The 127,987-nt window shown below is 35.0% G+C and overlaps 1 protein-coding gene across 1 annotated transcript; it reads left to right on the forward strand.

Moving 5' to 3' along the window:
* The first annotated feature begins 5,510 nt into the window (after window positions 1-5,510).
* LOC105198818 (alpha-2B adrenergic receptor) lies at window positions 5,511-111,474 on the forward strand. The gene is given in 5 exon segments (XM_026136302.2): window positions 5,511-10,059; window positions 10,150-11,074; window positions 95,006-95,383; window positions 96,574-96,831; window positions 96,833-111,474. Coding segments are annotated over 5 exon segments (2,337 nt in total). The 5' UTR covers window positions 5,511-9,682; the 3' UTR covers window positions 97,232-111,474.
* The last annotated feature ends 16,513 nt before the right edge of the window (window positions 111,475-127,987 follow it).

Raw genomic sequence — 127,987 nt, forward strand, 5'->3', positions numbered from 1 at the left:
GTTACATAGGTACGAGTATCGCGATCGACTACGATCTGATCGCTCTACAGGGACCACGAAGAGGTATGTTGGGAAATCCTCAGTGCATCCACGGAACTACGCCGAAAGATCGATCACGATCGCACCCACGAAACAGGCATCGTCGAACTCGACGACGATCGCGGCGCAATTGCGGAAGTAAATTCCGTAGCAGACGGAAACGGATGATTTGTTTCGAGAGTGTGTCGGAAGCTCCGAGACATGGGGACGCAATAATGGATCGAGAGAGAGAGAGAGAGAGAGAGAGAGAGAGAGAGAGAGAGAAAGACGAGGAAGACGGAATGAGATTTCACATTCTAATGTCCCCTATGTTTCTTATCGCCATGATTAACATTAATAGTTTTCATTTAATCAACTCACTTTATTATTTATATATACATCAATTCCTGTCATTTTGAATACTTAAACGTTGAAGACAAATTTCTTGCAACGTGTATTTTGTACAATTAAAGAAAGATTTTATTTTTCTAGATGTATATACGTAAATGATCTACATAATGTTATTCTGCCTTGATAATAACGTATCGAAAAATTACCTCGCGTGAATGTGAAAATGGATGAATGTCGCGTCGATTTTGCGTGGAAAAAGGAATATAAAACGACGCACTTCATTACGCCTCTATGCTTCTCGTATTTTTCGTTAAAAATCATAGTATCCATATTGATGCCCAATTGTTTAGATGGCAAAGTTTTTAGTGTGCACGATAAAACGCTCTGAATTTTTAGTAAGCTACATCATAAACTCGGATGAGTTATTGACCGACGGTGTAAATGCATTTTTTTTTTACTACCTTAGCCTTTTTACCTCTCGGAATAATTCTACGGAAAAGAATAATAGAATTTTATCTCTTTAATACATATACAGCTTAGTTTCTTGTTTTGATGCGTTTCTTATTTCATCCCGTTGAAGTTGTGCAATTTATCGGTCTTACAAACAGAATTATTCTTGTCAGAGCATAAAATGTATCAACTTTTGATTGGAATGTTAAAAAACTTGGTTAACGTACTTAACTTACTAAACTTATTTAATTTTAAGTACAATTGATTCATAGCTGCTACCATTACTCTTGAGGCATATCATTGCAATCCAGTCGCAAAATTAACACAAACGTAACTGTCGAGAAATTATAATATTTAGATACAAACAATATTGTGTTTGTAATACTAAGCCAGATTATTGTGGAAATGTATACAAGTTTCTATCTCACTGGTAAGGTTTGCGTAAGGATGATGCAATGATCGATATAAACAGATTATCGTGTTTCTATTGAAAAACGAACCGCATGATATATGATTGGATTAATTCAATTATTTTAGTGTTTATATATTGCCATTTGAAAAAAATATTTATTCGGTACGCCTTAATAATATCTAAAAATATTTGTTACTGTGAAAACTGTAGTAGCATATTGTCATTGTAACTTGATATTTTGTCTCTATCGATCGTAGATGGCGGTCAACATACGAGATACCGAGAGATTGAAGGGTAGTCGAGAGTTTAATGAGATGATCCCGTTGTATATCACCTCGTTGTACCGTCGCTTCTTTCTCGATGATACACAATATTAAAGAATCGTGTATCGTTTCTAATCTCTTTAGTATCAAATAGAGCAAATCGCTATAATAAATAGCCGTCTCAATTCCAATGTATCTGTGATTAATCTTTATGCCAATATTTTTTTTGTATTGTATTCAGACCACGCGATCCGGATGTTTGCAAAAGGTTTTAGCAGACGTAAAATATTGGCATAATAGGCAGAACGGAATTTTCCTTGACAGGTGCTAATTAAAATACGAGCGTACTGTTTGCATTATTGGCTCTACCATTCGCGCGTGTTTCCGAGAAGCCAGCTGTGAAATTTGTGTACCAATTAGAATTACAATATACGAAATCCGATATGCAATATTTTTTTATACATGTATACAGCATATGTGCGTATTAGTTGAATAAATATCAAATATCCTGTTATAAAAGTGTAACTAAATATATTTTTCTATATAAATATATAACAAATATAAATTTTTTAAAAAGTAATGTTTACAAAATTAATCTTTTTATTCACCGTTTAACTAGACCGAGAGCGTCTACGTCGGAAATATCGCGATGAGTGTCGCGATGAAAATGAACTGAATATTAATATTTGAACCAATTACGTATTCGTGAATTCATATTATCATGTGTAGATGAATGCAAACGTATCACATAACTTATTGTATGTCTCGTACTTAATGAAAATTGTATGAGTTTACCTGATCTAATTTTGTCTCGTATATCCGGGCGCAGTATTTGCATTCTGATATTCTTGGCAACATCCGCAAGTAATAACCTACGAAGTTTATAAATTCTTCAGATTTAAACATGGATGCTTCAAAGTGTTAAAGTATTGATTCGTGAAATTTGCATATTTTTAGATTTATTTTGCACATCGCGGAATGACCGATATATAAATTTGTAAATAACTGACGTAATAAAATTCAAATGTTGATTTTTATTAAATTTTATTAGTAGTATTGTTTGAAACGGTCATTTTTCACATGATTAAAAACAGGTTTTCACAGCGCGCGCTGTGAAAAGAAGTTTCTTTTCCCTTTTTATAATCAAGTTTCTTGAGGCATGCCCAGGTATCTATTATTAATCTCCGACAGTATCCACGTCGCCAAAGTTCAAATACATCGAAGGCGTCCCGCTTGATGTTCGTAGACATTACGGGCGAATCAGCACAATTGCCGACTGTCACTTTGTTGCAATCGAATTTGGTAGCATTCAAGGAGAGGACGAGTCAGTGCGCGCGTACCTGTATCTCGATGTAAAGACAGGGCCGAAAGGGAGGACTAGTTCGTAACTAGTTTCTCTACCACGACTATGGCAGCGTGTCCTCGAGTGAGAACAATGTCGATACACGAACATGTCTTTCATCAATAACCGAGCCAGCGCGCAAAAGGAGACACGGGCTTGCATGTCGACCGGTAGAGTTACGACGATATCCTCAACTTAGAGAAACTTTCGGCAAAGAGGCGGACAGAAGGACCGAGGAAGGTACAGACGAATGAGTATCGAGTTGACGCGGCAGAAACAACAACGGAGAAGAAGGGAATAATGCTTATTCTCCCCTTCCACTTTATTGGATTTATATCCAATTAGAGATAGAAAGATCTGGACTCTCTCTCGATTGTGGTGCCACTGTCCCGAATCTGCGCTCACTCCAAATCGATTCAATCTATCGCTTATTTTTCATTATTGTCTATAAATGATGCATATGTTACATTATTAACTGAGCTTATACCTTTTTCAATTAAAAAGGAGGAAGCAGAAAAAGTTGTCAATACTAAAGTGGATATAACTCAAAATAAGAGATACATATGTGTTCATATAAACGTAATATACATTTATAAACTGAATAATTTCTCTCTCTCTCTCTCGCTCTCTCGCTCTCTCGATGCTCTCAATCGAAATATTCGATTATTTGAATATCATCAAAACCATAACATATATGAAAAAAATATTTCAAAATGTTGAAAATTTTATGAATCTTTCACATTTATGATTTCTATAATTAATCGATTGACAGATTTACATCACAATTTAAATTGAAAAAAATATGTTAAAGCGCTCAGTAATCGGATACCAGGATTTATTGACTATAAGTAGTGAATTTAAAAGAAATATAGAAAATAGTTGTTTTAAGAACAAAAAGGTCGTGCTCTTGCCTTTTTCAACTTTTCCATAAGCCTTGGATACATGATACGGTAACTCGAAATATGAAGTACATATTTTCTATGTATATTTTATATATCCGTTTATAGGTCTAAGCGTTGAAATAGTCCCTCGATGTTAAATCGAGATATTCGATTACTTTCGAATATCGTCGAAAAAAATACGATACTATAAATCATATGAAAAAATATTTCAAACGTTCAAAATTTTATGAATCTTTCATACTTATGTATTTAGATCTGCCGAAAAAATCAAATGATTGTTTAAGAAGAAATAGTTGAAATAAATCGTAGAAACGAAAGTCAATATTAATTAAATTCAATATATTTCGTATAAACAGAAAAGTACCTGTCATCATTTGAAATGAGAAACGTAATTTAAATAAAAAATGTCTTTTGCAGACAGAGAGTACTATTGGAGATTCTCTAGAAGTAGAAAGATGTCATCAAATTTTTCTCAATAATAGTTTTCGACGATAATCTTTTTATTGACTGTCCATTTTCAGCGGAGTCTTTCTTTCTTTCGAACTAGTCATGCGATCGAGGTAACTTTTATTAAAGAAGAATGTAGAAGAATCCAGTATTTATTTGATGAAATAATACCAAGTTTTCTTCGACGGAATTAGATTATAGGAAGGGATCAGGGTTCTGCTCGGATGAGCTACTAAGATTATCGGTGAGTATTCCTATATGAGAATCGAGTGTATGCACTTTCCGTAAAATATAATGAATGTGGTTTTCGTGATAGATACACAAAACATGAGCTTGTAGTTAAAAATGAAAATACACTCGTGAGTTTGCAAATTGTAATTTCAAAGTTATTTTCTATACTTTTCTTTATTTATCTTGATATTAGCACAAGTGGAACGTAGGTAGGTCAAAGACGATAAATTTGAATTGTAAAGAATATTTTCGCTTAGATGTAAACCTGGAATATATTTTAACATACTTAAAATACATGCATTTAAATGTTACATTTGCGATTCATTACCCGACGGTGGAATCTTAGCAAATCAGAGATGTGAACAAAATGCAAAATCGTTTAGACATATTTGTATCAGTTATACAAATAATAGAGTACAAGAGAACAACATGTTATATGTGTAACTCGACAATATTATATATTAAATGCATAATAATCAAGACTAAGTGATATTCATGACATTAAAATGATATAAAATCTTCATTCATTTTTCAGTAAAATTATTTTCTTTTTAGAAGCAGCAACGTGATCGACTACAGATGTTAGAAAGTCTAAGATAATTTTGCTTTAGTGTCGTTATTAAGGGTCTACAATTGCATTCTTCGCTTAAGTGAGCTTAATTGAGCGAGAAAACTGCGAGCGATCTTGCTTTATTATCAAAAGTGATAGTGCTACTTTTTAAAATTATATCTTTTGTCATGATTTTTATATGTTGTAGGAAATTTTTATGTATACGCACTGTTTTTCATGCCTAAAATTATTGAATTATCGATATAATTCCAAATATGAACCGAAAGTAATACTAAGTATAAATTATATTTTTTGCAGACGGTAATGAATGTCCAAAATAATTATACTCATTAATTTATAAATTCTGTATTTTTGTTTGCGTATTTCAACATGAATTTATATTTTTCCGCTATATTACGCGATGAGAATGATAAAAACAGTATTCATAGTCATGTAAAAAATATAGTGCAATTAATATTTTGCATAGGAATATTTATTCACAAATGTTCAAATTTATTTTAATATTTGTTCATATAATATTTCTTGGTCTTTTATGTTTATATAGATATTTTACCAATGCCCTCATTTTCCACTGACATGTCAAAGGTTTGTAATTGATCAAATATGGATTTAAATCTTGTTATTTATAAGGAATGATTTATTAAAAATTGAATGCTTCTCAATACTGTTGACAAGAGATAACTGATGCACGAAACGATTATTGAATATATAAAAGTGACATATATCTTCTTTACTCGCGATATAATTGTATATGTATAATCGTCTTTGCATAAAATGCAAAGTGAAAGAATTGATTATTTATAATACGTATTTAATAAATAGAAATATTTTTGTAACATTCTTTTGCGTGAGAAGCATTAAACGATAAACGAAACAAACTTAAAAGTAAAGAAAAATAAATATAACATATTCGTAATATATAGTAGTTTTACATGTATGATAGTTATATCGGTGTTTCGCTAGGAGTAATTTAAAATTGAAAATAATAGCAACATCGATAAATGTAATAGGCAAAATAATGTTGGTTCGGAGCGACGGATCATATTTTCTCGTCGCGGACCGATCGGTCGATGGTCCAAAGTCGACTGTCCGCGAGCGTACTGTCGGAGAGTACTAGCCGCGTCCCGACGCTTGCGCGCCGCAGGTTCCACGACTCCGTTAGACGGCGCCCCGACGCTGGTACCATCGGACGGAGCGATCGGTCGGGCCAACAGTCAGCCTCCAGTGAGCCAAGCAAGCTCTCTTTCCCTCCCTCACGCTCCCCCGTCACATATACATGCACACGTATACATAGGATACACGCAGGCACACGGCCACACACAAAAACGCAGTTACACACATATACACGTACATTCTCTTACTCTCTCTCTCTCTCTCTCCGCCAACATCCTGCGAGAGTCTCCATCCACCGAACGACACGAGAGGGAGTTCGAGTTCCTGGCTTGTCCCTCACGGCTGCAGTGCGTTTCCAAACACCCATGAGACAACCTCGAACTACTCGCACGCACGCACGCATGCACACGGGGTGTTGAAGAGACACGAGGACGAGACGACGGAGACGTTCCCGAAAAGCTCCTTGTAATTAGTGTTGAGAAGTCGACGAGTTGGCCGCTGGACAGCCTGCCACGCGACTGTGTCACTGATATCAATACAAATTCATTTGTTTTTCCCTCCTCTACTTTTCGTCTACTGTCTTATTAATTGTCTGTCGCTGTCGTCTTAATCCCTCTGTCAGTATAGTAATCGCGAATCGATATTCAAATGATGCGAAAAGCCTCCACTTGCTTGACAAAGCTAGACCTGCTCTCGAATAAATTGTGCTGACTGTCGAAGGAGACTGAGAAGTTATACGTGTGCGTTGGGGAGATCTGATGAGACCAATCGTGCTCCTAGTCCAAGTGCGCGAATTGAATCTCGTCTCCGTAATGTCATTTTGCAACGTATCCGATTCGCAGCTTCGTTTTTCGTGCTAGAGTGCTTAAACGGAAGAAAAGACAAAAAAAAAGAGATCTTTAAGAGTTTTAAAGATGCAATGTTAAGAATATAGTGGTATCACGAGATTTGATTGAAGATTTTTACGTGTTTCACGGCTTATAGATTATTTGTGCTCCTGGTACAAAGGGAGAAAACTTACGTGCACGGAGAAAAAACAATTCTCATAGAGAAGATAAAACGTGCTCACAGGCGAAATGTCTCAGGTCAAAGCGAATCTTCGATATTGTCAGAGCCGAAGAAAAAGGTAGCACTGTTAGATCGTCAAATGAAGATCTCTTCAATCAAAGACAACCGAGTAGCATCAACTTGAAAAAAGTTAACAATTATCGATTACTTCGAGTTACTTCTACGCGTTGCGAGATAGAGAAGATCTCATACCTCACAAATCGGATAAAATAAGTTTGCAAGAAAAAATTGGAAAAGGATTCTTTTTCCTCCCCCCATTTATCGCGCCAGGAGTCGCCAAATTCAGGAAATAGTTTTGAACGAAAGGATTTGAAGAAGATCCGACGGATATCACGAGTTACTACTGAATCTATCTAAATATACCGGAACTTCTTGTTGCGAGACCAACAGGCGATTGATGAAATAGACATTTTCATATTAATTCTCTATCGTTATCGAAGCTACAGTATTTTATAACGGTCGAACGTACATACATCGTTGAAAGTCGTGAGTGAACTTATGAATGGATCTACTTAATCCAATGACCTAGTGCCGTATGAAGGAGGGTTAGAACGAGAGACAAGGAAACGGGACACGTCGTCGCAGCGTAATGAGGTCTATAATGTGTAAATAGGTGTACATACGAGAAAAACTCTTACATTACCGTGCGCGATTTCTTTAAAGCAAAACAAGATTTTAATTTACTTGAGTTTTTTCTCCCTCTTGACTTTTCTCTCTCTCTCGCTCTCTCTCTCTTTCTCTCTCTCTCTCCCTTCTTCTCCTCCTCTCTATCTCTCTCGTTCGCTCTTTTTCTCTCTATTTTCTCTTCCTCTTGCCTCTGCCTTTTTCCTACGTATCATGTATCAATTAACTTGTCATATATATCCTATATTTAACGATAGAGTATAGATTAAGAATATTTGCGCTTTAGCCACGTACGATTGATAAATCGCTAATTCCGTGTACATTTACAGAAGTTACTAATAAAGCATGCACATGGCTCGTGAGTAGCACCTTCGGATTCGCGTTAATACATGTTACATGTATTACTTATTATATATAATATAAATACGTGTACATAATTTTACAATCTATAATCTCTGTTGTTCTGATTTTTCTCACTGATTTTGTAGTATTCGAAAAGCAGGTCGGAGCAGTACGGGTATCCAGCGCTTAGCCTTTTAGCCCCGGCGCGATAATTAATTAGCTCGCGGGCATCGTTAGATTGAAACAACGTCGAGCCGCGCGTAGGACTTGAGGAAAGAAAGCGAGAGAAGAAACGTAAATTGAAGTGAAACGAAGAAATCGCGTTTCCATCGCGAAAGAGGAAACGTACGAGCGCGTAAATCAATTATCGAGTTTTAGACAAAATCGTGTTTCACGACCGTGTCAAAATGGCTGTCGTCTTGTGAAATTACTTTGGGGATCTGTGCTAGTCCTAAAGAGAAATTTTCTTACGATCGTCGGCATTTTCTCAAGAAAACTTTTCTCGCTTCATTTGCCTCCAGGCTATGTAGGCTGCTCAAGCTTAATATAAAGAAAAAATAAAAAAAAGGGGACCAATTTTTTACTCTTATTCTCATAGACTATCTCTCTCTCTCTCTCTCTCTCTCTCTCTCTCTCTCTCTCTCTCTCCTCTCTCCTTTCTATCTTTTTCTATCTTATCTATCTCTTTTTCTTCCATTTTCTCTATCTACCTTGATACTCTTAATCAAGTCGCCCAGTGGACTATCCATAAATCTTTGTCCGTGTTAAATCTGTTGTGGACCAGTGAATACAGGAAACACGAGGAACGGAGTCGTGCGACTCATGCAAGCAATAAATTAAAGACCAACTAAGTATGACCACGGCACCGAAAACGTAACAGAAGTAACGTTACGATTGCAACAGCAAAAAACCGAAGGTGTCAGTTGCGCCGAAATTAGCTAAATTTAAGCTAAACTAGATTCTAAAAGATTTGGTCCAATAGAGAAAGAGAGAGAAAAAAAAGTGGTTAACGATTGTCGAAGGCGAAATTTAATCGCCCTTTGTTAGCTGCGTTAAGGAAAAAAAATAAATAAATAACGCAACGCGTAATAAAAAGCATAAAGTAGTAGACACTTTCAACAGTTTCAAAGACTTCTAAATTAAAGACACTTACTCGAACGAGTGCGGCACTAGCGTGATTCACGTATTATATAAAATACGCATCGATTACAGCGGGAACAAGCTCAACCAACGAAATTGGTATCGCAAATCAAATTATCGTTTGATCCGTGGAAGATTAATAGTCAGCGAGAGACAACGGCTTCGAGGAAAACGAGCCTAGAGGTGAAGGAAGAGCGCGTTTGGAGGCATTTACGTGTTCGAGAAGGATGGCATTATCCTGAAACGGGCATGACGCCCTTGGCCTCGAGATGCGACGAGACCACCACCCTCCTACTGTTGCTGCTACTCGAGCTGGCACCCGGGGCACGTTGCTATTCGCGCGCGGCTGCAACCTCCGCTTCGTCCATACCGAGATAGCATCTACAGTCCCCGGCGAGGGTGCGAGTGATGCCGCTTCTCGGCAGCATTATGACCATCGCCGTCGACGATAGTCCGACAACGGCATCCACGAGCGTCTTTGAGGGGAACATGACGTGGTCTCGACCAATCAGTGGTGCTGGCTCTACGTTTCCGAGTAACGAGGCCTTCCCGACGACACGTGCGATCCCGAACGGTAAAAAGCCACGGCGGCCGCGTCCAGCCGCGACAGCTATTACCACGGGCGGTGATCGCGTTGTTAGCAGGCGCCTCCTCAGCGGTGGAGGTGGTGCAGCTCTGGAGAAAGGACCGAGACGCAAGAACGCTGCGAAAAACAACGAAAAACACATCGAGCAAGCCGGCGAGCGTAACATCACGACGGGAAGAGAGAAGAGCGACGAGGCGGCGCGGGCGCGGGCGCGGGAGCGGGAGCGGGAACGGGAACGGGAGCGGGAACGGGAACGGGAACGGGAGCGGGAACGGGAGCGGGCGGCGAGAAAGGAAGCTTCTTCCCCTCGTCGCACTTGTGGCCACACTTCGGAAACTCAAATTTGCGACGGGAGCCGCGAGTCCGTAGGCGCGACAAAGAGTGAGAAAACTGCATTTACTGGGGCAGGGATAATAAGTACTGCTGGTGGAGTAGGCGGCGACAGTGAAAGACAAAGTGTCGACAGCGTAGGCAGTATAACTACCGCCGATAGTGTAAGTGTGAGTACAGGTGTATCGAACAACACGGAGGTGGAGGAGGAGGAGGCGGCGGTGGAGGAGGAGGTGCAAGTCGCGATTGAATACGGGAAGGATTTGTTGCTTTTCGGTTTTAGCGACACAATGGAGGACGCGATAAATTCGTTCAACGATTCATTCAACGGAAGTCTCCGTCATCCTTGGAATATTAGTTTGTATAACGAGACTTTCATTGTTCTGGGAGAGGGTATGTATCCGTCGGGATACACTCTCCCGCACATTATACTAGCGTCTATTCTCGCGACGCTCTTGATGATCGTGATCGTCGTGGGAAACATGCTGGTGATAATTGCCATAGCTACGGAGAAAGCGCTCAAGAATATACAGAATTGGTTCATAGCCAGTCTCGCGGTAGCGGACTTCTTCCTTGGTCTCGTCATCATGCCGTTCTCCCTCGCTAACGAGATCATGGGTTACTGGATCTTTGGATATTGGTGGTGTGATATTCATTCTGCCATGGACGTGTTGTTGTGTACGGCCAGTATCATGAATCTGTGCCTAATCAGCTTAGACAGATTTTGGAGCATAACGCAAGCGGTCGACTACTTGAAGAAAAGAACTCCAGCTAGAGCGGCGCTTATGATTACCCTTGTCTGGCTACTGTCGGCGCTTGTTTGTATACCACCGTTACTCGGATGGAAGAGACCCACACCGGAAGCAGAATATCCCAAATGCGAGGTAAGACAAAATTCTTTTTTACAAAATTCTTTTTTTCCTTTCAAATAACTCGTCGATCGTGAAAATCAAAACTAAGCCGAGCACGCATAATTACGTAAGAATTTAGAATTGTACGTAAAGTTGTATCAAATTATAATATTATTGTTCTTTAAAAATCCGTCTGCAAAAACAGACAGATATATCATTTGTAATCTTAATCATTTATTTAACTTTATTCTATCATTGTTAAAAACCGAATGAAGAATTATTAATGCGAAGAAAGTAGCGCGATCTCGAATTCAGTTGCTTTAAGCAATTATGGAAAATTAAACCAGATCCAATTTAATCTTCGGCTATTTGACTCCACTGATTATAATGGACACTATACGAATCCTATTTCCTGTAACAATTAATAAATGTGTTCTTCTACGGAATAGTGTCAAAATGACATAAAATAAAATTTTAATTTTTTCGTAAGCATATTTTAATATATTTTTATGTACTTATGCACAAAAAAGTAATATAACGAACTAATTGTTATATAAGGATGACGAATTAAGCAAACACAAATTTTGTGGAAAAGCTGAAAAATGTGCGCGCTACAGAGAATTTAAAATCTATTTTATATCTTCAAAATCCTTTTTATCCGCGTGTATTACTAGACGAGTGAGTAGTCAAAAAGGCAGGATCCTGTATAGTCAATGTATAACCAATTTCCAATTCGAATATTTTTGCTATGTATCCTCCTGTCGTGGGCGCGCAAGGAGAAAAAAGTAAGACGAAAAGTCCAAGCCGGACCGTTGCCTTTTATGCAATAGCCAAACTCATCCCTATCTTTAGCTCCTTGAATCCCGTTCACGATCATCTCCACAAAATGTTCACGGTGATCTCCACAAAACTACTGCGGATTGGATTTCTATGCGCGACAGTTCTATACTGGATTGAGACGTACTGAAATTCGTGTCGTTTTCTGCTTCTCCCTTGTATCATTTGTATAAACTGTAACTAAACGTTTGTCATTGAACGGCTTTTAGAACGTTTCCACGAGATACAGAATTTTCATAAAAAATATAATATCATATCAATTATATACAGTTATCTAAATGAATGCCATAGACGTTAAAATTATTGCTTATAGTAGAGTATCGTTTTATCAAAATTATTTTATAATTGTAAGACACGCGAATGCTTCCTATACATTTTTTTGTCATTAGAAGATTATTGTATTTCTGCCATTTATATTGCAACATCTTGCTAGCGGAAAGCACATAATCTAAAGGAGAATAAAAAGTGCTTTTGGCGCTATTATAATTGCACATGCTGGCGCATGATTGAATGCACCCTTAAACTTCCAACGGAACTAATTAGCGGATATAATTGAGCTATACATTCCTATGGCGTATAGTGGCAAAACTTGCTACACGAATTGCTGCGATGGATTATACAGCGTCTTGCAAATACAGAGAGAGAGAGAGAGAGAGAGAGGAAAATGTATGTATGTGTGTATTATATGCATTACGCATTCATTGTTTTTGTCTACATAAAATACACTCCAAGCTTAATAACGGTAAAACGATTGCGTACTTTCCTCATTAAATCGTGTAACTTCAATAACGACGAACCATTATGTGCAATTCGAGAATTTATCTGCTTGAGATAAGAAACATTAATTGCAACGTTAAAAATCATTATTTTTATATATTAAAAAATTATTTATATATTAAAATTAGCGTGATAATAAGGATAGGACGTAGAAAAATATAAACTCGATCACGAATAGACAATATAGTTTCCTCACTGGGTATTTGAATGAAACAGCATATCGTGACGAGTGGTGATTATTACATGCACGAAAATCGTGCCCGTCAAGTAGATGCGATGATAAGAGATGAATAAAGATCTCAAATACGTCGACCGAGGATGAAATGTGTCATTCAAGGATCGGTTGGATTTACAAATGACATAGCCTGTTGCAAAAGGAGTTGAAATTTTATTCTTGGTCATGGATTTGTCACAAGTGTATCCCGTTGCAACGCTATATCCAGAATACGTGATTTTAATTATCTTAGTTATTTAAATTTATAAAACTGACAATGAGCATGAAGCCAAGATATACAGTTCAAAAGAATAAAAAAAAGGATTATTAAAAAAAAATTGAAAATTTTTTTAATTATTTGGTTATTTAAACATTAGGAATAAATAGATTTTTAAACATCTTTTTGGTTGTTATTAATTATTATTCTGCAAGTAACAGGAAAAAAATCCTTTTAATAATTTCTTTTGAAAGAGCATTCTGATGGATAGGTGACACGTGAACATCAGTTAAAGCGCATCCTACTATCTCTTTTTGCTCTACAACTTTCTACTATACACGCCATTATGGATCTGACAATCTTGTTCCACGATTTCTTGTTCTCTTTCACATCCTCCTTTCTCATCCATTCAACGGAAGATGTGACATGAGGTCCTCCCAACCGACGATATTGCCACTGGATTTTTCTGACTGGTGACAAATGAAAGAGCGACAAGCACCACGCGACCGAAACGGCGAGGTGGACGAGCACAATCGCAATCATCGCGGTTTAATCTTTTAATGCGATTAGATTGACGCTTCTTTGGCTATTAACAAGGACGAATAAAAGATGCGATTTGTCTTCTTCACTGTTGCCAGCTTATCTTTATTTCACGAAGCTTACACATTACTGCTAAGGAAATAATACGCTTCCTCTTTCATTAGAATGAAATCGTTGAAACGGAGTATTCCGGAAAAATAATTGAATGTTCGTTCTAGTCACAGATTCCACGATTAAACAATTAAAATTGTTCTTTTTTACGAAATTAATTCATAAAGATAAACTGATAAACTTACGAGACATTTTGTAAAATTTGTGCCATATTTTATCAAGCATAGTATTTAAAATATCGCTAAATAAAAAATTATTTAATGAGATATTTAATGTTGTTAAGAAGACATTAATGTGATTAATTTCCTGGTACTACAGTAAAATTCAAAGAGCAACAAAAAAATTTAACTTGACGTTTTTTCGCATTCTATATGTAATTTGAATAGAATTGATAACAAATTTTGCATATGTACATGTGAGTTAGTTATCTATACTTTAGTATATACTTTAGTGCATTTACTAGTAACAGCAATTATATCCATAAGTAAGAGATACCATCAAAAAAGGTTTAACCTACAGCTAAAATCTAGTCATTAATTTTAAGTTCTGTTCCTGACATATTCTACATCCGGAACGCGAGCACTTATAAAACGTTTTACAAACTTTACAACATCCTCCGAAGTATCTGCATTTGTTAGGGAAAGTACGCGAGAAGACAGAGAGGGAGAGAGTTGGACGAAATACATTCAGGAAGGAAGTAGTTCTCACTCTTGTCTTTTAATGCGATTAGTTTAGCAACTCCGCAACGATGCAACAACATGCAACGGAGAGTAAGCTACTGTTTACAATGGAATTGCAATTATCTCTAATAAACGACGACATGTTTCGTATGTGACTTTTATTTGTTGATTGTGTCGTAAAAATGAGCTAAAGAATTTTATTTAATATTTTTATTTTAATACATACACTATGATATAACTTTTTCTTAATCAATTTCTTCTTTTTTTTCGACATAAAATGGCGGATCAGAACATTTACAATTTTCTGATCCGCTCAAGAATGGTATTAAAATTGAAGATATCTAATGGGTGAGATCCTCATGTATGTTGTCCGAAAGAATAATATTTTTATATGTATAAATTATGAGATAAAGTCTAAAGAATCTAAAAGAAACTTTTATTAATGTGACACTCTAATTTAAACATGATGCAAATTTTTTTATTATAGCTACATAAATAACTTGTAAACATATTTACGAGGAAATTCATTTGGTTGACTCATTCATTTGTAAGCAAATTTATTCAGATTTAGAAGTGAAGAGATGGCGAAATCAATCATCAAATGGATTCTATGTAGGTAGCTTTTTACCAAACAAGAATACAAATCGCTTTGTAAACTCAAAATTGTATTACATCATTGTTGCTTTTTAAACATTTACTTCTATGAATGTAAGGATGCATTAATTGATTAAGGAAGTCTTCCATCTCCATTTTACTTTTATATCACCACGCGTGAAATGTTTCATATCCATTATCGTATTAAAAAAAACGAAATATTTTTACAAAAAATTCTAATAATAATACTATTAATGCAGTATTACTGTAACAAATGTTTATATATTGTAGCACTCCAATGAAGTCATTTTATCTAGAATCACGTATGTAAATGAATTTGATTTCTGAAAAAACGCGCGTGAAAGAAATGAATACCGAAATATTTATATATGTTGTCGCATTTTAATCAGAGAAATAGATAAATTTCGAATTGTCATTAGGTTGGGTTTATTAATTAGGAAAATATCGTATTGAAAAGTTGAATTATTTAAGAAAGCAGAAAATTTTAATAGCTTTGAGTTTCAATATAACTTATAAATTTTTCCAGTATCTGAAATATTTTAGAGATTAGAAATGAGTTTATGTTCAAACTGCGCTTTATTGATATTTTTCTTGTGGCATACATATTAATTAATAAATAAATATTTATTTGTTATATTACTGTTGTTTCCATATTAAATGTGAGAAATATTGTTTTCATATAAATAACATTTAAATACATTTGCCTAGGGAAATAATGATAAATTGTTATAAATTGTTATATTTCAGTTTGTAAAATGACATTCATGAATGGACACTAATGGTAACTTTGTGTATTAAGCAATCTTTTAATATATTTAACTAGTCTTGATTAGTTTAACTGAAAATTCGTACTAGAGTTCGTATTAGCAGCATCCAAATACACGTGTGTCGACATTTCACGTAAAAGCATTAGTACTTTGGTCGTAAGAAAAATTTATTTCAGCATTTAACTGAATTTTATACCATTAGTAAATTATTAAAAATAGACTAAAATTCACATAATGTAATACAAACAGCATAATATAAAATCCTCTTTCATAATTTTATCAAAGAAATAACATATCTTACATATACACATGTACTATTTAATATTTATAATATTTAATAGTTATATGTATAAAATGATTAAACAATTTTTCAGAAAATTGTGAAAGAAATTCTCTTTCTAATTTATGCTAAACATAACTAATTATTTAAATAAAGAAATCGTGACGTATCTAAGACGTATGTTTTTTAGTAATATCTTTTTTACTTTGTTAAAAGTTATTGTGGCGTTGGGTGGTATTCTAAATACCGTCCATTACTACACGAAGCGAATAAATCTAGCAAGATAACGCCCATGCAAATTTATTCCATCTTACTGATTGAGAGACACCATTACTAAATATAAAATTATCCAGAGGATTGTGTTAAGTCTTATAGAAATTTCATCATTAATCGTGCGTAACCTAGCTATTTGACATTTCATCAGATCTAAAAGTTCAAAGGATATACACATGAATGCTATATACTAGTCTTAAAATTGTGCAGAAAAATTAGATTTCCAAGTTGTAGAGATTTTGTTCTTTATTCTATAAAATTTCTTGCAGTCTTCTTTTTTTATAAAGTTTTAGAACACATGTTGAATATATGATATCAATGTCAATGAAACGAAAAAGGTAGTGGTGAGTATTATTACTCACAGCGACAGTTTATATAAATTTGTGATTATATTGCTTTAGTTTTAATAAAAAAAAAGTTATTTTTAAATCAGTGTGAATTTATACACTTTTTTGTGATTTTATGTAAATATTGAATAAAACCGAGAAAATAGCCATTGCGATCAGAAGCGTTAATGGATAATTTGCATTTCGATATGTTGTATTTTGCAAAACACTTCTCAAAGTTTCTCAGATTGTCGATAGGATACAGATTCTCTTCTATTGTATCTGCATTCCTCGTGCCTGTACTGCTCTACTCATGATGTTGCTTTATAAAACTTTCATGGAATTCAAAGGATGCGCGAAACCGAAGGTTTCTACCTCGGGATTGCGTTACTTCCCAAAAGAGCAATTGCGAGAATCACTCCCAAATGCATTCCACATAAACATATGCAGCTTGCTATCTTGTGCTATAAAATATGCTCTGGATATATTGAGCTATTTTCTATAAAATATCAACCATCTGCGCCACAATCAACGTTTCCTCAAATGTCTATATTAAAAAAAGATGAAAACATAAAATAAATCATTCTCACTGAAATTTACACCAAGTCGTTTATATACATATTTATATTATTGTCTGTCTGATAGGATATGTATGATGGGATATTTATCTTTAAAACAACGTAGCATTGATATTTCATTTAATATTGTTTTAGAAAATTCTAGTTCGAAGTAAAGAGAAACATGCGTATTGATCGTACAAATACACATATTCACTTGGCAATCTAATAATCTACATGCAAATTAGTAAATCGCAAACTTTATTTTAATAATTGCTTTAGTAAATGCCTTTTCGTTAGGAGAACATTCTCTCTCTCTCTCTCTCTCTTTCTCTCACACACGAATACACACACAAACTCACACACAATATATATTGTTTGGCACTTGGAACGTGTAAAAGCTCGTGCTAACTTGATGCAATTATAAAAAGAATAATAGCGTGAATCGAGAATAGTTGGCTCAAAATTCAGGATCGTTCGTTTCAGAGATATTAACAAAGCTTTGGATACAGACGATTTTTAAACACGATTTGTTTATTTCGAAATGCTACGCATTTGAAAATTTTCTGGCGTCAATAAAAGCTTGCTATGCTCAGGAAGCGGAAAGAGCAGAGAAATAAAATTCCATCGAGTCTTGAGGCCATGACCCGATTCGACCCTTTTGCATCGTTGTTGCGCTACTATCGTTACAATGCTCAGTTATTTTTCGATTCTATTAAAAGGATAATTTTTTCCCTTTCTTCAGTCTCTCTCGTTATGAATAGTATGTTATTGATGCTTCGTTAAATACATTTAATCGGTCGCAATATTCGGAGTAAGTGTCTTGATAAAGTGCTAACGGCGCGTAAAATCTTTTTTGACGTAAATCACAGAACTACTTGGTCTAATTGCCCAACGTGTTCTAAGCACTAAATTAACAGCCTAGTGGTTCAGTATTTCAGACTTTTTCCGTCTGTCTTTCTTTACTTCACTTAATTTGGAACGATAACGATTCGAGCAGCAAAAGCATGCGAACACAATAATTCTTGGAAATAAATATTTCTAAATATAATTTACAGTTTGGATATAAGTTTTATCAGACTAAGAAATACAAGGAGAATTTATTTTATGGAATTTAAGCTATACAGTATAAGATAAAACTTAGTATTTTTTAACGGTTGCTGCCATTTTTATAAAAATGTTATTCGTTAAAGTGCCGTTTTCAAAATAGCTAATGCTACTGCATGTTATAACAAACATAACATCGTAAACAAATATTAAACGCAAATGTTTTATCTTTATATTTGATATTATTTTATTTGTAATTAATTTTATTTTCTGTTATACTGAAATCTTTGAAATACGCGATATTATTTTAAAGGTAATTAAAAAATATTAATTATATTTGTTTAATTTTCAGTATAAATATTCTTCAATCGATCATGATAATTAATACATTACTAGTAAATTATTTTCATTGGTTAGCAGCATCGTTAAAAATAAACTATTACCGCGATTGGTTTAGAATGTGGGAGTATCATTAATTTCTCAGCAAACGGAAGAGATGCTTAATCATTCGAAATCAACTTTATCCCGATTTAGATTACGTGGTTATATCCCGTAAATTATAGATTTCAGTTAAAATCAACGTCTGATGACTCGCTCGTCGTTAGAAGAAGCGATCTCGACTGCGAATTAGCGAGATAATTGCGTTGAGCGACAGCGTTAATCGAAATATCTCGGACTTCAGTTAGGATGTATGAGAGATGTATCGCAGTGGGATGTGCCAGCAGAAATAATGAAGAGTGGCGGTGCTTTGCTTCACCGATACTTGCTTCTTTCTTACTCTTGCAATCCCGAAATACAGAATGCTTCTACATTATTTGCAGTACCTACAGTCGTTTCCACATTGTCTCCTCGAGCATTATTTTTCTGTCTGTTTGTTGCCATATTTAAATGCAGTCCAATGTCTGGAGACTGACTAAAGATACAATATTACAAATAATACACGCGATATCTTGCGTTATCTTGCGTTATTAAATAAATTAATTGAAGAGATAAAAGGTACAACATAAATTATTTCAATTAAATGTATTGTACCAGTATTTAATATCCACATTTCGTTGAAAATTATAGGCTTTATAACATTTTAACATTTGAACAAATAATAATATTAATAGCTTTATCCTAAATGCCTAAAAACAAGTATAGTTCAAGTCACGTACGCGAGGCTACAGTATAATATTATTACAACACTATAATATCTGATCCACATAAAAATCCATAATTAAAAAAAGAAAAGTCATAAAGCATCTGCTCCGCAAGAGCTATCGCATTATATACAGATATCATACAGATATCACAAAACGCAAAACATCTTCCGAATGGCACACATCATACAACATTCGCACATTGTACGCACAGTTAACTTTTTCGCATCGCATACTGTATACTTGGGATCCTAACATCGACAGACGGCATTAAATTTCACGAGGCAATCAGTACACGGTTTGCTCTGAAAATTAAATCGATACGCCGCCACGTATTGCCATATTAAGTCCATACTACGTGACCGTCGGTGAGTGCCAGTAGTGAAATCGAGGTCGAGTCAGCCCGTGCGTCAGGGCGAGAACATGCGGACAACCGCCTTTGTCGTGGTACGAACGATCAAAAGGCTAAAGAGCGCCAATCGAGTCGGGAGTTGATATTGAAAGCCGACCAAAGTTTAAAAAAAAAAGTCGAAGAAAACTGCGGTTGCAAGTACAAAAAAGATTAAATGGAGAGAACAGAGAATAATTCATTTGGTGAATGTTACAATCAAACGAGAGGTTAATCTGCTGTATTCTCTTTCTTTTTCTCTTAAATTTATTTCGTTTGTATATATTGTACATATTCGCTTTATGCATTGTATTTTATATCATTCCCTTTTTTCCCTTTTGTTCACACTTATTCTCTTTTGATGTGCATAAAACGATACGTAGGACGGATTCTCGCTCGAATCATTCCTTTTCAAATAAAAATTTAACACAAGGTACTTTTTAAAATTATTATCATACTTGTTACTTAATTTCCCGCAACGCTGTCTCGACTCTCGACCGATCACAAGCGATTAAAATCTCTTGCGATTAATACGTAAAGTTCATTTTATTAGTTTTCCTATGTCAATTTTCCGTAAATTATCCAATTATTATACGCTTATTTTGCTAATAACAAGATAAAAATTATGAATATACACTTGAAGAAACATTTGCAAATATCACTATTTTCTCATTTTCTCATCCAGTATATTCAAGCAAATAATAATTTTATATTTACACAAATTTCTGCTTTATCTTACGAAAGTAAATTTCACGTGGTTAATGTGTGGTTTTGTCAAGTGATGTTTATAAACAATTTCTAGTTTACCTTAGCATAGTAGATATAACGTACATTGCTTCAGGCTAAAAAACTCGTACGCTAAAAAAACATTATGCATTTAAAAGTTTACCGCCAAGCAACCATATTCCATTGCTCGCTGTATCGAGGTCAAGCTCCGATCTGCTTCGTTATTTCAATGATGACGTAATCCACTTGAAATGTAAATGTTAGATAATATTTTTAAATATTATTACAAATTTGAGAAAAATTATTTTTAATTAATTAAATTATGTTTTTATGTCTTTTTTACTCTTTAATTAATGTTTCATTTCCTTGATACTAATTTAAAAAAATTCTCTTTTTATTTTCAATACCAATTTTGTCGAAATAATCTGGTGTGTTTGAATTTTTTATTTTCATCATCCATTTCCTCGTTTTCAGAGAAAATGTCGCACTATAAAAAGAGAAAGAGAAATTTGTCATTCAATATTTTGTTTCGACTATTCTTTTTTTTATTACAAGAGTAAATCGTTGATACTTATGCTTTCAAATAAGTTCTCGAATTTTCAAGAGCTTTTCAGTCTCGTCGATTGGAGTACGAGCATGCTCAAGTAGCCATCCTGATTACGTCGGTAAACTTAAAAGTTTTAATCTACTCTTCTATAGATGATGAAGACTTCATAACTTCCACCGAGTTCAGTTTAGAAGTTTATATTCTTTAATATGCCTGAACGAAAGCATTTGAAGATATGTTTGTTTAGGAACAAAGCATTTTATGAGCTTTGTCTTTCGTATATAGTATTATACATTATGCATTTTGTTATCAAAAATTTCTAATACAAACGCTTTATACAGATACTTGTTGCAACAATAATATAAATTAAATATTGCTCTGGTTTAATTATATATTTTCTATTTCTTCTTCTATATCTTCACACACAGTACTAATACTTCTGTAAGATTGCTTTATAATAAATAATAAAATAAAAAAAATATTAATGACAAATTTTAATAAATTTACGTAAATTATCTGATATTTATAAAGGGAGAATAGTGAAAGAGAAAATTTAGTATGATAATAAGAAGCCCTACGCTGCAAGAAGGCAGCACTGCAAGCAAACAATCCCAAAGAGCAATTTACAGCAATACGCACATGTATGACGAGGCTGATGAGAAAACGAAGTAGTCTCGTGCATCGTTGATTAATTCAGAGAGAAATAAGTAAAGAGGTTGCTATTAGCATATGATAATTCAATTTGTCTGAGAATTTCAGACAAATGGATTTTTTTAAGTATTTAGCCTGAAGGGAGTCGATGAGAATGAAAATGATGTTTAAATAGCATTTTACACACACACACACACACACACACACACACACACACACACACACACACACACACAGACGCAGCGCGAAGCTTTGAATATTTTATCAAAAGGAAATAAATTTAAATGTAGAGCAGGCAGAATATATTTCCATGTGGGCAATGGATTATCGATTGAGATCATTGCGGTTGATACCACAACCGAGATTTAAAGCTTAAGTGACACGCGCGCGCACCCACGTGAAATCTGTGTAAACGCGATGAGACAGAAAACATTAGTTTCCCCTCTGCAAATCCACGGCGTCAACGTTGCAGCGACGTGACAGCGGCCTTAAGCTTCTTGGCCGTCATTCACCGCCAGAGATGCATTTCACGGCGGCACGACTCGCAAGCAATTCCAGAGTAATTCGCGGTGACGCACGGCTCATCGTGTCTCTGGTACGTGGACGACGCGGCGCGGAGCGGCACGTCACATCGCTGCAGCGTACTTTATTAAAAAATTTCCAAGACAAGAGGCATTCGGCATCCTTGTCCCATTGAGTGAGGAGAGAGAGAGAGAGAGAGACGAGGTCGCTGCCTTTCTCCGCAGCGACTAACTTCGCGTCCCTATCGCGGATAGCTGCTGCATCTCATATAAAGGGATGTTTTTTAATAAGATCACGCCCGTCCTACTTCATTCTCATCGTACTACTACTCTCTGCGTGTATTGCGTTTGTCCGCCGTAACTAACTACCGCGGACGAGCGAACCGACGCGACGCGACGCGCGGCGCTCTAAATGTCTTTCGTGTCTCGGTATCCGAATCAGCAGCATGATATCCGGGAGCAGCGATCTTGCGTGCCACGAGGAACGAAGGATAGCCGTACTTTCCGCTTTACGTGAGTTTATCAAGTGTACTCGGAGCAGCATTTGTCGGACGATTGGCGAATGTATCGAGTGGCACGGCAGCGCAGCGCGGCGGGTGAGAAAGAGTTGCGAATTGCGAGGAACCGAAGCGATAAAAGAAAGAATAGCTAGATACAACGCGAAAGTATAAGAATGGTAGTTTGCAGTAATCGAGATACGATATTGCGAAAAGAGATGCGTTATAAGTAGCGAGAAAATACCATTCCATCCCTCGAATGGATTACATTATGGATTCAGATTTGCACGAGGCAAGCGTATAACGGTGAACTAATGGAGGAAAATAGCCAGGGAAAGGTACTGAGAAAACGCGATCCTGAGCTTTTATGAGAATCGTGCTTCGCCGTATTCTACGAGAACGCCTAGCAGTTTTCCTAGAGTTTCGACTATGCGCTATCATTCCGCGGCTTTCTATCTCGCAATCGTACTTAAAAAATTTTACCGATTATGGTACGTCGTGACAAGTATCGTAATATGTTGACACGTTCAATCATTTTACTATTGTAAACTATCCATTTTGTCAAGTTTATCATTATCTATTATTTTGAATTATCTCTTTCGTATCACGTTATTTTCAACATAGAAATATGTTAAGAAAAATTAGAGAACGTAAAATCTTTTTTTTATATTGTAACTTTAATTATTATACTCGAAACATTATAAGAGCAGAAAAATATTTTCTACACCACTTGACATTTTCGGTTTGCCATATTTTTATCTCTCAATATCGTGAATCGTAAGTGAATTATAAGTAATTTTCACGTTAATTTCTAATTAATTTCTAATCTTCATCTTTGTTATACCGTCTATGCGAAAAGAGCCTATATTTTTCTTAGTCCATTACGGGAGATAAAACGTTCGTCGAGCAAGTTATATTCTTCAGAAGGCTATTTTTACCATTAGATAAATATAGAGGGTAACTGGAAAGACAAAAGAAGGAGAAGGAGAAGGAAATGTTAGGAGGATAACACTAACAGCTGGTTAGAAATTTAAAAGAGAAAAGAAGAATGATATAACTCGGTTAGATTCGTACTCTGCTCTCGCATGGAATCGTAATGCGTTGGAAACTCTTGGTCGAACGTTAGAAAGCAGCAAATGCCCTATTCAAGGTGCGGATCACATGCCGGCAAGGAATTTGAAGCGAGAGGCACTCAACCGGAGCTTTAAGAATGCAAAAGACTGATTATCAGGCGTTACGGCGGCGCCTCGAACGGCTGAACGGAAATAACCAGGTAAGAGGCCCATCAATTATGCACAACTGACATAGTCGATCGAATTCGATATGAATGTTGGAGGACGGTGGAGAACACGTGAGACAATGTGACGAGGGGAGGATAACTATATCCTCTATGTAGCATTACTAGTTATTTCTACTTAGATTCTAATTTCTCGAATTTCCGCCTGTGTATCGAATTTCCACTTTTTAGCAATAATTTACCAACTTCTCTATCTAATATTAATCATGGATAAAATGGGCAACAGCGTGTATTTATCGTAAAGAACTAAAATTATCGTTCACATCACCAATTAACCATGCAATAATTAACAACCATTGATACGCGGCAAGCTAATCGAGCGCTTAATTAAAATTTAAACAAACGCCTGAAATCGCGGATATTTCGTGCGCGACGATCCGACTAGCTTTAATTACGCATCCAGATTTAATTATTTATTCAATGTGCTTGTTAAAGTTAAATTGCGTCCGCGACACGCCACTTACACATTTCCTCAAAGCAGTAGTTTATATCGAAGAGAAAGCTGAGAGTTTAATTTACGCAAAATATTGTTAGATACCGCCTTGCCGCGGCATTTCTAACTTTTCTCATTAACCTCGAGTTTTACTCACGGTTATTTACTTAAACGAATTAGGCATACCATACCTGCGTGCTGGTCTGTAGAAATAGGACTTGGCTAATGACCTACCTAGCGTTTTCCATAATCACATAATCTCATTGCACTTTACGTCAGAGAAATGTTTCCTTGCATCAAAGTCCAATGGCGTACGAAAGATGTGTCGATCGAACCAAACCCTCTTTAGCAGGGAAAGAAAAAAAATTGTAAGTCTAAAATTAAATTAAAAAAAAAAATATATATATATATATATATATATATTTGATTTTTTAAAAATTACGTTACAATATCCCTAGGCTTGCATTTGATACTTATCAAATCATTCTTATTGTACGATCTCAGGTACGATTATCGATCGAAAATACAGTAATATATTCAATATCGGATAAACGCAACCCTCGGAGATTTTCCCGAGTTGATTTTATGGTCGGTCCACTCGATCGTCAAGAGTTCAGTCGTCACCGAATCAACAAACTGCTACACGATTCTCAAAGAATTTGCTCGCGAATGCAATATCTCCCGTTGTTTTCTTTGGGAACAAATTTTCCTTCACTTCTCGAATCCAAGTTTCGAATCGCCGCGCCGCACTGTTGGTAAATATTTCGTTTCGGGGTAGAGGGAGAAAAGACTTTTACTCGCAGGATACTTTGATTCTTCGGTACCATCCTTTTTCAATTCGATAGTTACCGCAACTATGGCGAATTCATGGAAGGAAGCCGAGCAATATGTAGAGAAAGCGATAAGGAATTTGAGTCGGAACAGTAAAACCACTGACCTGGTATGTCGACCAATCTTTCGGCTGCATAACCTGTTTTCCTCGTCTCTTTCTTCCTCGATCGTTTCCGCTTGCACTTCGTCACGATGCAACCTCTCTGTGATCATATCTATCCCGTATAACGTGTCTCAAAATATTACGTGGAATCTATCTAGGCGTATTTCTAAATAGTCTGTACATATTATACAATTAATTACATACTAATATTGTATAGAAAAATTATTAAATTCATCCTACACGATATAAAATTACAGTTGATCTGTGCAAAAATTAAATAGATTATTATCTCTTACAAAGTGACTTTTCTCTCTAATTAAAAGTATCAGTATAAATACTGATTTAATCATATTACACGCGTTGTATCGTTCAACTATTTTATTGCAAAACTGTAGCGCATTTTAATTACAAACTTTAATACACGTTCAACAACAAATATTACGTCTTTTTAATGTAACATAGCTTAATTAACAGGATTACGATGCTTATTAAGCGTTATCGAAATCGAATACGCAATTACTAGTATCGTGTACGAATTAACGTTGTTTTATGAAATACAATGTAAGCATAAAATCAACAGGACAACGTAGTACATGTAAAAATATGCTTTGAGAGTACGATATATTCACTTGAAAATTGTGTAATAGAATTTACTTTCATATCGATGCAGATGATAAATCTACTCCATATTCTCCCTCGCTTTCTCCAAAGCAAATAAACGATGTAGACCTACAAATTGCGAACGATTAAATTCGCGAAGATTGATTCTCTGTATGTTCGTTCCCAATTACGCGCTGTTTAATCGGTCATGTCGAATATAATGTTAACCAAGTTAGCAAAAACGGGTGCGCACACCGCCGCGCGCCGTAAAATACACAATACGTATAATATCCAAATACCATTAACGATAATTGCAAAACCATACTGCAATGGATACGGGCGCGAGTATGTCGTATCGTATTGATGTATCAACGACGTCCGTAATGATAATTACGTTACTTGATGTGATTGCGCATTACCACACGTGGAGCGCCGCGCGTTTGTAATAGTAATTAATATGGTATAATATCTGTGCAGATAGTACGAATTCAATGTGACGGTAAAGTATCGATCATCGCCATCCTACGTCTGATTGATGATTAAATTTAATAAAAATTTCTATATCACGTTATTAAAGTGAAGATAATACTGTTATATTATAGACATTTATAGCACGCACGAGTAGCAAAGCGTACTATAGCCTGATTTATAATATAATTTCTAATTGAATCAAGTTTTATTTGAAAAATATTATTTAAAAATAAAATATTGAATTAACAAAAATTGTGAACTTTTTAACATTTGATAATACTTGTACTTTTTTTTTTTTTTTTTTTTTTAAAGAAGCTCGAATCGTCTTTCAAATTAAACAATTTGGTACTTTTCAAAGAAAAGCAATATCGTTAGTGTAAAAGGAAATGTATTTAACTTTGTGCTTTCTCGTTCTTTACGATCTTCCCAAAATTCGATACAGCAATTGTCGAACGGGGATATCAATTTCAGGATATCAATACAGATTCTCTTAATACGAGACATTGATACCCAATACAGACAAACACGTGAACAACGAAGAAGAATCATAATTGTGCGAGAAGAATAATTAGTTTGATTACGGTGCAACGAGAAGTATTAATCACGTAATTACAAGCACCCTTAGACACATGTACGTGTGTATGCCGCGGCAAACTAAACAATGTTGGAAAACAGTGTCCATGATGACAAATTACGTAATACGATTAATAGCATTTGCAAGTCACGTAACAACTATTTGTAGCTATAAAATGGGTAATGCTTAATTTCCGTCGCAACGCGCTCACACAGTGCTGCTCTACCAGTCACGATCCATGATATTCATGTAAGATGCAGATTAAAGCCGCTTGCGGTATTAAGATAGACAGAACAAGACAAGCTTAAACGACGTCCAAGAAATGTTATAATTCTTATGACAGTAATAACATCACCTTCCATTATCACGAATCTATGCAGATTCATACTCGCATACTCGATTATTGCTTTGTCGTAATTATATCAAAGAGCTGTTATCTGTTATCATACGGAACAATTATTTCCTTTAATTAACAAGGCGATGAATGTTATTCTCGATACCATTTTTACGAGCGAGCGATTCTTTGAAAACTTAATTCAAGACTTATCGCTTCAGCGACTCTATGGTATTGGAGTATTCTTCCGAGTAATTTGAATAATTGCTCCTCGTATAGTATAACTGGAGAAGTACAATAATGGCTCGTACCACCTCAAAGGTTGCCAACAGCTTTATTTGAAATCGCGCGTTCTATAATTTCCTTTCGAAACGTTTCGAAAGCAGATGATATTCCCCGTCTTCACGGGGAGCTTACGGATCTCACGGATACCAACTTTCCATCGTTCACGACTGTGCAGATAAAAGAAAGAGAAAGAGAAAGAGAAAGAGCTTGAATATCTTTTTTGGGGAATTTACGTCATCCCGACACACATTCCTCCGCACGAATTCACGATCAACGTGCTATTTTCACGGATTCTACAATCCGATTGTCTTCGATTTCTGGAGTCAATTGCTAAGTCGGACTTGGTGTATCTTTGTCTGCTCGCGTCTCTTCTCCTCCTTCTTCCCTCTTCCTTCTTCCTTTACCGCTACCCATTTCCGAGTTTCCGGGCGAGCAAAGCACAGAAGTCTTTCAACTCTCGCTCTCTCGCCCTGAACAGCCGAATCATCCAATCTACCTTCTCCTCGCACGATGATCGAATTTCGCTTAGTTCGAGCAGTCACGTATAACCTGAGACCTGATGCTCTGTCAACCCGTTTCAATTTCAACCCTCGACAGACTTGGCAGAAGAATAACGGATGTAGCAAGTACGTTCTTATCACTGATTATTGCCGAGAAATCTTTCTGTTTCGATGCTTGGGGCGAGGTATGATTTATGGCAGTCCTACGTGGGCAGTTCTCTGTTTAGGGACCAGTTAGAGATTTAGTGCAATTAGTCGTAAATTATAACGTAACGCACTGAAAGTGACATAATGTAGAGATATACAAGACCGAACATATAAATATTTTATTACATTGCGTCTATTTATTATTATTTTAATTTTCCTAACGACTAATTTCAGATTCTTAGATATAATACGATACACTATACAGCAAAATGATGTAGTAATACGTTTAAGACTAAACATTATCGGTGGTTCCACCATCGTGACCGCTACGTTAGTCTTGATCAACGTAATTTAGGTTAACACGCCATCGTCAGCTTCAGCCCCTGAGCCTGTCGATAAATCGTTGCCATTATATTCTGATTTCAAATTTCTAAAGAGATTCTTGCTAAAATATATCGTGATCGACGACAGCTTGCATTTTAGCAAGATAGGACGATATACTCGACAATTTTTTTTTCTTTTCTTTAATTTGATAACGCGTAATAACATTCATGCGTTAAATAATTCATGCGTTAATTAATCTTGTATCAAAATGTGTGTAAAGTAAAAAGAAAGAAATTAGACGTTACGGTACATCTATTTCACGTCAGATGTTAACTCCATATTTTATTACATTTAAAATACGATATTGCAACGTTTTCCACGTATTAACCACAACTAACAATCGCGATTGAATGACAGAATCTGGAACGTTACATCGTGCAAAAATGCTGCATCTCTCACTCTGGATCGTTTAACAGTGCTTTACGAATGCCTACGAGGGCATAGATCTTTTCTTTCTAACGTGAAGCCACGAGGACAATTGGTGAGGTAAAGTTTACTCTGGAAAGTTTGTAGAGAATCGTGCGCGCTCGTCGAGATGGATTCTGGCAGCGGTGGCAGCGGCACGAACGAGTATATCGGGATGGGTGACTGAGAGAAGAGGAGAGACAACGGCGAGAAGAGAAATGGGTGAACGAAGGACGGGGTGGTAGTCACCCGCCCGCCTTCATTACCCCAGGTCCTTTCCCTTCCTGGATAAAGGACGACTTCGAAGCGTACGATCGATGGAGAACAAAACCCAGGTCCGGATTGTGTCTCTCTCTCTCTCTCTCTCTCTCTCTATCTCAGGCTGTAGCGTGAGCAGCGGCAGATCGCTGAGCACAGAGGCTGGAGGATACTCTTATCGGCAGAGGGATCGATATATACATTTCCAGTGTTTCCGTCTTATCTGCGAATATACAGCCGCTGGTGCTTGTGGACGTCGCGCGTTGTGTCCTCGAGAGTCCAGAATATGGCCAGAATCCTCTAAACGGGCAGAAACACCGAGAAATATGCAATACTCACGTCCGGAACGACAACCAAGTCCAACTAATTTAGTAGAATCAGCTATTGCAAAAGCAACATAAATCCTATAGAAATAAAAACATTTTGAGAATGATAAACTTCCTTTTCAAATCAGAGAAGACGCGATAATGCCTGCATGATAAATACGAATATACTACAAAATAGAAGAGAAACGAATCAAGAGGGAGCAAGAGAGAATATCACGCTACAAATGTTACATAGATGTGTATTGTTTAGTACACGATTGGATTTGCATCTTTATAACGTAATCCATCGTCTCTGGATTTTTTTAAATTATCGAGCTTTTTCCAAAAATAATTGATTCGTCAATGTTTATATAATACATTGCACAATTTTTAATACTAATTTAGAATTAAACAATTTTACAAAGGAACAAATCATAAAATTTATGTCTTCTATGCAACGATTAATATACATGACTAATTATCATTTAATACTTAATTATCGACCATCTTATGGATTACGCTTCGTTGTTAATTGAAGAAAATGAATAAATTAAATCAACATCATTGATAATATATTTCAAGTTATGTAGAAATATTCTACTATGAAAGAACAAAATTTATTTAAAAAATTCATATTTGCTTTATTACTCTCAAATTCTCAATATTATACCATTAGTGCACAGTACTTATATTTAATATTTTAATGTTGCTAATTAATTCAGTTTATGTGAATCATCCCATAATATCTGTTAATATATATATAAACCTTTAATAACATTTTGTATTTTACATGTAATATTTAGTAAATGTGGGAAATTAAGCTCTTTTTATACTATCAATATATTCAATTTAATTCAATTTAACAAATTTTGACCGACAGATTTCTAGTTTTATTATAGTTATTTATAGTTAATTATAGCATATACATAAATAAATCATATATGTACTTTTAAATGCACGGTTTTTTTAAATATGTATGTTTATAATGAAACGTAATGTACACGTTGAAAGATTTGATATGTTACCTATAATATTAAATTATCTTGATATTTAATTTCACTGTTATCTTTAAGATTATTGTGAATATATACAACTAATATTTTTGTATAATCATTGTTATCATTATCAATATATTTTGCATCATAATGAGTTTTATGAATAGTATAAATTAAAAACTATTTAACTCTTTGCTCTTTGAACGTCACAAACTTTGATTAATTGAATGAATCAAACGAAATAAAGCATTTTTAAAACTTTTGTTTTGTTCAAATATGCAATGCAATATAGCTCATTGTAGTTTTGTTATAGAGATTAGATTGTATATAGGCAAGCTCACAGGCTATCCTTCATCATTAAGGGAAAGTCTGGCAGTAATCAGTGCCCATCCTTTACAGTCAGTGCCTTATCCTGCTGTAAAACATAGCCTTGGCAGTTTCTGATAAACAAGAAGAAGATTGCTCGCAAAACGTCAGTTGTTAGAATCAATTTATTATATACTTAACCTCGAGCATTTTTCAGACTTTAATATATGAGCACATAAAATGTTAAAAAAATAGATGCAATAGAAAACGTGTAGAAATTTATTTATATAAATAATTTTCCTCGTGTTTCATAGTGCGACGTATGAATTGCGCAAACTCATCATATTATTTATTTGATGCAATTAAAGTTTATTACGCCATTTTTTAAGAGTTAAGAAACTTTTTTGTAACTTATAATTGACACTGAAATGATAATAATTTTAACGTTACACATATAATTGGTAACTCTTGTACAAATATGTTTTATCAAAAAAGTCTATCTACTTTTTTGTCATATGTATCATAAATCTTAACATTCTCGATTGAAAATCTCATGCATTTGATGGAAGACGAACTGGTACACGGACGACAGATTCGTTATCAAAATCGACGAAAATTAAAGCAGACGAGACGTGGACCAAAGAAAATGTAGAAATAAAGATTGGAATATTAAGATACGGACAACGAGTACGAGTCTCGTAAAGGATCGATAAGTACGATAACCTGAAGGGAGGTACGTAGGATAAGCGTCCAACTAGGCGCATGAGTGCCAGTGAATTCTAGTTTCTGAGGAGTCTATCCTTCAGAATGTATATGGCACAACTAACACGAACCACTCGAGTCGGGCGAACCTCTTGCAAATGTACCACGTCCAAGTAGAAGAGTAGAGTAAACCGTAGAGTCTTTTAAAACTTGAACTAGGAAAGAGCGCTTTGTCATGGAAAAGCATGCAGTGTATGCGCGAGTGGCCGGTCGCTTACCGGTTTCGAAGTTAAATTTTTAACGAAATAAAATTTGCTTTCAAAAGGAAAAAATTTTTTTCATATCCATCTTATCCTGATCATATCAAAGAATTTAAGTAATTTAGGAAGTAAAACAGTTAATATTAAAATATTTACAATTATTAAAATGTTATTAATACACTATGCTCTCAAGTTTCCGATTTACATTTACAATTGCAAATGATATAATGTTCACGGTTTTTTTAAAAAAAAAGAAAAAGGATACTTTTAAGAACGCAAACAGACTGTGAAATAAGAATTAGGTAGTAGGATTTTTATTTTGCAGAAGTCTATGTATAGGGAAGAAAACTTGAGACAGTAATTTTAGTTCATTGTTACTACTTTAGTATTCAAATAGCTTCAAAGAATATTCAACATTCTACTTTTCCAATTTTAATATTCTTGTATATGTATAAAGCCATTTACTGCATCACATAAAGTCTCTTTGGCAACGGAATTCTTAATACAGTTGCATTGAGAAAATATCTTTAAATTAGAGATATGTATCAGTTTTTTTCATACGTGGACGTGTTTGGAATTTTTCTTATTTCTCAATATATATTATTTTATTTTATAAGCATTTATATATTATGTAATAATCATGCACTTGCGATTTTTTCCACGATATTGTTGAAATATATGAATGTAAACATATTAATGCAAACACAAAACAGCAGAAGGTCCAATATTGCGCTATTACGATGCAACTTTGTTAACTCGATCGTTACAGTATATCCCTGAAGACTTGCACATCATGTCAATATGTACAAACAATATTGATTTTTAAAGCAAATTAAAGCATAATTGACATCCAAAATGTTAGATGTAAACGATATAAACATATAAGAATTTAAATAAGTTAATTATATTTTTAAAAAGTATTTCAAAGCCAAGAAAGATATTACGTAGTTAATGAAAAAACTGATGAACTTGCAAGTCATAAACGTAAAGGATACAAAGTTATTTACAAACAGAAATAAATTTAATATTTTATTAAAAAGTTGTGTTTATAATGGAAAAAAGCTTAATAACAGTTGAATTGTTATTTGATAACGTATTATATGTATAATACAGCAACTAATATTTTACATAAATAAATAAAAAAATTATTATATTCAACGAATCTCAAATATATTCTTTATTTTTATCTTTAAATCTTTGTAATAATTATTGTAGCAGCAATATGACGTTACATTACAGTGCATCATTGCATCATTGAAAAAGGCAATTTCCGATAAATGCGGTAACGGAGTATGATTTTGGTTTCGCATTTTGCAGTTTGTGGCTCTTTTGTTATTTCCGGTGTTGACCAAACACTACTTCCGATTATATTCAATATACGAAATATTTGGTAGAAATAAACGCTAATATCATCAACGTGCACAAATCAACTATATTATAACTATTTATTAATCAATATTTTTTTCACAATTTTATTAATAAAAGTAAGGTACTCTTTTTTTTTGTAGAAAGTAAATTGAGATTTTTTTTCATTTTTACAAATGTAGAACAGAAAAAGTTGATCTCTGCAAGGGAAAAACAATTTGAACAATGAACATTTTGTTTTAAATTCTTCAGTGACATATTCTTTTTAGCTTTGTGACAGTTTTGCAAGCTCAAAGAATATGTGGCAGTATTTTGTTATTTTATATATATATATATATATATATATTTTATAAAATATTTTATACATGTACATATGTATATAACATATATAAAATATTATAGTTCAAAGTTTGCACACATATCGGTGAATGACGAATAAGTCGAGGAAATATAAAATGTTTCGACACGCTTTCCTCCTTTTAATTTTATTCTATTTTTTTCTGACATGTGAAATAAAAAGCTAAAAGGCAGATATATTTATTACGAATCGCAATGAAAAATCAATAATATATCATTTGTACCTTTGATTAAATTATATAACTTTTATAGCCAGACTTACGAATCGTTACGTTATTATATATGAATTAGCGTAAATCTTCAATAAAATTTAGAATGAAACAATAGAGCGATTTATAATAATCTCGAACTTTTACGATCTATTATATTTGGAAATGTTTTATGTTCTTTGCATATTCCGCGAAGATTGTAAAAAGAGCTTTTTCTCCGTTTCGATAACAATGCACTTGGCATAGCAGTGAGCGATTTATGCGTTTACTCGCATTATATTTCCACGCACGTTGACAGAAAGGATAGACGAGGAAAACGGTGTATGAGAAAAGGAGAAGGAGAAAAACGATAGAGGTCAACGGAGGTGGGTGAATGGTGCTTTCGCGCAAGAGCCGAATCGTTTGCCGAGAGATTGTGGCGCGATGGCGAATTCCTGACTGCGAGCGGACAGAAAAATCGATGCGAAGTAGCACACGCTTTCGATTCGGTTGCGAGTCTTGAGCATTTTCTCACCATACATTCGTATTTACGTCCTTCCTTTTCTGTTCTCTTCATCCTCTCACGTTTGCGAGAGAGCAAGAAATAAACCCTTTGCAATATGCATATCAGTGATACAAGTAGCACAACGATCGAGAAACCGTTGTTTTTTTTTTTAAATAAAAAAATTGAAAAGATTCGCTTAAAAAATTTTTTTAACCTTGATCCGATCTAAGGGATAGACGCAGTCAATTGATTTGACTCATATTTTGCCTCGGTAAAGTAAAGGTTCTCGAGCATCTGTTGGCGATAACAAAGTTTGAAAAAGTTAAATCGTTTCTGAGAAATCTTGCAGATGGATAGACGGACTAACGGACCGTACCAACGCGGTGAAATTATTAAGTAGTTTGTTACGCTGCACTTGTTAATAAATGTAACTTCGTAAAGATGTTTCTCAAAGTTTTGAAATCTTTGCAGATGCGCGCTATCGGTAACAAAAATATAATTTATATAAAGCATTTCAAATTATTGGAGTACAGATAGCACAGATACTATATACTTTAGGATATTGTGAATGGAATGTGAAAGCGAATAAATAAATTTTCAAGATGACTTCGGAAACACGGGAAAGGCGAGAGATGATATTGAATGCAAGCGCACGTACTTCAAATATTTACACGTTTATCTGTTTTATATAAGTTGAGAATTCGATCACGGAGATGCTTTCTTTATTTTAAGTCACGAACGCTGAAAATAGCCACGAATAGATTAAATAAATTATTATTTGCAAATACTGTTTTCTTCTATCACGTAATACGTCTACTACATGTATGTCGATGCTATATTTTTGGAAGATTATCGTACGTGTATTCCAATTTTGTTCTCAGTTTATTATAACATAACATTCTATTATTTAATTTAAAAAGGTAAAATTGGTGTATAATATTATTTAATGTTGTATAATATTATTTAATATAGAAAATGTGCAGGCAGAACTATCGTTATTTAAGATGTATTGCACATATTTCACAGAAATGAAATAAAGTTTACATAAAAATGAAATGACTTTTCTGTGAATAAGAGGATTGTACGCGAACAAGATCAAACTCTCACCGTAGTGGATTTCCCAATCAGCGTCGCTTCAGAACGTTGTACATCTTTTATATCGTCGTAGACCATGCTGCAGCTAGGTAGGTTGAACTACCTGATCATATGGTAGGTGTAGCTCTCGCGATATTAGTTTCCACGCTTCTCTCGGGGCTAAACCGTGAATTTCGGATGGATCGTGGGACCGCAGAGCGGACACAGACTTTGTCTGTATAGAGAAGGACTAGCAGTCGGCAACCGGTGGGAAGCCTCGTCGACTATACATCGCCTGTAAACAGTTAGTTGTTCTCCGCGGACTGGTGCCCCGGAGCGTGGAAGTTGACAGTGGACATTAATATCCCATTTGGAGTTGAGAGAGTTTCGCGGTCTGCACGCGCGGGGCATCGTTGCGGCTTCGCGCATTCACCGCGATGGCGTTTAACGCGATTCAATGGCGTGACGACAAACACTCGAGAAGGGAAGATTTGAATGATTTGATTTCTCCAATATGTGAAGCCATTTGTATGCAGATTGTAAATAAAGAACGTATCTTATTCGTCACGCGTTTCTCTCAACTACAAGTCTCTTGATGAGTTTCCAATCAATTGTGTCTATATGCAAACATATAATTTCGAACCAATGCAAAACAAACGTTAGTCAAATTAAAAGTTTACATGTTAAAATATAAAATATATCGTATTAAGGTCTTACGCACAGTGGAGGAATATTAAATATTGGGAATAAGAATTCGAATTTTTTAGAATTGGTTAATGAATATGGCTCGATGAACATTAAATGTAATGCCCAATGGATATGAATAAGATTAGGTAAGACATAAACGTGTCCAAGACAAAATATATTGTAACTTATTATTTACTTATCGTCTAAATTTTTGTAATTAGTTAAAGATATAATTTCAACAATTGCCACGCTCCTTTCTTTAATCTCGATAATTAAGAGGAAATACGCGATATATACATACGCCTCTATATACATACAATTTTTAGTTTATTAACTCTGACGGATTTATGGGGGGTTATCAAGGAGAGTAACGCGAGACAAGCGAGTCTTGCGGAAATATCCATAGATATCATATGATCTAGCGCGGTACGCGCTAACGAGGTACTAGGAGTCAGATCTACCACCGTGATCCCCTCGACACGACGTTATATAATATTACTATATTATATAATACTCGGCAACAGTGAAACTGTGTGTGATGGATATTGACAGGGAAAAGAGACAGGGAAACTCGCTAACGCTTATACCGGAAGATTATGTTCTCGGGGTATCGCGTAAGTGTGCGTGTAACGCTATTTGCTTTATGCTCGCGAATATAGATACTCATATTGAAGTTACGGGCCGTAAACAGCAAATAGCTCTTCGCGTAAGCAACTTTCATCGCGCTGGATGCTAAAGGCAACTAGCAGCGTAGAAAGCCCTTAATATCGTCTTACGGGACACGCTGATCCACGATGATTCACGAAGGTGTCGTTTGAAATTTTCGATTCGCCGCGACGTTTATCCGAATTTCGAACAAAGTTACTTTCCCGAACGTAGCATTGGCTGATCTCTTCCGGAATTGGTTCGCGAGAAATCACAGTCGTTGGCCCAGTCAGATGGGATAACTGCTCCGCGCCGAACGGAGGGATGGCCAAAGTTCTCTGAAAACAACGATGGGGATGCTAAAGTAGAGTTCGATTTTTGTGCGATTCAACTTAAACGACGTGGATCTCAGTCCTATCTATTTTTCAGGCGAAGAAATTTCTTCGATTTGGCGCGGGACTCGTATCTGAGCGAGAAAAGAGAGTCGCCGCGATTCAATGCGTTTCGCTTCCTCACTTAAAGTGGGTACACTAGCTTGCGCGGCTAGCGCATCCAATACGAAAAGCGCGATGGAAAATCGAAAGAAATGGTACATTCGCAAATGTAGGAGAAGAAGCCAGTCTCCCCAGAGAGAAAATCGATTACTCACTGAAATTACACAAATAATCTGTCAGTTGAATCTGTCACTTTGGTGAGATTGCTTACTGGCGCGGCGGCGGCGCGGCGATGATGCGGGAAGTTACATCTCGCTAATGTATTATCGCACGTGCGCGAGAATCGTTTCCATTCCAAGATGTAACAAGATTTAAAACGTCGTCTACGTAGTTGTGTACACCATTGGGCCATTGGCATCGATCGTACGTGTGACGACTTTACTTATATCTATACTATAAGATAGTATTCGCAATTTATAATATTACATAGATTTGACATTTTTCTTCAAGATACAATTAAAGTTGTTCATTCGTGTGAAATAGCTGTGAATTGCAGCCGACAGCGTGTTCCCGGTACAAGTTACCAAGTAGTTTCGCCCGCGCACACAGAATGTTGCGGCAGACGATTTAATATTCGCGCATACGGCTCATGAATACATTGTACACATCGCGGCGTGCGCGTAATATCTACGTGATTTCATAAGCAGCGCCGGGCCCGAGCGCCAGAAGATGTCGGAAGATGTCTAGATAGCGAGATAGGAAATGCGGGCAACTTGGTTTTCGGCACGGATGCCGAAATATTCTCCGGAGGAAACCCGAGAGTAAAATGAAGTAGCGACGAACGGAGTAAAGCGAGGAGGAAATGGTGCAAGGAAGGGAAGACAGACGGATGGAAGAAGGAGATGACCGAGGAGATAACGGCAGGAAGGGGTTATAAGTAAAACGGAGGGCATAGGGCAGCGTAGCGTGGCTGTCCTAGTACGTGAAACGGCAGAGTCTGCGGTATTTTAATATCTGGCATTCCTGAAACGACCGATCATCCGACTCTACTCCCACTACCACCCTCGCTACTACTACTACTACTACTACTACTACTACTACTACTACTACTACTATCACCACCTCCGACGCTGATATCACGATTACAACATCGCTGTGAACATCTCCCTCCCAAACAGCCCTGCCCTTTTTTACGCCCTTCTTACGCCGCGGCGATTGCAAATAATGACAAATTGTTGCTTTCGTTATTACTATCGTACTTTTTTCTACAATCATCTTTTATTCGCTGCAATTGTAGTAATCGTGCGATTCTCTTGTGATGACGCAAATATCTTTAATCTTAATTTATATGTATCGAAGATTAAATATCGAAACTTTGAATATCATATGTGACAAACGTCTTCTCCTCCTTCTTTTTTTATTCATCTTTCATTGATCTGTTTGCCGTTCCTTATCCCTTTATCTAGAGATTGCTTTGACGTCATTCCTTTTCCACGTCTTTATATACAATCATCTTTTTGCAAGATTTTCTAAAACAATACTTGTTTAGATGTGGTTTAAATTACTTAATTATTAATCAAAATATATTCCTCAGCACTATATTTCAAACATTTAACCCTTGAGTAAGTCCAAACAAGTCCAAACAGACTGTAATCTTTCCTTGTTATGTAGAAATGTTTCGAAAGAGATAACGAGCAAAGATTTATGCTCTGTTATTTCAACTATGTATATACATAAATCCCAATAATTTTCAAATTTTATTACACACAGAAAGAATAAAACAAGTAAAGCACATACAATGATAAATTTTGATTTTATTTATTGCAAAAGTATTACGAGGATTAAAATAAAGCTAAGATTGCGTGGTAATGAAATATTTTGTCCCAAAAGACGTCACTATTTGCCATGTTAAGTCCATTCCAGTTTCCATAAACTCCTTTAATCGTCTACATAATTTGCTGGAATTTCAACCGCAGCTGCCTCTCTTTCGCTTTCCCGAAACTTGCTCTGCGAAATATCTCGTCGTCCATCCACCATGGCTTCGGCACTTATGCGCTCAACTCATTTATCAAATCCAATAGGATGCCACGAAACGCGATTTCTCTATGTCTTATGTGAACTGCGAGTTCATGAGGCACCATTCAACAGCTCGTGGTTTTTGCGGTTATTGAGATATACATCTCGGTCGAGGTATTGTAACTCGCATTTATCACAAGTGCGCACTCGGTATGGTGTATATAGCTTCATCTCCGCGTACTGGTTGCTTTATTGAATTAATCTCCCAACAAGGGAGGCATTCATACCTCATATCTTGTAATGCAAAGTGGTTCTTTTCATATATATATATATAGAGATAATGTTTATATCGAGTATTTTGTTCCGCATATATTTGTAAGATTTAATTTTACGTAACAAAGAAGAAATTGAATGTGCTTTCCGCTGATGCTACTCGTACGTTGAGGAAATAGCAGGAAGCTATGACGTGTTTGTATTATTTTCCTTACGTATCTACCGCTTTTAGCAAACTCTTCAGCTTGCGAAATAAGTAGATGACGCACGTGGAAATAGATCATGTACACACATGTGCTGTTAAGGTCGGAACGTGGAAAAGGCAGCGGAGAAAAACATTCTTGCCAGTCGTAAAAACAGAACGGAGGGAACGAAAGCGGTTCAATCTTAAGTGTTAGAGAACGCTTGGGGCAAAGGAAGCGAGAATGGATTTTCCTACCTGATTTTCTCGTCACCGAGAATTGTAACCTTATACAGCGAACGGATCTTCTCGGCCAATTCTTCATTCCACGAGCACATTCGCTTCATTCGAAAATCGCGCGATCCGGAGTCGCGCTCCATGCTCTAAGGGAAGAGAGCCTTTTCAATTTACTTGACAAATCCTCGTGGATTCGCCTAGACTTCTGGTCGAACGTACGGACTGTCTGTGACAATCAATGAGAGAAACGGAGACGGACGCGACGCGAATGAGAAAACCAACTTGGTAAAATATTTTCCGTCGCTTGATTTTTTTTTTACAATCATGTTTTTTGCTCATCGGAATTCAGCTCCAGAAACGAAAAAAGAGATCTATCGTCTTCTCCTTTTCATTCCAGTCATTTTACCATTTAGAGAGCTTCGCTTTCAATCTAATCGTCACGCATTTATTAATTTGGAAACATAAGCGTCTCGGGAAAAAGCGTTTGTGTTCCAAGCGGAGAATAAGTCTGTAACTTGTAACTTGTTGATTGCTAGAACACGATTGCTATTTCAAGAAATATAAAAAAAAAATTTAAGAGAAGTGATAATTAAAATTAAATCTTTGTTTCTACGACAGTCATCGCAGCTGTATCGCAGCTGTTGTTAAGTAGTCTGTTGAACGCAAACTCGGAAAAAGAAGAAAATGCGCGAATCTATGAACAATACATGTATCGATAAAACAATGATATTAATGTTTGTATCAGCTATCTCACAATCTTCATAATATTCCCAATTTGCGCGCTAATGCCGTGGATTATAGCCAGATAATTTCTCACCCCGATTGAATTGCGATCCATGGTGGTTTCTGTTTTTGTGTTTCGCGTTACCCTCCCTATAATAGTTAGCGTATTCGTCGTAATACGTATACGCTGCTGTATGAATAATCCAGTTGCAGAGGTATATACGCAGTACGTTTTCAAACGTTCTCTAATATCGTGTGTAGAGAGTATACTCGAATCTCATGGATATATGGTCACGCGTACGGTTTTTGCGTGTGAAGAAGCGGAGACGACGAGGGAATACAAAATAACATCGCGCGGAGAAACAATGAAAAAGCGCTATACGGTGGGCGATTTTGGCGGAGCGAAGAGTACTGGAATGAAAGCCATCGAGAGAGAGAGAGAGAGAGAAAGAGAGAGAGAGAGAGAGAGAGAGACGAGCGAGAGTCGGTGAGACAAAGCGCGCTTGAATGTACACGGATTATCAGAAGGGCCGTCTAGGCATTCCAATTCGACATAGCCGCTTGACCCGACGATCGAATTCCAATCAGCCGCCTCTAAATCCAGCCCTCTCCCCCTCTCTCCCCGTGTATCGAGCTACCGTCCTCCCACCTCACGCATGGACTCCGTTTAGCCCCGCGGTGAAATGATCTCGAGAAGATTAGCGACGCTGCGGTATGGTTCATATGTCTGCTTTTGGACCGCGATCCACGATCTTCGAATGTTGCTGTTCAAGGTTCTACGAGATAACGCGTTTCGATGCCCCTAAAATATCGTCCGATGGGAAAGAAAATCTCTAGGGAGAGTTGCAATTAGCTCAAAGAAAGGCCCACGTAACCTGATAATAGAGATTAAGATAAAAGAAAAATGATTTCGACAGATTTAATTGATATAAAACGCGAAAGAGAACTTGAGCCAGAAGAAAAAAATTAACTTTAACGTTTTAGAAAAGACCTTTCTGCCGTAAATTATCTATTAACAACGAGTATATTAAATGGAGTTAAAATATGCTCTAATTAATTATGGAAAAATATTATAAAAGCAACTGGATAAAAAGACTGGAACTTGACTACTAGGATAGTTAGGGGAGTAAAAGTAAGTTGCATGGAATGGAAAGCGTTTACAGCCGAATTTTTAATTTAAACTTTATAGTGAATTTGCAGAATGTGACTAACACTTTTATTAATCCGAGCAAATTTTAATTGCATTAAAATATTAACGTCGGAATTTGGTCCTATAATACGAAATTCTTGCTAGATAACATTCAAAATAACTTTGTTAATCGACTTGTTACTACAAAGAAAGTTAAATTTCATTTATCGGGTTTCGTCAAACCTCTGATAAAAATATATTACCATTAAACAATGAATACAATAGAGTTCACAGAATTCTGTGGTAATCTGGCGTCACAAAGGAACTTAAAAACCATAATTACAAGAAGTAAAAGTTCATTCGAGTAAACACGAAGCTTTTGTTGTGGAGCTTTCAAACTTTTTTATTATCTTGTACCTAAGATTCATGGCGAGTAAACGGTAAACTTACAATCACCGCAACCAGTATTTCACCCACTCTATTAACTCTTTCTACGGATGACTCGACTATTCTTCTTAATTATCTGTGTCTTATCTTCTCTTTTCGATTTCTTGTACTTCATACGTACTTGCGGCAAATTTAAGATGATCGTTTCTTTATTTTTGTAGCCGATAACTTTTTTTTATATTATGCTTGATCGAGTTTCGCCGGTCTAATTAAAAGTTTAATTAAGTTATAATATATAATTAATAGAAATATTAATAGAAGTAAATCAAAATGTTGTAAAGAGTAACGTTCATACGAAAGTACTTTTAATGAAATTATATCGATTTTGTTTTATTAAAGATTTAAAATTTATAAATAATTATAAACAAGAAGGTATAATATTATAAACTCTCTAAACAATTTTAGCCGATTTATAATTTTAACAAGTTAAAATTGTAAAGTTAACGCTTTTGGAATTTAATTTATAAGCACTTAACTTGTTAAAATTATATTACTTATTAAAGTTATGTTACTTGTTTTTAATAACTTTTAACGAAATTTTGTTATTAAACTTACAGAAAATTCGTTATTATTAAGACATTTAATTTGAACTATTTTCAAATTCTGAAGCAAATAATAATCCCACATGAATCTGCTTAGTAAGAAAAGTTTCGCTTTGATGCAAATTTAAGAATATCTTTATCTTTTTCTCAATTAACTTGAAATAAAATGCAATAAACCAACTCATATAGAATTTTAATTTAAAGTTGATTTGCTAAAGTATTTAATATTTATAAATAATTTATAAATATTTTCGCTAAAGGGTATTATATTCAAAGAATCGATACATTATATTGAGAATCTAACTGATTGCGTCAAAGCGCGACTGCTAGGATATTCTCTGTATGTATAGGATAAAGCAGAAAAACGAGAAATCGCAATTTTATAGCGGTCGGTGAAATAATTCGTTCACTCGACGACAGACGATCCGTCTTTCACCCTCGGAATCACGTGTCCCGAATTCTCCCTACCGGAGTCCAAACTTCCAGCGACACCAATCGTATAATTCACGCTGCGAGATTCTAGCACGAGTGCGATTTGTAATACTCTAGAAACGGAAAATACCACTCCACGTGAAAACTTTGCTTTATTGATGTCGACTTCTTAAAGTGTCGAGACGAACCGTTACCTTTCATTACAAAGAGCCAATTCATTCGAGCGATAACTCAATGACCTTTGACAATGCTAATAGTGTGTGACAATGACTCTTTCTCTCTCACTCTTTCTCTAAAAAATTGAAATTTTTTTCATAAAACTTAAAGGCCACTTTGAAATGAAAAATCACATAACTTTTTAAATATCATAGGACACACGTTATAAATTCAATAAATATTATCAAAGATGTTATTTTTATTGGTATTTAATATCAAATTTGCAGCATTACGCTTAACACAAAGTGTTAATTCACGAATGTAAATATTCCTCTATAAAAACAATTATAGTACACTATAATAAAATTTATAGTAATCGTAAATATTGCCAAAAAAAATTGCAAAGTTAATCAAATAAAATGTATCCCAATCATTTTGAAGAATGCATTTTGATAGTGCGTGTCTATCAGTTTCTTTATAAGGACAATCGAAAAGCGGCAGTGAAAAGAACATATATTCGTAGTGATCCGTAGGTCCGACACTATTCGACCCATCAAAATTTATTGTTTCCTTGGTTAAAGAAAGACTCGATTCACATAGAAAAAGGCGATAATGAAGTTTTCCACTTGCTTCCAGTCGAAACAAGACTAAGACGTCCGAATGAGATCAGGAATGAAGAACTTTTTACGTAGCAAGAGCAAGAAACAAGAGAAATTCGTTTTATTCAATCCTGCTCATCTTGATAGATGGAATTTACGAATAATTGTTGCGCAATGAAAAGAATTTTCACCGCTGTCACAGTGTATTCGAAGGTATTCTGATTCGATCAAAGCTAGATGGAATGTAAGGCTGTTTAACTGTTTAACTCAACAGAGAATTTGTGCGTTTAAATCTGTTAATAATCCTTCATCTCTCATATCGATAATAAAGGACAAGATTGAGTACTGCGCTCTAGTAAAATCACTAGATCGGACTTTATTTGATTGTCATGTGGCTAGTGGTCTTTTTTTCTTCATTGCGACAAAGACAATATAAAGGCGATGTCTTTTTCCTTAAATCGCGCTCGCGACCGCGTCGATTAATTCTATTCACGTTGAATTTGTCTCTTAACGTTGTTCACTTTTTCATACTCTACTTCCTTTTCGTTGCTTCTACCTCGAGTTTTCCTTTCTCTTTCACATAGGTATAGGTCACTTGGTTCGTTTCTTTCCAAATACCACGTGACCGAAATACCGAAAGAAAACGTTTCTCCAGCTACGATCCCCTTTAGATATACGAGTATATACGAGTATATACGATGCAAGCACGTCTGCGACTAATCTGAGAATGTCACAAGCGTTTGCGGTTCTTTTTGCCCTTTTACGCTTGGCCGTAGTTTCTGTGACAAAAACTGCCTATATACGTTCAATTAATCACAAGAAACTGACGTTAATGATGATGCTGGAGTGTGTCCGATTAAAAATTCATAATGCCTCGGCGAACGCAAACTCTTTCCATACCGCGATCTACTATACATCGTAGTCGTTGTCACTTGTATTTCAAATTAAATCTATCGCGCGTGTACGATGATAACGCCTTAACGGGCAGCTAGCGCAAGAAAATCGATAGAGGTCGATTTAAGCTTCCTTTCAAAAGATTTTATTTTCAGCGAAAACTTCTGTTCCACTCTCAACGAAATAACCTGCACTTTAATTTTACGGCCGGTATGCTTATTTCCTTTTTTCTTTTCTCTTGTAACTCTAACTTCCAAATTGCTTGGAAAACTAACTAATGAAATTTTCCGTACAACTATGCACGTGGCCGAGATTTTAACTCAAAATCTATCTTGGTGGTTGAAAACATAATTAAGCGGAATGAAAAGATTTCAAGAGAAAGATTCTGTCGCAAAACTATGTATGTAACTATCACAAAATTTATTTCTACAAAAGCATATAAGATTAAAAATTTTTCTTGTATATTTTTATAATAAACTGTAAAATAAAATATTTTTTGGAAATAGTTTCAAATATTTCATATTAACTCAATACATTATTTGCATTATTTATGTAAATGAATATAATGTAAAATGAATATAATTACGATTCAAACTAACGTAAATAAATACGCTAACCGAAGGTATTGTGCACGTAAGATCATGTATAATAGAACGTGATACTACTGATAGCGCTTTATTTACCATTGTATGCAATGTAGCATATTGGTGTTTAGGTTCAAAGCGGGATGGTATTCAACCAATTTCGATACTTATCAAACATTACTACATGTACACTATTATAATTTGTAAATGAAGTCCTTTGTTTCAGTACGATCACTATTCACATATTGTTTTACTAAATTTTCCATCATACTTGTATGGAATGTAAGGCATTATATCGAGTAATAAACTTTATACTACGTTCAATTTTTATATATTATAAACATATACATACAAACATACATGTAATATACACAACGTGGTATCTTTATACCACGTAATGTAATTGTAATTATTCCAAATATTTTTTTAATTATAGTTGTTCTAATAAATTCCAACTCACAACTTTTTTAAAAATTTATTAAAAAAGTTTTGTGAAACTAACTATTAAAATTAATATGTAAGTTAACATTTCTTTAACGAAATATTTTTTATTTTTAGGATTAAATTAATTTATCACTAATATAATCTAATGCTGAAAGATATCATTATTCTTTGTGATTAGTGAGTTAGTTGTAAAGATATGGTGGTATATCTAATATAAACGTTACAAGTAATATTGGAGGACATTCCATCGTAAATCGACATACGGCGCTATCGAAATGTTGCTTATCATTGCGCAAACCTTTCCAGAATTATTCGATTTGAGGAGATTTCAGAGGACAGAACTACACTGTGTATAGTTATACCAACAGGCAAGTTGACGTAACATGTGCCCAGAAATTGGTTCGATTCAAACCATCCACTATCACATGTGTATATAGGAGATAGTGTTATCATAGAGCCTTCAACCATGTTGGTACGCGACCGTACGAAACTCTATGAATACATACCGTAAGTTGGGGTGAAATTGCTGCAGCAGGCTTATCTTTACGATAGCGTGAAAAACTGTTTCCGGGCTGTCTATCCTTCTAAGAAAACAATTAGGGAGCAGCGAGGAATCTGGAAAGTATAAAACTCTCCTTCTTTTAATTAATCGATTAGTTTGGAAAAATTCATTCGAAACGGAGCGGAGAATGAGAATCGTGTTGCAGTTTCATGAATCGAATGCTACATACGGACTACTGAGAATGACGCAAGTGTAAGAACAGCGCAGTAGTGTAGCATTAAATTAACGTCTCGCGTGCTGTACGTAGCAACTACGAATGTACAATACATTATCTCTTTACATTTAGATACAGTTACACGATACGACACATTCAACCATGTGCATGATAATTGATATTACTGCGTTAATGTATACACAGGGTGTATTCGTACTATTGTTTTCAGATTACAAGGATCGATTGCTCATTACATAAAACTTCATTACTTAATGTTTTTAATATTCAACCACTCAACAAAGAAAGTATCGATATTTTTGCATTCAACAGTAGAAGAGTATTTTTCTTATTTGAATTGCTGCTACATGTAACTTATAAGCTTTGGAATAATCCAATATCGAATTTTTTTTCTCTTCTGCTTTAGTTATAAAATTCTTATGAATATTTCCTATGAAATCTCGTTATTCACTTTTACGTACATTCAGTTTTTTACTGTCATAGTTGTAAGATAATTATTAATACGATAATAAAAGTAATATTAAGCTAGCTCTAGTTTTATTAGAAATTTATTATGTTTGAAATAAAACGCGTAATATTGAAGAAAATAATAAATGTTGATATTACTGATATTATACTTTCGCCATTTTCGATCGTTCGCGTATCGCACTTGCTCGCTAAGAAAGAATAATCCTATTGACCGGTACGCGTCTCCCTTATACTCAACTTTTACACTCGATAGTTATTAGATTAGCAAAAGATATCTTCATCTTCATCTTTATTTTCGAGGAGGTATCAATATCTCGCTTTTCTGAAATTACTTTACGATGGTGATATTCATCTTATAGTGGTAGTAAATACTCACAGTGTTGTAATGATCAAGCTAAGAGATTAAACAGTAACTCAGCATATGTGCTCAACGCGTATGTACATACATGGAGAGTGGCTAATTAAATTCAACGTAGAAAGGGCGGCAAATGCATAACGTAACGTCGAGCGAGTAGCGTAATAAAGTGCAACCAAATGGAAGAATCCCGTCAGAGTTAGCTGCGTTCGAGAAATTTACTTTAGGACGCGCGCGCGCGCGCGCACGCTTCTTCTCTCGATCCTTCCATCGGAATACTACGATAAAATTCAAGCAAAATTGCTTCTTGTTAGAGTTCAAACAAATTCCTGCGCTTGTTTTGCTATGAGGCGCATGCGAGACGCGCGCGCGCGCGCGTCAGAGAAGAAAATGAGTAAACCGAGAGTTTCTCTAAAACTCCTCGGTCCAGTAAATGCCTTTCTCTTTTCGCTCGCAGTCGATGCAAGAGAAATTCACCTCGCATATTTTCATTTCCCCGTTTCCTGCCATCGTAGCGTTATGTAATCACGATACCATGTTTACGTGGAATATTGAAAAGCCCATCGATACGATTAAGCTCGAATGGAATGCAATTCGATAGAAATATCAGAGAACAACCGACAAAACGACTCAACAAACATTTCTCTACAAATATTAAGTTTATTAGTTCTTCATTAAATATTAAATTTCAATATTAATTATGTTACGCAAATGCGTTATCATATAAATATAAATGTACTTAAAATTAAAATAAATTATGAGTTTTATAAAATGACCTAATAATTCATTATAATTCATTATAATTTTCTGATTATTGTAAATTATTGTTATTGTAATATACATTTATTTCATGATATTTAATTATTTAAATATCTAATGTGTGTGTGTGTGTGTGTGTGTGTGTGTGTGTGTGTGTGTGTGTGTGTGTGTGTGTGTGCGTGCGTGCGTGCGTGTGCGTGCGTGCGTGCGTGCGTGCGTGCGTGCGTGCGTGTGTGTGTGTGTGTGTGTGTGTGTGTGTGTGTGTGTGTGTGTGTGTGTGTGTGTGTGTGTGTGTGTGTGTGTGTCTGTAAGGTTATCTATTGCTTTTCTCTTTTACAGATATTATTTCAGGAATTTAACTCTTGACTTTCTTGTGCATCTGTCTTTTCACTTAGTCTTCAACCTGCTTCTAGTAAAATTCGTTAAGAAATACTAGTTAAGAATATTACCAATATGATTAATGTCTTTCTAAGCATTACTAATCTAGGTGTCTTCATAAACAGAGATTAAAAAAAGAGATTATACTTTTATTATCAATTTAACTCTTTATTTACAAAATTATTATTCAGGAAAAATTGTTTATCAGTTACTATCTTCATCTGTTTCATTATTTGTTCAATTACCATTGAATAGCACACAAGTTATTTCTCTCTACGATTCGTGTGGATTATCACGTCGTAACAACCTGCACACAAGTTACACAGTTTATCTCCGAGACGACCTCTTCTAATTTTAATTGGATTTTCGAGCTTACTGTTCACAACTCTGACTGACTGGCGTAATGCGATTAAGAAACGACACAGACCACAAGACAAATTTATAATTTGTTTTTTGTTTTAACCACTGAGGAAACCGAAATCTTAGTGTCAAGCCGTATGGTAACGTTCGTATAGTAACGTTCATCTTATTAGAAAGTAAACTGTGGACATTTTTTATGTAATTTTTTGCAACAACGGGGAGACTGTGTCCATCTTATAACATTAGAATAAATATTTGATAGCGATAGCATCTCGCTTAGCTTTAATTTTCAATGTCGGAGCCAGTATAATTCGAATTGTTTTCATCTATTTCATTGCTGCATCATTTGTTAATTATACGTGTGCGTGTTTGTGAAGAGATTAATAAATTCAGAGAGTTACATTTTAACTTTGCTGTTACGGAAGCTTGAAGATATTTTTAGTAGTTCTTTAGTATCATCTTCACTATTAATACTGGTGTAACATACGTGTAGAGAAAAATAGGCGAAGCGTGCCGAAAATAGAGCGTGCCTTCCTTGGTCAGTGTTTCTGCCATCCTGGCTATATACTTTGAAGATCATTCTTTTTTACACCTCGATCTTAAATTATCGCTCGTTGCTTTGCGTATAAGCAAGCATACCCATAGGAGACGATCGTTTTGATTTATCGTTACAGTGGAAGCGACACGTAGCTACGACGACGAAGCGATGCAATTCGTCACACGGCTACGTCGTCGCTATCACGAAGAGGACAGGCGTCGAGCGGCATTCTTTCGCGTACACATCGTGCGAAGATGTTTGAACCGCGCCGCGGCGCCGCTTCTTCCTCATGACGTTGAAGCAGTACCGGGGCTTCGAAAAATTGAAAAATATAAGGACCGCGGCGCGGCGCGACGCGGCGCCTCGTTTTACGACAACGGGTCGAAGCGTATTAACCATCACTGGAGGTGGTTGCTCGCACGCCTCGCTCGTATTTCTTCTTCCCCATCGCGAGCGCGTCCCATTATTTTTTCGTTTACCATATGCCTTTCCGATCCAATAAATTCTAGAGTACATTAGTAATCATGGAGTACCTTGCCCGATATTTGTCCGAGTTTATCGATATTATTGTTATTAAACAATTTTACGCACATTATTAATTGCTAATATTAATTAGAAAAACTTTTAAATTGAAATTTACTAACATTATATAAATGTAAAAGAAAACTTCGAAATACTTTTTATAAATGTTAAAGATCTATAAGAAGAATAATATATAATTTATAATAATATTGAGGCATTAATACTTCTTAAATTATAAGCAATTGAAAATTTAATAATTTGAGAAAGTAAACTTGGAAAGATCAGAAATCGATAGTAAAGCTTTAACTTCATTTCGCACAAAGTGTATTTTATTTTAAAAAAATTTTAACTTAAAATATAGTTACAGACATAAAAGTGTATGTTACAAAGTTATAACGAAAATGTAATATATGATTAAATTTTCTAAAAAAATTAAGTATAACTTGAATGTATCTCACCTCATCTTTCAGCAAATATAACATGATCTCTCACTTAAATTACAATTAAATATATAATATATTCTTAATTGTAAGTATAATATTTCGATATTGTCTATCCGCAAGTCCGGTACCTAATGCCTTTCCATTTTTACCACAATGCGACGAATCCTTTCAGCTTTATCACGCTCATTCTGTGAGTTCTATATCGTCATCTGCAGCACAAATACGTTTTACGTTGTTTCCGTCCTACTCCACATGTAACTCGCTCGCCAACGCCAGGCTCTCGCGTGGGCTTCCACACGACTCTACGTGACAAAAACTAAAAAATATAGCCACCATACTGTTCGCTGTTTCGTCGAGGGTGGATCGAGGGGTAGATTCGCACGAGACGACCTACATCCATTCTCCTTATCCTCCCGTCTAACCCACGGAAAACCACAGAAACCCGTTTCCATCGCGCCTTAATCCCGTTTTCCGCGATAAAGGCGGACGCTCGTGACCCTTTCTTCTTCTTCTTCTTCTTCTTCTTCTTCGTGGTTGAAAAATTGAGAAACAGTGAATACGTCCGCGAAGAAGAGGATAAATGTTTTGTGCCACGGTGCAGGTAACGCGGTTATCGACCCTTAGAAGCGGCGAACAAATGACATCCTTTCGCACGTTGATACTTTTGCATCTACAAAGACTGACACCATCCTTGGAAAATCTCATTGCGTAAGATCAAATCCAGCTTTTTCTCTCTCGAGAATCAGAAAAACTGAATTAATTGTCTCATCTTGAAATGAACTTGCGTATTTATTGAATTTTTACCTCGTCTTAACATTTAAGATTAACTTTTCGACTATTTTAATTCTACGCGACTTTTCTCCGCTTCGTATCCAGATAACGAAATCATAGCACCAGCTGCAATAAATTTTATTTCGATTCCCAACTGTTGCTCTTTATGTCATAATTACTCATAAGTAACGTATACAAGTTTTTTTTTTCTTTTACGCACCCAATACAATTTTGGTCCCGAAGTCTATTATAAGTAAACACACAACGTGATTTAAAGATAACAAAGATAGAAAGGACGATAGTATTGTTTCGATATCGCGGTGTTCGATCGCTTTACGTAACTGTCGACGAACCATGTCAACGAAATGAGTCTCGGATTGGGGGTGAAAGTTGATAAAACTCGGATGATGAATGATGCTCAATCACATCGTGCCGCCTCCACTGTATATGCGTTCAATGAGGAGGACAAAATTAAAATGAATTGTACCTCTACAATGAGGAACGCTGTCAATGTCCGAGACGATATTCCCAAACTTTTAATTAAAGACGACTCGTAGGAAAAAAAATGAATTTAAAATGAGCCATGAATTCTCACGATGGTTTTATTTGCACATACGCAAACAGTTGTAGAGCATCGTAAAATGTAGTTTTTTGTTTTTATTATTGAAAAGTTGGAATTGCGCGACTATGACATTCATCGCTTTTCTACACTAGGCATATGAGTAAAGTGAGTGTGATAACGGACTGCGCGTGAGATGCATTCAGACACGGACGAGTAGGAGTGTTATATGAAATTTCCTGAAATTTGCTTTGTGAGCTAACTAACTAAAATATGTCGGATTATGTTAAGATTTCGACAGAGGAATAATAGATACGCTACGCTTCGTCACATTACATCCGAGAATTTACTACATTTTCGTAGAATAGATACACCTAGGATAGAATATTCAGAATGGCGAACATCAGCGAATTCCGGTGTAATTCAACCGCATTCTCCGATTCATATCTTGCTAAACTAATGGCCAGCTGTTTGAAACTCTAACGTACCTTGACATTTTGTAGCAAACACCGATATAGACGCAATCATTCACAACTTAATCCAAGTTTCACTTAATGCGCGCTTATAATGCGCTACGTCATAATTGCATGCTGTTCAAAGCGGCAAATGGTAATTAAACAATCGATTCGATTGTGTCCCTTTACACGCTGAAACTTCCTTGAAAACATATTTCGAGATATACATAGATATGTGTTAGTAGGTCAAGCAAGCAAAGTTCTACATTCTATTCGTACAAAACAAGAGAGAGAGAGAGAGAGAGAGAGAGAGAGAGAGAGAGAGAGAGAGGTACGAATGTAGTATTATATTTAGTAGACCTTATACACATTATATACTGTATATATATAAATGACTGATTATTCACGGAGTTATTACCAACTGACCACATCGAGATATGAATTATTCGTCATTTTACCCAGTTTTTCCCCGAATCGTTTATTTTATCCCATATGAAAGTTTCACTGTATTATTCCGAATGCAAATTTCTCTTTGCAGTTGCTAATAAAGCCTAATATTATGCAATCGTATGTGCATTATATATGCCTGCGTTATATGTGCCGCGCATATTATTATTGTTATCCGCTCGTTGTTCTAGTATGAATCGTACTTAACATTTACTTTTGATATTTTCGCTTAATAATGACATTACGACGAGAAAACTTCATTCTCGGAACGAACGTTCTCAGCAACAAATCGGGATATTATCCGATAACACCGTTGTATTATGCTTTATATTCCTATATTCATTGTACTCCTATTATAAGTAATAGCCTAGCGAACACAATTACATTTCACGCTACGTAGCTACACGGCGGCTGACGTGTAAAATACAGGTTAGATGCAATTTTACGCTGTGGCACATAACGGCAGCACGTCACGCGAGATATAATTCATTTCGTATCGTATTCATATTTAATTTTTCCATGTATCGCACGTTCCTATTAACAACTCGTGTCTCCGCAGTTATCCCTTGTGCGCAAACATAATATTTCTCCCTTCCAACGGGTATTCCATTTCTCTTAAACCTACAATATTACCTACCCATTTCACTTGATTCACGTCACGACTAAAGAGAATTAGATAGATAAGAGTGACATACTTTTTTCATGCTTTTTGTATTAAATATTGTTGTCTCATACTCTTTTCTTTAATGTTATATATTTTGTAAAGCATGCTCAACGTTTTGCGAAAGATAAAAGAGCAGAAAATGTGAACGTATACGTCTACTAACGTAACGTAAAGATTTCCATTGGTTAGGTCTAATAGGAATTTCTGCACAAGGATATTGTATTCTTGAATTAGAATCTGGATGGAGAAATAAGGAACAGAGTAAAATGTGGTTAGCGTTAACCAAGATTAATAGCGACAATTCCAAAAGGGATACATTTATCATTGTAATTTTATTTAACAAAGTTTACTATCAACGATGCGTAAGAGAGTATGAAATACAAATTCATATATACTTAGAATTTTTATGTATTTTGATTATGTGATGAGCAACTTGAAGTTTTTTATCAATTTGAAACAAAGTAGATATAACGCTATCTATTCTCAAACGCGCGTGTTACGAAAGAGGACAATGGTTTACGTTCATTTCCATTACAAAGTAAAGCAAATTGCGCGTAGCGACATTTTACAATATAGTTTTATGAGCACTTTTCCGCTATCTAATCCTCTTTGGTCGCAATAAACATTAGTCCGTGGCTGTTTCACGGCTACACTTTGACATCCGTAATATTACGAAAGTCTTTCGCTTTCTTTCCGCCATTCTTCGGGCCATTCTCGCACCGGGAGAATTTTTCCTTACGAACTTAATGCAGATGTTATTCACTGATATTCTCCTCCGTTTCGTCTCAAATTTCGTCTTTAATTCTACGTTCACCAACGCAGCAGGCATTTCCGATTACAATACGGACTTTTGCACACACGCAACGCGTGCACACTGTACACGTCAGGTATGATGATCGATGAAATGGTAATCGCTTCACTTTGTCCGCAAGTGTGCAATCAGCAGCATGAAGCTAGATTCCACAACCATGGATTCAATATGATCGATGAATGCACCAGGCTATTTTATATTTTAATCTATATTTATATGCAATACGTATTTATAATCATTTTTATTCAATCCATCAAATTATATTAAATGTTACGTACTTTATCAGTGTCATACATTTTGTAAATATACATATATTGTATACATGTATATATATACACCCTTGTATGTTTTCATTATATTAATTATACGTCGATAATGATACAAAGATGCTTACTTGAGAGAATATGTCACATCTAATAATTCGGAGATGTAAGTTTTGTACTCTCTGCATACGAATGAGCGCGATAATAAAAAGAAAATCAAATTGTAATTACGTTACATGCATCCGATGCACGTACCAGTATGTATCGTGAAAATTCATTTTACATTATAAATACGATTTCTACGATTTATGCAGCGCGTTCCCAATGACACTCAAAATAAATGACATTATCCTAATGCGTTGACATACAAACCGATTACCAATTACCGATTACCGATTACCACTGTATCATAGAAATAATTAAAAGCTGTTGCAGCGATTGCTCCCTTTGAACTCTTTAGATACGACGGCAACGTTGCGCTACGGCATTTTATCTTGGATAAAGAATCGACGCACTTTGCGCAACTAACGTGTCGCAATATCGTGGCTACTTTATTACCAACACAAATCTTTGTGGTAATCGAAAAATAGATCGCGCGTCGTATATATAGTGCGAAAGGCGCGTATTGCTCGAGATACAAACAAGATTTGCTGGGACGGCGACGGCGACGGCGACGCCGCGCTCGGCAATTCGTGTATTTTCGGTCGTACATGACCGCGCGCACGGCCAACCGATGGCCGTCGTTGTCCTCGTCGTCGTTTTCGTTCACGGACGTTTTAACACGTTCGCCGGGGGTTTCGGTTGCACCCGATACGGTGATCGATGGGGCGCGGCGGCGGTGGCGGCGCTGACGGGGCGGTAGCGACGAGTCACTGCCCAAACCAGGCCTGGCTTCAACCAAGACCTGGTCATTTTCTCTATTTATATTTTACGGCGCGCGTTCATCCCCTATAAATAGTGTGAACGGTAAGGCAAATCCAAGGGCCAATAACGAAGGCACGAACGTCGTCAACGTCACACATTCGCGCATTCCCGCGCACGTACGTACCATACACGTGCTAGACGCACGTGCACGCGCGTACTCAAACGCACATGTGTATACTATATAACATATACGTGGCGCGGCAGGGTCGTGCGCCTCTACTCGTATTTATGCGAAAACGATGCTCGAAGACGTCTAGTCACGCCAACCTGTAGGTCTTGGTCTGATAGGCGATTCCGTAACTATATACCTATCTGCAACCTACTTACTTTCCGGTCCACGTAATAGCTACTCCCCCGCCCCGCCTCTCTCTCTCTCTCTCTCATATATACTCGTGTATATAGATATATACATACTAATATATATTTGCGGGGTTGAGAACAGGACGGGTCTGAGAAGCGGGAGAAAAACCTCTCGACTCTCTTTTTTCTTTCTTTTCTTCCTATCGCACCTCAGAAATCGCAGCTTCTTTTTCTTGACTCGCAACAAGATGGAGATATGTGCATCATGGCTCGTTGCCAAGCTGTTATCCGTAAGAAACGTAAACCTGTACTATAGCTTTAGCGAGTTGAGTGAAAAGCATAGTATTTGTGAGAAACATAGTGCCCATGAATTATTAAGATAACACGATTCATACGTAATACGTTCATATTTTATCAGCCGTTGTCAAACGAGGATTTTCATTGAAACAATGTCGTGTGATTAATTATCGTTTAGATTTAGTAGCGAAACACTCGCGACGGTCTCTTTATGAAAGCGATATACGATATACTTGAAACGATTGCACAAATGTAGACTCGTTACTATATTTTCAGTTATTCATATTTAAAATGAAAATTTAATAGAGATACAAGTAAAATATATACGAGTAGATGGAACGTATGTTAATACGAACGAGTCTCTTTTGTAACGAAATGCAATTGATTATTGCGTGTTATTGCTGTAAATGAAATTTTACATCGGTACAACGCGGTACCTAATTTAATGAGAAGGATAAACAGCGATTATTCACTTGAATTTCTGATATGGAAGCTATTTGATCGTGCACCAATTTCAAATAGATGTAGGAAGCATATTAGTCGAGAGATTATGCATTGAGGCTATGCATGTTTGACGGTGGTAATCGAATTAACTTCCGTTCGATTCTAAAAGGAACCTGTTTGCGTGATGGAAGCCTATAGTCGCGTCGAAAGCAATATCGTGTCGATTCAGGGAACAATACGATAATTGATCGAACGTACAATAGATGATATTGCCAGCATCTCGTGACTCTTATCAACCTCTCGAAAACTAATTCGTTATTCAGCTTAGCTCCTTATACAAATGTCAATGGTATAATCCCTTGTTTTCTTGCTCCGCTCGGACCAGCAGCTTTTGTACTCCACTGAAGCGGATTACCGCCCGATGGATGGATTCAGTTATCGAGTGTCATCGAGTTAGCGGTGCAAAGTCGATACAAGCTTATCTTGTACTCGACGCTCGCTATTTTCCAAATTAAATATACGGAGCATCAGATAATATACATATATATATAAGACAAATAATATTGCAACTTTTAGAAGCGATAGAAAATTGCTAAGACGAGATTGGCAAATTCATTTTTAATCTCTTTCAAATAAACTTTAGGAAGTGGAAAATGTTTAAAGTTAAATTTTTAATGCGACGACGAACGGCGCCGCGGCGCCGCGCACGTCTTTTCGCAAAAAATATCGACTCCAATTTCAGTTAACTACAATCCAAGTCCGATAACTCTGAAACACTCTGTAGGATTAATGGCAAACGCGCGTAAATGATAAATGATGCAATATCATGGGCGAATTAGCCGCCTTGAGCGGGAGACAACTTTCAACATCTTATGGAAAAATTTTATAGAAAAATTTGCTTTCTATAGAAAGAAATGGAGATATCGCGTGTCTTGATTGATGCTTGGGCGGCACATCGTTCGACGCGGCGCGCGGCGCGCGGCGCGCGGCAGGGTCACGCGAATCCCCCGTACATTGCAGCCGTACATTGCACATGCAACTCTCTCAGATTGCATGCGTGTGTTGTGCATCGTGTGTGTCTACAACACACACCAGGTACATCAGGTCGGGAGTATATAGATGCGCATAATTATGAAGGTGATGTCGGAGTCGAGGGGTCATATTCGGGTCGTTCGGGGTGAATATGTGTGCAGCCGATGTATTCGAGGAGTGTATCCGGCACCCGAGCACAATGGGCTACTTTGGAAGATTACTTTGTTGTACGAAAGAAAGGGAAACGTGGCCAATTTCCGGCGTATTCTTCGCGGCACATGCTTGCGTCATGATTAATCGCTTCAGCGCTCAGTGAAATTTGCGTCATCTATGTCATCGAGATACGTGTATGTACCTACGATACATCACACTTACATCCATCGGTCTATCGATTTTATAAATTCCCCAAGTTTGCTTTTCGCACAGCTACGACAGACACTGTACCGTTGCAAGCTGTTGCTGCGTAAATCATTAACGGCTGACGTGACGAGTCTCTTCCAGAAATAGTCTTAACAAATTTAGCCTTTTATCATTGTGTCGCTTCTCTCTAAATGTTATGGCATATTTAATACGACGACCCTTTTGTATCGTATACGATATAAATTAATCCTTTTTATTAAAACAATAATGGCTAATTTGTCATTGATTTGAAACAAACAAACGCTTTTTGCGCCACCAACTAACGCAATAAGTACGATCAACATTTTCAATTAATATCATAGAATAGATGACATTCAACGAAGAAATATAAAAGATTGCAAGTATATTTATGGTAAGGTGAAGAAAGGTGAAGAATCAGACGGTGACAATAAAGCGCGCAGTTAAGATTAAGCAAATAAGAGTATCTCGAATCATCGATTTTCTTGATTTTGATCGAATCTTTAACTACGCCCCACTCTCTCCGTCGAAGACGGCAGGGTCAACTTCATAAATGGCCGAGTAAAAGTTCTTTTTAAGCGGGCAACTTTTAATTTCGAGTTGACGTTCGCTTTAACCACCGTAAAGAAGGGTGGTTTAATATCGTCGGGTCGCCAGTACAACGGGGAAAGTATAACTTTAGAAAGCTGGCAAGCGAAATTTCCACGCCCGAAAAAGTTAGAGTTTGCCGCGCGAATTTCGCTGTTGGTGACCTCCTTTTTTATCCCCCCTCAGCGCCATCGACCCCTCCCGGAAACTCTCTCTGACGTCTCTATCCCTCCCTATCATCCCCCTTCCTTTTCCCAACTACGTCACCTGTTCGTTACGAATACGGCGCGTAACGTTTAATTGACTCCATTTGGCGATGTAGTTTGCTACACGGAATACGAGGCACTTGCCCTTTATTTTTTTACAAGACGTGACCTTTCTCGTCAGCCCATATATGTATTTACGGGATTAAATCGCAATTCTTTTCTATTTGGATTTTCTATTTGATTGTCATCGACCGTTTATCTTATCTTGATTTATGGCAGCAGTCCAGAGCGATCGAAAGCTCCGAATGAAAGGTAAGCTCGTTCCAGGATTCCTACCTGATTACATCGTGTTTCGGATGAAACGCGTTGACCGATGATAGAACGGTGTAAAACGATCATCATTCATGTGTCAATATTTTTTTTATTCTTTATTGATTTATTTATTTATTTTTTAAAGAATGAATTAAAATATATATATATATATATATATATATATATATATATATATATCTTTTATCGTATTAATCTTTTCCGTTATTGAATCAGCAGGCTTTAACAACTCATTAAAATTGATCATATATTTACAGTGTGGCTAAATTTACTTTCTTTAAATAGTATTCTATCAATAAACAATATACAAAAATGATTACTCAATAAACATTGACTGTTACAAGATATATTTTCTTTAATAAAATATTTGTATTTGCTTTCCAAATTCATCGTCAATCTACCAATATATTTACTCCAATCATTACAAATGCTCTTTAACTGGCCTAAAATCGCCAACAATTATTTCAATGTCAACGACTATGTTTATTATAAATTCCTATTGTGCGCTCATATCGATACGAGTCATATTCTCTTTCGCAATGTGTATTTTCGAACAGCTCGATAATGCTTTGCGTTCACTCATTGACATTTTCCCACGCTAACTCCCCTGCTGTGGGAGGCCCTTGTCGGAATCCGGCCGGAGAGTGATTCCTTTGCTTATTATGTACAAAGACTTAAAGGTAGAGCCGGAATGAACGAAGGGGATGCATACACAAGATAGAACCTACTTGCCGACTCTCTTTGTGCATCGCCACTATGACTGCACATTGCGGGGCGAGTAATTTTTCTTTACCCATTTCTCTCTTTTCTTATCTTTTCTTCGATCCTCTTGCTCCCGCTCTCGCTTTCACTTGACGCCTCAACGAATATCGATACTTCTTAACGGCTACATTGATCAGCCGCCAACGCATCTTTGTCAACGCGTATCTATGACGCCTACATCCCCTACTGTGCGTCATTTGTGTGATAAGATTAGCTTGAAAAAGTTACAAAGGATTAATTACGCACATGCTTGCATAATACTTGCAAATATTTTTTTATTTTATTCCAGCCTCTTGTAAATTTCAATTTAATTTATGTATTTTAATAAGTTTATTTTGAGCTTGACAATATCTTTATATAGCTTTTCAGTTTTATTACTCTACTAATCGTGAATAAATATCCATCATTTTATTAACGATAAAAATCTAAACCAGTCAAATATGAAACGAATTAAAAATTAGGGGGCGACATAACATGTAACGTATCTCCTTAACGCGAGCGATATATTAAATCGCACTTTGGTCGGATTTTTCAATGCGATGATACGATGCGGAAATGACTATACTAAAGTTTCTTCGATCTGACGACGAAAAATATTTGCAGTGCCATTTCAATATTTGCGTGTCACCCTTCGGGAATGATTACAATAGAGTCACGTTACGTCCGCGTTTTCCACATCGTTGATTACGTGTGTACACGTTCGTGTACGCGTGTGCATAGCAAATAGAGAGTTACTTGTGCAAATTACAACGACAAATGCGAATTGATGAAGAAGAGGTAAAGTAGAGTGATGATGAAGAATTAGCTTACGTTTGTAACGCGGATAAAAAAAAGCTTGACGAATAAGTGGTAATCAACCCTCTCGTCCCCATCCTCTCTCTCTCTCTCTCTCTCTCTCTCTCCCTCAGCTGCCACGTAAACCATCTACAGGCAACTAGCCAGCGGCATTAAAAGCGGAAACGGTAAGCGGAACCGGATGCGGAAGCACAGAGCTAGGCCGGAAGTGACCCGTTTGCCGGTGCAACGACGAAAATAGCGACGTCGGCTTCCGTTCGGTGGATTCACTACAGTTCACACGCAATGATCCTCAGCGTTCCGAAGTCGTGCTTTACGAAGTGCACGATGTGTTTGATGGAAATTGTAGAAGCTACCGGAGATATAAAGATACAATAAACAAGATAGAGGTACGATATACGAGTACAATACCGCACATTATCAAGCGGTAATTTCACTGAGATATATAGATATATGATAGATTAGATAACGATGAAATCAATCAATCTTTGGAAATAAAATTAATATAAAACTTAACAAATTAGCCTATTTTCTTTCTTGTACTTATTTGCTAAATGTGACACAAAGAAAAGAAAAGATTACTAGATTAATATTAACAGAAAAATAAGAGAAGAAATAATTTCCGAAACTATGAATCAAATCTCGCAATTAGCGGTGATGAAAAAGTGCGAAAATTCATGATCGAAGGCATTACGATTAAAGAAGGATTACGCGATGGTAAATGCGTAACGTTGTAAGAGCAAAGTTGATAAAGAGCAAAAGAAGCGAGTTAGAGGAAGCAGCGCAACGTACAGGATCGATCGTTAGGTTAATTTGATCGTACCTTTAGGATGGGACATCGAGAAGAAGGTGTGAAACAGTTGCGGAGAGAAAAGGAAAGACGAAGACGAAGAACGTGATATAACTCGAGAATGGTGAGGAACAAGATGAGAGGGTGGATCGAGAGATAGAAAGGGAAAAAAAGCGAGGTATCCCAAGCGACCAGAAGCGAAATGGCTGCAGCTGATGTACAAGATTAAAAAGTCTTTTCCCTTCGTGTTGGTTTGCGGTAGTCTCTGTGGACCAGTACGGCGGCACTTGTGCTTTATTTTAAGTCCTGGAGTCGTCCTCGCCGCGCGCTCCCGATTCTTCGCTATTCTTCATTCGCTTCATTTTCTAAACAGAATCCCGGGCTTTTCTCGCGATGGTAAATCCACGATGACCCCGTATTTTACGACAAATGCGAGTTCGTCGGAATTGAGTAAGTGCGCGCGATCGGAGAAAATTTTTCCATTTACTTTAATCAATTACCGACCGTATCTCCTAACCGCACAATCGCGCTCTGCGTATGTACGATCGACAATGAGTTATGTTCGGAAGTTATGTCCTTCTATTTTTGTCGCTGGAAAGAATTGCGACATATATATCACAGGGAATATAAATTTAGCTAATTCGCCGCATGATTTATCGTTTGAAACTAATTTTATTCGCGAAACGCGCATCTGAGTGCATTTCATGTCTGAGATCACAAATGTAATTAGAATGTTTATTTATCAATAATACAATACGTTAGTAACAAATATTTTAATTGTTAAAATTTCTCTATTAAATTATAGTTGCCAAACAATTTTTTGTTATACCGTTATATTTTAACAATTAATTTACAATAATAATTTATGCACATACGCGCGCGCGCGCGCGCGCGCACGCGCGCGCGTGTGTGTGTGTGTGTGTGTGTGTGTGTTTTATATACAGTCTCAATAGCCTATTCTGGAGATTGATATTTGACAATCTCAAGATAATTCGATTAATCCAATAGGAGCCTACGCAAAGAAATCGTTCACCTCAGAGTTTTTCTTCTCTTCAGAGTTTACCTCCAACTTTTATTTTCAAACCAAGCATCTCATTTAATACTTAAATATTCAGATAAAAATTATATTTTATAAATTATTTTCAATTTTATACGCACATATATTAAGTTGAGAAAATCAAGTTTTATCCGAATATTTAAACGAGTTGCTCGGTTTGAATATAAATAATGGACGACGCCGAGATCCGAGAACGCGGTTTTCTTTAGGTAGGTACCTATTGAATCGATCGAATTATCTTGAGATAAAAAATACGTCGTTCTTCAGAATAAGTAAACGATTGAAACCAAATATATATAGAAAAAATATCCTAAAAGATCCTACAGTTAATTTGATAAAAACAAAGAGTTTTTAAAATGTAAGATGAAATTTTGTTAATTAATTAATTATACATGCTTAACAAAAACTAATTACGTTAGACAATATTTATTGTTTGAGCTCTACCATTTATAACGTTCACTTATTTATTATTCGCGCATTTCTTTTTATGCCGTGGTGCTCAATCAATTAGAAGGATAATTAGAAAGCATTCCTTTAGCGAAGAAACATATGCGAGATCTCAAGCGAATGTTAAGTACTGCGCTAGCAGTTATGATTAATGAATTATAAAGAGCACTATGTCATCTAATTTCGTATACTTTTTTACATGGCATTACTCTAGCGAAGGTATAGTGTGCGATCGCTTGGCGCATTACAGGAAAGGAATTACGGTAATTACTTGGTATTGCGCATTAGCGAGAAACTGCAGTGGTATAATTAAAAGAGATTTGCGCGTCCCCCAACAAACGTAAATGGAAACGTTCTAATGGTGAAGTACTTTTTACGCTCTATTCATTCTCTAAGCACCGCGCGTCCCGCATCAGTATGTTGATTTATGCAGCGCGCAGGAAGATTAACATTTTTCCCTGGCTCTCTTCTCATTTGCATTAATCCTTCCGCGGTAATAATTCACGTCGAAGGGCAATGATATTACCAGTCTCGCGCGTCCGCACATACGTGATCCCCCCGTGATACGCGAATCAAAGCGAAAGCAACGTGTACCCTGCAGTTGCGCCGCGACTAGCCGGGACTAGCCGCGACTACCCGCGGCTACGCTACGTGTACTATAAGTGTGCGAATGTGTAAGAAGAGATTTACAAACCGTGACGCTTGTTCTCGGTACCATAAATATCAATCGCGTGTGCGACACACCGGTCCGCGTGTCTCACGTAACTATTTTACACTCCGCGAGCCGCCGTAGATTCAGATAAAATGCGCCGGATATCATTAGTAGGGAAAACTCGAGGTGACGTGCGACCGACGAAGATTACCGGTGCATTTACGCTGAAACAGCTTGCGCCCCGTTAAACTTGTGCGTCGAATAAAAATCAAGCACGTGTGCACAAAACGAATATTTTATTTTTATTTGTATTTTTATTTTATTTCAAAATAAAATAAAAAATGACGTTTTTAACTAACTAGCTAACTGTTTACACGATAAAACAAAGTCTGATCTAAATAATTTAAACACTCCCCTTCCTCTTTCGTCAAATATTTGTGGACAATTGTAAAATATCGCACGTATATAAATGTACGATCGCGTATTGACTGTTCCAATAACGATAAGATGATAAACTGAAAATACCTTTGCCAACGTCAGCGCTGTTTGTTATCAGCAGTATAACGTCGAATCGAATTCGATTGAACTTGTCATAAAAGGTGAAATCATATTTGATGCGCCTGATACCATCGCTCGAAGCCGGGAGTAGATGAAGTAAATGGTGCTGGATATTCGAGAGCGATCATATTTAGTTTTATTGTTCCCTATATTCACGCCTATACATTAGCCATGTATGCATTGCTGCAATCTTGTTGATTCATCAACAATGTTAGCCCAGCCATTTAATTGAAACTATTGTGAAATGCATTTTAAACGAACGTTTCATGATATATAACCGATATTTACCGATAACATACATATATAACGTGTCAAACTCAGTTTGACTCGCAGGTCACATCGGTAATTTCGCGGTATATTGGACCAGATATTTTTGATATTTAAAGCGAGCAACATGCTTTTTAAATCTATTTTAAATACATGCCATGGTATTTGAACTTTACACGACCAAAGAGTATCGCGTTTAATTCGAAAGGATCGAAAGAAAGGATTTCTAGAGAGAGAGAGAGAGAGAGAGAGAGCAGATACTTGAAAAGTGTAAATATTTAACGCACGACGCTCGCGAAAATTCTTTAATGGAAAATGCTTTCAGCAAGTAATGAAAAATACTAAATGAGCCAAAATGAGCGATGCTTCTCTCAAGGAGGGGAAGAATCTTGAAATTTAAAAGTCAGTTTTCGAATTGCCCGTTATTCGTGGCAAAGTTATTGCCAACATTACCATTTAGAGTGATTAAAGATTCAGGAGATAGAATCGTTCTCGACTATTCCGTGGTAAATCGATCCGCTGCCTGGGTTATAACCCCTTTCTCGAAGTCGCTTACGCTAACTTTATCGCGTGGTCGCTCACCGTTCTTTCGCTGCATTTTTTTCGCGTTCCGTTCTTTAGAGTACGCTCACACGCGGAACTCTCGATAAACCACTCCTTTTACACAACCCCAATGTAGCCCGCAGTCTGGCCGTAGCGAATTTTCTGCTCGCTATTTTCTAGCTTATCATGACGGTCAACTTCATTTATTAAACGGACAACATCGACCCCCTTTATCGTTTCGCATATTCCGTGGTTACGGGTTACGGGTTACGGCACCCTCGAGCGATTAATTTTTCTTTACACTACGCCACCTTCGCCGTGCCATGCCGTTCTGCAACCAACTGCTTTTTAGACACGATCAAATGGAATAACTTATTACCCTACACCTGCCAGATACGCCGTCATTTGATTCATTCGTTTGTAAATACTTGATGACGAAAGGAGACGTACTACGAATAGAATTCAAACATTTTTCCAGTATTATTCAATGTTCTCTACAACATTCTCTACGACACGCATCAATTATTCGAATGTAACTTTTTATTCAAATTTTTTTATTTACAAATTGATAATCGAAATATTCTATTGATTGAAAGATATTTTTTAAATATTTTTCAATTAATTGGCTCTGTGCTGCAGAGCATTATAACATTAAAAATTAAAGTAAAAATTAAAGTTGTAGAAATTTGATAACCAGAAAAAATTTTCTTTAAATTTCATAACATGTACATGACATTTATTTCATTGATGTAATGGATACTCTTGTGAAACTAAATCGTCGATCAATTTACACAAAATGTTGTTTTATTTGTATATACATATAAACACACACACACACACACACACACACACACACACACACACACACACGCACGCACGCGCGCGCGCGCGCGCGTATGTGTGTATAAAAGTAAACTTTGATATATGTATGTTAGATGATATTTTATTATACAGAAAAAGAAAATAAAACAATATTACTCAGTGAATTTATACGGTTATAAATTTTCGCTTGAAGTAAATACGTATTATACATGTAAATGTGTTATAAAGGTAGAATAAAAACTAGATTTAAAAACAATTAAGCACAAAGCCATTACAAATGAACTAATTATGAGCATTTTCAAGCTGCTGCAATGCAATTTCTTCTAAGAAGGAAATACCGAATGAGATAAATAAAGAAAACTAATAAGTCGCTAAAAGGAAATCAAAAGAAAACTTGTGGGAAATAAAGTTAAGACTTCAATATAATATTTATAATTAGCCATAAAATATGTATAAAATAGACACAAAGGTCAGTTTTATTTAAAGATTGTTTCAAGTGCCGCGTTAGCATCTTAAGACTGTACTGAAGACGATTTTAAGAACGAATATTGGTCAAAGTGAGAAACAAACATACAATTAGAAAATAGGAAGATAAGATAGAAAAAGAAATTGAGTTTTCAATACAATTGTTATGCATGTAGATGCATTTTTTATTATTATTATTATTATTATTATTCTTTTACCCTTATTATTTCATCGTAATATCGAAATATATATTACGAGATTAATACGATTATATATTCATGTATTTTACTCCAGATATATAATTTCTCTTATTTCAGGGAGCAATTATTTTCTACGCTCATTCGATTTACGAAAAGTAAATTAGGACTCGCGTTTAATGCTAGTAATACATTGGAAGTTACCAAAAACAGATGATGTACATCACGTACCGAACAATGATTAAATAATAGTATCTAGCCCGAAGGCTCCTGTCGAATTCGAGATCACGTTACGGACAAAGTTGTCGCGGAAACATCTAACTGCAGTTAGCCTGCGGGACAAATTTGCCTCCGGGACCCGTACTTTCATGGATGAATTCAGCTTAACGTTTGTCGCGCGCGCTTTGACAAGAGTCATTTCATTCTCACAACGCAAGACACACCCCCCAACTGTTTGCATCGCTACCGTATCCGTCGCTCTCGATCTCTCGCTGATTGTGCCGTAAGTGATCTTCCTTGAGCTTTAGAGTACTCTGGACAGCCATTAGAACGAATGTCGGTCGTACGGGAAAAGTGTAGCCCGAACAGATAAGAGAGAAATAAAATTCTCCGTGGAATTAACTTTTACAAAATATTTGTGCCAAGAGAGACACATGGACTTCCACCTGCAGATCGAGCATCGCTCGCGTTTTCCTCTTGCCTAGCTGTTTATTTATTCAACAATGAATTATTTCGTTATAAATCATAAAATTCTATGTAATGTTAAGTTTTGCACAGTGGATGATGAGATCGAAGATGTAAAAAATTTAGTCAGAAGTATCATCATTTTTTAGTACCATAAAACTTGGTACCATAAAATTTATTTCCATATGTGCGTTTTTATATATAATTTTCGTTGATAGCGTTAGTTCAAATTACCTCGAAAAACTCAACAAAAATTTTTTAATTAAAAAGAATGGTTTTAAACGTTTTTTTTTCAATAATCTGAACGCTATTACACTATATTATTATGCGCTACAATAATGTATTGAATATATGTAGCACTTGACTGTCATAACAAATTCATTATATTATATTCATTTTCATCATTTCGCAATTTTATTTTCATTTGTCATTACTCATATTTTTTTATTAGACATAACAATAACACAAAAAAATTTGTATTAGAAAATTAGTTAAACAAACGCTATTACATAATGCACTAAAATCGAAGTACGCTTGCATCGTAAATCGTAACATATATCACATAATTTTATTCCAGAAAAGTTCCACTGCCATGAAAGGGGATGCACGTAATTAATTCAAATTTATTCGCATTGAATAAGCATAATGTCGCGGAAAACGGTCAAATCGATTTCGCTACGATAATTTACTTTCACGTTTAGTATTGTACTCGTATTTACTTGAAACATTTTTTTTTCCCGCGAACATTGCGCCGCCTTTTCTCTTCGCACGCGCGATCGTAACCCGTGACCGTTTTGCCCGCACGCATCAACATTCGCTCGAAAGCTCTCTCTCAAACAGATGGAAGAAAGGCGCAAAATCAAGTTAGCCCATTGGCGATTTGATACATTTTGCACGAAGCCGCGTTTGTGCATCAAGGAATGTGTTTTCCATCGATTCCCTCCGAATGCTTTTCTCATTTACGATTATCCCAATGTGATTTATCCTACTGCAACTTCCACATGGATACATGTAGGAGCAATGCTTTCTAGAAACCAGCTTTGCTTCACCACAATTTTTTTTACGACTAAATGATTCGATTAGATCCACTCGAGTTGATTTACGATAGCGATATATGTCTGTAGAATTTTCCCTCGCAGAATTGTTTGTAGTTCTTACAAAATTATATGACATAATTTTTAAGAAAATTGTAATTGGCAATACTACATCACCATTAATTAGCCAAATCGATGACAGCCTTCAGTCATCGTTTATCTAGTACGTATCCGAATTCGGTTACTTGATCGAAACGCCAATCAATCGGGTTAATCCGTTTATGATTTGTGCCGCAAGGCTGTGCTTAAATACCACTTGAAATCTATTACTAATTACTTTCTGAAATTAAGTTCCTAATAAAGATTAAACAGAAGTTACTATCGGCCATAACGCGCAAAATAGGAAATTTAGTGTAACAAATTTATTCCGCAAACAGTTGGACAAAATGTATATCAAATAACTCGGTAACGTGGCACAAAGCTCCGAGAGCTCATTCATTTCATTGTCAAATGAAATGCCGCCGGTGCAGCATTTAAGCGAGATTCGCGCGATACGAGGTAAATCGTAAAGTAAATAACGTAATATTAAATGCAGGATATTTATATCGTGTGCATAGTGGTTTTCCTAGGGCGGAACAGTCATTACGTTGTATTAACGGAAAACCGTAGATTATAATACCAACGTAAACGAACGCTTCCGTCGGAGTGGAAATGATGTTTAGCCAAACATTGATTTTTACATTCAAGCGATATAAATACATTAACTTATTATTTAGTATATTTATAACTTTTTGTATTATTTAATTACAGACTAAATTTTAATATTTATTATAAGATTACAGTAAAAAGAAATAGTAAAAAAAAACGATATAAAATTTTTAAAATTAATTTCTCAAATATTTCATTCATATTCAATTTAATAATGTATATAAAATCAAAAGTTCTGAATTTTTCATAATATTAGATAAACATAGATTAATAAACTTAATTTGCATTTGATTTTCCCAACCATAACGTATAAAGATTTTTTAAGACAACATATATATGAATTTCTATAATGCGTAAATTATACATAATTATATCGGTTTTTTTTTCTATAGTATGATAAATCAGTATATTTTTACGCATGACCTCTCACGCAGTTTGGCATAGAAAATTCCAACTATATACATATATACACACATACTAACATGTATGACTTTTGTGACTCCAAAGTTTGGAAGGTAATAACAAGAAAAAATGGCACGAGTTACGAGTCGATTAGGAGTAACGAGACGCAATTGCGATACTCGAAGGAAAACCGGGTTCACATATCTTCTAGTCACTCTAGAGGAAAAAGGACTACTTCCACATCTGTTAACATTAAACACGAAGTTGTAACTTCACGTTTGTGAAACTTAATACAAAAATTTTGCAAAAGTTAAGTTTCACTCCACGTTGCGAAATTCTATTCTTAATTACGAGACCAGTTACGTAGAATGGCATGCGCGATGTTATCGATTTCTGTTGACATGCAATTTGTGCTATGGAATTTGAATAGGGTATTTGAGAACGTAGCCATCCATTACAATATGGAGGGTATCTTTGGAAAGACGCTTGTGATAAATTTCATCGAATATTACTACTACTTTTATTTATTCGATATCGCCTACTACAGCTATTGTGAACTACGCTATAGAATAACTTCTTTCAATGCATTGAGATACTTTATAGCATCGTTATCGCTTGTGGTCGATTAAAAAATGTCAATATTAAATTTATGATAATAATAATAAATATACAATATACAAAACACACACACACACACACACACACACACTACAAAAATATTAATAATTGTAATAGGAACTTTAGTAATATTTTTACAACCTGAGATTATTTCTGCGATTACGTCACTCATGAGTCTCATAAAACTATAGTGATCGAAATACTGATGTGTCTTCTGCACATACTCAGTATTATTGTCAACATTTTTACCACGTAATACTGATGCTCGAGAATCGAAAAATCCGAATCATAATCAATATTCTACATTAATTTGTCAACATTAACCACACACAATCAATAATATTGTCAGTCTTTGTTAATGTAAATTGATACAAGATCCTCATAAAAAAGATTCTCGTATATGTCAAAACTATTTCTTCATATTGTCTTATAAATTCATTGGAAGTTTGGAATTGATTTGTTCTTTGCATTATTTTTTATGTTTAATTTTTAACACAAAATATCTTGGAATTTAGCTTAATATTAAAGTTCTCTTAAAATTCACTCAGAAGAGGTTCTGTCGTCCATTTTCGCTGCTGAGACTTAACTTTCCGAATCTCATTAATCTTTAATGTCGACTATTAATTAAGTATTCCATTACATTTTTGCTAAGAAAAATCCGATCTCAAATTCATCAAAGAATCTGTGATTCCAAAAGAGAATACGATAATACTGAAGTGATACTCATGTTATACTATATATATGATAGTTGCATTCGTTTATTACATAAATCATATAAATTGGACATGGAAAGTATATAGAAATTGATATCTCTATCTACCTGTATCTATCTCTATATATTTCTATTCCTTATTAAATAAGAAAAAATAATAATTAAAATAATAATAATCTTTTGCATGAATATGTTCATTATTAACAATATAATTGTAACTTTAGTTTCTGAAAATGATTTCTCTGTAGAACTGATGTCGTATACAATGATAAACTTTATGGCCACATAAAAAATATGTAGTTTAGAGGGGATGAGAGGGGGAGAGAATTACGTGTAAACCACAAATCAGATTTTAAAGGTAAACAGTTAAAAAAATCCGTAAATCATAAATGACATTTAGTACTTTCTTTCCACCTGTCAAACGTATTTCTTGATATATGATATTTGAAAAAAGTACAAACTTTTTTAACTGAGATTGTAACCACCCTCGTAAATAAAATGCCATGTACGAGTTTCATATTGCTTTTTGTGATACGACACATACTACTACTTCCATCCTTTTATCATATTTTTACAGAAAATCTACTACAAAAAACCGATTGTATTATTTTCTCGCATCATAATATAACAAGTATAAATGGAAATAACAGATTTTTTAATAAATATTTTCTTTTACAAATAAATATTTACATTTTTGAATATGTATTTATACGTTTATGTGAGACTCAACAGATGTGGTTAATTATAAAATGCTGTCTTGTATAATCTGCGTAGAGGTAGAAATAATTCTAGGTATAAGTAATGCTCACAATAAATTTGTATCGGATATATTTATAAAAAAAAAAAAAATATATATATATAGAAATATCAAAAATCGCTCAAAATTTCATGACGCAACTTACACGAAGCATTCCAGATAGTGAATTATACGTATACGTTGATGATGAACAAGAAATGAGATTATAAAATTTTAAACACACCACAATCGGTTTCGGCACAAGTTTCGCAAAGCCGTTGCACCACGTACGTAATACGGTAGCGCAATAAGCATAATTAAATAGACTGTGTGCACATAATTATGCCCATAGTGCATCGCGGCGATTACAAAGCGAAATATACGTTGCACAGAAACGGCACTCTGTACAGAAACGACGGCCAGCTTCTATTTACACTGAGCGTGGAGAACGCGGGCTCTCTCTGCAATTTATCAACTGACCTATTTTCTAAAACCATGCGGCGAATTAAACAACACACGTGCGTTGAGGGATTGAATCTCGACAGACTTCAGACAGTGATTTTTTACTTAGCATACCTTTGCACACGTTTTCCGAAACGTTACGTGTTAACAAAATTTAAGTATTATTCCGAATCAGCGTCTCAAATTCGACGAGACTTTAACCAATTTAGATAATAGGCTGTTTCAAGTTAAATGCGTGTGGAGAAATTCATCAAAATGTAATTCTAAATATCTTCCAAATTAGAGATTCGACAGATAAATTCATTTATCTTTCTATAACTTTCCATAATTAATAGTAGACAGAGGCTACTAAAAATGTGAGTTATCGCAATAAAAATATCTTGACGGTGAAAAAAAAAATATATATATATCGTCTTTGAGAAGCAAAGTGATTTAACTTGTTGCTGGTTATAAATGGTATGTGAGAAAAAATACATCCGGCGCGGCGCGGGCACCTATGAGTGGGCGCACCAACGTATAAAATAGTAACAGCACGACATAGTTACAAGGCTCACCTTTTTTATATGAGATTTTTATGGGATAAGGGTAAACGGTGCTCGGAATATTCATTGAAAGCCAATGAGAAACAAATGTCAGTGAAATTTTTTGCAACGAGTAGGCGGCGATAAAAAAAAGTTACAGCCTCGTCTAAAGAAGACTTGAATAAAGACCTTTGATTTTCTTCATTCAAGTTTGTCTCTAAATATCGCGAATATCTAGCGAGGCATATTTCTTATTAGCCCTTGTCATTAGCCCTTGCTAATTACCTGTATAATTAGTGCAAACCTTCTTGTGGAGAAAATAATCTGACACCGAAGAGCATCCTCGGGGCTGCCTTAGATGCGAAGGGATCTGTGGTGAAGGATGGGAAGGGCGGAGGTATATATCTGCCCCTTGTTAATCGGCATTTAAAAATAACGAGCAAGACGAGCGCGCGTCGAGCAGCAGCATCGCGATGCTCGTATTTCCGGTGAACCGGATAACATGGTTGGAAATCGAAAGAAACGCGAGACAACGGATTCGAATTACCCGGAAGATTCGCGATGTCTGCACACGGTTATTAATTTTTTTACCATTTTTTTCAGTATGTCAAAAAATCGATTGGTGAAGACGTTTTTATGGGATATTTTAGAGAGGAATTTGTACGATTCCTTCGATTGTATAATTAATTCTAATTCAATTTTCTCCAAGTTTAAACATTTTTTTTTTACAATAGTAAATATTTTAATATAACATTATACTCTCTAAATTGGAATCAGTGTATTATTCACTGATTGACAATGAACAGACTGATTTGAATGATATATTTATAACTATATCTTTCAGTGATAGCAATATTTATTCCGATCAGTGATATCTCTCCCTTCTTAATCAGAATTATTGAAAGACAGTGAGTATAGTCGTTGATGATCACAGTTATAAGTATACCACTGCCAAATCAGTAAGATTTCAATGAATTACATTTAAAGAGTACACATGATAATTATTATTTATTAAATACTTTTAATTTTTCTCATTATACAATATGAAAACTGCAACAAAGTTGAAATATTGATTATTATCTTATATAATCGTAATTTTGTATTAGAAAATTTAAAAAATACTTATATACCTTTGTAATATTTTTAATCAGAATACGTATTATTAAATATCTCAAGGTAATAATTACAAAAAACAAAAATTCTCATTAAGAACATTGTACTTGTGCATTAATTCATTCATTAAGATAAAAAAAAATCTGTCAATGTGTAATAGGTCAAAATAACATAAACTACATGTTAGACTGAAAAGCGCGTAATTGCATCATTATCAATATTGAAATGACTTGCTCATTATATAAAGCGTAAATCAACAAATAATAATGGCTTTTCAATATCTCGAGTATATTCACCAAATGAATTGTTAATATCTGAACGTGCCTATTATCCTTTCTTTAAATGTTGCTTTTTCTTTCACATAAAGTTTCGCTCTTTAGATTACTAAATTGTATTTTTCTAGAGTTTAATTGTGCTATTATTATTAGAAACATAAAGACACTTTTGCACAGTATTGACGATTTTACATTGTGTTTAAACATCGTGCTTAATATTATTTTACTGTAAATTTATATTTACAACATTTTTTTTAACTATAAAATATTTTCAATAGATTAGACTAGATAGATTTAAATTTCAAAAGATTAGATAAACAATATAAATAATATACAGCACTAATATACTAAATAAATTGATTAGATGCTTTTAAGTGTACACAAAAGAAAAGCGTAATTAGATGCCAGCCACAGAGGAGAGGATGGAGAGACAATATGCGATAATATTCAAATATTCCCTATATGGAAATAATGACCATATTATTGAGTAGTTTATGACACTAGGAACGTTATACGTACATTTCCGCAAATGTTAGTAGATTACATGATGTGTAGTAATGCGGTGAATATGCTGATATGCATATTGTTACCGATCATGTTTATTTAATTATCTTTCTCTACATTATACGTACAATCTATAATTCACACAAGTTAAAATATATGTCTTTTACAGCTCTGCAATAGTTGTCCCTTTATAGACTAATCTTAAAAGTTAAAACATCATGACGAATTAAAAAGATTAATATCAAAGAAAGGTATAATTTTATTTTAATAGACTTTCTATTATAGCTTAAAACTAATATCTCCGCCTACAATTATCATATACATATTCTTTTATGTTATGATTTTTAAATTGTAATATAAAAGATTAATAGTTTAATTGGTATTAAAGAAGAGGATTAGCTTCTCATTAACTGTTTCGAAAGTAACTTGAAACTACCTCCGAGCTCCGAGCTCCGAACCTCGACAAGCAAGCCTTTCGATAGAGCGGAAATCTCGGCTCTAAACTTGGCAATTCATGCTTTAATGAATACGCGCTTTTAACAGTCTACTATTCAATAGAGAAAGCGCTGTGTTCGTAGTTACTCTATAGCATGCCTAATGGTGCTTGTAACAATACTGTTAGTGTAACTAGAATCGAATTCGGAAGCAGGATACTTTGACAATAACTCAATTATAATACTTGTACAGTGACTATGACTTAACTAGAATATAGAATTAACTCAAGCAATGAGGCAGAGGACTTGGCTTATCTTTTGTCGTGTAGGGTCTTATTGTTAGTAATCTTTTGTTCGTTGGAAATGCCAGAAACTTGCGTTAAAGTACACGCTACGCGTACCAACATCGTCCGTATTTGTGAAAATAATCTTAAATCTATAGATAATAATAACTGCTAATTATCATTTATGTGTATAAATTATTGTAGAAAGAATTCTAAATTCTCAATAATGTGTGTAAAACAAGGAGGGTTCTACGCGTGTCTGCATTAAAACTGTAATGCTTGCAAACCAATATTTGCAATATTTGCAAACCAATAATAACTTGATATGCACAATTTTTGTCGTTATAGATTGAGATTACATGTATACATATTATATTATAAATAATTTCATATGGATCAAAGTTGTATACCGAAACTTTCGTAATGGCATCGGTCGATTTCATTAGAGATCCTTCGATTACTTTAGAGATGGACAATTGCGCGAGGCACACAATCGTGCAAAGTACGTTAATCGAGGAAATGGCTGTGAAAGTGGATGCATTTAATACGTTATTCGATGAAAAGCGTGCAGCCTATGCCACCACTGATCGGCCGCTTGATGGTATCTTTACGGTTTGTTAGATGGTCACGGGTCATCGCTCAGCCCTGCTGATGATGGCGCGACCCATTTGCGGCAGAGCGGTCACTGTGTCGGGTGGTCACGATCGAACATATATCTACACCGAATGCATATGAATCCATAACATCCCTCCCAACGCCCTTCGAAATATTTCCAAGTATTCCATTCTATGTATACTTATTACCTACTAGTCGATATTTCCGAAATATCCAAAACACACTTAATCTAATTCTGTGATTTGATTCTATCGTACAAGCACATCATTTTTGACAAATAGCGCTGTTAGCTGTAAAAGCTGTAATACGTTAAGTAGAATGGACAGGTGCAAACCAACTGAAAAATGGTACGTTTTCTACCGCAGACTTTTGCTTTCCTCGGAGAAGTTTGAGAAAAATTTCGCTTTTCACATAAATTTTACTTTTTTTATAAACTAAAACTTCTCGAAACATCAAGTTTGTGTTCATACTTTTTTTTGTATATGTATAATACATCTTTATCTAACTTGCAGAATAGCTCAACGAAATTAAAGGAATATATTGCGTTCAAACGCGTTCTAACGCACAGAATTCGCTTTCAATTTCGTCATTCGTCTGGCACAAAGGTGTCGACAATTTGTTTTAACTGGAAGCTTGCTCGTCAAATTTGTCAGCTCGAAACGATTTTAGTAGAAATTCATATCACGTAGTAGGCATAAGGGATATGTGCCTGATGCATCCGAGTGTATCATCGATGTGCATTGCTTGAATGTAGGGTGTAATATCGGTTCGCACTACACATGATGTTAACGCGTCATGGGACATTCACTGTTTGAGAGAGGATGTACGTATATATTGCTAGAGCAAAGCTACAATTGATTCAATATCAAACCTGCAGAATTAATTACAGGATATATAACGCTATAAGAGTAAAACAGATTATACCGTATGTACATTTGAAAGAAATATCTATGGCTATAAATCGAATACAATATTACACGTATTAATATAAAATTTTTTTATTATTATAAATATTTAATTAATACGTTTAAGTGTAAACATCGCTGATTCGATTTTTGTAGAAAGGATTAATTCAGAATGCACTTCTAAAGATATCAGATACGCGCTTTTTCGTCATTCTATTGTTGATTTATTATTGATTTATACTCGTATCTAATAAAAAATGGTGAAAAAGCACGCTGACATCTCTATAAACGCGCGTATTATTTTGAATACGTGCTTAAATTTGTAGTTATAATACTACATTTGAAAATGTATCGTGTAAGAAAATATATTTTGATTAGCAAAAATAGTAACGCACTGCATTTTTTTAAAGCAAAAATGAACATAAACAGAATCCAAAAATAAATTTATACAATATTCGATAAAAGCATTTATACAATATTCGATACAGCAATTTGTATTGTTGACAAGTAAAAATAAACTCTAATGAATATAATATTAGAGATAAATATAAATTACATACACAGCTCCAATAGTTACGAACATTTTAATTCGGATAAACTCTCTTATCAACCTGAACTGGCATTATTTATTTGTTGCAGCGATACACAAATCGTACCATTAATTAACGGAACGAACGATATTAAGTCCATTTGCATTTAGGTAAGCTACAATTATCTCTGGAGCGTTCTACTTACCTGACATTGAAATCCCATTGCATCCAGCAAGTTACGATACCTAGCGGAGCGCGAAAGCGAGGAGATTACGGATGTTATTGCATTCAACTAACTTTGTGCGATTCCCGTTAACTTACGGTGTAGCGTAAACCACGGTATATGGCATGGTTACCACTAATTACGTTGTTAGACTCGGTGATTAGCCGAATACTCAATAGCCGTCCCGCGCGAGTCTCTCAATCGCACGCCGCGCCGGCGCGGCCGCTATTCTGACAAATTGTCATTTATTTATTTATTTTTTCTTTTTTTTTTTTACGCGAATCTACTTCTAAGCGTGGCCTTTTCGCCCTTTCACCTCCAATTCGGAAAACAACGCTAGTCCAAACGTGTAAATAAAACTGTGTATGTAATATCGATCTCTCGATGTGTACGCGCGCATACAGCTACTATCACATAGTATTCCGCTTCAGGCACGATTCATTAATAATTGAACAACTGTGATGTCAATAAAAAGCGCGACGACTGATAATTGCGGCACACGTATGCAATAGCCCGAGAGAGAAAGAGAGAAAGATTTATATTCATTTTATTGTGATTACTTCTTTTTTCAAAAATTTCCACGCAGATGAATTTATTCCGCAAAAGAGGACGAAACGTTGTGATGTTTCTAAATCTTTCTTTTTCCGTTTTTACAATTGATTTTCCATGTATTTTATGTATTTCAAATTTACAGCTGATCATTTGACGAAATTATCGTTATTCGATGAAAAGCGAATGCAATTAAGCGAAAATAGTATTACAAACGGTTTCAGCAAAAGCAAGAGACGACAGGTAACTTTGGCACACAATTACATTCGACAATTCTCCGATTCAATGATATATATATAATTGAAAAGAGAGAGAAAAGAACGGTCTCTCTCTCTCTCTCTCTCTCTCTCTCTCTCTCTCTCTCTCTCTCCATTTACCATATCTATAGGTCGCATACGGCACGGCGGCGGTTCATGTACACGAGTATATAAGGGAAGACACGCGAAATCTACATTCGCCGGGAGAGCACTGAAAAGAAATATCGTTTCGGCGCAACATTTTATCTAATCCCACAGAGACCGTAATCGCGTCTTTGCCATATTCTTCCCTCTTTTTCCAACAGTCGACATGTACCGAGTGTACAGGTAGTGAACGATTTAAATGGAATTTTCCTCGTCACTTGCTCACATTTATCCGTTAAACATTCAGGCATGCTTCCGACTAACGAATACAACACATTCGTGTTGAGCATGTATTATACAAACGAAACACAATGCTATCATACTCATGCGTTACATTGCATACTTTCTCTTTCCTTAATTAAAGTCAAAGTGCAAGAAATTATTGTATAATACTATGAAATAATTATTTTTCACCACATCTATGAAATTTAATCCTTTATTTCTACTGTAACGTAAATTCGTCAAATCAGATTTATCTTGCAAAATAACGCTGGTTGAGTATTTCTGTAAACATATTTGTCAGCCTGCAAAACATACATTTTATTTTTTTTCAATCGGTTTATATGAAATTGTTTTATTAAGTTATTAAATCAAGTTTTAATGCAATGTACGCTTTTCTCTATTCATATATTTTTATATGAACAAATGTATATGTGTACGATTATTAATACTCAAAATATGTTCGCTAATATTACATTTCTGCACACATGCACGCACACACGCAACCAAATCTTTCACATATTTATTATATGAATATTTTCAATCCAAATAAACGGTGCATGTATGAGAAATCAACTTCATATTTCATTATTCAAACAATGACGCGCACGCGATATTATATTATCGTGATATAGAAATTATTTTCTCAGATACAGAAAATGTAACAGATGAGAAATTTCAAGAGATACGAAAGCATTAATTTTTTTACAAGACTTAATATTCTTTACAAAACACCAAACTTCTTTTATAATTATTACTACACTTGTGACAATTATATTTATAATTGTATAATCCTTAATGAATTTATATAAGTAAATAATGTTTCTTAACATCATTACGCAGCAATAAATGCATAAGCGTAAAATGTTAGTTTTTCATATATTTAGAATATTGCGTACTATAAAATTAAACGCAGGTTAAAAAAATTGTTGAAACCTAATGTGTTACCTTTCAATCCCGCAACGATACTTTTCAAATTATTTTGAATCTCTACAAGTGACTTATACATTTGATATTAATTGGTTTCAATTGCTTATAAAGATATAATTAAATTTCTCTTTATATAGCGTGTATAGCATGATCAAATGCCTCGTGACTAAACTAATTATGATAATTTAATGTACATAATTTAAAATGATTAAAAAACAATCTGAAATAATGAAACGATAACCAAACAGATTATAATAAACAATAATAAAAAACGGAAAGATATATCATAAAAATATATGAAAGAAGAAATTTATCAAACTACAAATATTACTAAAACTATAAAATTTACTGTCACATTAGTAGAAAAGACAACGAATTAGCCTAAAAATATGTATATAGAGGTGAAAAAAAAGTCTTATCTACTTTTATAGATTGTTCCTATATAAATTTTTTATATCCAATCTGAGATTTTCTTTTTTATGAGCTTGACAAATTTAAGTTACTTCACTCTTTATTAAATTCTATATAATAGGCACCATAATATGTCTCATGAAAAATCCACCGATGTTGCGTAATAGTAAATCAATCTTCTCGTCACGCATTTCTTCAATTTTGGATTAACACGAAAGGCAAACTGAAACTATATTTAGGTCTCAGGATTTAGGTCTCAGAAATATATCAAAGGTAATTTCATTTTGATCGTTAAAATATGCAGCGTGTACTTCATTTATTATTCTGTATGTAGTCCCTCATGGTTTAATACGTTACTCGCTTTTCCATATAAATCATTACGCATTCTCATCCGAATTCTGTAGTCACTTTCATGTGGTCCCGAAATTCGCCATTTTTAATTTTACTAACACTATCATTAACGCGACTTTCATTGAACTGTTGTACCAACATATTCTCTATATCTTTCATATCCCCGAAAAAAAGTGATTATAAAAATTAATACAGAGTATATTTCTCACAATAATGTATCTACATATATTATACAAGTAACAATAATATAATATTACATTTGAAAATATTGTAACATTTCTATTGATAGTAAAAATAATTATAATATCAAAAGCAGTCTATAAACGACTTAATAATTGCATTATGAAATAATGACATTAGCATCGGAATAACAAAGTAACTGAACACCTGCTAGTAAATCTCACTTAAGTCCTCTTTTATATTTTCCTGACAGATTCAGACTCTTGGATGGATGTGTATACATTTCGTATCTCGAAGGGCGAACATCTTTAGAAAATAAACGGAATAATAAAAAAAAAATAAAATTTTTAGTGAAAAAGATAATAAAGAAGAGAGGGGAGATAGAGATAAAACAAAAATGAGAACGAAAGAGATAAAGTGGAAATAATGTATAAATAAATTTATATGAATTACTTATATGTATATGAACGAAAATCTTCATGCATCTTGTAGATAATATTAGAACTATACATATATGTTGCGAGCATGTCTCTCCTTATTTTGCGTGATAATGGATAAAAGTAACAAAAAGGGAAATGTAAAAAGGAAGCAACATATTGAGAGTATGGTGGATGACTCAAGCGTTATTCACAAAACAAAAGCAATGGAAGTAGCTATTTCAATATGAAAATAAAGAAATATGAATCGTGAAGTGTAAAAAGAATGAATTCTGATATCATAAAATAAAATATTAAAAACTCGGAAAAAGTTACAAGCGATAAAAAATACGGAAAATATTTTGTAGATGATGAAATTTGTTGCTAAAAATATCAAATTTTTAATTTGATCACAAATTATAAATTTTTATTTCTACTTTTATTAGTGACAAAATTTATCATTTATCAAAATGTAAAAATCGCGCGCGTTTGTTTGCACAAAATAATGTTATTTTCATAAATAATATATACGTTCATAAATGAAGACAACTGTATCGAAAATCATCAATTCACAATTATGACTGTAATTTACTTCTTGTATTATTTGTGCATAACATGTCCGATAAATTATTCCCACAACGTAATAAATTTTTGTTTTATTTTATTTTGTATAACTCTACATCTCTAAATTGTAATATTTGTTGTCCGGTATGCTGCTATTGTTAATCTTCAATCTCATATGTAGTTGGAACAAATCCTGGAAATATGAGATAAAAATCTCGTGTGAAAACTAAAATGTCACATACTTTCACCTTTTTCAAGACAAGTTAATTTTGCGAGCGACTTATGACAGAGTTGTCGTATATAAATTGTGAGATGAGTCGAGCTACCGGAACTTACGCAAAGTAAATTTGTGTGCACGTGCAGAAAATAATTGTAAATAAAACAAGAGGTGCTCAGCAATTATATTATGCAGTATGTACAGGATTACATTTATATTGGTTACAATAAAAAAACATGCCTGTTGTGTTATAAATATATCCTGGTAAAGCTAAGAAAAGCTACATCTATATGTAAAAGAGAATAAATTTATTTTTATTAAAAAAAATATTTTAAAAATGAAATAAATATGAATAAAATCAAATTTAATAAAATTATTTTATTTATCGTTAATATAATTTCAATCATATAATTTTCATCTTGAAATTTTAACTTGCAAACCATGCAAATTTGTCCAAAAATTTATTAAACATCAAACAATTTGTAAAACTAAACACGCGCGCGCGCACGCATGCGCACGCACGCACACGCACACGCACGCACATGTACACACACACACGCACGCACGCACGCACGCACACACGCACGCACGCACGCACGCACGCACACACACACACACACACACACACACACACACACACTCTCTCTCTCTCTCTCTCTCTCTCTCTCTCTCTCTCTCTCATCTATTGTATGGTTATCTCGTAACAGAAGCTAAATTATGTAAATAAACTATGTATTTTTAAAAGCTTGAAATTCACTTTTCAAAGTGAAAACCTCGAGGGTAGAAACTATCTGAGATAAATTGCCTTAAAAGTGACTAATGTTATCATAATTAAAAATAATTAAAGAAATATGCACATATGAATACAAAAAGATAAAAAATGATAACTAGTTCATTGAATAAAGTTTTTTATAAGAAAATAACAAGTATAGAACTATGTACGATTATTGATATATATTAATCTACGAATGAATTCTTGCACAGTATACGTGGTGTTTATGATTACACCACGTGATTTCTTTGCTGTTAGTTCATGGAAAAAGTAAAAATTACAATAGTGTTTCCTACTTCATATATCTTTACTCTCAACTTTTGTACAAAAGTATTTGAAAAAGAAAATTAAAAAATTATTTGGTAATTCTAGCACACTCTTGAAAACGTATCTTGAAAACGGTTTGTAGAATCTTTACTGGTATTGAAATCATACGTTTATTGAAATAATACATTAAGAAAAAAATATACCGAAAAAAATGTTTCTTAATTTTACTAAATTATGTATATTTATATAATTATAAATGTATTTTCTTAAAATAAGGAATTGTATTTATTGATTTATGCATTGTGTTAATTGTATTCATCTGATGAACATAATTATCCTATTAAGTGAAACATTTACTAATTAGTTAAGCTATTTTATGCAATATAATTAACGTTTATTGAAATATAAATTTTATTTTTTATAAATTAGTAATTTTTCAATAATACTAATTTTATTTTAAATAATAATTTTTCTATTAAGTAAACCATTCTTAATTTATAAAACATATTATTTACAATATAGTAAACAGATATATTTTATTTTTGATTTTCTGAAAAATAATGTAGTTAAACATGAGAATAAGAAAATGTTTACTTAAAGTCTTAACATTATTATTTATTAAAGATTATAGAAATTGTATTACAAGGTTTTAATATATGATTTCACTTGATATTTCATATTTAAATTGATTTAACATTATATGTACATCGTTTTTATAGAACACCCTTATTCTAATAGAATTCAAACTTGGGATTTCTGTATCATAATGTTTAGCACAGTTTTTTTTTTCAGAATTGAAAAAACAAGTACAGGTATTAATATTTAAAAATAATGCACCATTTTCGAGTTATAGCCATTTTTCGATTTAATACAGGCAGTGGTCAGTTTGCAGACCGAGTTTTGTGTCGATTGATTTCGAAAATTTATTAACCAATTAAATCGACATTTATATGAAAAGCTGGATAGCAGTTATATTCGTACGATAACCACACTAATCGGTTATGATCAGTTACCTTCATATGTTAGATATATCGAATTAAGCACAAATAATATTATCTAAATCCTATACAAATGAAAAGAGGATAGTTGAATTCTTAATAAAATTTATTGATGCAATTTATTAACTCATTAGAGATTATCGCCTTGTTAATATACTAATTATTGCTATCATATAGTCGAAGTTTCACATGTAACAAATCATCATAATGCATAATTTAATTATCTGTGCAATAAATTGTGTGTTGTGATTAATTTTGTCGATTTATTCTGTGTGGTTGGAGCATTATTTTTTGCCAATAATATTATATATTATTATAGAATTTATAGGTATATCGCAATATATCAGTGTAATTAATGTTCAATTTTTGAGCCCTATTTTACCTCATTTTTCTCTAAAATTTTATCATATATACGAATTTATTATAATTTATTGTCGATTTATTGTTATAATATCGCAAAATCAGCATAACTACCAGATGTTACGTCATATATACCGCAAATCCAAGTTAATGGAAAATGTCAATAAGCTGAATTACGCGCAACAATCCAAACCGGTCTTCGATTGTCAAATAACGCGTTTAAATCTCCTACGAGAATCATTTACAAAAGATGGATCTTTTTTTGTATTACAGGAAAAATATACAGAAAGTCTATTGTGCGATATAGTCATGAAGAAAAGTTAATTTGATTTCTTAAAAAGTAATTCAAATACAAAGATTCTAGTGACATCTCGCCTGCAGAAACTATTCTAGAAAATTTACTCGCATTCAAGGATCTAACTATAAAACTGCACGCCAAGTTTTGCTTCTCACTTTGTATTTCAAAGTATCCTATATTTCCATTACTACCACGTGAAAATTTTACAAACAACATGCCAGACTTAATGCACTTGTCAAAAATTTGGTTATATCGTATTATGCGAGACCAACTATGTTGTATTATGCGAGAAATGGATTAGTTCTAATATAATAAAATTCTATTTAAAATAAAGCGGAAGATTATTTGTGCATCAAATGCATATTTATATATTTATATTTCCATTCTCGTTTATTCTGTAATTTATTCTGTAAAGTTAATAAATGTATCATTTCCAGTCAAATAGCTCTTAAATATTTTTTCCTTACGTTTAATTCAAAGGTGAAACACCGATACTGATTTAAATTTATAAAATTTATAAAATTAATAACTTTTTTAAAGCTTCTTTAAAGCACATGAGAATTGTTTTGAGTTGAGAGCGAACGCGTACAAGATGGATTTGAAATCATAAAAGAAAAGAAAAGCTATTTGAGTTTCCAAGTTTCTCGTAGGAAAAGGCGTAGTGAAAATATGTGAGAAAATTACCCAAGTTGGCAGAATTCACGTAGTTTTCAAAGTGCCGCTACGTAGAATACCATTTAACATTTTTATCTTTATAAAGCTGGTCAGAAATTTTATATAAATTTGTTTTCATCGGTATCATGATGTAAAAATGTAAATGTGTGTGTGTGTGTGTGTGTGTGTGTGTGTGTGTGTGTGCGTGTGTGTGACTGTGTAGATGTAATTAAAGCATAAAAAAACATGAGCAGCCTTTATGCGTTATCAGTAATACACAAGTCTAACCGCAAATACGAGATCTCAATCAACTGCACGCGACACAACACTGCAAACTAGCGGTTCCGATCGTTATTGCGTTATTGCAACGTTATAACAACGTTTTCCAATAACAGCCGAATCAATTGAAAGCAACATTAGGAAAGCGTGGAAAGGCAGCTGAGTATAGTTGCCGCTAAACAACGCAAATTTCGCGAATGCTACAACAATATTGTCGCTACTAATTTATTGCGACTGACGAATTCGAGCGAGAAATTAAATTTAAAACAGCGTGAATAAGCTATCGTAATAAATCTCATAAGGATAGCGTAGCGCGCGCACATCCCGTCGCGTTGGCGTTGCATTCTTTTTTCCTCGACATTGCGGGATTAATGGAAATGGACCGAGAAATGGGACGAATGCGGCGAAACTGTGACGTTACTCGCATCCCGCTTACGTGGTCATGCATGCCTGAAGCGGTCACGGGTCGGCCGCATCTTGGCGATAATGCGGCGGACACTTTAAGCCCGGCGCCATCCGCCATCCGCCATCCATGCCGCGGCACGTATCAACGCTCTCTCCATCGCATCATCCTTTTCCGGCGCAAAATTCTCATTTTCGAAAGGAAAAAAAAAAGCCTCCAACGGTCCCGGTCCTCACGCTCACGGCTCGCCATTACTGTCGTCGTCGTCGTCGTCGTCGTCGAGCTCGAGTAGGCGCGATGATGAATCTCAGCCGCGCCGCACCGGTTTTCACGGGTAAACCGCAAAGTGCTCGCGCATTATAAATTTGCATAAATTAAATTCTCCTTTGAATCGAGGCTCGCTTAGGAAAGTAAAGGGGAAAGAGACGAGACCCTCTCTTCCCGCTTTTCATCATGTCACCATGTCGTCGCTTCATCTCGAGGCTCGCTTTTCGTCGCGTCGCGTCGCGTCGCGCCGCGCCGCGCCGTTTTTCCCTAACCGCTTCACGTTCTTTCAACCCCAGTCCCTTCGCAATTCATTTCTCCGTTCCTGTTCTTTTCTCTTCCTGTCCTTGGAAGCAGCATGGCCGCGCCTGCGTTTCGAAAACTTCGCTCTCTTTCTCTTCGTCTATCGCCGTCGTTTCTCCCCCGTGGCAGCCGCGCGCGGCGTCGCATCGCGTCGTCTTGTTTTTCTCCTTCGGGACCAGGACCATTGTTCTCCACGACGACGGCGCGGGCGTCGAGACGTGCCGCGATCGCGGTCTACTCTCGGTAGAATCGAAATTACCGCTACCCGCCGGCAAGTCGAGCCGACCGCACAATTCCCTGGCAAACTTCGTAGCAGCCCGACCACCGCGCCCACCGCTGTCCCCACCGCGTTAAATTGTCGAGAAAGAAACTGAAAAATCGTTAAAAGCTTATAAGCGCTCGCAAATAGACTTTTTTTTCTTTTTTCTTTATTCTTTAAGTAAGCGATCGATACTGATTCTTAAAAATTAGGTCTCGCCTAATTAAACATATAAATAATGTTAATATTGTACAAATACGTTAAATGGAAAAGCCACATATGTCAAATTAACGTGTACCTATATTTGTGTAAAATAGTATGCGTTATAACATTTGATACGTGCATATAGCCCTTGGAAACTAATTTATTTGACAAGTGCTATAAAATGATCCGCGGTGTACCTCAACCACTCTCTTCAATTAATATTCTACAAAATGAATTAAACCTCTTGTTAGAGGTTTAATTCATTTTTCATAATTAATGATCGTAGGAGGGAAACGTTATCGTACGTGCGCGGCACGTCTAAATGTCAGCAGATTATGACTTTTTCGATCCATTCCGTTTTCTCCGTCGCGCTCCGCGAGATTGCTCTTACGAAGATTTAGTGTTTCAATCTTGGACGTACGACATTGCGCTTCTCCCGATTTTCGTTGACTCTCAAATCAAGGAATCTCAAATACACCTTTATTACTCCCCGTGGCACTTTTGTGCTTAACCGTTGTACGGTGATTTATTCGCAACCTCGTATTACGGTGTTTTACATACGCGTATACAGACTCCAGAGGAATATGGAAAATTTAATTTACATGTTGTAATGATAAAAACGTGTGAATAAAATCAAGATATACATATATGCGTGGAAGATATCAAAAAGTATTTTTCTTCCAATAATTATCATAATGAAGTAACATTTTTCAACAATTATCGATGAAAACTATTCTCTCTCTCTCTCTGTCTCTCGTATTTCTCGTTTTCTTTCTTTCTCGTGTTTCTAAATTTATACTTCTATTATACCGGAGCACTGGATAATATACATTTTTAATTAAGGGAAAAGCCTTTTTCACGAAAAAAAGAATGCTACAGAAAGACTAGTAAAAGAAAGTAAGATATTTTAAAACAATGTATTAAATTCACTATTTGTATTTTTATTTATACAAAAATACATTTTTACGTGCAATTTTGAGAAAATTAAACGATTATTTCATTTGCATAAAAGACCACAGCGTGATTAGTGTACAGAGATAACTGTATATTGAATTAACAAAAGCAAATGCGCGAGCAGCAGAATACATTTGAATAGAATATAAAATCTACAGTTATATACTGAGCAAATCTTATTAGCTGTAAATGCAACAGTAACGTTGCCTTGCGCAATCAGATCAACAAATTAACTAGCAGGAAATACTTTCATTAAGATTAATTACTACTTGCATAATAAGCCGGAAAATAAAAATGGGATTACAGGAATTCTGCATAATTTAGAGACCTGAATACGACACTTGAAGCAGAGTTAGAAATAACTCTGAAAAGAATATTTTTCTTTCATGTTTGTTTTAATTCAGCATAATTTTGTGCAAATTGGTAGAAAAATAAAATTTTAAAAAATAAATTTTTTAATAACATTTTCACGTGAAACGTTTTAAAAAATAATTTACGAAATTCAGTATATCACTGCAAGTAATACTATTACGACGCTCTCTCTCTCTCTCTCTCTCTCTCTCTCTCTCTCTCTCTCTCTCTCTCTCTTTCTCTCTCGTTAAATCCGATTTGGCGAATTATATAAATTTTCTTATCGTTACAATCCGTTATATACGATAAAATCGTCATAAAATTGTTGTGGTAAAATTTTTAATTTTAACACGAGTTAAAAACGATTCTCTGAAATGTGTAATTCTTTATTGTTGCCGAGAAAAGAATATATTGTAAAATTCGTTGCTCGCGACGTTAGTATTGAAATTGTGATTATTGCATTGAGTGATAAACGTATAAATATTTAAACAGGCATGCGAAATTACACGATGGCAAGCGATATTGCGTCATCGCCAAACATACGACTCGACGAGATTTGGGTATTATTCGAAATGTACCTTGTCGCTCGTTTACTCAGTGCCAGGCAATACCGGAGTTACAGTTTCCATTTCAAGCGATACGACACTTCTCGTAAAGATAAAATGGCCAACCATATATTTTCATACCATTTCATATTCTCACCTCTACCGCCACTAGATATTATTATGTCTTCCCGTATTAAAAAAGAAAAAAAAAAGGAAAAGACCTAGTCGATGGAAACGAGGAAATAATCGAAATCCAGGTCGTGTACATTATACGTAGACTTGTGCGTTCAGCGGTCTAGCTTCTCTCTGTCAAACCACCGTCGTTCTTTTTGTTGCCGCGTAGCGATTCTAATATCAAAAACTTTTCATCTGTTCCTGACAGTACCATTGATTATTCCTCAACGCGTAGGTTTTGTTCTCTCCCTTTTTTTTACAAAGCACGTAATTTTCTCGATACAATCGTACGCCGGAACTTTTTTTTTACTCGCCGACGTTCATAAGTTCCTTCTCAAGCAATGCGAATATTCCCGACCTTAATTACGTGTCACTGTGTGTCTACGGTTTTATGTCATTTCAGTTTGTTTTCATAGCGAACATTGAAATTCTTTTATAATCGCTACTGCTGTATTTACGAGAGTCAATGAAAGGCGATAAAAAGCATTTGTTGCATTCTTATAGGCATTGATCGATTCTTTCATCATTACTTAATTACAAAAATAAGTATTACTTAATTAAAAAAATAATAATATAAAAATATCAATATTTTATGATTCAACTTGTTACTTTCTACGTAGGAAAATCTTGATGATGTCATATCGTAGTGTCGTATGGAAAATAATATATTATTAAATAACATACACACCATATATAAAAAAAAGAAATAGAGAAATTTAACATAAAATTAAAGTTCGCATCAGACGTTTATAGTTACGCATATAGCGAAACAAAGTATCAACTTGAACATCGTATATCACAGCGGACCGCAATGTCCGCATCGTAGACAATGTACATTATATTACTGTTATATTTCTGCTATTATCGTCCATGTGCCACGAACCGAAATTAATTTCTTCATTCTCATCTTCATTCCTGTTGACGCTCTGAAGCGTTGGTCGACGTCGCGTCGGCCAGGCATCCTGGCGTCACAATGGTCGCTTGACAAAGGGAGTATCAATTGAAGCTTCAAAGAAGCAACTTGCGAGCGTATGAGAGAAACGCTATCCCGATAAAATTTCTAATCTTTCGAACGCGAATCATCGGCTAATATTGAAATTAAAATCCCTTGCGAAACGAAAAAAAATAATTGTAGCATGACACGCGTAAAAACATTGTCTTTTTGCTGCTATGTGAGAGTTTACAATATAATTAAGTTTTATATTTAAAAAAAAATTTTATCTTTCTCGCGTTAAATTTTATGTAGAAATAGAGTGAATTATAATAATAAATTAAATATTTTTAAATGAAATTTTATTAGAAATGGATGCCTGCGATGCCAAGAACAATCGCAAACTCTTTGATTCTTGTGAACAATTGACAATTCAATTAAATGAGTCATTAATTAAATGTCAATGATAAATGTTTTTTGTCTTACAGTAATGTCAGAGAGAAAAAGAGAATGAGAATTTTATAATCGATGTGTTAGTATTTACGGATAGAAGAACAGAGGGTACGAACTTCGCATTAGCTTGCACGGATGACAGATTTACGTTAACGATCCCACGTTAATACACCTTCCGAAAACGTAATCTTCCAGTTACACATATACTCGCTCGTTCAATACACCAGCTGACGGAGATTTATGAGCTGAAAGCGTACATGCACAATCCTTCTCGTCTTTTCTCCCCCAACATGACGCTAGCTTAAAAAAGCAATTACGAGAAATGGAGAGAGTGTGCTATACACAGACGTATGGCAAGAACGAAAAATGAAAAGGAATATTGATGGAAGAAAGTGAACAAGAGAACGACCGACAATAAGAGAATTGAAGAGGTGAATTTTAATTAAACCAAACAAAATGAAATTATTTGAAAGAACAAATAAAAATGTTTTTCGTTCTCCGAGTTTGAGTTTGATTTGTGTAATTTCGAGAAAGGTAGTTATTACACTACGAGCGTGGCGTAACGCATGGTACAAAGATAGAATTTGGTATTTTTCACCAACATATGCTATGCATACTAAATGTTATAGAACATGAACGTGCCTAGACTGTTATAATTTCATGATACGAAACTGCACTTTTAAAGCAAAAATAATGCTGACTAAAACTAGCATTTACGATTTTGTCATACTAATTGATGCAATAAGAATAATTTATTTCATTATCGATTGATATTGTAGAGCAATAAAATTTCAAGCCAATTCAAGTACATAGTATCATACACGGTATAGTTCTGTATGCCTAGAATCTGCCATAATCATGCATGATATAAAACCGTACTTGAAAGTAAAAATAACGATGACTAAAACGAGCGTGATTACAGTGATTTCGGTAGACAGCACGCTTCAGTGATATCATTTGCCGCAAGACCAACTCGTACAAATACGAGTGGTTATAGTATACAAACATGATTCTTCCCATTTCTCCTCCAGACGACGCTAATCGCTTTGCATATTACCTTACCCTTGACACTGTCATCAGCCAGTGCAAACGAGGAGCTTCCAGTGCGCCACTTGTCCCAATTTTCCACCCAATCCTAATTATACAACGTCCGGCAAGCATAAAGGAAGTAGGACGGCCGTTTGCAACTTCGCTTCGAAATTGCACGCTTTAACCTTTAACATTCCAAAACGTTCGATATGCGTATATATGGAGTGCCAATAAATCAATTCTTTTTGACCGTACGTTTCAAATATCGAACATGGGCGCCTGTTTATTTTTAAGATAAATAAATAAAGCAATCTGCCGGGGCTATACAAGACGCGCTCAATATATCCTTCTGCTTATTTGGCAGAATTTTTTAAAATAGATAATCGATATATTTTATCCAGCGCGTATTATTTACGTAGGTGGCAAATATTTAAAATGTTTCTTTTTTAGTAATAGAGGAGAGTTGCCGAATGCACATCACTCAAGTCATTTTTTTTTTTTTTTTACATTTCCAATTTTGGTGCTACTGATTTGTACAGAAATGAACGTTGGAAATTATAGCTTGATATTTCAGGTACTTACTATTTCTCACTCATTTCATATTTTATCATTAAACGTGGCTTGCATTAAGTATAATAAGAATATAAAATATTGACGAGGTACGATCAGTACGCGTTCATCAACTTGGCCCTGTAATTTCTTAAAGTCACAGTATAATCGGAATTTATTATTTTATTCGTACATATATTTTAACGAAAGTTTTGTACGCGATCGCGGCGAGCAATGGTGAGATATATTCGAAAAAAGGACGATAAGCTCGAACGAGGAGGAATTTCAAAGAAAAAGTCCAAGGACCTACTATACATATACGGGAACAATCGTCCAATCCTTCTACTTTTCCATTCAGAGGTTAAGTACTCGTACGCCTTTAACACCCTCATTTTTTCTTACCGACTTTTCGCACCGGTTATTTCCACCCTCATTTGTCCTATCATCCTCTTTCTGCCGCAAGAACGCACAAAACTAAAAGCAATCGATTTATCACAAGCACGCGCTATGTATTTGAACGCGGATAATGTGTTTCGGTATATATTGTATACCTACATATGGTGAAGACGTCAGGCGAGAATGGCGAAGATTTACGCATTATAAATTGAACGGCAAATGTGCCGAATCATTTTCCTATCTCGTTTCTCTTTTTAGAATCCCCCTTTTCATCAGTCTCGGTGGATTATTTAGTTGGACGTGAAAATCGAGATGTTCGATGAGTTTTCTCCGAGATAATATTTTATACTGTTAAGAGTATAACATATACTCTACTGTAGACGACACGCACAAATATTTATACAATTCTTACGTACAACTCTTTCAGTCTTTAGTGAAAAGATGAAATTCATATGCATATTTTTCATGCATATGTTTATCTGTATTTAGTTATACGGATATTTATCCGAAACATCAATCTTTGGTCGAAGACCCTTGATATTCGACAAGATTCTATGATTCAATCGCAACGTCGCGTCGCGTCGCGTCGCTCCGATGCTACTTTTATCTTTTCGGCATTGAAGCAATATATTGTCACACACGATAGGTATCTCCTTTGGGAACGTTCCACGGATTTCCGGTTTTTCCAACGAATTTCGCTTTCAATCCGAATTGTCTGGTTACATACAGAACAGTCTGTTTCCACTCACGTCAACCTTACTATTCATATTTTCATGAATTTTCATTCGCCGCTCTCGGGATTACTCGCTATTTCGTGTGTATTCACTTTTGTATTAGCGGCTCGCTGTGCGTCAAGAAGATTATTGGTTTGAAATTCTTGCTGAATTACAATAAACTTTTCTCTTTTTACTTCGATAGATCGTCAAAATGTAAATGTGCAAATCTCGCAAAAGGCGAAAAGCGTGAATAATTTTTATTCGACGAAAATGACATCGGATTACCTGCCTCGGCGGTTCTTCAGCTTGCTCTTCAATTCCGTGCCCAAATGGAGAGAATTCTTTTAAAGTGGACGAATAATTCGTCCAAGCTTTATATCGTCGGTTATATTACCTACTACTACTACTAAAGCACATTGTAATGAATATTTTTTCCAAGCACTTTTTTCCTTTTACGATTTTATTTAATAAAATATACAATTTTAGAAAATACTGTAATTAATAGCTTTGCATGTATGAGGTAGAAAAAAGAAATGTCCAAATTTTTTTAAATTAATGACTGATTTAAAAAATCAGTCTCTTGTTAACAATCTAAACTGTCTATATCAACTAAAATGAGAATTTTACGCACGAAAAATTTTTTCTGACAGAAGATAAACATTTTTCCCTTTGCAAAGTCCGATGATTAAAAGTATTTCGCAAACTTCTACCAGTCTCAACGTGAGAAGACAAAGATAAATTTGTACTCTCGCGATAGCGTTGTACCGACAAATAAGCTGCTTGGCGCTGCACATTGACTTTCGCGCTTTTATAAATTTAAATCCTGAGCTGAAGAAATTGCTCGTTATTTCGCGCATTTGCGCCCGTGATCGTACACCTGGTGCACCTTTGGAAATTTCTTTTCCTGTCGCGATAAGAGCATTTTGTCGCCAAGATGCGTACGAAAGAGATATGAGAAAGGAAATAATGAAATGCAGAAGAATAACAACTCGGAGAGTTTAAATATCTCTATCATGAATTTAAATTTATCCCACAGTCATTTAATTTCAATGCATGGTTTTAAAAAATTAACATCTGACGAATCTATCAAGTATTAGATGAAGTTATTGAGTTTTTCAAACTTATTTAATTTTAGCCTTAATCATCGTTGAATCATGCACTTTGCATGTCCTTGGAAAATATTGAATATTCCAATACGTTCAATGACAATGTAAATAATTTGTAAGTAATATTCAGATATTCATATCAACGTTCTGCGGCTAGTATTATGGTAGAAAATAAAAAAGATATACATATATGAATTGTAAAATAAAAATTATCTAATTAACCTACTTACGTAGTAAAATTTTAAAAGCTGTTTCTCCCTAATGGAAATCTGTCCTTTCTGAGTCTATTATATATAGCACAGTTGAAGAATGCTAGTGAATGTTACTATGCTAAAAGCATAGACAAAACTAAAAGCTGTGGCAAAAAGTGTACATGAAATAGCACTTGAAAGATATTTCGCTTCTCGATTTTCTCTGCATTTTTGCGACGAATGACACAACATATACGTGTTCTTCTTTTGAAAAATTTGCAAGTTTCTGTATCAATCTAATATCAATTTTAAAACACGATTTATAATGCTTCATATATATATACATGTATATAAAGAGAGAGAGAGAGAGAGAGAGAGACAGAGATTGTTGATATTTTCCTTTGTAGGGTGCATTTAACATAAATCACTCGCTTGCGTTTAATCGCGCGTTCGTAATTTGACGTAACGAGATATTACGCCAAGTAGCACGCTACCGAGTTTACCTACTTCTCAGATACTAAGGCTGTGCTGCACTTACCAACGGTAACCATATTAGTGCATGTAGAGTTAAAGGCGCGCTAGGAAACGCGTTCGCACGCGAGTTATACGCGACATAAATTTGAATATAGTTTAAACCTGCGTTATACGCGCGACCGCACGTTGCATCGCGAATTAAGTAAAATTAAATTCTGGCACTCGTATTTACGCCCGCCCACGACAAACGTGCGCGGGGCTCTTAAAGCGAGATCGTAACGCGGTCCGTTTCACGTACATAGGAACATAGGGATATACCGGCGCGGCGTGGCGTAAACCTAGTTAAACACATTCTGAACACCGCTATAAAAGTGTTGTGCATCCTCGACATCGAAATCAAATCTTCCCAGAAATAGAGCGCCAAAGTTAGAGTGCTTTCCAGAACGGGACTTTATTCCGAAGAACTGCTGCACCGACTGCACCTACTTACGGATATCGAACATATCGTGCGGATGACAACGGAAAATCAATTGACCTATATAATCAGCAATTCGTTAAATGCCAATATGTATACAGGATACACATGTATATATAAATGATAATGAAATGTATCTGCTAAGCCTGAAATATATTTATACAGTAACGAGGACGTAAAAATGGAGTTAATTATTTATGTGCAGTTAATTAAATGTGTTTCCCTTTTCCAACAAATGTTATACGCGTGTTAAAGAGTACTATATATGTAAGAAAAACTTTCCTCCGACTGAGAGAATAATATAATATTAAATATCAAGTTGCTACAATAAAATTGAACGAAGAATCGATTTTTGTCTGTTTCAGTTGTCGGAGGACATTGGGTATGTCCTTTACTCTGCTCTAGGCAGCTTTTACATCCCATCCTGCATCATGGTCTTCGTGTACATACGTATATACTTCGCTGCCAAAGCTCGCGCGCGTCGCGGCATCCGGAAGCAGCCCCGTCCACGTGCGGTACCGCCGGAATCGCCTGACATCAGGCAGACCAGTTTCACTCAGAGCACACCGGCAACCGATGCTAAGAAACCTCCGGGATCAGTCATGGAAAACGTTGCCACGATCGAGAACCAACCGGTCCAGATACCGATTGTCACGTGTGACTTTGCTAGTGACGTCAGCACATCAGAGGCCGATCCCGGCGGAGGCACTAGTATACCGATGGAAGAGAAGGACACGCTGAAGGTAGGCTCTCTCTCTCTCTCTCTCTCTCTCTGATGGAAATAAACTCAAAATTTGAAATTTAAATATCAAGAGATATAGTTTATCTCCAATAGAAAAAAAACTCTTGTAAAAATACTATACAAGTATTATGAAATATGAAAATATTCTCTGCTCTGCTTTTAATGAGAAAAATATTTTGAGAACTGCGTGAAACACTTTTCTTTGTATCAATACATATTTGCGGGAAATAAATCGCTTTTCGTATTAAACATCAAATCGTAACGTTGGACCTCACTCGTTTGTCAAGATTGCGGATTCAGTGCGGCGTTCACTGAAGAAAATTCGTATGTCTGAGCAAAGTCGCATTTGTAATTACGTATGAAAATACAGTTTTATACCGAGGCAGGAAGATAATTGCACGGGGATGAGTTTCCCATTCTGACTGTCGCGCAATTACGCGAATTCTCGTTCAAACTTGAGCGCAAGAACACGCCCGCCTTTGTTACCTCGGGCTTTGTATAACAGCTGCATGTCAAAGAATCTCGTGATAATTCTGCCTGTTCGTATGAAAATCATACATCGCATATATATATCATAAGAATAGATGTAACGTACAATTCTATTAGATTTCTGAGATTTGAAGAAATTTACCTATAGAGCGACTGATTAACTTTAACGAATGATTTTACGCACACGTCTTTTCGATTTTATATACGCACGCATGTACACACAAAATTCTCTATAAAATATGGGAGTATTGTTATGTTTCATCTTCTTTAGTGACTTTTCATAATCTTACTCGAATTAACTTTTGCTTTGTATAAAAATTCAAATATACCATTACCAGAAGTCTTTATATGGATTAAAGAATTTTGCGGTGAATTTATTTTCTCTATACGCTTCACAAATTTACTTCATATTCAAAATTTTATCTCAAAACTAACAGAGTTTATAATATTGCATATCTAGAAAGTTGTGTGTGTGTGTGTGTGTGTGTGTGTGTGTGTGTGCAAAGAACCTGTTCTGGGAAAGTAATATGCTCACCCAGCACTAGACAGCGTTACATCGTGCACGTGCATAAAACATACAGCGATTATCTCACAATTTTTCATCTAAATTTCAAATAAATTTGACAGTTAAAAGAGAAATAATTTCCCATTTAACTGTGTGAAACGAAAAAAGACTGACAGACATCGAAACGTTTGTCGCAGGTGAATGTACCGGTGCCGGCGCAGAAAAGTAACCTAAAGGCGAGCCTGTCGGTGAACGGGGATGGACAGTCGGGAGGACAGAACGTGCCGGCGCGATGTCGAGCGCCCAGCGTTGGCATCGACGTCGACATGGTCTCCGAGTTTGATCCCTCCTCGTCGGACAGTGGCGTGGTGTCGAGATGCGCAGTGGTAAAACCGCTAAAGCTGCGACTGTGCCAGCCAATTTTCGGGCGCAAGCACGTAGGTAAGTTGAAGAGAGAACACGGCGATGGGGGCGACACGGGGCGGGCGGCAAGGACGAGTCCGGCGGCTGTGGCGGCGGCGGCGGCGGCGGCGGCGGCGGCGGCGGGGCGGTGGCGGCGACGGGAAGACGATGAAGCAACGCGATCCAGAGAGAGAAAAGAGAAGAATAGCGAGAAAGAAAGAGAAGCGTGCGACGATGATCCTAGGTTTCATAATGGGTAGCTTTATCGCCTGTTGGCTGCCCTTTTTCGTCCTTTACATCGTGAAACCACTCTTTCCCGATTTCGATATACCCTCGCAGGCCTTCGTAATCGCTTTCTGGCTCGGCTACACCAACTCGGCGCTGAATCCCTTCATTTACACAGTCTTCAACAAGGACTTCCGCCGCGCTTTCCGCCGAATATTGTTTAAATGAGCAATACAGTATAGCGTCGACCAAGAGGGACGCTAGCGACGACTCAATTTTCCGTCCTCGGGAATACCTCGAGGACTCCGAGGATGTTTTCTCGATCGAATCGCGCGATATGCGATATCCGATATCTGTTTCCTCGAGTTAGCCTCGAGAGAAACTTTAATCATAAGAGGAAGGTGTGGAATTTTACAACGCCGTGGAAACATTTGCGAAAGATGGAATCGGAAATGCTCCTCGCCCCTCGCCCCCCTCACTCCTCGCCGGAGTTTGCGACAAGACGAGAAGTTTGCGTTTCGCAGATCGAAAAAAGTTTTCCAGCTCATTTTTTCGGAATACAAAACGAACTGCACTGGAAACTGCAGAATCGCACGTGCGAAGAATCGGAGAATCGAGAAGAAACGAGACACGTCTCTGAGTTTATATATTCGTGTATTCCTTCGGGATTGTTGTCATCTTTCAAAAAAAAAAAAAAAACGACTCTTTTTGCAACTGTCAAATCAACGTACAACTTTATCCCGAAAACGCGAAATATGTATATGTATCGCAAGTTATTTTTCAATATACGCACGCGATCCTGACTGACGAGAGAGAGAGAGAGAGAGAGAGAGAAGAAGAAGAAATTTTTTTTTTCTTCGAAAACGTCGAAACTCGACAACATTGTTTCTTTCTACATTATTAAACGATGGAAGCAAAATACGAAACGAGTTTCGAACGTTTCGGGGAGCCACAGCCACACACTGGGGAGCCAGGGAGCCAGGGAGCCAGGGAGCCACTACTCCATATTAAACAAACCCCTTAATGCGTAAGATCGAATTCTACTACTTTTACACAACTTGTACGGACATTGTACATGCTGCACGCGACAGATCAACGAAAGCTGTACGCCGTTCGCTTGGCTGGCCAAGGGAACACGATCCGCCACGCACGGCGGATTCCTATTCTCCAACTTACGACGAAAAGCGAATCGCTTCGAAGACCAAGAGGCAGCATATCGCTCCTTCCTCCATCTCCACGCATATTTTTTTTACTGGCCATTCCTCTTCCACAATATGAAAGAAAAAGAAAAAAAGAAAAAGAGAAACGTGATCGACTGATACGCGGATGGAGGACACTATTTTCGTGCCTAATCTCTTGGTCGCGTTTATGAAAGACATGACAATCCTAAGTTGCGTACATGCAACGCAGCATGCACACGCTCGAGTAAATTTACTGGGTCTCGTCGTGGAAAAATAATGGGACGGCTTGCAAGTTTCATAGCGCGTTACATCCCCGAGTACAACAACGCGGTCGACTATCGCGGTAGAGGACGGGACGCACAATCGCGCGGAGAATGCAACTTGTAGAGTGCGACTCGTTTAATCATACGCGAGGGAAAATACAATACGACGCGATCGAAGGAGGAAGGAGAACCCTTAGAACACCGTGGCCGCGATCGGTCACGTCAACACCAACCAACGTTGAAGATCGTCGGCGGATTTATTGACAAATAAATGAGAATACGAGAGAGTATATGATACATTTCCTACTAATTAGATATATACATAAACGCGCGTTGTGGCCGCGGAGACGGTCCCTTTAAACGTCCGGCGTTCCAATCGTGAGTCTTCGATGTTACTTTTAACGAAAGATTATGTATAGGATTTAATAATTCTGTCACGTACGTGCAGGGCATATGGATGCGTGCTGGCAATATATATTCATATACTTTTTTCAAGAGACACAAAAGTTGTATTTCGTAAACAGGTTTCTTTGTCGCAGCCTAACTGTACAGCAATAATCAATCTTTCATTCGTTGAAAACGATCGTTTGTTGAAACGAGGTATCACGCGCGCGCAAGAGAGAGAGAGAGAGAGAGAGAGAGAGAGAGAGAGAGAGAGAGTAAATCGGCGCTAAACGATCAATCGCAGATTGTGTTTTCGATCACGCATTGTCCGTACGTACATGTGAGAAGGTGTGCGTATGTGCGAACGGGAACGTGCGCACACGCTATCCAATATGCGATGAATAATCACTTTGCGTCGCAGGGTCCAAAATTAAACGCGAATCTAGATAAAAATAAAAAAAGAATTGTATATGACTGTGCGTATATATATATATATATATACATATACATATATGTCCATCGGTATTCCATTACTCAAATTTATTCCCCATCACGAACAAAAACTTTGACCAAAGCTTAATCATACTTCGGTTATGTTTACTCGATTCACATTGGATGTATTCTATACCCGATTGTGCAACAATAACGGAAAAGCGGCACACTATGGACGACGGAATGATCGAAAGCGACCAGTTAATTCTCCAAGGGTACAGAATAGATCCGCCAATTAGTGTGAAATCGCTTCTAAGAAATATTATTTCCGTAAGACGGAAATCCTGTGCCTGCCAGTAAACAGATGCTCCTACGTCAATATGAACGAGAGTCTCGCGGAATGATCATACGCGGAAAGGGGATGGTCCCCTTTCCGCAAGCTAGAGAGGAGGAAACGATGTCTCGCACACCTGTGCTCGCTATTCGCGTTTCTGCGAAAACACAACTGTGTAACAATATTCCTCATTTCGTTCCATCACACCGAGATCTCGACAACGCGTTCTCTAGCGACTTTTCAAGAGAGGTCACGATGCGAGATTCCCTCTTCCGGATTTTCCTCTTTTGAAATTTCCAAAGAGACAATGTCAGCTTTTTCGCCGACCTCGCGTTCGATTTGGCGAGAGAGAGAGAGAGAGAGAGAGAGAGAGAGAGAGAGGGGGGGAGGAGAGAGACGATAAGCTCCAGCATCATAAATCCTATACGCCCAATACAGCGTGTACATTAGCGGAAATGTACGCGCTCACGCGCACGTACGTGACGCGCAATACACCACAACGATAAATCGATAAACACATCTCGCGCGTCTGGTTCCGTAATGTTTAAGTGTGCCTGCCTACCTGCCTGCCTATGCGTGCGTGCGTACATATATTTTCTCGCGTCTCGCTCTCTGTCACCTCTTTTTCACTTCGTCTCCGAGACTCCCTTCTATCTTCCAACTATCGTTTAACTGTTTCAGTAATATTGCTCATATTATGTAACTTCAAATTTCAATTTTTCTCTAATTTTAATTTTACCTTAATTTATTTCTCTGTTACACATTTAGTTATATAATTTATCTAAGCTCTGCAGATTTCTAAAAGATTATAAAATCTCTCTCTCTCTCTCTCTCTCTCTTTCTCCCTCTCTTTCTCTCTTTCCGTTATTATTCCTTTTTTTTATTACTTCCATTTCTTTTCTTTTTCTAATCTCGTGATGAAATGGTAAGTTGAAGAGGTTGATGGGAAAAAGATAATTCGTAGGGATAGCAAATGATTACGGATGGTTGGAGATCAGATATGAGAGAACCAATATGGAATTCTGATAAGATTGTGGTATTTGTTCAATGGATTATTAACATAGCTATTGGATCAATAAGAACGTTCGGCTCGCCTTTCTTTTTACTGAAGAAAAAGAGGGAAAAATTAGTAGAAGAGAAGAGAGACGCGTGTTTCCATACGACGTGGTAATCGATTGCACGAATGCCGCGGTCGTTGGACCCACTGTGGTTATTTGCGTCGGACCGCTATACGACAAATATGTGGACGGGATCATGTCAAGTCATGTGTACTAGATGAAAATTCGTCAAAATGAAAATGCAATTCTTTTCAGTCTAATATTAATAATTAATATAACAATTGTTTGTTGAAAAAAAGCAAAAATGGTTTATTTTTTAAATCAGCTGATTAGCACATATCCTCTATTTATACATTGTACTTTGTTTAAAAATATTTCTTATTGACTAATTTAATGAAAGTTGTTTTCTTATTTTATTTTTTCATTGCTCAAATAAAAATGTTTATATTTCCATTTTTATCATGAAACAAAAATTCAAAACAAAAATTTTTTGTTCTAATATGATACATATGCGAGATCAGCTTGTTACACAAAACGTTATGAATATAAAATAACTTTGATGCTACTTGTCTCTACTTAATACATATATATCTTTTCAGTCACTATTTTGGTTTAACAATTACCTTATTGATTTTATTTTATATATAATTAATACTTTTTCCATTATTAAATAGCTATTATTTTACATGCATCAATCTAATTTATGATCTCTTCTCAATAAGCAAAAGATTTGATAAAATTTCCGGACGTGTACAATTAGTAACATACTCGTAAGGAATAATTAAACGGAAAGTAAAAATATTTTACTCTTTGGGAATCCTAGACGGACGAAGACGATTATTGAATTGTGCTATAATTATACGATTAATTCTGTTAATTATATCGAGAGAAGATATCGAGAGCGAGATACGAGTATAGACATGTTGATTCGAATGAACTAATTGATATGAATGAAATAATATTATAAGTGATTTTAAACATACAAGACATTAGTGAATAAAATATAAATGGCCGTGCAAAGAAATAGCGCAAATCATTAAGATTGAGATAAATGTAAGTAACGTATAAGAATTATGACCGTTTACCAATTGTCATCAATTAATACGTGTAACACCAGTCGCTTTAGGCGTGGTGAAGAATTTTTGCAAACAAGTCTTTCGGAAAATCTCTATGTGTGTGTCAGTTATCTACTTTACGTAAACGATGTTCTCTAAGCACTATAATGTACAGTGACAGTTTCGAAATTAAGCTATCATTCGCGTAAGCTATCATTCGCGTAAGAACTGTAACGATCGCAACGATCTACGTATCTAATTCCTACGATCATTTCGGTTATACTCGTGCAATCTGACTCTAATGTGGTGCACAACGCACCATTCGCGAAGCGTTATACGATACAATGCAAATGCATTTGAAACCGACATGCATTGTATACACATGTATATTATACATATATACATACATATATATATATATATATATATATATATATATATATATATATATATATATATATATTACTCTGTTATTACTATTATACTAACTATTAATATCCTAACTATTAATTAGATATTACTAATCAAAGTAGGAATCCAACGATCGATTCTATCTGTTATTTCCAATACACCGACGGCAATGGTCGCGTCGCGTGAGATCGTCTTTACATTCGTCTCGCTATCGCATTCGTAAAGCTAGAGAAACGAGCAGAGGCAGAGCCAGAGCCAGAGAGATCATTCTGGATTTTCCCAAGAGGGGGAGAAAAAAAGAATTAATGTTAGTCCGCGCCAGTTCGTCGACTTGGAGCCGTCCGTTCCAGTTGCGAGTAACTCGGCGGGGCAGAAAAGTTTATTCTTCGCGGAAGAATGGGAAGGGACGCGGACGCGATAGGGGAAGCGTAGAAACGCAATGGTGAACGTGCTGTGATCGTTTTCCCCGGGAACACAAATCTCGAAGCTCAGACTTCATTTGCCCAATCTTCCCCTGTGGATTAAGCATTTCCACCCAACTGAAACGCACGATTTAAAGCGCCGCCGCGCCGCGCGCTGTCATAATGCGCGCCCCGCGATTTATTGTTACCACGATAAAGCGGCGTTTTTATCTAACGATCGAAGCCACACATATAGAATATCTCAATGTTGATGCGCGCACATGGTCGCTACGATTTCTCTTTATTTGGCACGAATTTCCAAATTTTCGGGAGAAGCGAACCGCATCGACTTTATGAAGGAATTTTTATAGTTATGCGATTCGGCTACACACACACACACACGCGCGCGCGCGCGCGCGAATAAAAGATGTTCCAGATTATTCGAGTGTGAAGAAAATTCGTTTCGCTGCAGTTGTACGTACGACAGCCGATTTCGCTGCAGAATAATGAGAAATGTCACCCGAAAGAGAAAGAACGTGTCGTTCGTTTATACAGGCCACAAACGTGTGTTAAAATTATTTTTTTAACTTTAAATGTCAATAACTTTGATTACTATTGACCAACTATTTATGATAGTTTGTCAAGATTACATATATCTCGCATTTTTAAGTATTTTTCAGAAAAATGTCTTATTATATTTATTTGTTAATTTTTTTGTGTTAACACGAAGAAAAGAAAAAGCTTTATAGCATATACGTGTAAAAATTATCCAATCAACGCTGCAACGTGACGATGAAATTACAATAATAGTAATTATCAAGTACGTTCCGTAGTAAAAAAAAAAAAAAAAATGTAACTTCCTGCATTTTACAATCAAAGTTGTAACTATTTATAAATCACAATTAATATCAGGTGACACCGATGAAAAAGAACAATACAATATTATTCGACAGATTAATTAACTCGAAATAAATGGTCATCGTGTATTGGATTAACATAAATCTGTTATACGCTCGTGCATTACGAATAATTTGAGCTCGTATTTTATCGTATCTTTTTAAATGTTGCCCATTCTCGTTACGAGGAGGTCGTTTGTGTCGACCGAGATTTATGATCCCGTCATCGCCTCGCCGAGATTTATTTGCTCGTTGGACGACTCAGATCCGAAACGAGCGATCGCGATTACCATGCGAGTGCATTATGACGAATTCGCGCGCCAGCGTCGCCGACGGACTTTTACTCTATTGATGATATTGGAGCAATGAAATCACTGTGATATCACTAAAACGCTTTCAAAGTGTGCAATGAGATTGAGAACGACGCTACGTAAAACTGACGTGAACGAGAGAGAGAGAGAGAGAGAGAGAGAGAGAGAGAGAGAGAGAGAGAGAGAGAGAGAGAGAAAGCGTGTGTATGTGTACGTGTGCATGTACGTATGTTACAAATTGAGAGAAAATAATAGGAGAGAGAATGTAGAAATTTATGCTATTTCGATTACGTACATTATTATAAAAGCGTATATTATATGTATATAATACACACACATGCATATGTACGAACAATTAACTATATAGAAATATTATGAAACTTGTATTATTGTAATCGGGAGAAAAAATATACATACATACATACACATATATATATTGAAGACTAAACACACACTATATATTATTATTGTCGATATTATATCATTAAAACTATCATCATTTTATGGTTACTATCATCATTGTTAGTACTCACTATTATCGATACAAAAGTCCTATTGTCTAATAGCGTTGATTATCTGTTATAGAGAATGAGAATATAATGTTACAACAGAGATAGAGATAAAAACAAAAAATTACAAATATAATTAATAGTACTATTTATGAGAAACGTTTTACTATGTAAATAAAAATTATAATTCCGAGCTATCAGCTAATTCTCCATATTTAACACGAGTAGAGCCGAGAGAAACATGGAGAGAAGATTAGCTGTAGCTCGTGGGCGACTTCTGATATAGGATTTAGATATTATAAGTATCGATTTCCCAATTAAAAGATCGAATATTACGACAGTCCATTTAATGGGAATTCTATAGAGACAATAGCGACCACGCGTTACGAAATTTGATGCTAGGTTGGCACAAAAAGCGAATTCTAAGTGTGTGAAACAATTGAGAAACTTTGAAAGCACGTTTAGCATTCCTGGCGTCTTTAAATTACCAGCATGGCAACTACGTCGGTTGACGTAAATGATTTTTCATTTCTCCTTCTGTAAACCCGAATCGCTTTACGTCCTTTCAAATTTCATAATGTCAATGCACATATATAAATTATTTATAGAATTATAAGTTTCAAGAAAACAATAACGATATGTAACGCAAAGCGTGCACGGAATTTAAGACAATTTAACAAAATGGAAATTTTCAAGTAACAGCATTCTACGTCGCACGAGAAAAAACACCCTACCATACGTTTTAAGTTTGTAAGGTTCAAACGTGTAATCCGATTGTGAAAAATTTACAATCGGAGTTTTTTTTTTTTTTTTTTAACACAATTTGTTAAGCTCACGCCATACAATATATATTTCTCTTATTCGTTGTCTTTGCAGACTGTAATGCATGTTATCCGGTATGTTACCAAACAAGGTATGTCGCTGCAGATTTGGCGTCGTGGGACTGGGACACAGACGCACGTGACGTGATTGATGTAACGCGATTATGTAGATGGAGAGTGAAAAGAAGAGCTCGCGCACGATTGTTACGACCGGATCACGCTAGTTACACGTGACAAAACATGCGCGGGAAATAGCACGATATCTATCATCGAGTAGAAAAGCAAGCGATGCGAGTCGTAACAAGCAGCATGCATGATAAACTTGCACTCTGCAACGAAATACGCTACGTAAAGAAAACACGTGCGGCGCGGACTCTAACGAATATATTCAAACATTGCAAAACAGCAGAGACCTCATTAACGATTTATCATCATTTTCATACGTTTGTGGATCTCGCTCCACGCGACACGCGTAGTAGGATGCTGTTACTATCCGACGCGCGACTACTCGAGCAAGTATTCTCGTGTAATTGAGTTTGGAAAACTGAACAGGCTTTTGAAGTCCAAAACACTGTGCACATCACGCGGAAGGAGTCGCATTTTGCGTCACCGTACTTTATTACACGTTACCTTACGTAATACGGTGACGATCGCTGTATAAGCGTGTCCGACGAGTATCGATTCACACACGAGTGTTGTATCCTATCGCCGATTGTAGCATGCATTTTTTTAGCGATACGTTTCATCCTTATTGTTAGTCAATCTCAACGTTACAACGATTCCACCGCACGACGGCAGTTACTATTACTGGCAATGTGGTTACTAGAGATTTTCCGCGATAATCGATATGACGAATGATAATGTACTGTGAAAGGTAGTGTAAGTCTAAGAGAATATTGAAATGGTAGCGTCATAGTTGTTTGCATCAAAAGCATATTTCAAGTGTTGTTGTAGTAATTCTTTAGTTTGAAAAACTGTTTCAATCCTTTCTTACACAAAACGGTGCATGCATGATGTACGATTGATTCTTGCACTTCTACTTTCTCATTTTCTCAAGACAATGTGAAAACGTTCTTTAAATTCTCAACATTATATTTCGGTATCAACCCGTTGAAATTTTTGTTCGAGCAGTGATAGATCCGCTCGGAATCTAAGGACTTGGAAGTATTTCAGAACAAAATCACTGGTCATTATAAGTAAAGCAACCATATTCACTTAACTAACATAATAATAGCTTTAGAAGAGCTGCTAATGATGAGTACATTCAAAAACACACAAATAATTATTTTCTTAGTACATAAAACATTCAAAGCAAAAATAAAATAAGCGTAATTTGAAAAATTGTTTTCAATTTAATATTGCTATAGCGGGACTTACAAATCAACTTATTACTTTTTTATATCGAATCTTTTAATAAAACGTATGGAATATTTTACTACTTAATTGAAATAATATTAACAATATTGATTGAAAAATCAAATTGTATGTAATGTTTTATATCGGGAAAAGGGAAAAGCTGGTCACACTTTAACCTATGAATCGATGTCGCCGATACTCGTCGCATTTCGCGCGGGACCTTCGAGTTCTCGATCCACGATCGCCGCATGATCCAGGATCCGGTGTATCCGTACATGGATTCGCTGTAAATGTAACGCCGACAAAGTCTACCAAGTACCTACTAAGTATCCAAACGACAAACAAATAATGCTTGAACAATCAAGAAGATAATCATTGCGCAACGCGAAATGACATCTATTCACAAGTATTCTTTTATCAAATCCTTTGATCTTTTCTGCAAAGATGAGTTCCTTTAACTTGTATAATACGGCAAAAAGTATGCTTTGTTTTTCCCGAATTTTTTTTTGCAAATCATCGTCATTTAAATATGATCACATTACATATATATGTACGTAAGTATACGTATTATCGTGGATTAACGAAATATAGACAAAGGTTTCAGGAAATCTCTTTATCATTTGTCAGCGCTACGTTCATTAACATTCCTTCGAGTGTGTACTTCAAAATTACATCACCCGCGTTGTATACACCGTAAGCACAGCCATCCATAAATAATGATGATTGAATGTACGCTTCCCTCAGCACTTTCGCTTAAATAGCTGCAAATACTGTTTTCTAAAGATGTTGGCGTATTATCGTTAAACTTTCAAAATCTTGTGACTCAAAACTGTGTTAATAAGAGACAAAAACTATCCATCACATTTAAATATGATACATATAACGTCAATAATTTCCAGAAATTATCTTTCAACTAGTTAAAATAGCGAAATAGAAATGCTTCTACTGAAAGGCATGGCAATGCTAAATCGCAAGATTTTTATAAATTAATGATGATATATAGAGTTAAATCGGACACGTTTGTGATACAAACTTTTTACATTAATTATTAATTATTTTAAAAAATAAAGATAAAATTTTTCTTTGAAATAAATCATACGCAGATAAGGTAAATTTTTTAATTATCAATATACGAATTACAAGATATATTCCATATCTTGTAATTTATTCAACGCATCGACTCTCCTGATAGCAGCACGTACAAAATTATTTTGCGTCGTTTTATATTACGCCGCGAGACCCAGTTTACAACACCGTCGAAATCACGCAAAAGATTCAAATCAAATTTAAAGCCGCTAACACAACGGAATAATGGGATTCCGTTTAGTGAAATTTACACAGTAAAAGCTGTAAAAAGTTTTCCGCTTCGTGTCGTGCACATATAGACATGTAAATCTACTACATGCAATAGTTACTTTTTGTTTCATTACAATAATCAATTTATTGTCACGTAATAATAGTCAAAACACGGCAACACGCAATCAAGTTTTCACAGCGCGATACCTGTACTCTCGTTCATTATGGATTTGGTAAAAAGAGAGAAATATATAAATATGCAAGAAAAAATCATTGATTTATTAATGCGAAATAACATCGGGCAAAAAAGTGAAAATATCCAAGTATAGAAATTTTATTATTTAGCAAAACTGTCGGTTTCAGAGATATGTTTATTTCACATTTCTCTCTCTCTCTCTCTCTCTCTCTCTCTCTCTCTCTCTCTCTCTCTGTATTGTCTCTCCGGGTAAAATTAAATTAAAAAGTCTGTATGCACGGGGATTACGGTCTATCCCATTCCGAGTTGTCAGCGAAATGATACTGGCGTTATTCGATGCGCGTACACCTGGACCCGCGTGCAATGAAAAAAGCTGCTCTATCTTCGTTCATTTACATCGTTCGCGAGAGGAATAAACGCGCGTATGGTGAAGCTGTGTCAAAGAATACGCACGACTGCTTTTCAAATCCCACGCATATGTTATCTTACGCACGAAAGACTCGTTTCTTTTTTTTCCTCTCTCTCTTATTTTATTGCACAGACATTGCGGCCTGATCTCTCTCTCTCTCTTTTCAGTCTCATCAGATAATTATAAACCGTAGAAAGGAAATCAATAAGCTATTGCGTTTCATTCGCATGTCCGATTAATAGTTATAACGGTGGTAAATAATTTCTAGAAATAAATGTGTATAAACATGTAGACTATATATATATATATATATATATATATATATATATATATATATAGGTATATAATTTACTGAGAGCACTATTGACGTTTCGATTTGTTTTTCGGCATATACAATTGTATCATTTCTTTTTTTACAATGCACACACGCGCAAATCACTGGAGTAAAGAAATTGACACATAATGCACATGCTTACGCAATAAACATACACATACACACAAATGCACATATGCCGTACGAAAACGATGCACTTGTGCGAATACATACAAAATATATATAAAATATATAATATATATAACGCTCCATTTTCAAATAAAAACACCGTCTCTCTCAATGCACAGGCGGAATTCATTTTACATAAAATTTGATCTATAAAAGTCTTCCATTCCTTCCTCGCGTGTATTCGTCTGTGTCTATATATTCGGCCGACTAGTTACGGACACACGAGTGTACTGTGAAGCGTAATTAGTAAACAGAGAGAAGGGAAAAACGGACGGAGCCGTTCGTCGTTCTCGCCGCATTTTCGCCTAACGAACGAGAGAACAGGTCCGGCAATTTGTATCGCGGCCATGAATTGGTCGATACATTGCGAAACAAGTAACAATTTATCGAAATCCCAATATGGTTAATTAAATACGTTCTCTATTTAATAGTAATTTGATTAACGAATAATAAATTCTCTTATTTTTATCAAAATTACTTAACGTTAGAAAGGAAAATGTATATTTACAAATGTTTTCCTTTTTTGTGAATTTATGATGAGAATTTCCCTAATACGTTTTATACGTTTTTGTTTTGCAAGAAAAAATATACAATACTTATATAGCTGCTGACGCAATTAACGATTAAAGTAAAACATGTATGTATACGTGAAAGAGGGGATCGTATACGAATGATTTTTTCCCGCTACGAAGGAAGATGATAACAAGTTAGGAAATTCAACGCATCTCAAGTGACGTTACGAAAATAAATAGAATTTTCATTCCTTTTGCATTTCTATTTCTCCGTAAGTGCGTTTATTACCGCTGGTACAGACTTGTATATTAGAAACGAAACAAGTTCTGTTTTACACAACGGACTTAATTGTGCCTAGGAGCGATTGGAGCGGAGGATCAATTTATGCCGTCAAGAAATTTGCGAAATCCTCGCCGTAACGCATTAAAGCTTTTATCCACTTCAACGTTAAACCATTTCCGCGTAACTTTTCAACGGTCTTGTCTCGTTTTCATCTCTATACACCTCTTTCACTATACAAGTCTTTCGCTATACAGCCTCAGAGTGGCCCTTTACAATTCGATTTTGCGATATATCTGCGCCGAAAAAGTTTCGCGATGCAGCGCTAAATGTACAACACAGTCGAAATTACGCATATGTAATCGGAAAATATCGTAATGTCAAAATATAACACATATGCGAAAAGAGTGGGATAATGCTTGGAAAATGCTTCTTTCTCTTCGTACGAAAAATGGCGAAAAATGAAGTGAAAAAAAAGTTGCCCGTCCACGCGTGATATAAAGTTTTGCGACGCGGCACGACGCGGCGCGGCGCGGCTGCTCATAAAAGCTAACGTAGTTAAAATTTAATAGTAAACGCATGATAAAAGTCATGAAAAGTGTCAGCGTTTATCTCAGCAGCTATCTCCTTATTATTATTTATGAGTTACAATAAAAATTCTTTAACGAATACAACACAATATATTATGTACGAGCGATGCGACGAGAACGTCGAATGACGAATAAGCTCAGTCCGAAAATGGTGAGAATGAAGTGAAACACTTGGATCGTCGAAAGACTGATTTGCATGAATTTCTCGATCCGTTCACTCTTCTCGCGATAGAAAGAAAATTATATTTGCAATACCTAAAGATGATCTAAATCTTTTTCGCGCGCGCGCTATACGCAAATATAAATGTTATCGAAGCGCGGATAGTGTTCGACAGAAACGATCGAAAGAAAATCGCGGATTGAAATCGTGTATCGAACTCCGCGAAACGCGAATAAGAAAAATTAAAGAAAATGGGAGATATAAGTGAAAAAGGAAAAGAGAGAGAAAAAATATACAAACGAGGGAGAAAAATATGCTTTGTACTGTATAAATATCCATAGCACACAACACGCAGGTCCGCAATAACGATAATAATTTTTGTATTTAATAAATCGACCGTATTAAAGCGTGTATATTCTACTACTCGTATAAGTTCGTTATACATATTAAAAAAAAAAAAAAATCGTAAAAACGATGGAACAAATCGACCAACGAGAAAAGGCGGAATCGTTGTAATACTGCGTAATAATGTAATAAGACGTTAAATCGATGGAAATGCGGCTGAGAATGATCGGCGCGTTAAACAGAATAAATTATTTTTTTTCAACACATTATAATACTTCTCTCTCCGAGCGAATATCCGTACTCTTCCTTATTAAAAACGCTTAAAGTAAACGGATGGAGAAAAAAAAGAAGAGAAAAAATAACGGAAGAGATGAAGATGTGTAAAATGTATGTGTATGAGTGCATGCGTGCGTATGAATGCATCTAATAGGTGTGAGAGTGTTGTAACGAGAAAAGAAGAAAGGGGAGTAATCAAAGTATTTCAGCGATGTGAAAAGATGCGTAAGATGTGCGAGAATGGCCGAATAGCTTTACTGATCTACGTTCGTCGTACCTTGTGCTCAAATCGCATGTTCTCAACAGTGCACCAAAGGCAGACGATCGATCGATCTCGATACGACTATCAAATATACGAGATAGACCGAACGACCGTCGTGAGCGGGTATGTTACGAAGATCAAGAAACAAGAGTAAACTATGATGTATACTGACATTAAAAAATCTATCAATACGCTATGACTTGGTTTTATAAAAAAAAAGATAAAAAAAGACTTCTCAATGTCTTATTCTTTACCGGTTCTCTTTACCATTTCCACTTAACACAACCATTCTTATAATTGTGAAGAATTTGCGATCTGTTAAAAGAAATGAGCCAAATGGAACCTCCGTGCCGTGCCGGTAAGGTAAGTAATTTAATTACAAAACTATTCTCATTGTCGAAAGAAATTTATATCGATTTGCCGCAGCCACTAGGCTTTAATCCGTTTCGTCGATATACCGATTATATTTAATGCAGAGAGATTTATAAAAGCTTACGCAAAGCTTCTTACAGTAAAGATCTTCTAACGAAGTTTCCAACTGGTGAAACTTCCTAAGTCCGATAATTACGTGCAATGAAAACACGACGATAAATTATCGATATTCTCTCTCTCTCTTTCTCTCTCTCCCCCCTTTTCCCCTTTTCCCTTCTCCCCCCCCCTCCTTTCTCCTTTTTTTCCTTGTTTCATAGTATTTGCATCCATTGTTAATATGGAATTCTCACGTTGTGATCCTTGTCAGTTTTTAACAGTAATCATTAAAATTATGCGTATGGGAAATATTTCCTTGTACGCTTCTCTTAGTTTCGTACAGTATACATCTCAATTATTGCGTATTTCAATTTGGCGAAACCAGTTGCTTTGACAATGCATCAATTGTCTTTGAACGACGTTCAGTACGCGATAAGCTAATTGAAAGACTTGCGACTGTGTGTACGTGTGTGTGATCATATTCCAATAGAATCAACAGTATACTGTTATGACCGAATCTCATTACATTTTAAGAAGTCGATTAAACTAATAATTTGCATAAAACACACACATTCCCCCTCTCTCTCTCTCTCTCTCTCTCTCTCTCTCTCTCTCTCTCTCTCTCTCTCTCTCTCTCTCTCTCTCTCTCTCTCTTGTGTGTGTGTGTGTGTGTGTGTGTGTGTGTGTGTGTGTGTGTGTGTGTGTGTGTGTGTGTGTGTGTGCGCGTGTGCGTGTGCGCGTGTGCGTGTGCGTGTGCGTGTGTGTGTGCGTGTACGTGTGCGTGTGCGTGTGCGTGCGTGTGTGCGTGCGTGTGTGTGTGTGTGTGTGTGTGTGTGTGTGTATATGAAATTGCATACTTTTTTTCAATTAGATCGCCGCTAAAAGAGAAAAATAGAATTTATAATTTTTAAATAAAATTAAAATGTCTTTTTTTTTAGAAAATTACGTAAATAAAATAGCCTTATTAGTTCACAATATATAAGAAAATTTTAATTTACAACTTTACTGTTGTTATTAAAATGTTTCAATGTTACAGGTTGTAAAATTATTGTAATTATTGAAATGGTCAAATAAATGTAACAAAAAGTTAAATTAAAATGCATATACGACAATCAAATTCTTCGCAATACTGAGAATGCTATCATTTTTATTTCATGTGTTGTATATAAAATTTTTTCCTCAAATTTGTTAGAAAAACAAAATGTGAGCAATAGTGTTTTCTGTTATTTATAAAATAAATATTATCGTAGTAAATGAAAATGAATACATGACAACTCGTCTTTACACATTCTTTGCACATCACAATTCATCATGCACGAGCCATAATGTCGGTTACATTATAATAACTCCAAGCTAGATTTTTGTTTCAACGATATGCACTTTCGATCAATGAATTCCCGCTGCCGTGTGCAATCGCATCGTGTATGACACAAACGAACGTCCAAAAGAATGAAGATAGAACGCTATTGTCGTCGAGATTGTAATTAATCAATATCAATTGTCAATAGTTTATAGTAGTGGCAATCGAGAGAATTGAGTTTCGTCCACTAAACGAAGCTTAAGCTATAAAATCAATGTGAAATCGGAAATACTCAATTTAAACACGCAAAGATCACTAAAGCTCTATAGCTATTATTATCAGTTAAAATTCAATCACATAACTGCAAGAGAAATTCTAATTGCGTTCACCCATGAATATTTTATAGTAAATTCACATTATATATAGTATACGATTTATAATCGTGCATATCACGTTTGAAATATTAATCGAATGCATTAACGTAACGGAAATAGGCAAAGACTACAGTCCGATGATAATCAGCACGCTGTCATGCATGTGAGAAATATTATAGCAAAATTAGTAAGTATATTTTTAGTAATTATTTATAATTATTGTTACTGTATGTTAATAACAATCTTGGAAAAAAGGACAAATTCTTAAATAATAATCACATTATTTTTCATTGTGTGAAATTTTCATCAAACTTTTAATTATAATATTAAAATAACAATTTAAAAATTTAAAAAAAGGTATATATAGGTATAAAGAATCTAAATAAAAATAATATCAGTTGTAAGGTGTCTAATCGAGATATAATTTTGGAATTTTATTTAGCGAGTTTTTCTAAGCCCTCTTAAATTTGCAACTTTCAGGAGTTTTTATTATTAAATTATAGCAAGAAAAGTATAGTAAATGTCCCTCTGTGCAGAATCAGAATCGAATTTCATTTGTGTCGCCATTATAAAAGGTCGTGTCTAATAAGAAGAGATGTAAAGTATCTTTCCTTCTCTAACAGCGGATATTGTCTTACTGTTTCTCGTTGTTGGATGGCAACTCTCGGACGAACTTTACTCGTTGTAGTTCTCGGCGTGCCGTGATCAAGTACGTAAGTAGAGGAGAATCCTATTCGACTTGAAAATTCCATCAAAGGGATTCTGATCGCCACTGTAGTCATTTGATCGAGACCGAAGATGCGAAGAGAATAGGATACGACCGGATTACTTCGTAGACTTCGAAGCTCGTCTTTGGTTGTGGACAAGTTCCGATGTCCGTCGAAAGAAAGTAAAAACATCATTCCTTTTGCCACAAGAGGTAGATGCGAATGGAACGATGAGTCGGGAATATGGAAAGTTCACCAAGTAAATTTGAGAGCGAACGCGAGAAAAGAGAGGACAACTCGATTTTGAGTTTTAATTCAATTTCAGCGTCTCCCGAGTACCCGAACACGCCCATTGTTGTCGTTCCACATGCTGTTTTATTCACTCAGTCATCCCTGATTTCCACCTCCCTCCTTTCTCTTTCTTTGATTCTTCATCGTCTCTTTTGTACAGCACTTTTGGTCTGCAGTCATCGAAAGTCCATATTCCCGATTTACAGAAACATTCTCTCTCTTGGGTAACGACGACGCAGTAAAACAGCCATTCTGACTGTAACTTTGATTTGTCGCCACTGGTATCTTATGTGTGATCACATGTCGCGCGCCCTTCCGTGTTACTCAAGATTGCTTCGCTGAATCATGAAAATTAATATATTTAAACAGCGTGATTTTGTGTTGAAAAATAATTATTTTAAATTTTAATATCGTCGTCGATATTGAATTTAAAAAATAATATAAATAATTCTTGTAACATTTTATATTTTATGGACTTTAATTATTTTGTAAAAAAGTCGCAATACATAGCAAAATTCAAATAATTTTTTTTTCTCAAACATTTAGTTTTTATATTTTTTTTATATATATAAAATTTTGAATATAATAACCGTGTTTGTTAAAAATATATAGAAAAAAAAAACAATAAAATCTTTACAATGTGAAAAATTCAGTGTAAAAATTCAAGGGATTTGATACTATTACAATCAATAGACTAGATCTATTTTCATCGCCATATTTCTATATAACGATCTGACCTTCCTCGTTCAACAAACGTCTTCTTCGTTCAAAAGAAATTTCAAGCGCGGCGAGCGAGTGAATTACGCCATTCTGTATATTGCGTAAGCAACGGGTGTCCTTGATCGGAATAACCCAGGCGAATCCTTGTCAAGGATAGGAGAAAATGGAAGTATATATATATATATATATATCACGAGCAAAAGAAAATAAAATATCTCGTGATTTTCGAAAAGTATACGAGGACCCTGCATGACGTCCTAAATTTTTCATATCGAATCATTTAGAAAGTAATACGTAACCGCAATAGTTTGGTGAAAGTTTGATGAAAAGTCAATATAATTTGTAATTCAGTACGTTATTTTTCTAGAAAAAAAATAAAATTTTTGTATTATACTGGAATCTAAGTTATATCGGTATTTTCGAAAAAAATTCATTAATCTCTTAGTCACGGTATAAACTTTGAAATTAATGAGTGTATGAAAAATAACTCTTCATTATATTATACTGCGTATACAATGCTTGGATGATGATTCGACATTAATCTTTGCTGCGAGATGACACGTATTATCAATGAACTTGCATTGTTTAATTGTTATATAATGTCCAAAATTAATTAATCAACGTAAAGAATTTTTTAAAATAAAAGATAATGAGATGATAAAGTGACACTTATTTTAATGATATTCCTTATAAGTCTTCAATTAGCGTCATGAAAGAAGAGGTCTCTTCATGGTTTTTAAATCGATCTGACTATTGGTCGGACCAAGAAAAATAAACGTGAGGGAAAAAGCGCCTTTCGTCACATTACCAAGATGTCCGACAAAAGGAGGAATTATTCATACATGATTAGATAATGGATGAAAATTATTCATGCCGTGAGAAATTACTTATTACTTGTGGGCTCCTCATTACATTGACGTACATAGTTATTGACGCGACTAACGTCATGCGCAGAGACGAATTCGGTTACGATTGATAGATAAACGGATAGATATAATCGAATCGTATAATTATATTATTTTGAGACCGTATAAAATATATATAACGGCCAAAAATATCATTATCGTACACGCTTGCTTGTTGCTGTCATAAAAATATTTTACTATTTTACATATAGTTTGTATAGTAAACTATACAAAACAAATGAATCATTGCGTTAGCAATTATACACTTGTCATTCATTAAGGTTCAATTAAAAGTGAATAAAATGTAGGGGCATGATGCATATGATAATTTGCTTGCCAGTCTAATAAATTACCGCGTAAACAAAAAGTCTTATGAGCGAATTCCATCGCAACACAATAATGACGGTATGATATCAAACATTCACGTAATGGTTATTATTATATCTATACGCGATTGTACACAAACGTAATTGAATAAAAGGAGGTCTGCAGGTTACGTGGTGTTCGTGCTCGGCCTCTCGGTGCGATATACCTTCTATCTGAGCCTATTATAACCCTTTATCGAACGAGTTACCATATATGCTAACGGCGTTTAATTAGTGTCACTACAGGACAATGTTTCTCAGGATTTGGACTATTATATAAGCGTATGATATTAGACATTACAATTATAATATGAATCGTGTTAAATCTCAATAGAATTTTACAAATTAAAACACATTGTAAAGAAGAAACATAAAACAATCATCAAAAAAATTAACAGACAAAAAAATACGGTGTAATAAAACTTGACTATATCAATGTTTTAGAAATGTGTAAGTTTGCTATCACAATTTTTATATGAGCAAAGAGATGTAATTTCCTATGTGCGGAAGACTTACATTGCGTCTTTCAGTCATCGATATCTTTGTTAAGCTTTAATCACTCGGACCATTATTGTAACTTGGATTATAATATATTCCTATGTATTAATAATAAATTACTTTTTGTGTGTAATATTACGTTATACTTTCATAACTTTATATCTTTATATATTACTTGTTTTTTTTCCAATCAATGTTCACGCGCAAACGTAAAAGCTAAATAAAAAGAAGGTCAGATAAAATTTCATCAAATTCCATTTTTTGCATACTTTCTCAAAAGAAAAATTACTTTTTTTATTCAAAACCATTTCAATATGCTATTATGTAATATTTAATATAATTCAAAGATTTCCACGTAATATATTAACCTATGCTACAATTTTCACGTGATGATGCACTTGAAACTCATTATGGAGATAATAGCGCAGACTGTCATTTGTAACATAAGAACTCATGAATATGGCAACTAAGAACGTCGCAAGATGAACATCCACTTTAATAATAAATGGTTTATACAGAGTGGGATATTTACAACGTCACAAACCTGAAACTACATAACGTAATAAAAAAAGTTTCAGATAAAAGTTGTATTGTGAAAGAAGATAAATAATGATAAAATCAATTTTTAAAAAAAAGTCAGTTTTTTTAAGTCATTTGAAGAGATCGTCACCATTTTTTAATAAAATTATAATTTTTAAACTCTTTACACTTTAGCATATTGTCACACAAATTATTTTATAATATTTTTTTTTTAATTTCTTTTTTAATAAATATATATTTTTATAACAAAATCAACTTTTTAAATCTATTTTTAGGTGAAAGGGAGCTACGTTACCACTCTTATTTCTTTCCGTCTTTTCGACTCTCTTTATGCAGTATTGTTATAACTATATTTTATAAAGAATATCTTAATAAATATTTCACAACTTTAAGAGTCTAGAATCAATTGTACAAAAAATTTTTACGAGTACGTTATAGCTGTATTGGCGTGACGTTATAAATTTCAGAAAGTAATAAAAAAAGCTAACTGTCGCGGTCACTATAAAATGCGATCTCAATTCGAAATGCGAAATATATACGGCAATGATTTTATTCGGAATGCATAAAAATATTATAACGATAGGATTTGATATGTTATCTATGTACCGCATAATCGTAAATGCATTATTAATAATTATATACGTTGTTACAAATATGTCATTTAATTTCTGGAATACTCATTGAAAGTTTCATAAAATGATCCGTTTAAAAAATTCGCTCGGCAAACAAAACGGAGTTAAGTGTGTCGGCAAATCCCAACTATATTTTGAGGCCGTAGCGATGATCGATCACTACGATGCCGTCACACCGCAGGTGCAAAATTGTTTTCACGAAGGAATCGGAGAATAATGCCGTCGCTGCGGCACCGCAAACTGGCGTTAAGCCGATTTTAACCGCATTGTTTTTTTTTCCATCATACATTTTGTCGATCAACCGTACTAGAAGCTAGTTTGATCTTCTTTCCAATTTTGTCGTTCGTCAATAGTAACAACAATCAATAGATAAAAAAAAAAGAACTCTCGTTGCGGTTGCACTTATTGCATATCAGAATATGAATAACACGAATAAACTAAATTTTACCAATTTTCAAAGAAACTTCATTCGATAGTTTGCGAAAGTTTCACTTTATATTTCCTCTCTTCCATATTTCGTTTTTTTTTTATTTTTTTTTTATACAGAAATACAAAATTCGATGTTGTAACAATGATGCGCATGACAAATTCAAAAATATGTGCAGATGGTCGTATAAAATTGACATTTATTTGAGAGCATTCTCGGCGAATAACAAAATTCGATATATGAAATCGTATACATCTGATTTGAGATTGTTTTCAGTTAAGTAAAATTCTTAAAAATATTTGAAAGGACACAGCTAAAAACTAAAACGAAGTATATATCAAATTTCAATATGCATTCAATGCAACATTGAACTTTTATATTAGGATGCTTGTGGATGAATGCAAAACTTTACGAACAGTGGACTGAAATGCTAAAAAGAGAAAAAGCTTATCCATACGCGCGTTCCAAATATTATCGTGACGCAAGATAATTTCAATAAAGTAAACTTGTATTGATTAAATTTTTCAAAAATAATAAAAACAAATTGAAAATTGACAGAAAGTATATCTATCCACATGCACATGTAGTGATGCAGTTGCAACTTGCAACAGCGAGGAGTATATCTTTTCAAATTAAAACTACAATTAATTTATCGAAAAGTGATGATTTATCACAGTTTGATAAACCGAAAAATATATAAATTGTAAATAAATGATATTGTATATTTTATTGCAAATTTCATTAGCTCATTTTATCCTCTAGAAAATGCTTTGAAATATAATCTGTCACGACATTTTTGTATTCTATTTTGCTAATATCATCTTGTCATCGTAATATCATTATCTTTAAGAGAATTGATGATAGGAAATTACTTTAATTAACATACGTGACACAAAGGAATCGTTCGATAATTTGAAAACTATAACAAAGTTACAGGGACTGATAACTTTTATTACGAGTGGCGTTAAATTTACGCAAATGAAATTATTTGCACGTATCGATTCGATTAGACATTGTTACTCATTTCCAAAGTACTTCTTGCGTAACATTTTCTATACGTCTTCCAATTAGATTGAGCGTTGTTCCATAAAGTAAATCGCCAAAACGACAGTGTACTTTCGACAGTGTACTTTCGACAGTGTACTTTCGACAGTGCACTATTCGATTAAGGTTGAACGCTCGTTAGTTGAATCGTAAATTAAATTTCGCGAAAATCACACATTACAAGTAGATTGACACAAATTTTTTTTTTACGAACAATGTTCTTCATTTTAATTTACGTAAAAATCGAAGGACTTCAAGCAATGTTTTTACCACCGTTTTGGCACTTTCTACGAACTGATCATTCTATGTCTTACAATTAGTCAAGAAAAATTCTTACATTTAAAAAAGCGTTAAAAGAAAAATGACAAATCATTCAACGATAATAAAAATAAAAAGTGACAAATTCAACTATGATAAACAATATTTTATTACATGATAATGAACTTGAAAAGTTGAGTATTTTAATCGTGCCAGGCTTAATAAAAATTATTTAGAAAATTAATTTTGAATTAGATATTTATCGCTTTTGCGTAGCGTGCCGCGTACAAATTATAAGTGCAAAAAGACTTGTGCGAATAAAATTGAATTCCTCGCAGTTAAAGATCCGACAGCCGCTTGATGAACGACCTCTTCTAACAGATTCTCCTAGATTATCTTAGTGACGTAATCAATCGCACATACCAAATTACAAATTTCCATTAGCAATCATTTATTTAGTTGAATTAAGTCTCGATATTTGCTTCCATTACTAAAGTAATTAAAAATCAGCGAAATAAAAAGAAAATTATTTCCACAAATATATATTATATCTCTCTGTAAAAGATCTTTTTTAAACTATCTTTGATATTTACTAAAACAAATCTTCTTTTCCTCTAAATATATCCTTTAAATATATAAGAGGTATGTATAACATACCTCTTTTGAATCGTGAATACATTTTTATAATATTATTACTAGTTTGACCTATTTCGTTGAAATATTGTTAATAACAAATAATTGAGTCATTATAATACTATTAGATTTCAGATTCTATAATTTTGGTTCAAAGCTTCAGTTCATGCTTCAATGTCTGTAAACAATTTATATATAATATGATTGTCGCAAAAAAACTCGCATGCTTATGAACAAGTCTGCATTTCTCTCATGTTAACGCTTTGTCTCGATAACGAGGCATTTGCTGCTACAAATACCTAACATACCTAATACTGTTACGTTTAATAGCCGAAGAAATGTTAGGAGGTCCCGGAGTGTCACTTAAAACCATATCTCACAGGTAGAGGATGTCTCATAATCAATCAAATATTTCCTCATTACAGATTCTTTGGATGATTTCAAACAGACGTTTCTCAAGAATATTAAGGTATCTATAATCTTTTCTTTTAATCAACAATTAAAAATAAAGAAGCGTCTGCCGAATTAAATTTTAAAGAAAAAAATATATACAATTAAAGTCTTATTAAAATAAAGTTTATTTAAATTTAAATTAAAAAGAAGTAATAAATTGATTTTGACATATCTATTAAGATAAAATTATTTGCAAATGAGCACAGAAGCTGTGGTTAAAAATTTAGCCAATAATTCTGAAACACTCTGTATACCATGCGATATCGTGCGGTATACCGGCGTTTAACGGCAAAGGGGTTTTGTGTGATATGGAGAGTAAAAATAGCTCAGGAAATGAGTTTCTAATCGGGACCTTATATCGTGCGCTTACTTTGCGTGCTACCTTTACGATAGTCTAATTTAAAAAAGGGATGGAAAGTCGAAATTAAACAGGGGGATTCTTTACCAGTTACAACCCTGCACCGAATTGAATCGACGTATCTTACGGCGTGGGCACGCTTAATCTCCGTGACGTTAACGATTATGATGAGTGTAATGAACTAGATCGACAGAAAATCCGATTCGTCTTGATTTCAATTTACACCTTACGACCCTCTCCTCCTATAACTATTACTACGGTCCTATTTAACCTTCTCTATCCCATTTCTCTTCCCTCATTTTCTACGCTTTACATGCGCCAGCGAGAACGGCTTTCCCTAACGATAGCGTATTTTCCTGGTTCGATATCTTGCTATAATACCGGCAGCTATTATGAATATTATTCTATTAACGTGGCCTTATCTTGAAAGAGAAACCGGAAACTAATTAAAATTGCTTCAGCTCCATACTCGAAGCTAATTTCTAATGCACACATTGCAATATATCATATTCTCATGTTGTCTTTAAAATATTGATTCGTAACGAGTTTTCGTTTATATACATATATGAAGAGACACATGAGGAACTTTGTAAGCAAGTTTACAAAAATATTTTAAAATATATAGCATAAATGTACATTTTGACAAGTTATCTTAACGCTATTGTTCTTCTCTTCTCGTGTTTAAAAACAATTGAATGACAACTATATGGCAATCGATAAAGTAGATGCTGATTACCAAGAATGTTTGTTTAATGTAAAAGTGAAATGAACAGAAATGCAATAATATTGTAACATGATGACAGAATAAATACAATGTTGCAAATATTTTAGAAAGTATTCACAAAACACATATAGAATATGTAGCGTTTCTTTTTTTCTTGTAAAAAAATCATTTATTTTTATATAATATAAAAATATCTTGGTAAATACTTAATGTTGGAAATTCATACAAAAGCAGTTATTACTCTTATCTATCGACACGGAAACACACTTCTCTCACACTGCACGAATATCGCGCGATACTCGTGGTCTTTTATAACCTCATAGCGTGGAAACTACGATCGTTTCAAATTTATCTAACAGTTTAACGACATCAGTATTTTTACGTCACGATTTTTTCACTGCTTCTTTCATTGGAAATATTTCTCGGATTGCTTTTTGTCTTTGATTATTACTATTATTATTATTAGATTATTATACGTAAAGACTATAATATACGAACAACAAAATTGTCTGGCAAATATATTACACGTTAAATAATTAACATATTAAATTAATTTTTCATCAACGTGTTATATTTAATTTTATAAAACTTAATAATTCTTCTTGTTTCTCTTTACATTTCAAACCCTAATTGTGCGCCGCACTGTCGTTCGCTTGTTTCGCAAAGCGCTATGTAATTATCCGTAGAATGATGCAACATAATTGATTACTTGATAAATCATGACTTTAGTAGTAGATTTACCAGTACAATGCAAGAAAAATTAGAGTTATAATGCAAACCCGCATGCCCCACTCATGGTAAAGCCAAGATTTATAACTCTCGTCATTATCTTATCCTTAGTTCGCTAGAAAGTTGAAATTACATCTCAGATCTGGCAAATCCTTCTTCTTTTCTGCTGGAAACTGACGAGATTCGGTACAAAGCTATTTATCTGTGAACGTCACCAAAAACTTATATGATATTTCTAGAACTTTTAGAATAACCGAAATGTTTGTCAACAAGTAAATCTGATTGCGAGTTTAGTCCTTAATCTTTCTCTCGCGCTCTTTGTCATCGATTATTTAAAAATAATTTCAATTAATTAAATAATTAAAATGAGTAAAATAACGAAAAAAAAAAACGCTGTAACTTGAGTGAAAAATAGTTATCTTGATTTTTTAAAGGAATATTCTATTGTCCATCTTCCACTGATATTACGTTAAGCGGTGAGCGCCGACACGAGTACTTTTAATTAAACAAACATCTCAACGGAGAACCGCGCGCGACAAAACGGCTTTTAATGCACTTGCTAACGCACGAGCAATCCTTGCACTAACTTGAAAACCGTTGCAATTTCGTCAACTTGCTTACACTTAACACGTTTTGCAATAAAAGTACGGCGCGGCGGCGTGCTTTCGGATAGAAGCGCGCAGTTAGCTGGCTTATTGCAATTTTGGAATACCAGAACGACACCGACCAACACTACGTCTACCACAGCAAAAGAAGCACTTCCATGCGCTTTCCTTGCGCATCTTGCACTTAATGTTGTGGATTTGGAATTATGCTTGCAAATATTTTACGAATCCTCTAACCTTTCCAACCGTATTGGCGAACCGGATAGAACATTCCAACCATTTTGCATTTATGCGTCCTGTTCAAGAACTCCTTAAAGTATCCTACCACGCTCGCTGGAGCACTTAATAGTCATTATTTCGACCTTCGTGGACAAGTGCAACTACCAGGCTTTCTACTCCTTAAAATTTATTTATATTTCAGAGAGAAAAGAAAGAATGGACGGGGACGCATGGACCGACATTATTTTCTTTTACACACATATATGCGTCCGCGCACACGCGCGTCCATCTATGTGTGTACGATAAAAATATTACTTACATTTATCACCAACACACACGTAGATAATTATAGAAAAATTTTAACGACCGTAAAGATAATAAATAATAAAAATAATGATAATGCTCAACGCATTATTACAGATGTAACATTCTTATAATAATACACGTAACAAAATATGATAATAGTAAAAATAAAATTATATTAGATTTATTTTTGTTACGTACATGCAATTTGACGATATTGTGCAAAACTCTCTCGATCAACATATAAATTTCTCTTTGAAATAGTTTATTTAGTTCTAAAAAAGGCAACTTTCAATTGCGAATGAACAAGTGGAATAAGCTAGAGAAGTAACGTGATACTATTGCAAATTTTACCGGCCTAATTCACAAATTGTACAAACATGGACGTTATTCGCGATCCGCAAGATATTATATTGGCAAAGGAAAACAAATCAAATTTAAGTTGCCAGCTCCGAATGACAACTATATTGCTTTTCATCGTCGAAAAGGGAGTATAAAATCTCAATACAAGCGCACACAGTGCTTTCCACAGTACAATAACGTGATTTAAAAGAAACCAATATATATATATATATATATATTGAATTTGAATATTATTCTCTCAACTGAGATTAACAGAAAAATTCTATATGGCTAAGACGTAGTTAAAAATTTATAAAACAGAATTATGTTGAAACTCAATATTTATATACAACAAAAATGCAATTAGATATTTTTTTTCAATTTTTCAATATTCTTTGCAATTTTCTACAAGTCAAGTGAATTAAGGATGTTAGTAAAAAAATGCTTCTCGGATATTCAATCAGGGGACATTAGAATATTCTGCCATACACATGAATGAATAAAGTATGAGTAAAAGAGCTTCGCGCGTAGCTGAAATTTCGTATTTATTATTCTCTTGATGCACTTTGCATATCAGAACGCTGCATAAAGCGATGCTTGGAATCCACGCAAGTTTCTTCGTCTAACCATCAATTTTTCAAAAAGAATGATAGATAGAACATAGTTTTTCTGATATTGACTAAAGGTTGCCGAGAATTACAACTTATGTACACACATACAAACACGACAAACTGATAATACATATGTAAAAAGCATATATCAAAATGAACGGTTGCTTGTCAACTTTATTCGTAAACTGTTGTCTTCTATTTGATGCACATTTTCCCAATTTTCTTTTCATTCTGCATTGGATTATAAATCGCTTCTCTTGATTCGCGGCGAATCCATTTACCCTCTCTGACTCGAGATAAATAACATTATGAGAGCCCGTCTTGGTCAATTTCTCTCGTGTTTTCTTCTTTTTCTTACGAAAGGTCTATTGCTGTCTCTCATAATTACAGTGGCTTTGTTAAAATAATTAAAAAATACACGTTTTATAATAATCAGAATAAATTGCCCTTTCGCAGCAGGCAATATAAATCTAGAATATTTTCTTTATTTTTCTTAATCACGATTCGAAATAATGTCTCGCGGCTGTCATCTTTCTTGTACAACGTGATTTTGCCTTTTAAAAAATTTCATAATTTATTTACGCAAACATATGGTATAACCAATAAATCTTCTTTTTTTTTTTAATTTTAGTCTAGCAAAATCGATGTAATTTCGTTTTTTCTTATATCTTTTCTCATGATATAAACTATATTTACGTTACATTGTTTAATTAAATTTGAAAAAATAAAAGAATAGAGAATAAAATGAGAAGACAAAAGGAAAGAGAGTATTATATAAAATTGTCTTGCAAAAATATATTGCAGAAAATACTAAAAAAATTTCTATTTTTAATAAAAACCGCAATACTTCTCAAACATTTAATCGAGTAATACTGTTACCAATATAAAGTTACCGTGTAAATAAAAAAAAAGTTGCAATTAAGTCGGCATTTCTTTGAAATCTTTGACTAGCAATTACTTTCATCGCTGTCATACTTTATAACCAAGTTAATAGAGTTTGTAAGATTATTTAATAGCGGAACATCGGTGGCTCGATGTACGTCGCGACGGGATAGTAAATCTACTAGCAAAGTACTAAAGTTTCCAGTCGTACGTTACGCGAAACATCCACGCCCCCATTAAATATTTCTTTGTTAGACTCGAGGGAAACTTTCTAGAGAAGAATGAGAATATTTCATAACACTGCTCGTCTCGACTCGACACAATCGTAATTCCCCGGTTTAATCTTAATTTCTAACGCACCTGTTCATACGTGAAATGCCATTTCATTCATTTGAAAATTTACATATGCCTTTCCATCGCATTCACGGAGACTCGAATTCCACTGAAATTTATGGTATCCTCCTAACGTACGAGGGACATAACAGTTACAGTTACAGTTAAAAGCTTTGGAATTCTATTCAACTTTCTCTTATATTCATCCTTTTACTCATATAGCTACGAGATGCATCATCTTCTATACATATATACATATTTGCGATGCCAAATTATTATATTTATTTTACTTGTAACGAAAACAAAGCACGAAATAATCAAATTTCAAAATTATATTACAAATGTTTAATTATAATAACACTAGACGTATTCATATATCAATAAAATAAACAGCTATAAAGCTACAAAAATATGTACTTAATATTAAGGTAAAGTTTTTATTTCATTTTTAATATCAAATAAAGATTGTTTTCTTTTAATTTGAGATTAATTTGATATAAAATTTACTTTATTTAATATTGGAAATCAACTAATAAAAAATGTGTGTCAATTAATTCTAATATTAAAAACATTAACAAAAATAAATAATAAATAATAAAAAATATATAATATTTGTAACAAAAATAAATCAACTACAAATTGGAAATGCAACCAAGAAAGTAAACAAACAAGAGAAAAAAAAATTAAAACTGTTGCAGTGAACACGTGCAGCGTTGGATCGTTGATTCGATGTGCGATTAAACCAAATTCAAAACGAACGATTGGTAGAAAATGGGAGAAAAATGCCATTGAAGTGAAATACAGCGGAAATATTAGTCCAAAAGGCAAGTATAAAAATGTCTATGTAATATCATATATTATCTTGTCAAAACATCGATAAGATTAACTTGAAATAAATGTTTCAAAGAATTCTTTCCCATTCTTTCTTTCGAATGTATCGTGTGTTTTGTTAAGTCCGTCTCTGTATCGGAATCTAACAGTTATACAAATGAAATTGCGCCAAGCAGCCAAGATTTATGCATTCCCTCTGTGTGGCCCGTTCAAGAAATATGCGTTTAGCGTAAGTACCTGCAACTCCATTCTCTCAGATGTGAGTTATGCTTTTAAGCGTACAAGTAGTAACGTTTATCATAATACTATGCGCGAGAAACGCATTCAAATGCATCCGTTCTCGCAACGAGTTAACATTGTTTTATAATGTTGAACGAATTTTATATACGATCAATATATTCCTTTATCTCTTAAAATATACGTGTTGCATGTATATCAAAACAACTGTTATAAATAACAAACGTTATTGCGATATAAATATTTTATATTGCAATACATATTCAGTACTTACGTAAATAAAATACTAAATGTACAGACTGTTCTACAAATCGTATGTTATAACTTGCAATTTTATTTACACAAGTACTATTATTATACGATTATTCTACTCTACGTAGAAAATTATATCCACTATAATCATCAATTTTTCCTTCTTTAAATATTACCAGTAAATTTTACTGAAGAAAATGCGAATTAATAATTTTACTGTATTATTTTTCAATTATGCTACGTACTGTACAAAAATATTAAAATATAAGCGTAGACAATTATTATATACTTCTTTCGAAAAATCTAAAATTCTCTCTAAATAAAATAGCTAGCAAACGCGAAAAAAGACGATGAACGTTGCAGCCGTCAAAATGGAGAGAAGAAAAAGCTATTTCTGTATTTGTCGATTTGTACATTTTGCTGTTCCGCGTTCTACAATCACCAACAACAATTTTACGATTACGAGTTTAGAAATCAGAAATTTCCCATCATCATTTTCGTACACTTGCGCTAATTTATTTAAAAAGACTATAAAGAAAATCTATATGTCTTTGTTACTATAAATATCGCTAATCTGTTGCACGAGCAATTTTATTAGCATGTCATTATCGTATTAGTGTGACACATGAGTAAAGGGATGCAGTAACGAGCTTAAAAACATTTCCGTATGAGCCATGAGCTAAATTAATGTCGTTAACGCCAT

The sequence above is a fragment of the Solenopsis invicta genome, chromosome 11 (genome assembly GCF_016802725.1).
Source record: "Solenopsis invicta isolate M01_SB chromosome 11, UNIL_Sinv_3.0, whole genome shotgun sequence".
Lineage (NCBI taxonomy): Eukaryota > Metazoa > Arthropoda > Insecta > Hymenoptera > Formicidae > Solenopsis > Solenopsis invicta.